At 49.2% G+C, this 101,061-nt stretch overlaps 2 protein-coding genes and 1 long non-coding RNA gene across 15 annotated transcripts; 2 read left to right on the forward strand and 1 right to left on the reverse strand.

The window, feature by feature from the left end:
* Positions 1–510: 510 nt before the first annotated feature.
* Positions 511–43,073, reverse strand: LOC122386785 (NADP-dependent malic enzyme-like). 12 transcript variants are annotated; one of them, XM_043376359.1, is made up of 14 exons: positions 35,587–35,756; positions 21,611–21,788; positions 12,665–12,823; positions 11,057–11,238; positions 10,085–10,265; positions 8,792–8,920; positions 8,263–8,445; positions 7,690–7,915; positions 7,194–7,336; positions 6,630–6,800; positions 6,126–6,249; positions 5,507–5,645; positions 3,155–3,618; positions 511–802 (listed from the first exon to the last, which is right to left on the reverse strand). In XM_043376359.1, the coding sequence occupies exons 1-12, from the start codon at positions 35,682–35,684 to the stop codon at positions 5,527–5,529; spliced, it is 1,893 nt and encodes a 630-aa protein (XP_043232294.1). In that variant the 5' UTR covers positions 35,685–35,756; the 3' UTR covers positions 511–802; positions 3,155–3,618; positions 5,507–5,526. The 12 variants fall into 12 exon arrangements, with proteins under 12 accessions (XP_043232294.1, XP_043232304.1, XP_043232303.1 ...); XM_043376369.1 differs by lacking the exon at positions 35,587–35,756 and adding an exon at positions 25,652–25,794; XM_043376368.1 differs by lacking the exon at positions 35,587–35,756 and adding an exon at positions 23,923–24,021.
* A 5,217-nt stretch (positions 43,074–48,290) lies between these two features.
* On the forward strand, positions 48,291–53,556 carry LOC122386786. Its single transcript, XR_006257436.1, has 3 exons — positions 48,291–48,382; positions 53,148–53,230; positions 53,417–53,556. It is a non-coding gene; the product is annotated as an uncharacterized LOC122386786 (long non-coding RNA).
* A 209-nt stretch (positions 53,557–53,765) lies between these two features.
* Positions 53,766–80,269, forward strand: LOC122386787 (transient receptor potential cation channel subfamily A member 1 homolog). Of its 2 annotated transcripts, XM_043376370.1 has the most exons (23): positions 53,766–54,261; positions 58,842–58,998; positions 61,163–61,357; positions 61,762–61,855; positions 63,490–63,719; positions 66,387–66,627; positions 67,140–67,358; positions 67,832–68,023; positions 68,250–68,350; positions 68,855–69,038; positions 69,408–69,604; positions 69,916–70,126; positions 70,488–70,672; positions 71,111–71,279; positions 71,687–71,810; positions 72,089–72,222; positions 72,566–72,732; positions 73,498–73,684; positions 76,744–76,857; positions 77,591–77,791; positions 78,100–78,276; positions 78,636–78,881; positions 79,201–80,269. In XM_043376370.1, exons 1-23 carry the CDS (start codon positions 54,222–54,224, stop codon positions 79,366–79,368), a joined length of 3,933 nt encoding a protein of 1,310 aa, XP_043232305.1. In that variant the 5' UTR covers positions 53,766–54,221; the 3' UTR covers positions 79,369–80,269. The 2 variants fall into 2 exon arrangements, with proteins under 2 accessions (XP_043232305.1, XP_043232306.1); XM_043376371.1 differs by lacking the exon at positions 61,163–61,357 and having other exon boundaries at positions 53,767–54,261.
* Positions 80,270–101,061: the final 20,792 nt, after the last annotated feature.

Here is a 101,061-nt window from a genome sequence, read left to right on the forward strand (position 1 = left end):
AGCGAATTCACGTAATGAAGAAGAATAATGACACAATCTAGGTATTACAGCAGCCAATAGATGACTTTATGACAGGCACATGGGACTAAAAAGTACATATATCATATATTGTCCGACAGAAGCAGATAACAGCTCCGTTTGCATATATGCTATGCATATTGCGGAAGGCGTACATTTTGGCCTCGGAAGATACAAATTCATACTTCATAGTAACAGTACCTACCTATATTTCTGTCGTGGTCAATTTGCGTGGAAATTAACCCATTGATGACACACCGGGTGATTACCGAGCTTTTGTTCTATCAAAACTTTCCGATTCAAACTCGCTCAAGGGTTATCGTGCAGATAAAGGGGGCCCGCCCAGCAGAATGTATATAAAATATGGAGAGATTCTGAAAAATGGGTGGGGGGCCCGCACACTAGGGGGCCCGCTTTGGAGGCGATGACCCCCCCGAAATGAAATCCTGGCTGCGCCACTGATAAAGTCGGCTGACGCCACAAATACTTGCAATTCGCTCAGATGTGTCGCAATATGACTCATCTCTCATGTATTGCTCATCATGTACAACCAACAAATTTACATTTCAGTCAGTTAACACCACGATAATATGCTATAATCGCAGCTCGAGCAAAACATACATGCCACCACTACGAGGGGACGCGCTTACGATAATATATTATGAGTACAATTTTAAAAATACACCTTCAACCAACTTAAATTAAGATAAAGTACAAAGAGAAATCCATCTCAGTTGAAACTTGAAAGAAGATCACTCTTAACCCGCGCCCTGCTGGGGGGGGGGGGTGTTTGAACACCCCCCTTGTGGTTTTTCGCGAATATCTCAAAAACGGCGGCGCTACGCGCCACCGTTTTTGGTACACCTTATCATACATCAATTCTATACATCTTGTGAAAATTTCAGACCAAGGTCATTCAAGGTCAGGTCACCAGGTTACTTGAAGTGACCTCACCTCATAAAAAGTTTCAATGTCTGTCATAGCTACACCGAGTGACCGATCGCTTTGAAACTTTCAGCGATTGCTAAGAGCAATAGCATGTACAAAATGTATATCTCAGAATTTTTATATCGATGACCTAAGGTCAGGTCAATTTTGCGACCTCCCCATTATAAGTCAATGGGAGAAAATTGAAATGCGCCTCTTTTGGACGAATGACATTATAAACACTCCCAAACACTGAATTACAAGTGGTTTAGACACACTGAACATGAATATGGTGTCCGTGACCCCTGTTTATGCCCTGAGGTCAACTAAGGTCACGAATGGTATCTAACAGTTTTTCGCAAATAACTTTTGATAGAGGCATGCTAGAGCGATGAAAACGCCTTAGATGTGTTCAGCTCGACGATACGGATCGACTGATATACAACATGACCCTTTCCGGTCAGGTCATGACCTTAACCTTCGCCCTGGTGGGGGGGGGCCATTTTGACCCCCCCCTGTGGTTTTTCAGCGATAACTCAGAAACCACTTGAGTTAGCGCCCTGAAACTTTGTATAGCTGTTTATTCAACATTTTTACATCATGTCCTTTTTTGGCGGGTTCGGGTCAGGTCAGGTCAGGTCACAAGGTCACCAAAACTGACACCACCTCTAAAAAAGTTCAAAGCTCTCTCAAAGGCACAGCTTTTATCCGATCGATGTAAAATTTACAGTACTTGAAGATTTCACCCAGCTCTACAAAATGGCTATCTCGGATTTTTTATAAATGTGACCTAAGGTCAGGTCAGGTCATCGCTGCTCCCCATTATAAGTCAATGGGAGAATCGAAAAGTAGTTGTTTTTCAGCTAAATCGGGCGTGATTGTTCCTATATTTCGTTATTGAAGTGTCTTGGGTCAGCAAATCACAGCCCATGTGAAACCATTTGCTTGTGACCTCGCTGAGGTCACGCTAGGTCATCTCCCTGGTCACCAGAGGTCACCAGCGGTTTTTCTGCACTTACTTGTTATTGAATAGAGATAGAGACTCCGTTCGACGTTTATCGTGTTTGTCTCGTCAATGCGGATCGAATGATATGCAGCATGACCTATTTCGGTAAGGTCATGACCTTGACCTGAGGTCAAATTTTCAAAATGACCTTTCGAGGTCAAACTATATATCATTCGACGCGTCTCGACGAGCCAAGCACGATGGTGCATGAATCGTTTCTCTATTTTCTCGTGAATGCATGCTATAGTTAAAAACATTTTCAACGAAATTTGCCAAGTTGACCTTGCATGACCTCTGTAGGCCAAACCGTTGAGCTGAGGTCAAATCTGACGAACCTTGGCGAAAGAGCTTGAAAAGAGCTATCGATTGCTTTTTTCCGCGGCTCTCTAGCTCGTCTAGTTTCCGAGCTACAGCGGAATATGTCCGGCAACACCGAAAACACTGAAATTTGACCTATGATGACCTCTAGCGACCTCAATATTGACCTTAGCGAAAAAATGACCGTAATACTTTCGAACGTACTTGTTATGGGCTTTCGTTTGCTTTTTTCCGCGTCTTCCTAGCCCTCTTCGTTTTCGAGTTAGACGGGGGGGTCATTTTGGCCCCCCCCCACCAGGGCGAAGGTGGCTCAGACCCACACCAGGGCGCGGGTTAACCTGAGGTCAAATTTTCAAGTTGACCTTTCAAGGTCAAGTTATAGTTCATTCGATGCGTCTTGACGAGAGGAACACGATGCCGGTAAAAGTAAGCTCGCACAAGGCTTGGGTCAAAAGTTATTGCAGAAAAACTGTTTTCGAAAAAATCGGCTATTTTTGCAGTTTTTGCCCCCTGCAGGCAAAACCGTTGACGTTAGGTCAAATCTGAGAGAAATACTCAGAAAGGGCGTTAATAGGGCTATCGAATGCGCTTTTCCGCGGCGCTGTAGCTCAATTGGTTCCCGAGTTATGCGTTGGCTTCTTGGAAATTGTCGACATTCGACCTGGAAATCAGCGAAATTTTGCCTTCAATGACCTCTGGTGACCTGACCTTTGACCTGACCAAAAAATTGACCGAATTGATTTCCTCATTATTTTTGACGCTCTTTCGAACGCTGCCTTCCACGTATCGCTACGTGGCCCAGGAGCCGAGTTAGAAGGGGGGTGTTCAAACACCCCCCCCCCCCCAGCAGGGCGTGGAAATCCAGGACCCCCAGCCGGGCGCGGGTTAAACGAGCTTCAAAAGGGGCATGATCGTAATTCGTAACGCTTTGACCGTCGTGAAGGTGACGGTAAAATATATTCCATCCTATGGCTCCAGTAAACATTGACACGTCCCACCATTACCAGTAACCAGCGTCGGTTGTTGCTGGGAGTCTCCCACTCAGCACTGCTCGCTTCGCACTCTACATCCAGTCAGTTGTCCCACTCTCACCATCATTCGTCAGCAAATCTCACTCCGGTTCAGGAACACAGTCCCCGTGTGCTGCCGCTCGGCGGCCGCACCGTCAGGTTACAGTTGTCCTTTTGTTCGTCAGATGGCAGCACGGTGAGCTCACACGGCCCCGTTGTGGTCCTCGGGGCTCTTCCACTCCCAGGTGGCACACAGCGGACTCGTGTAGTGGTAGTCATACAGCTGGGCCCTGATGAAGGCCGCCTTGTCCTTGGGCTCCGGGTACAGGGACGCGATGCCTGCCAGGCGGGGTCAGAGGTCACACACAAGCCTTGAGGGACCAATGGGACGGTACGATCAGCTGCACGGTATGTCACATGTGAGATACTTCCTGTGCATAATGTTGACTTCCTGACCAAACCGTGCCTTTTTACCATTCAACGCTTTAACCCGCGCACCGACGGGGGTCTGCGCCAACTTAGTACCGACGGGGGGGGGGGGCGGATGACCGCCCCCCCCCCCCTGAGATCTCGAGAACGAAGCAAGATAGCGACAAGCGGTAAACGGCATCGGATACGCACGGTCAAGATCTACAATTTTTACTAAGGTCATTTTCAGGTCAGGTCAAAGATGACGTCACAGGGGTCGAAAAAGTCAAAATGGCGGCGCTAAATATGGAGAGTTTTTCTCGAATAACTTTCGAATTAGTCAAGATAGGAACAAACTAAGGGCATCATCGTGATCCTCTCGTCAATCCGCATCGAATGATATATATGTTGACCTCGAAAGGTCAAGGTCAAAGGTTGACCTCAGGTCACGTGACCTCGAGGTCATCATGTATATCATTCGATGCGTCTTGACGAGCTGAACACAATGAGACCATCCACGCGTCTGTATCTTGTTCCTGTACGGAGTTATTGGCCAAAAACCTTTGGTGACCTTTGATGACGTCACATGACCTCACAGCTGCCCAACAGCAAAACAGACCTCAAGGTAGTGAAGTTTGATCGTATATGAAGTCATGTATGGTATATGGGGCCATTCCGACCCGTTTTAGTGGTAAAAACAGGGAGTTGATTTTTCCCCCATTGACTTATAATGGGGAGGTCGCGAAATTGACCTGACCTTAGGTCACCGATATCAAAATTCCGAGATATACAAATTGTAGCTACTAATGACCTAATAACATCCTGCGACTTTTAAAGGCCTCCGACATCTACTGTAGCTCTGGCACGGTGACAAAGTTGCAAAAAAGTGACTTGAGGTTGGGTCATTCAAAGTGACCTGGTGACCTGACCTTGAAAGGTAGGAGGTTCAAACTTGCACACCAAGTGTAAAATTGATAACGGAATAGTCATACCAAATTTCGCGGCGCTACGCGCCGCGGTTTTCCCGCTATTCGCGAAAAACCTCAGGGGGGGGCGGATATCCGCCCCCCCCCCGTCGGTGCGCGGGTTAAGTTTTAACATATCCACAGCGCAACGATGACAGCTCGCGTCACATGCCTGACAGGCGTGAAAGCCTTCGACCTGCCAATGACTGACCCCAAAAGGCAACCGGCAACAATCTGTTTAAAAATACATCCCGTTGACACAATTAAAGTTAGTATCACACCATAGCCAACGATTATGTAAATCATTCCACAAACATGGGTGATAATTTCCACAAATCCTCTACCGTGGACGGGTCTTCCACCGGATGGACAGTGCTGTGGAGTGTGGAGGTTCAGTGTTAGTGACACACAACGGCTCCTGATTCCACCTCAAACGGAGCTCCGAAGTTGGCACGCCACTCAGTACACACCTATGGACGGACAACTATCTAGCGCTGGAAGGTAGAAATTCTAGCCGACAGAAAAGCGCACTGCAAGTGAAAGCCGTGGTGCGTGGTGCGGAGATGCGCAGAACCGATGACGACCTCTGGAAATGGGTGCTTCTAGTTCAGCCAAAAACCAAGAGAGATGACAACACGACACACAGAAGACACATAACTAGCGCTAGAGAAGAGCAGGACGCCACACGAGCCGCGGTCAGCCGGAAATCTTTCGGTGACCACCGGCTTCCTCGCCAGGCCAGAACCAGGTGACAGCACCTCCCGGCGGCCGGGAGACCATCCGGAGAGGCTGTGGAGTGCGAGCGAGCGGTGCTGGAGCTCTAGCGTGCGAGGGATTCCGTGCAGGCGACAAACCTCGCCAGCGGCCGGAGATCCTACAGGTTAGACGGCCACGCGTACGCCTGCGGTATGGCGCTGCCGTAGCGCGGGTCGTACAGCTGAGCGCGCACAAACGCCTCCACATCGGTCGGACGAGGGTAGGTAGAGGCGGTGCCTGAAACAGGGCCGTCAGCGCGCGAACGGACTCAGATGAAGGCTCAGGAACACGGTGTAGACGTGTCACGTGGGCTCCGGAGCGCTAATTCAGGGAGTGTTACGGACAGTACCGAGGTATGTGTGCTCCGGAGTGCTGATTCTTGGGTGATATTCGCACATATATCTTACAGATAGAAACCTTTAGAAGAGAAGCTCCGCTTTTGCAAAATTGTACATTTCTACTTAGCGTCAACAATCCTTTTCCGCTCGTTTAGTTGGTCTATTTGTCCCGTGACCTGTGCCATTAAACTACTCTCTGTTTGGATAGAAACCTGTGCTTTGTATGCTTATTCAACGACTGACTCACAAGAACATCCTACGATCAGCTGTGTCCAACAAACAGTAACCATCGTAATGCTGAAAGGTATACGACCATCTCAGCCTGCCCACCCAACTCTATTCAGACTCCATATGTTAGTCACACCGTCGCGAGTCTCACCGGTTTTGTAGGCGTGCTCAGCCAGCTGGACGGCGATCTTGATGGACACCTCCTGAATGGAGCTGAGCGGGGGGTAGAGCCGGCCCTGGGCCAGATCCTCGTCAGTCACCATCTCAGACAGCGCCTGGGGGGGGGGGTGAAAAAGACACGATATCAACAACTCAGACAGCGTATGGAGAGGAGAAGACACGGTCAACCTCAACAGACACGGTCTCCGAAACAGCCCATCACCACCTCAGAAAGCACCTGGTGGAGTCGACAGGAAAAAGAGAGGAACGATAAATACAGACACAATTACAGCCGGTCACACCGTGTGATGTCATAGTGATGTCGTAGTGAATCACTGTCGCAGTCATCAAGCATACGTGAACGACACTTGGGTAGACCTCTTTATTCAAAATTGACAGAATCTTTCCGAGCATGGCAAGTAATGCATAGGTTCACATGCATTTCTCGCCATCTATCCCCACTTTGACCCCCACTCTCCCTCCCTGCATCACCTACCTCGGCGCTGTAGAGGAACACCTCCTCGCTGATGTGGTGCATGCCCGTGCAGATGACTCCCAGCGAGACGCCCGGGAAGATGTAGGCGTTGTTACCCTGGCCAGGGTACAGCGTCTTACCGTTGATCGTCACCGGGTCGAACGGAGAGCCCGAGGCGAAAATGGCGCGGCCCTGCGGCGAAAATCAATAGTCGCGTAAATCGATACGTAAATCGTTAATTCCATACATTAACGATTCGGTCTCATGAGAGAATGATACGGATGAAGCACATGATTAATTACAGGAGCATACGTTTATAAGAAGTGAGATATGTAACTGCAATCAACGACGTAAGAATATGCGACGTGCTAAACAGCCAACAAAATATACGATGAAGTTCAGGCAAATGTTCGATATATGTCAGAACAATGATGTTCTCAAACGCTGAAGTCGGCAATCAACCAACGAGTTTCTACTACATTGAAAAACACGATCGTCTTCGCTCTGATAGACCCTGCCTCTCACACAGGCATTAGTACCGTCCGAGTCAGATTTAAAATCACCGTCCGACCCTGCGGCACCCACCTCTGTCGCCTCGTACGCTTGCTGCGCCGTACACTCGGCCTTGCTGGTCGGGTTGCTCAGCGCGAAGATGATGGGCTCCTTGTTGATTTCGCCCATCTTTTTCAGAATTTCGGGAGTGAACGCTCCCGACTGGGCGGCGGCGCCTGAAACAGACCAACATCGGCCGTCGTTAGTTCTGAGCACAATACCAGTTGGGATAAAAAATGAGCTCGAGCGGAATTTCAGAGGCTCTCAATGTCATACGTAAATATACCTACTTACGTATGGCATTGTGTGACTTGACTACAGTCAAGTGTACTGGGTCGTATCCTGTCAACCACTTTAAAAAGAACGTGCTACGGATCTTATTCAACCTGAAACATACGTCTACCAGATCCAACAGATCACCATATGCTCCTTCAAAACGCTTGCCCTCTACAAGCACAAACACTTCCGTCCAGCCACTGCCCACCTTCCTCTCCGCCCCTGCACCTCCGTCCTCCATGTATGTACTCACCGATGAGGGCGGTGGGCCGCACCCTGTCCACCACTTCTGCAATCTCCTTCATGGGCGGCATGTCCTGCGCGAACTCGATCTTGTGGCCCACCACACCGCCGGCCGGACGGTTCTTGACGATCAGACCACGCGAGTCGATCATGAAGATCCTCTTGTGCGCCTCCTCAGAGGAGAGACCTTCCTTCATCATGGCCATGACGCAGAGGCCGGCGATACCCAGAGCCGCCTGGGAGATACATTGAATACCGGTGAGCTCGTAGCGTTCCTGGCCACTGGTCAATTGTGCACCAGGATTGCAGCTAGTCGGAGCTGGACTGTAGCTATTTAGACTTGTTTAGAACAAGTACGGCAGTACTCAAAGGTCACAAAAGTTTCCAGAAAAGTGTTTCAAAATGCCTTCCAAGTAAATATAAAAATAGGCACATATCAAACAAACCAGCGTCAACCCCCAGTTTCCAACAGCACGCACCAGTCCAACTCATTTCCTTCTACGCGTAACAAGCATGGGTCAGTTGAAATTGAAGTTAAGAGTCGATCTAGTGCTCGCACCTTTTACCAGTCATCCGCGCTCACCTCTCCGGCTCCGAGGAAGAGAAAGGTGTGTTCAGACAGCTTCGTCTTCAGCTTCCTCATGGCGGCCAGCATGCCGCCGACAGCCACCGACGCTGTGCCCTGGATGTCGTCGTTGAACGTGCAGTACTTGTTGCGGTACTTCTCCAGGAAGCGGAACGCGTTGTGGTTGCCAAAGTCCTCAAACTGAAAGATGGAGGAGTGGCGTGATAAGCGAGTAATATAAAAATGAGTATCCGGGAGACAACTTGAATTTTGCACCATAGTCGTGTTCTTTTTTTTTAATGCGAGGCCGCATACGAAATGCGAACGTTTGACGACGATCAGCGCCCGGAAGGCTACAGAACCGTGAAGGGCACATAAAAAATTCACTGACTTTTTTGGCGTCGCGTACTGTGTCCACATTTCAGGACCTCGCTCGTCTACGGGTCCAGCCGCTCCATCCAGCCGAACGCCCACGCCCTTCCTAATGCACAGCCACCCGCTCAGTACCGACCGCGGCCTCCTGTCCCGCTACCACCCCCGCTCGCACCTGAATCAGCGTGTTCTGGCCGTAGCGCTTCACCACGGCCTGCATGAACTCGTCAATGAAGTCGTCGTACTCGGCTCCGGTGACACGCTTGTGCCGCAGCCCTATGTAGTCCTCGTCATCCAGAAGACTCTGTGAAACAACAAACAGTTGGTGAATATTGTTCTGCTATAGGCCTCAGATCAGGAGAGCAAATAAGCCGGTAGGCCCCCGCACCTCTGACACGGAAAAAAAAATAAGATAACATACTACATAAGCTGGTACTCATCTGCGGCATGGTAACAGCCGGGACCAGGCCGCTCAGCCGACAGAGACACATGGTCGGCTTTCACAATGATAATGCTGTTCAGCAAATTTTCAACCGGTGGAAAAAGTCGAGGTAAACAAGAATGCAGTGCAATTTGAAACACATCGGAAGAAACGTGAATAACGGCACCCTCCAGCTGATGAGACATAGAGGATTCTTCATGGCTCCGAGTGGAAGATAAGGATATCTTTTCCAAGCGGGTTACTGAAAAACCGAGCGACGAAGGAGCGAGGTTTTTCTGTAACACGCGAGGAAAAGATATCCAATCTTCCACGAGTGAGCCATGAGGAATCCTATATCTTTCTATGTTGAGGTTTATTCTTAATTAATAAAATATTATATTTAAATGCATTCATCTATGTAAAAATAGATTCAGAGTACTTTGTTCTTATTTCATAAGTTTCATCCGTAAACAACCATTAAAAATGTCGTTCGGTTATTGACCCATCATCACATGAACTCTTGATTTTTCGCTATGAACCCTCGAGACCTTATCTTTGCATCTCAGAGGGATGCAGATATAACAAATTCTTATCTTTGCATCTCAGAGGAGTGCGAGATAGAAATATCCCTGCACTGTAGACCCAATGGCAAATAAACCTCAACTAGAAAGATATCTTGATAAATGGACAGCCGGCCAGGAAAGTTCCGCTTCCCCTAGGGAAATGTCCAACTCAAATGTAATGTCATTCGCCGGCCGCGGCCTTCATACGAGTATTTGGCTCACAGGGAAAGGTGCAAATCGGTCTTTCCCTCTTTGCCGTCTACTGTCGGTCATTCAATGACGCTCAGCCAATCATAGCATTGCATTTTTCCTATGCGCCGAAGAAGACTACTGCTTTTATTTTAGCTATAATTTGCTTTCATCACTATCAGTAAAAAAATGATATGGACCTATTTCCGTGTGTAAAATTAATGTTGATAGGTAAGTCCAACAAAGCCGTCGAACAAATCATCGTTTATCTGGCGTAACCAGAACGCTGTCTCACCTGATTGTTGGTGCCCACGTCCAGCGTGATGGGCAGACACTGGCTGGGTTTAATGCCAGCCAGCGCGGTGTACAGCGACAGCTTCCCCACCGGGATGCCCATACCCTGGGCACCCAGGTCTCCCAGGCCGAGGATTCGCTCTCCGTCCGTCACCACGATGGCCCGGACGTCCTGCTCCGGCCTGACGGTCAGAAAGGGCGGAGACAGGTCAGGTCAGGTTAGGTCACTAATCCGGTCAGACGGTCAGACGGGGTCGGTCAGGTCAGACCTCTGATAAGATTGGTCAGAGCCACACAAGTTATGCCATAACTTCGGTCAGACGGAGCAGACATGCAGGTCAGGTCGGGTCAGTACTCCGGTCAGACAGTCAGATGGGTAAGGTCAGACGGGAATTAGGTCAGGTCAAGTCAGGTCAGTTTTATGTGTGTCGGGCGCTGGCGACTTCGACCGTTGAGAAAACGAAGAGTTAGTTTATTATAACACAGCATGAGTTAATTTCACTCGTCCTGCAGGATGTGCACAACTTGTTTATATTTCCTAGCAGTTGTTGCCTCCGGTGCGGCAGGAAGGGCAATGTTTGGAATACAAACATTATTGCAATACTAATCTCCAACAATTTGTAAGCGGAGTCTTACAAAAAAAAACTTATCACTTGGCGTCAGCAAACGAAAACAATTCTCTTCCATACGCAATGCCATCTCAGACCCAGCGTGGCACATCTCCAACGTTATCTCCCCAAAAGGTTTCTATCTGGTCCAGACTGGATATCACGTATCACGGTCATCGAGGGCCAACACTTCCCCCCAAACACCTCCCCATCGCCGACAAACAACCCACGGCAAGGTCAGTGCGCAAACACTTGTCCATTAGTCTGATCAGCAGTTAGCACAGCTGTGTAACACTAACACACCCCTGGGACGGCACGGCTGGAAGTGAGCCAGCCTGCCCTTCTCATACACACCCGCTACGTACCAGTTTTTCAGAATTTCGTAGATGTGTCCCTTGTCGTGTATGCTGATGAAGAGGCCGCGGTCGCGCCGGTAGATGAGCCCAAACTTCTGGCAGGCCAGCCCGACGGTCGGCGTGTACACGAGCGGCATCATCTGTTCGACGTTCTCCGCGAGCAGGCGGTAGAACAGGCGCTCGTTGCGGTCCTGGCGAACGAAGGAAGACGTATGAGGACGAGGAGAAACAGCAACACATACGCACGGACACACACGAGACAGGGCAGATAAAACTTTAATGGCGTAAAAAATATGACATCCGTGCACATCTTAGTTCTCATTTGATTTTGAATGACGATCCAACTACGTGCGATGCGAAATAGAATCTATGATTTTCACTACATAATACAATACCAACTACTATATTGTGATCGTACAGTCCAAATAGGTATGTGAGGCTGAGTCACCGGGAACCCGCTGGAAGACAAAATGCCACCATACCTACTCGTATGCCGCACTGAGAACTGTGACAGTCAAACTGCCGCCTCTCTCGAATACCTTCTGTCACAGAAAAGTTGCCCAAATGACATTGATTTTCTTCCATTGATCCGACCAAAAACGGAACGATCAAGAGCTATTGAGGACGAAAGCGCGGACGAAAACGTGCTAGAGTCAATCGAGTCGTTAACGAGGAACCTTCAAGCTCAGGTCCTGAGCTCAGCAAGCCGACGGCTCTTCCGGCGTGATCCCAATAAATGCGGAGACCTTGACTTACTGAATCAACTTCAAAAGCTGACGACAGATCCGACTTCCGAGCGATAAGGCAAGGCGCTATCACGGTACTTCATTGAGAGCGGCAGCGTGACTATCGGCAACGGAATCAACCTGCCTCACCTCACGTGGTTCGCCAGGTACAATTCGATTAGCGTCCGTCACCTGGACATTGAGGTCACCGCAGAGAAACGGCATCGATCTAATCAAATTCGCCCGCTCACGAACCATGTCGAGAGCCGATCGGTCGCCGGGTCGACCATTCATGCTAAGCATGCTCATGGCATTTGATCGCATTACTTTAACGCTCACTGGTAAAAAAATCACCCAGGCTAAGATCAGCAACGAACGGAAATTAGCCGTTCACGGTTGGAATCGTCACGATCTGCGGAGTGCCTCGTGCACAAATCATGGTGAGCACTCGACTTTCTCCAACGCGTCCCATTATTTTTACCCTCTTGACCCTGAACCGAGCACCATCGACCCTCCTCTCGACTGATACCGCCCTCTCTTGCATCCACTTGAGCCACATCGGGAGGTTGGCTTTCAGTTTCCAAAAGTGACCTTCGCTTGAATTGGCGGTTCTTCATCGGGTAGGCGCCTTAGATTGAGCTGCGAGTCGTCATTTGCCGGTCGACCCTTTGAGCATGCACTTTGTGAGTTGTGTTCTCAGCGGAAAATTAACATAAATAAAATGAATGAATAAATGAATGAATGAAATGAAAGAAATAAGTGAAATGGAAGGGTTAAATTGAAAAAGGAAAATGAATGAAATACAAGAATTAAATGAATGAATGAATGAATGAATGAATGAATGAATGAATGCATGAATGAACAAATGAATGAGTGATCTTCTGCGGCTCACCTGCAGTCCCATCAGGTAGATATACTTGTTGAGGTTTTCGTCGTATCGCGCCACGTTACGCATACAGAGGGCCACCTGCTGCTCCTGAGTTTTGAAGCGCGGCGGCAGCAGGCCGTGAATGCCGAGCCGCTGTCGCTCCTCCAGAGTGAACGCCATGCCCTGCCGAGCGGCGGTCACAACACGTCAGAAACGGTGGGGGTTACAGACACATGGGTAGGTAAAGGGAGGCAGTCGTGACTCGTGAGTGAGTCTGTCGGAGTCGTGTCACGAGGCTGATGAATTCATAACGTTGAATTTGCGATTATACGGTCGCACAAACGAATACCTACGATGCCGACCAACGTTGCACGCAAATCAACGGATAAAGGTGTTAGGAAATTACAAAATTTGTAATGCTGCGGATGTAGTGTGTTTCTACTCAGAATTCCTATTGCAGGTATCACAGATAAGATGAATCATGTTATCTATGCACTATGCAAGTATATAGGTAAAGTCACATGTATCCACATGTAAGCCTTGTACCGTCTATGTACGTGCATGTTTTTATTTTATCCGGCGGACAGGTGCATAACGGTGCCGATCACGGCGTCAGGTCTATGGCATCACGCCGTCACGGACGGCGGCGTCACGAACAGCGTCACGCCTCCTTCACGAGTCGTGACGTCACCGTGACGCTCGTGACTGACCGTCACCACGGCCGGGCGGACACAGCGGCACACGAGGCACGCACACAAGGCACGGCTGTTTTGGAGGACCGGGCTCTGATAGGAAAATATCGTGCCAGTGAGATGGGATTGAACGCACTTACGGCGAAAACAAGGCGAGTATATGAGCTGTTTTCACAGCAATAGCGCAGTCGTGCAGATTTTAAGTTGGTGCATGCAATATGCGTCGCTGAGAAGCTGAGATTGCATCCGAGAATAGTTCTGAATTTGGAGAAGCCTGAAAAGCTTCTATGCCTCGCCCCCTCCCGGAGCATCAAAGACCGCCTTTCTGGATCCGCCAGTGTTTATCCCTATGTGATTCTCCCTTATTTGTTTACAGCTGTGTATACAGCCTGCCAAAACTACTGGCATCCCTCCAAGGCTGTCAGGACTAGACTCGCATGTCACCCACCCAGCCGCCATCACCGCTTGAGGTGTGTATCCGTCAGAAATCCCATTGCGGTGCCTGCTGACTGCCGAGTATTTAAATTCGTTAGGATTCGTTAGTTATCTCACGTTATTTGCTACAATGCCTTCTCAACGCCCCGCAAAATGCCTCTATGTAATTTCCTCCCGGTTTCTGGATGGTTTCTCTGCCTACCCCGATGGAAATCCCCGCTTAGTTCCTGCGACATCCTGCCGTTCCTGTCACCTGCAGCTCGTTTGTGGGCCGTGCCAACTGACAGCCAGTCTGGCCGGTCGGTCGTCGGTCGGTGGGTCGGGCGGTGGGCCGGTTGGCACAGTCAGAGGCGGTCGACGCTCACTGTCTGGCACCCGGCCCGGTCTCAGCACGGTCGGACTGAACCCCATGCCGGCATTGGTCGGTCGGTAGAACTCGGAATCAGACCCATGTCAAACCAATTTTGCCACTGAGCTGGCTTTACAAAACGGCCGTAACTGAAATCAACTCAGGACCTACACTGTAAACCAAATCTACAAGTTGGCTCCTTGTTACAAGTTTGGTTCCAATTCGCATAGGCGTCACCTTGTCGATTCACCAGCCCCAGGCTTGTTGGCTAACAAACTAACAGTTTGTCTACAAGTTTGGTTCCAATTCGCATAGGCGTCACCTTGTCGATTCACCAGCCCCAGGCTTGTTGGCCAACAAACTAACAGTTTGTCTACAAGTTTGGTTCCAATTCGCATAGGCGTCACCTTGTCGATTCACCAACCCCAGGCGTGTTGGCCAACAAACTAACAGTTTGTCTACAAGTTTGGTTCCAATTCGCATAGGCGTCACCTTGTTGAGTACTAGTCTGGGCCTTGTGAACCTACCAACTTCTGGATAGGCATAGCCGTTTCCTTGTCGGTTCAACAACCCCTGGTTTGTTGATGAACTAGCCTTTGACTGGGCATTGCTAGTTTACAAATTGTCAACAAGTAAGTGTACTAACGCTCAGTTCGAACTTGTTCTTCCTTACAATCGCTTTGTTTGCGTTGATAACCTTAAGAACTTACGATTCGCGTTCGTTTTCAATTGCCACGATACTGATTCAGGAAATATTTTCTATACGGACAGCATTTTTTGGCTGGAAGTGGTGCACAAAATCATGACTGGCATCAGTTATTGCTCAAAGGCTTGCGCTGACAAGAAACGAAATACTGATGGGTTATATAATCGATGAATGCATACACCACATCCATTCGGAAGTTTCTGGAATCATTAGTATTTATTACGGTCACGTACCTACATCACGTAGTATGTAATTAATACTATTGACTGGAGACAATTCCAAGTGCATATTTTCGAATGGATGTGGTAAATGCATGAGGTATAAGGTATAACCTATCGTGCACCGTCAGCATATAAGTCTTTGAAGCAAGAACTGCTGCGTATGTGGAAGAACATGGTTTTGTGCATCGCATCAAGCCAGAAGTATAACATGCCCGTATGACGAATATTTCCACATTGACCATAACAATCATGGCAGTTGCACGATCACGCAGATAATTCGAATAAAGCATGATCGCCAACCAGATTAGCTTTTACAGCCCATATATGTCCATCAGTTAAGTTAAAAATACAAAGAGTTGAATTAAAGGCAAATAAATGTATTTATATATAAAAAACACCGACCGCAAAACATCTGCTCACATGTGCATGCAAAGGTCTGGCCCACTTACATTGCGCGCGCAGGGGAAGGGAGGCGTCTCGACCGCGGGTATAGGCACGATTAGTGCGTCCCGCAGGCCAGAGCGGGCCTCACTCACAGCACGAACACCACAGTTCACATATTTCACTTTTTACTGCACAAATGCTGGAACAGCCCTCGTCGCTGATCCATGCTGCACGGCGGCCGCGCGACAACTGCTGGTTTGAACGTTTTGAAACCGCCGCGCCGGGGCCGGACGGCGACCGCTGATTGGTCCGCCAAGTCTGACGTCACGGGCGCAGCTGACCATGTGTATGCTGACCAGCTGACCAGTACAAGTTAGGCGCCGGTTAAATAACCATGCGGCAACAAGTTTCCAAAACTGGTTAAGAAACAAACGTTGAAACAAATGTAGAGTTGGTCTGGATACTGAGAAGTTGGTGTGCATAGTAACTATTGACTCGTAGTTGTCATCTGACAAGCAATGCACCAGACAACGGCTTGTTTGAAAAGTATCAGTTGGTAAACATACCAAGAGATGATTGGTTATATTACACAAGACTTGTCAATTTGGTTTACAGTGTATCAGCACCGATCCCCCGTCAGCTGGCGGCGCCGGCCGGTGCAGTGCAGCGATTTTGAAGAAACCGTTAATACTAACGCCGCCGGGGGTTTTACGCGGGTCTTTGACGTCATAACTTATTAAAGGTCAGTTATTCATTCATAATCATGTAAAATGGAGATTCACAACCGCAGAATGCGGCTAGATAAGCATTAGATGAGACATATGTGGGTGCGAGAAATCAGTTTAAAACGGTACTGATAAGAAGGATGTCCTCGAAATGCCACGGTATATTACGTTCTGGTGTTCTCGTTATTTCAAATATTCTTACAGATATTCTATCTCAATCTGTTTCCTGCAAGACGTTCTTATAAGGTTTTAAGGCTATAGTTCCAGCGAGAACACTACCTATAATTGCGATTTCATCAGTAAAAAGCAATTAATAAAAACTTAAATTAGAGATTCAATGAATAGCACGTTCACTCGTTGGCCATTCAGACAAGGTTAAAAGGACTGCTAGTTGGTGCGCTAAAGCAGTCATTTTTGTAAAACCCAGAGACTTGATAAGATATGCAAATTATATACCTCATATATTCCGAGTCATTGTGCGTGACACTCCAGTAGGTACCGGCTGACGAAAGTCAATAGTTTTCACTGATGACGCCTGAGTGCGTTAACTGCCCGTCACCACGACGAAGGGACCAAGATGACTCGTCGATGACGACATGGGCGTCATCATGACGGTATGGTTTGCCCAGCTGAGTGCAGGTGGCACACAGGCCTTGACGTTGTGAAACTCGCTTTAGAGCGGAGTACACGGCAGCGGTGGTTACCCTCGGGAGAGCCCGTTTAACGTATGACGTCATCACTGGTACGCTATGACGTCACTGTACGGCGAACGGACCGCAGAGCGGACGGCAGAGATCGGAAGCGGAAATGGCTGGGTGCGGCGGATTCCGCCCCCGTCGGTCGGACATTGCGAGCGGCAGAGTTGCAGACTGTGAGCTGTGAGCATTCGTGGCTGAGCCACGGTGGCCAACGCCAACACAAGCGTTAACTCATACGAAGCTTCAATAAAACTCAAACGAAGCTTTAGCACATTGTATCGATGTTTCATTTTTGAAGGGATGGGAAAGTGTTCACTTCAGTAGCGGCGGAACACCTTCAGTTAAGGAGGGGCACTGCCAACTTTTGGTCCCATCCCATTTTTTCCATGCAACGCCCATAGGGCTAATGTTAAAATGCCCAAATCAAAGGGGGGCACGGTGCCCCGGTGCCCTCCCCGTTCCGCCGCCTATGCGTCACTTAACATCGTTCTTTCGTGCGATCGCAGCATGCAGATAGGACCAACTAATTTTGTCTCCTTCCCGCAACCGCCAATGCATGCTTGAGTCGCTGCATGCATAGTTTCAAAATAAATTGTCATCTCTTTGGAAAAAAACGAAATATTTTTATCCTCTTATGTATCCATGCACTTGAATGGCGCTAAAGACGCGTACGCCCTGGCGGCCCCACACAAGAACCTTTTGTACTGGATCCGACCTCACTACAAGGGTAAAGACCGTCTTTGCAGAAATGCTATGCTAGCGGTTCCAAGAAGTTCGCCACGTAGAACAGCGGGACATTTTAACTGTCTGTTCCTAAGCAGTCAGAGATAACTAAGCTTAAATTGAGCCACCCTGTCCGAATATATGCCGCCTCCATGAATTCAAAATAAGATATGAGACTGAATATTCAATAGGGCGTGCAAGCAGAAAATATTCCGAAACTTATACGGCTGGTTTAGGTTACAAGAAAAGCACACCAAAAGCCGGCTTACAAGTCATATGGACATTGGAGAGTCGGCGCGAATTTCCCGTGCCAAATACCGGACAGGTCGGTCGGACCGGACAGCAGCGGTATTTGTCTGGTCTATCAACTAATAGGCACCGGTGATCTACAGCTGGTAAACCAGACACTCCCGGAGACGGTCTGAAATGGCACAGGTGCCAGAGCAGCACTTTGGTGTCGTGCTTAGTGATACTGACACGGCGTTTTACTCATTAACCCGCGCCCTGCTGGGGGGGTGTTTGAACACCCTCCCTTGTGGTTTTTCGCGAACATCTCAAAAACGGCGACGCGGAGCGCCGCCGTTTTTGGTACACCGTATCATACATCAATTCTACACATGTTGTGAAAATTTCAGACCAAGGTCATTCAAGGTCAGGTCACCAGGTCACTTGAAGTGACCTCACCTCATAAAAAGTTTCAATGTCTGCCATAGCTACACCGAGTGACCGATCGCTTTGAAACTTTTAGCGATTGCTAAGAGCAATAGCCTGTACAAAACGTATATCTCAGAATTTTGATATCGATGACCTAAGGTCAGGTCAATTTTGCGACCTCCCCATTATAAGTCAATGGGAGAAAATTGAAATGCGCCACTTTTAGACAAATGACATTATAAACACTCCCAAACACTGAATAACAAGTGGTTTAGACACACTGAACATGAAAATGGTGTCTGTGACCCCTGTTTATGCCCCTGAGGTCATCTTAGGTCACGAATGGTATCTAACAGTTTTTCGCAAAAACTTTTGATAAAGGCATGCTAGAGCGATGAAAACGCCTTAGATGTGTTCAGATCGACGATACGGATCGACTGATATTCAACATGACCCTTTCCGGTCAGGTCATGACCTTGACCTGAGGTCAAATTTTTAAGTTGACCTTTCAAGGTCAAGTCATTCGATGCGTCTTGACGAGAGGAACACGATGCCGGCAAAAGTATGCTCGTACAAGGCTTGGGTGAAAAGTTATTGCAGAAAAACTGTTTCCGAAAAAATCGGCTATTTTTGCAGTTTTTGCCCCCTGCAGGCAAAACCGTTGACGTTAGGTCAAATCTTAGAGACTTACTCAGAAAGGGCGTTAATAGGGCTATCGAATGCGCTTTTCCGCGGCGCTGTAGCTCTATTGGTTCCCGAGTTATGCGTTGGCTTCTTGGAAATTGTTGACATTCGACCTGGAAATCGGCAAAATTTTGCTTTCAATGACCTCTGGTGACCTCACCTTTGACCTGACCAAAAAATTGACCGAAGTGATTTCGTCATTATTTTTGGCGGTCTTTCGAACGCCGCCTTCCGCGTATCGCTACGTGGCCCAGGAGCCGAGTTAGAAGGGGGGGGGTGTTCAGACACCCCCCCCCCCCAGCAGGGCGTGGAAATCCAGGACCCCCAGCCGGGCGCGGGTTAATTAAATGGCCGTGATATTTCAACAGTTGTAACACCGCTGATGACGAAACAGCAATGAAATGTATCGAATTGGCGGCACTGAAATTGAACTTCCTACTGGGACATTGGTTCCTCCTTCCCTTTTCCCAGGTAGGAGGCTGCTACGTAGAAGCCCTTAGTGTCCCGCTGGCAGCCGCCAGCGCCGCGACCTTGGTTGCACTGAGTCAACACAGCCGTTCCAAGATTTCCGTGGCTGTTCCTTACATAATCCCCAGTGACGCCAGGCATCAGCCCCGTTGCCGCGCGGCAGTACCCCCCCTCGGTAAATTTCCTACCTCCCTCTTACCGCTACAGGCACTCTGGGAACGGGAAACGGCGCCGGTAAACGGCAAACAGGCGCAGATCTTGACCCAATTATAGTGAATGGTGAAAGCGGAAACTGTCCGTGTGTCCACGTCCAGATATGGCTTTGTCATATGCTATATCTCATATTCGCATAACTAGGCATGTAGAACAATCGTCATATGCCTAAATTTTCGCCCGTATGCTGCATAACCCAGAAATACTAAGTGAATAGCGTGAAGGGGCGGTCTCCACCGCGACACACCCCTCCACGCCTCCCGTTCTGTCAGGGGTGTGACCGACCTTGTCCTTCTGCCCCGGTGGCCTGCTCTCGATCGAATCTACCCTTACCAGACGCACGCGTCGTCAGCAGACAAGGGTCACCGACGACTGTTTATCGGGACAGCGTCAGGAAAGATTTAAAACCAAACTAAGAAGGAGGCACTGGGTCAGATACTGTCGCGTAAGCAGAATATAGGAGGGCAACTCGACGGTAAATTGGCGGAATGACGGCAGAGTATGCGAGCGTCAGTGAAAAACGACAAATGCCCGCCCTAAAAAAGAAAAAGTACATAAATAATTTTCATCACAATGCCTACCCACAATTTTTTTCCAAACTATGTAGATAAAAGAATACAAATAAGAGAGAACTAAACCAAATACAAATCAATACTACCGTATGGCTCGGTTGTCATGGTAGCATATTGAACGCTTTTGACAACGTCACATACAATACTTGGGATAAGTCTCCCCAGTTACTAAGCGCTGGGCATTGTAGACTGCCGGTGTATGATGCAATGTCTCGATATTAATGGACCCAGAGCTGTGAGCGATAACAAATCTGCCGCACGACAGCAGTCCGGTCTTTATCAAAGCATGACACACTCGCGGTACTAGATAACAGTACCTACTCGAAGGACAGGGCAGGGCAGGGTCAGGAGAGCAAGGCCCACCGGACGCAGGGCTGGGCGGGGTTACTGAGTACACGGCTCGCGTCTTTTCAGTAGTTCGGTCTCCTTAGAGCCAATTCGGTCTGCTTCGAGTAATTTCAATCTAATAGTACCTACTCGGGCCAAAAAGTCTGCATAAACGACAATTTTCTATTAGATTGTTCACTGAATTTCTCGAAGTAAGGGCTCGCAGCAAGCATCCTTATCTGTACCCCGCAATGTCTTTATACATTACTGAAATCGCACTCGCACACTCTCGAAACACATGGATGCTCCCGGAGTTCAAACCGGATTCCACCTCAGTAGGTACACGGCACATACCCGCTGTGTCGTATATCACATCTGACCCCTGCCCGAAAACAAACAAACCAAATGGGTGCAAAAACCAGCACACCTTGCGACTTACTGCCACCTTGACCGACCGACCCCTGGTGCACGGCTGGAGACCGGCCGGGTTATAGCAGTGGGTTCGTGTGGGATCGCGGCTGGGTCGGCGTGACCAAGGCACAGCCTGACATGGAGTGTTTTACTTATTAATTTCCAGAGTTGTCGTATGGGGCTCGCTTTCCAACAAACTTCCGTTACCTATTTAAATACGCAGAAACCCAGCTAAAAAGTCGATGGCTGTAAGTCACGGATTATCCCAGATCTTTCGTGGTCGAAAAGGGGTTCAAACAGTTCTTATTTCATAGTGCATACCGACATTAAAAATGTCATTTTTGTACCGAAGAAGACCGAAAGATAAAATATCTTATCCACATCTCCACCTTGGGACTTGGTAACATCAGTCACTAAGCCGAGTCCGGGACGAAAAGGAAATCGATTACGCCAGATTCTGACGTAGCGCGAAGCCCATGGACCACAGTCGCTCCGTAAATATTTACCAACCGCTGGTGGCCTTGCTCAGAGACGTAGTCATGGTGACTTTTGGAACAACGCGAAAACAATGTTTCAGAGGCAGAGCAGAACACAGCCGGCATTGCCCCCTCCAAAAAAGGCGAGCTATGTAGACGAGCTAAAACGACAATGTCAATCACTCTCCTATAGATACGTATCGACAAGCTGTCCGCAGCCGTGTGAACTCACCTTGTTGAGCCGGGGGTCCCGCAGGTGGTCAATGCCGCGCACCATGCTCGAGCACATGGCTTCGCCAGAGGCGGTTTGGAAGGGCCGCTGGCCCAGCCGATCCAGAGTGACCTCCTGTGACATGTCTCTGACTGGTGTGGTACCCGACACTCGTCCGTTAACAGCACCTCCGCTCGACCTGTGGGATAGGGAACACGTCAGGTCACTGTAAGGTCACTGCGGGCCGCGGTGAGCGATTGGCTACCAGCAAGGCAACACTGAGACACTTCAAGAAACACTGCGTGTTTCCTGCTCCTGCGTTACAGGATATACTGCGTGGGCACGGGTGGGAGTGCGTTATCGCGGGGAACAGTCTTGGAAACACAGCCGTGGACGGTTTTTGGTTCTAAACGGATACGGGGGCGATGGCAGCGATTCGCTGCGTGCTTTGCTACGGCCTGGTGGCGAACGGTGACGTTAACAGGCGCGAGCTTACGGAAGGCTTGCATGTTGCGACACTGATACATGTTTACTCAATCATCGCTACAACTGCGACTGTTAGTAAATCTTGCAACACCCTCTGAGTGTTTGTCATTATGGCCGCTCGCTGTTGCACCTTTTTAATTTCATTCATTGCAGCGCGACAGAAGGACAAAACTGGAATGCTGCTGAATAGGATATCTACAGTCTACACTGCCGAGAGCAATTCACTGTTCCGTACACACTGCACCCTACTCGTGTTGGCCGTCTCCCAAGTTCGCGTCCTCCCGGGATGGAAATAACCACCGGCCGGTAGCCGGCGAACCAAGGTCATGATGTCAAGCTGCAACAACTGTCCGTCGTAAATCAATGCCGCGGGACAAAGCGGACACAGCACAAACAAGTGCATGAAAACATGAAGCAGCCCTACTCAATCGGTATCACACACCGAAACACGAGAAAAGCAGCGAGCTGTGGAACAGACAACCAACAGCTAACACTACCAGATCCGACACGGCGCCTGTCACTAGCCGACCTACTCCGACCGATGGCACTCGTCCGGCCCTGTCGGCTCACCCGTACCTCAGGAGAGCACAGCACAGAATGAGCCGTCGGCCGGGCCCGGTCGCCACGGAGCCGCGATAGGCGCCCTCCCGGCCCCCCAGGCTCGCCGGCCGGCTGCCTCAGAGACGTGACGTCACCGTCCGGCCGGGAAAGTCACGGTGCAGGAATGAACTCTCTGAGAAGCAGACCGGCTGGCGCCGCAGTGTGGATAATGGGAGGTGGGAAAACTAGCAACGAACGGACCAAGGTAGATGAATGAATAGAAGCTTTATGTGCCAGCCGCGTCATGAGAACGTTTTATTTGTGAGGTAGGGTAGGACTTGGAAATTAACGCTGGGGCGGGGGAGGGCAAGACACAAGTAACGGCAACGGCAACTCCGAATTCGGATGAAAGAGAAGTAGGTAATTTCGGCGGTTACGTATAAAGTGTTTTATCCATATACCACAAATCACATATCGGTAACGATCAAAGATATCGACCGGAGCAATGTTTGCTGGTCGAATGCCGGCCCGAACAGCAAGCGAGGAGGTCCACCAATCACAAGAAAGTGGCTGACTAGAGAAGGTTCGACGCCCAACCGCTGACAGATGTGGTTTGTAGCATGAAGTGGAAACAATGGTAACCAAAGTCAACTATGCATGCCGATGAATCACTGCGGTGCAACTTCCCATAAAGGTGTATCAACTATCAAGAAGGTAGGCCGATAGGGGGAAACGCAGGTGAAATCCCAAAGTGCACCTGATGAAACAGCGGATATGCAGCACCGCGCTGCAAATGCCTATGTCCAAGCATTGTTACTTCGGAGTGAAACGTTTTCATTTAAACAGCTAAAAAGTAACTTTGATCGATATTCTTTGTCTTTTCGTCAATGCAATGAAAGGCATGACGAAAAGGTTTGTTCTTTACAGATGCAGCTGAGTGACCCAGTGATGTTTTATGCACCAATACGGTAAGAGTCCAAAACAGGCCGTTATAACACCCAAAAGTATGAACTACGGCACGACTATCACTAGCTACCGGCCTTTATGTAAAAACTCGCCCAGTGCAGTGCCACAAGTATGTAGAGAGCATCTACCGATGCCAGCGCAGCCGCACAATCAAGTCACTGTCGGATGCGATTCGGATCCAGTGCCAACGTCTCGAGAAAACTCGCACTATGAATGACTCAGCAGTTTAGTAGACTATCACAGACGCAGAGCATATTACACCAACAACAGATCTGCCTCACACCAGGATAAGGAAACAGTACAATGCTTAGACACCTTGACGCATTACATGCACGACATACCTTCTCGCGTACCCACAGGTCTAACACTCGTCACTGGTGCCCTGGGCCACCTTCAGTCGACCTTCCGTCCTCCCTCCTCTCACACCGACTACCCCGACCCGCCTCCGACGGCGCCCGCGTCGAAACCGACGACCCAGGCCCCGCCCCGCCGTGGATGACGTCACCACACTGATGACATCACCCCCGGTGGGCCGATGGTGGTCCCACCTGACGACGGTGGCGCCACCGTCCCACCACGGCGGGGGTGGGGCCGACACCCATGCAGCGAGGGGTTCACACGCCTGACTAGGAACTCCACCAAGACGACCATCTTCAACCCGAATACACAACGATTCCGCAAGATTCGAGACACAGAGCAGCTGGACGTCTTGATACAAAGAATAAGGCGTGAAAACGGGGGTTTATCAAAATGCAGCCCAATGCACTATGACCTTCAGAGGCCAAGAAAGGTCACTCAGCCGGAGCTTGTGCAAACAAATGGCTCACCAAACCTCAGCTTGATAGGGAAACTTAACAATTTATTTTAATTTAGCCTTTAATACCGTGAAGTGCGTGAAAGACAGAACAGTAACCTCGGTAACCAGACTATGATGAGGCTTTAGGGTAATGAGATTACGGATTAGTAAGAAAATCCCGGCTTTGGCACACAAGTAAATTAGACCAGTAAGCCCATAAGACAGGTTTATGCTTATAAGAGGACCTTCAGGCACAGGACTACAGCAATCTGTGCTCAGCCTGCTAAGGTCCGCTCTCACAGACGCCATTCCGACTTCCCGGGTGCCGGGCCGCTGCCGACGGCGGGGTCCCACTATCTCCTTTCTCTGCGGTAGTGCATCAGTTCCGGTGGCCAGCGGACATCCCTCCCGTTCCAGAGAACACCCCCCCCCCTCCCTCCCCCCACACACACGCTCACAGCCCCGCCCTCGGAGAGGCCTTGACCGCCCCGGCAGTCCCACAGCTCAGCAGGGCACACGCACAAGGCACACACCGTGCCAAGGGCGCGGCTCAGGGGCAGCCAGCCGCATACGCGGGTCTACAGTTACACATCCCGGCTCCCCACGCAGGCGTGACCCAGTCCCGCGCGGGGCACGACCTCGACGGGCGAGGCAGGGAGAGCAGAGACCACACCCTCGCACGGGGCAAGTGACGGAGAGGCACTCCCAGTGGGTACTTTGGTTGAAGAGCGACGGTAAAGACCCGACAGGTTCCCACTCATTACTCAGTTAACTGGCGGGTAGTATAAAATCGCACACCTCAGTAAAGTGATGCAATCCGGAACGGGTGCAGCTTTCCAGGCGGGCTCGGCGGGGGAATTTCCTCTGTGTTTACCCGGACATCACACCAGCTGGCTACAAACAACAGTTAGTGGTTGGATTGTCTTTAACGACAATCTGAAAAACGACTGCCGCCCTTGCAATGTCAGAATCCTGGCAAGTCGTTTTGAGTTTTCATTACCTGACAATGACATTATGAACCGTGCTTTGATTTGAAAAAGGTGACTTTACCCACTGATATGTGTAGTCGCCAGGCATTTCATCTATGATGGACGACATCCTCGTGCCCATCTTGCGAGGATCAGACATTTGAACTGGCTAGTCAGATATAGTAATATCGAGATCAGATAAGCCCAAGGTTCGATATTCTTGTGCCTGCGGCGCTTGGGGTAGAACTCATTCGCAAGAACAAGTGTGCATAGATTGCAAACATGGAATAATGAGAACCCACATACCTAAGGCGTCGTAGAAGTCAAACACCTGCATCAACAATTTTACGAATGGATAAACTTGTGATTTAGCTACATTTCTTTAGATTTAACGTGACGGGTTTTGGGAATGATGTTGGCATGTTTCACGTACGCATCGCGCCGATAAATGTCTCATTTTGCTTGTCAGAAAATCGATAAGCTATGATCGTGAATGACAAAATATGGAACCTTCGATATTGGAGAACAAGTCGTTTGGTGCCGGTTTCAACGTTCTAGCTCCTGTTGTTGGGCTACATTCTACTACGTATGAAAGACGTGACCTTTGATGACCTCTGTAGGTCAAATGGCTACGAGTGACGCGGACGCCGAATGGGCTACGTTTCCCCATCCCAATTGGGCTGTCTACCTAATGTTCGAGTTTCAAGCGGATCCCAGGCGCCCCGAATCTGGGCTGTTTTGACGAAGACGCAACCGCAGGTAGGTAATGAAGTATATTTATATACCTTGAGCATATAAAAATGACTAATGAGAAATCAGGAGCCTGCAGCGGGGCGCGATAAATTTATAATTACAACAGGGTTGGGTGTTTGTATGTTTGTTCGTGAGCAGTTTCAGTTCGTGAACATTTGGTTATTTGTTTGTTTGATAGCTTACGAATTCCTTCATTCAAGGTCACATGTTCACGAACAATTCTCTGCTCACGAACAGTTCGTGAACGTTCATGAGCGTTCATGAACAAGTCATTATTTCTGATATCTTTCGCGTTATTAATCTCATACAGTGATGTTTTACGTTTTTTTAACCCAGATCTGCCCACCGTATCATTTATGATACGATGAGTCGCTCGGCCGTTGCTAGGCAACCGACTTCCATCTGAAAGACGCCGAAACTTTATTTTGTGGTGTTGTGTTGTCAGTCGTGTGTACTATTTCCAGAGTGGGTAACCTTTTCTATATTTCATATATTTTCCGTGTAGCATGATTAAACAAAAACAGCTGCCCACAGAAGGCGTAATTTACCAGACCCAATAATGCCGACGTTAGTATGCTAACTAGTGCTTTCTGCCGAACTGCTCAATTTTGTGGCAGCATAGTACCAAATGTTCAAGCTCACACACCAGGTGGTTGAATACATTCTTGCGCCAAAGCTGGCGTGTCAGGAATGATAACAACATATTCGTATCATATATGATACGGTGGGCAGTTTCTCACATTAGCCTACACAATTACTTGCCCCTAATCCATATGTTTTCCAGTCACCTTGGCGCAAATTCTAGACATTCTAGTGGTGGATGACGATGTTGATGGAGGTGACGTCTTGGTAAAACCATCGGAGGCGTCCTACGACACGGACGAGTACTCTGGTGATGATGAGGATGCCACAGAAGAACGTGACCTCAACCGGCATCTTGCTCGGCAGCTGTGTGTTAGGGCCAATGTGCAAGGAGGAATAAACTTTCCGAAACGCGATTCCGAGAAAGAAGACGTCTCGGAGACCTTTACAGATGCAAGGTCCGTCTTTTTCAGCGACATTGTTGCATCCCAGCAACAGAAGTCGAGAAGGTCCTTGAAGCGACATGAAAAGTGGACAAAAGGGAACACATCCATAGGAGATGGAGCACGTGCCTGAAGTCTGACGTCGAGTGCAGTGTCACGAAGGAGGATATCTTGTCATTCTTGTTTATAGTGTCAGGGAACTCGAGGTCAGACTTCGACGATGTCAAAAGCGTGAAACACCATGACCTTCCGAACGAGCTTGAGGACTTCATCATGTATAAAGGAAGGGATGTCTCAATTAGAGAGGAATCGCGGTATTTGTGTGAATCGAAGTCTGAAAGATGCGTACCGGTGAAGACGATCACAGGGCACTGCCCTTGTTTCCATTTCAGACCTTTCGTCTCTTTGCTTCGAGGACCTTCCCGAGCTCTGACGCTGGGCCAGCAACGCTTCCGCTTTACCTCGCATCTCTGAAGGTCTCCGAGACGTTTTCCGTCAGAATAGTGCCCCGGAAAGTTTTCTCTCCCTCGCACCTCGGCCCGAGCATTCAGCTGCCGAGCAGGATGACGGTTGATATCACGTTTTCTTGTGACATCCTCATTATCACCAGAGTATTCGTACGTGTCTTAGGACGCCTCCGGTGGTTTTTACGAAAACATCATCTCCATCAACATGGTCATCCACCACTGGAATGTCTAGATTCTCTGCCAAGGTAAGTCCCAGTGACTTGAAGACAGACGTTAATTGGTAAGCTACTGTCTACTAGTGAAGAACTGGCCACGGAAATTGTATTTGATACCTTCCAGCCCCAAAAGTAAGCATTATGTCAGAAAGCACTTGTTGACATACTCACCTATAGGTATCTATGGGTCTGGTCAATTACGATTTACTGTTTCCTTGGTGTCATTATTACAAATAAACTCAAAGCTGGCAATTCTGAGACGTTTTCACAAGTAAAATTATAGGGAAATGCAAAAGTTCGTTAAGGTGCTATAAAAGTGCGAAAATGCCCAGCGTATCATATATGATACGGCAATTTCCGACAAAACGGGTACAGCCAACAACAAATGACACATGCTGGTAAGCAATGTGATTCAAAAGTACCCCAAAACCAGCGTAACAAAAAATCTGAAAACATTTTTGTTCTGGGCAGATCTGGGTTAAGGCTGCAGGCATGTTTTGTATGTGAAAACGCACCAATATCTCAAGCACATGGAATCGTGATTGATGACGATTCTCGCAGCGCTCAGCGCTGAAGCTTAAATGGTACATTTCAGACCTCGCATGACGTCATATTAGACGTCACTAAGGCTGTTTGGTGCAATCGGAGTTTTTCGTTAGTGATAACTCCCGATCAAATTGAGCTAGCAAGTCGGCTGAGTCAATTGACAATTGACTCAAAAAGAACTGCCACCAAGGCATCGAATGATATATGCAGCATGACATCCTCCAAACAACAATGTGACCCGAGTGGCTTTGGCCTGGCCTTGACCTGAGGTCAACATCCTTCAGTGGCCTAGCCCAAACAAAAATTATACCTATCGTTCGATGCGCCTGGCCACGACGAGTACGATGGTGCCACAATCGCGGCTCATCCACCGTGTGTGGCGATTGGCGAAGTTATTTACCAAAAACCAAACACCTGCTTTGGGACACTTGACCAGTGACCCAGGGGCGGCGGATTCGGGGGGCAGGGGGGCAGCTGCCCCCCCCCCCCCTGGCAAACTCGTGGGGGGGGGGGCAAAAGTATCTTTTTGCCCCCCCCCCCATAATTTGTGACAAAGCTTGGACAAGAAACCATATACCTGATTATTCTGTTCGATCATCTGAAGATGTAACCAGATGCCCAAATACTTCATCATACGTTGCCTTTCTTAAATGGCAAGCATTCACGTTCAATTGTAGTCTTCCTCTCTTCAACCTAGTTTTGGAGGCATTATCTTATCTTGATACGTCCTCTATTTTATCACCATCTCAGTATGCGTACCGCCGATATCACTCAACGGAGCTGATGCTCTCACCGACGCTGTCGAGTGGGTGACGCGCCGCGTCGACAAGGGTCACATTGTTGCCATCACGTCGGTGGACCTCAGTCGCGCCTTTGATAGTGTTGACCATGGTATTTTATTGTCCAAGTTGAGCTGGTACGGTGTTGACCCCGGGTGGTTCGCGAGTTACCTCGGTGGCCGGCGGCAGGTGGTGAGAGGCGGCTCCCTATCCCTTCCTATGTCCCATGGCGTTCCGCAGGGCTCCCTGGTCGGCCCAATCCTCTTCAGCATCTTCACAAATGACCTACCTTCCTACCTTCCTCATGGACGGCTCATTTCCTATGCAGACGATACCCAACTCCTCGATTCCGCTCTTCCCACTGACTTACCTGTCCTTAAAAAACAACAGGAAGACACCTTGCTCGCTGTCCAGTCCTATTACACATCCAATTCCTTGAAAATGAATCCTAGTAAGACCACCCTGCTTCTTGTGGGTACTGGCCAGAACCTCAAGAAAACCTCATCCTTTTCCCTTACCATATCCGGTCACACACTACAACCATCCCCTTTTGTGAAGATGCTGGGAGTGACGGTCGACTCAACCCTATCCTGGGAAAAGCACATTTCAAATGTTGTCAAAAAGTGCAATTCCATCCTTCTATGTTTGTATAAAATTCGTCATCATCTTACCCCCGAGACCCGTAATCTCCTTATCCAGTGCCATGTTTTCCCCCACATCCTTTACTGCCTCTCCGTCTGGGGCGGGGCCGCTCGCTGTCATTTACATAAGGTGCAGAAGATCCTGAATTTTGGTGCTAGGGTCGTCTCCGGAGCGCGGGTTTCTGAACATATTTCACCGGTGTTGAGAGCCCTCGGCTGGCATGACATTGCTGATCTTGTCGTCCACCGTGACTGCTCCACTGTGTTCAGGGCGCTGAGGACCCTTGCGCTCCGGAGGCGATCCGCTCCCTATTCACTCGGCGAGCCGCTGTGTCGCAGCGCTCAACGCGGGCAACGTGTGCCGGTGTACTGGAGCTGCCGGCTTACCGGCTGTCTATGTCGCGCCGGGCCTTGTCGTACCGAGCGGCCTCGTCCTGGAATCGCCTGCCGCCTGCCACCACCGGCTCTCGAACTAGAGCGGAGTTTTTACGACTTTTAAACTCGACATGTGACTAGCGTTTTGGTATTTTAGTAGGTACAATGTGTATGCGTGTGTGTGCTTGTGTTTTATATGTTTTTACTATTGTCATTGACTAGAAGCTGACACTAATCCATCATTGGAATGCTTCGCTAATACAATATACATACATACATACATATAAGCGTCAACGTGACGCAGCGGCAACCCAGGCCTTCAGTGACCGCTTACTGGGGCGACGGATACGGGGTGGCAGAGGAGGCGTCGTTTCCTAAGAAACTTTTGGAGGAGGGGCAAAGGTATATTCTTGCCCCTCCATAATTTGTGTCCTAAACATGAGGAAAATTTCAATAACCTGATATTGCAGCTATGCGCTCCTACAGTTTGTCCAACGGTGCCTTTTGAATACGTGTAAATGCTAACCATTTCCGCTTTATATCATTTTTTTTTTTTGTCTTTTCAGATTCGATCTATATATGTGTGCAAGAGACGCAACTCATACCTTCAGTGGTCGTTTGCCTCTATTTTGTACCTACTACCTACATAAATGCCAAATCGCAAGCGAGCGGAGACGGAAGGGCTAGCCATTCGCTTGCGGGTAGTTAGGACTGATGAACGCTCATAAGCCACTCCCCTGATTTTTTTTTTCGAGCGCAACAGTTTCCACTCCAGCGCATACAATGGTAAACGCCGAGGTCGTATGTCGTACACATTGACGACATTGACCAATACACGGTATGGTATAGACACAGGAGGGGCAAAGGTATATTCTTGCCCCTCCATAATTTGTGTCCTAAACATGAGGAAAATTTCAATAACCTGATATTGCAGCTATGCCCTCCCTGGCCAGTCCTCAGAGATCTGCTTTGGCCGGCTTTGGGCATTCGGAGGCTTGTGTGGGGCCAGTGTAAAAACTGGATGTTCACAGTTCAGTATCCGCTTTATTTCAGTTTCACTATTAAAAAAGTAAAAATTAATAAACACGAACAGTAGCGGCGGTACACCTTCAATTAAAGGGGGGGGGGGGGCACTGCCGACTTTTGGTCCCATTCTTTCCATGCAACGCCCACAGGGTTGACGTTAAAATTCCAAAATCAAAGGGGGCGCGGTGCCTCGGTGCCCTCCCCGTTCCGCCGCCTATGAACACGAAAGCAAAATCTAAGGCATTTTGGAAAAATGAGTATGCCCCCGGGCCCGCAGCGTCCGATAACTACCACCTTCCAGTGGGTCAAGCCAACGGGGCCCAAGTCTATAATGGCACTATAATGGCAGCACTAACCTTGTCTCACTTTTCGTTGAAGTCTGTTCCGAATGGTTTCGGCCACAGACTGGCTGCACTGAGGTCGTTTGGTATGTGCAACTGTAATTAAAGCCACCTGAGGCGCCCTGACACCAGGCTGAAGCTGGGTAAATGCTTCGTCTTTGCAGATATCACTGGCCGCTGATTCTCGAGTGCCTGAACCGGTAGATGTCGTGGCAAAATTTGGTGTGATAATTTGGACCTTACCGCAGTCAGCGCACCCCAAAGCCCTAATTAAGAAACGCCCTACCAGAACTTCTGGTCTCTGGATTCTCGTTCCAGTCCAACGTTCCTTCACCCCAGCCCGCCGCCGCGCTCCATCACCTCAGCCCTCCGTTTCCAGCTTGACGAGCGTTTGGGCCTTGGTTAAAGGGACACTCCCACCTTAACATTAGTTTTGAGTTGAGATAGCCAAATTGGTGGCCATGGCCTGCAAATACCGGTTTGGGCACTCACAACATCGACAAATGCTTTAATTCGGAGATATGGAATTTCAAACTTGCAGTTTTCGGATTCTAAGGGGCTAATGCATTGGTATGCCCCCTTAGAATTTGTGACGTCAGCGGAGATCTAACGATTTTTAAATCTTTTACTAAAACGTTTGGTAGCACGCGGTGGTATATGCTGCTTTGCGCGCAACAAATGCCGCACTTTCAAATAAAGCCGCTAGGAACAGCGGAGATCCCAAAAAGTAAACAAAAGTAAAAGTCTAATATCTTGAAAACCGGTGAATATTTTTCGATGAAATTTGGTAGATATTCGTTTTCGCTCTTTCTGAACCGAGCGACATCACTTTCGTGCCAATTCATTAACTTTTTTGAAGGTGGGAGGGTCCCTTTAAGCCTTGCTGTAGGCTAACTGTATAAACCCATCGAGACAGCCCGTCTCGGTGAGCTTAGTTGGCGAGCGGGGAGGGTTTCTGGCGGATCGCTGTCCAATAGGTTTAGATGCGACCGACTGTCTCTGAATGTTTGAGCGGTCTCCTCCCGCTGTGAACTAGTTCCAGTTGATATCAGTCTCAGAAATACTTTTTAAAGGAAGGTTAAACGGAAATCGAACGTAAAATGAACAGAGGAAATGGCAACGATAAACGAGTTACCTCATTGAAGAATAGCGCTCGCCTACTTCAAAAGGTTTGGAACCGTTCTTCAACATCTAATATGCGATCGGGTTACGGCACAATTTTTCCCATTGGAGCTTTTTTCTAATACAGCAATACGAAAAGTGTTACATCGTCCACTGGCGGATCCAGGGAGCGGGCATTTAAAGCAAATATTTACTCCCCCTCCCCTGGCCCCTGCATCGCCCGAAATAGACAACTTATGTTTCCTAATAATAACACTTTTATCAGGATTTTTTTTTTTTGCTTCATACTGTTCAGCAGAGATAAGGAATCGAAATCCGAGGAGTTTTTGGATTTTGGACACTTTTTTGGGGGGTGTATGTCCCCTATACACACAGAGAAAAAATCACCCCAAAAAATAGGGTACTACAGAGTACCGATTCTGCACTACTATTTCGGGTATGTTTACCTTAAAAATGCAGGTAATCCCATCCCAGTCGTGTCTTGCTACCACCATAATCAAGGTACCCGAATTCCATTACATCTTTTTCCTACTCTTGATTTTCCGTTCATTCGAAGACGCTTTTCAGGGTACACCGCTATTTGAGGTAACGCTACGCAATTATTACGGGTAGTAATACACTACTTTCGGGTTTTTGTACCATGCCCCAGGTTCATTTACCTCGTATTTTGGGGTAGTGTAACCTATTATGAGCGCATAAATATGGGTCGGATAACCCAATGTGGTGTAAATGTACGCCAATCGCTCTGCAGAGTGCCAAATCTGTACCATTTTTGCGGGTACCACGGTTCTGAGGGTTTCGTAACCAGGTGCTCGTATCCAGTGTCATCAGGTACTTGTACACCACGCGTCGGTTCTGCTACATTCCGCTACGCAGTTCACCGGAACAATCTGCTAAAATACGCACACCGCAGTATATCCCGCGCCCCGCTGGGCTATTCAGCCATACGCGCCCTGCTGGGGGGGGGGGCAGATTCTGCCCCCCCCCCTGTCTAACTTCCGAACCGATGGTCGTAGAAAGACGGGGAAAACGCCGGCCGGCGGACGCCGCCGGCCGGCGTTTGCCGGGACGGCCGGCGTTTCCAGCGATCTGTTTGGTCGAGCGCTTAGTTGGTAGGAAGCTGGTAGGCATTTTTGTAAATTGAAAAGTATGATGTTTTAAAATAATTTTCCTTTACAGAATCGCTTAAATGAATTATTCATTGAGAATAAAGGCGTCTTGCACGACAAAATATTTGTATTTCGTGTCGCTTAGTTGCGCCATCTGTTATATAACTACCAACGTTGGTATATTCGTTATCCTAGCAGAGGTGGGGATGGAATCGAAAATTTTCGTTTTTTCTTGCGTCGCAAGCAATTTTAAAAAATCGTACTTGACTTTCCAAACACATGCATGTGTTGTCACATGTGACATGGTCATTTGGCTTTATTTCAGCCACACTCGTTTGCACTCACCTGGTGTCTGGTACTGTTCCTTGACTGTGACGGCGTTTCTTGACATCCCAGTGCTGTTTCTTGTTGACTTGACGGCTTGGTGCCCTTGCAAAACACGATCCACCACCACACTCGACCGGGAAAGAAAGTCGCGCAGCTCACTTGCACAATAAAACGCGTGAAACGCCATTAGCACTCGCCGTGCGGCTCCCAGCCTCACACACACACCCATCACGCCGGCCACGGCGGCACAAACTGAAAGCCTGCGCGCCAAAACAGTCAAACGTGGAACGATGATTGGTGGAGAGCAACACCCTTCTGCGCATGCGCGACTTAGGTCACGCCCCCTGAGTTTCTGACAGCATCATGTAAAATTACTAACAAAAAGGTAACTCTACCTAAAAATAAGTAGTCAGAAAACCGCATTTAAGTACTTATACACCCTTATGAGTTGATGCATGTTACAGGTACCTGCTTTTCAGTGACAAGTAGTAAAAAAACATGCTGCCAGAGTAGCTCTATCACGACCGATTCTGATTTTTCGGGTAAAGATACCACTCTGTTTGTTAATGATACCCCGAATTTGCAGGGTACTGTGAACCTTGAAGGTACATTTACTAGTATGTTTGTAAAAAGAACCATTGGTGTACGGGAACCCCAAATAAATGGTGTGTAACTATTCCTATTCAGGTTTTCATACCTGAGAAATAAGGGTACTGGTACTCCTCATATGTAAAAAAATCCCATAGAGGGGTAATTATTTTTCTGTGTGTACAGCGTCGAAAACGCCTTTCTGGATCTGCCTATGACATCATCTCGACTGGGATCTTGCCCCCCCCCCCCCCCCCACGCCAAAATCGAATCCGCCGCCACTGCAGTGACCTGATCTCAGGAGTCAGGGGTGAGCAGTTGGCATAAGACATAAGCATAATCGGTTACCAGTAATGACGCACACGCTCGCTTTTTCCGTAAGATTAGGAACAAAACGGCTAGGGAGGGGTTTTATTAGAGATGTCAATCGGATACCAACTTTTTGGTATACCGATACCAAACCGATACCAACTTGGTATTTGGTATTTGAATCGTAATGTGTTTGGTATTTTTTGGTATCATGAACCCTCACTAATGTATCAGAGGCTAAGAAATCGGTAAAAAGTTGGTATTTCCCTCATTTTCCCAAGTCGGTTTGGTTTCGGTATTTCCCCGTGGTTTTGGTTGGTTTTTGGTTTGGTATCGGTATTCCGATTTTCCGTAATTGACATCACTAGGTTTTATCCACCCATTCTGTTGGCGAACAGTTCATGAACGCTCGCGAACTTTTCACATGGGTAACGTGACCCAGCCCTGCGTTACGTCCCAACTCGCATCCAAATTCAAATCTCCACGGCTTCATCCAACAAGCTCATCTTATCAACGGTATCAGCCGTACTCAGTCGCTGACCCCCTCACCTTCCCCGCCCCTCACGCTGTCGGCAGCACCCACGCGGCGCGTGACCTTGAACGCCGTCGGCGCCTCACCTCTGTCCAGCTGGGGGCGGGTTCCATGCCGAAAACAGTGCCACCGAGAGTCCCACTACCAGGCCGGCCAAGAACGTCTCCCGCCGGCTCACCGGCATGGTACGCCACAGGGGTCACGCGAAAGACAGGCTTGGGGACCGACATCGCGACGTGGACGCGACGCGACGCGACGGACACGTGAGTTTACGCTTCACAGCGAATGGGCAGGGGAGGGACGGATCGTGAGGACGCTCTGCCACCTATGAGGCGAGCAAGGAAGTAGTGGTTTGTGAGAGACTGGCTGGAAGACAGATGTCGCTATGAGCTAGGTAGGAGCTGATCACTTCTAACGCAAGTCGTCTACCTACAAGCTACATACCAGTGTTCATCTCTCTTTGTTTGCTTATTTTGTTTGAAGCAAGGTCTTCCGGACGAAACAAACCACTACAGAGCCACCGACAAGCGACCGGCGCATCGGTGGTGCCCCGCAGCGGCAGACTGCAGGGACGGTCGCCGGCGCGATGGGGTGGTCAGTGGTCACTGGGCACTGAATGTCATCAGTGTCCTACTACAGCATTCGGCCTCAGTCAAGGCATTAGGCTATCCCTCGCGGGCCGGCCAGACACTTGGATGGCGCTCCCAGTCAGCGGAGATGACAAGTATTATACGACATCCTGGCGATCGGAATGAAACACACTGAGAAACAACAATATTGCAGGGTAAAAACGATATTTCGCCCCTGTGCAAATTTAGTGACAAAAGGACCCGGATCAAAGTAAAGTGTGGTTTTGGGGCAAAATGTATATGTCAAAAGGCAGTCAATGCTATGATACCCGGACCCCATAATGTCGAAAGACATTATGGGCGGCCCGGAAACGGTGCCGGGTTTCCGACATTTATCCACATTATATTGCACGAGATGTATCGTTCTTAAAGCATACACAAAAAAAAAAATAAGCGTTACTTTGTGGAAAAATAACAGGGCTTTGGGCTTCTGCTAAGGCCTTAGTATAACTAAAACAACGAAGCTTTTATCATCCGTTACTAAAACTTCAATCGTGTGACAAATTACCTACATCGATGTCAGCGATAAATCCCGAAACTTGCAGTACCATAACGGCTAACGGTAAAGGTGACGTTAATTTTGAAGTTCTTTGAGGGTGAAGAAGGTAAAAGATCTGGAACAACGAGCGTAGGCAATAGGCAATTTCCCTAAACCCGAAACATTTCTTATCCCAACAGGCTTCGAATGGTGAATGTGCGAATTTTTGTCCTTTGTCAAAAGCAGAACGTTTCAAGGAAGCTCGAGTGATATTCCACAGAATAAAATAGACAATGCTACCATCATCATCTGTCATCCACCATCTACCAGGAACGAACGTTTTGTTTGTGATGCTCATTAGGTCCTAATAGACATGCAGCAGCATACCCGACATATAGTTTTACGAAAAAGGCAAGTGGAAACATTAGAATAGGTAATAAGCACAAGAAAGACGGTATGACAGAAGTTTAGAGGCGAATCTCCCTCCTACCCAACAAGTCATTCTGCGACCGTTCGGCGCATCCATCCCGCAAACAAGGCGCTGTTTCCGAAACACTGCAGGAGATCCCGGCGGTCGCAGTTTTCCGTGTAGGGTAGCCTGGGGCAAGACGCCCCAGATAATTTATTTTGCTACATAACTTTTGTCCCACATCACCTGGAAGGCCAAATTTGTGCTCAATGCTTTCTTTGGACATTTTACTTTAAATTCCACCCCTCAAATTCATTCACTTATGATCGGACTCCCAGCTAGGAAGTGGTTTGTGAAGCAACTGCAAATAGGGCGTTTTGCCCCAACCCCAGGGCAAAACGCCCCACGGCCTGGGGCAAGAAGCCCCATACTCTAGATTAAAGATTAAACATGCTAGTTGACCAAATCTTATATGAGAGGTCCGTTAGGCCTTGGGAGGCACGGCACTGAAGTTAGCACCTTCCATCCTATCAGGTGTTCAGCTACGACACTATTGTATGAGCAGGTTTTTCACCTGCCTCATAAGGCCAAATAATAAATTATTGCAATGCAAATGTTAACAAAATACTTCCTTTGCCATCCAGTTGCTGAGAAAAGTACGTATAAATGCATAGAAACATACCGTTCGCCAGCTACCGAACATTAGGAAGTGGGTAGTCCGAACAACACATGAGGTAAAACGCCCCATGGGGCTTTTTGCCCCGCGACCTACTGGGGCGTTTTACCCCATCACGTAGTTTGGTCAGAGAACAACGCCTTGCACTCCAGGAAGACATAATTTAACACGAACCAACCCGGCATTATAAGCGTTAGACAATAATTGTTCAAAATACATAAAAGTCGTTAACCTGATGTGGACGATAAAAGAACGCCATGATGCATAATCTGACAATAAAACATAAAAATCACTCCAAAAACACATTTTTGGCTATATCACCCTAAAGAGTCATCACAATTTCTTTCCAGTCTGCTCATATAATGATCGTATAGTGCACGTGTTATAGAAGAGAGGATGTTTCCCCAGAACCTTGCCAGTTCCGAGAAACATCGGTGAGGCGTTTTACCTCGGCGGGGCGACTTGCCCCGGTCTACCCTACCTACACGTATGTAGATTGCGGCTTTTTTTTTTTATACGCGTATTCCACACAATATCACGAATAATTAGGTATGCAACAAGTTTGAAAGTGGTGAATGGTGATACGCATTTATCGTTGTTGGCAGCGCCTTGCGACGCTTATACTTGGCGGATACATTTGTCGTTACTCTATCCGATGGCGACCCCGAAACATCATATGTGATATGAGAATCAAACATATATGGCAACACGTCAGGACAGACGCAGTCTACCTAACGGTTCAAACGACCTCTGTGGCACTTACCGGAACTTCTGATTCACCGTACTAAAACGACCTCCAAAGATAATTGTCTGCATGAATCAACGATTTATAGCGAAAATGACTCAGGTGCAAAGTATAAGGATAGGATAATTATCACAGTCTTGAGGCAGCAGAAACATGAACTAACTAGTGATGGAGCAAGGCAATGACGAGTCACATTTAGCGACAGGGATGAAGTAACGCATATGTTAACCTACATTTGTTTCCAGAGCAAGCGCAATTCAGTTATCGAGCTCGATGACGTTGCTACTGCTGTTGATTGCTGAATTACGAAATAAGCAAGCATCCGTGAGCGACTTCAGCCGGTCGCCACGGTGTGATGCAAATGCATTAAATGCTGATGGCATATAAAAAAGGCATGAAATTTGATTAATGCATTTTGGTGTTGGTCTTGATTATTCTAAAATTGGTCCAGTTAATGTATGGTGGGGTAAGTACCAATTCAAGCAGGAGCCAATCAAATATGCGTCGGTAAACACACTAAAACAGGGACATTTATGTAGAGTGTTATAGTCCATTTTTTTTCAAAAGGCTCATGGCCCGAAGTATTATTTTGGAGTTGGCACGTGCGAGACGCTAGAAAATAACGCAAGCTGAGATAAATTTCTCGGCCATTTTTGAAAGATAAGTACAGTGCAACGGAGCAAGGTGTTCAATTTAGCTTATAAATCGTGTCACATTGCAGAATGTTAGTAAATTCATAGATTTGAGCCATTCTGTTGATTTTGCATGCAAATTTAACGTCACTCATAGAGTAACATTGATTCGACAGCCAGCTCATCACTTGAGAAACTAGCAAGCGGCAAATCTTTAAACATTCAAGACAGAATCTGTCGGGGGCCGGAATTTTGAACGGCAAGCTCATGGAAAACATGTAATTGTTAGCTGCTGAAGCTGGTGACGTTCCATATTGTTGTCTTAACTCTTACATTGTGTTCTCGCATGCTACGTACAAACTTCAGTCGTCTGTTAAGTCTTTCCAGATTTAGAAGCGCATACCCGACTTCTTCCCAATGCAGAAATCGATCGATCAGCATTGTAATAGATCGGTAGATATGCTGGCTCATGTTTCTTTTTGTACTCAACAGAAATAAACGTAAAACAAAATGCCAATCGGTGTGTTACTTTTGTAGGCCTGCAAACAGGTCATCCACGTGATCAATCTTAATAATTTGTTTAGTACCTATGACTAGACCCCGTGTGGAAGCATTTTCGATTCACAGCTCCTCATTATGAGTCGTATGTCCATACTTTTTTCCAAACTATCCACAAGTCAGAGACCAGCCGACCGAGCCGACCTGTCTGATTTCGAAACGTACCAAGCCGGTGTTCGTTGATTTTTGTAAAAACCATCACTTTGCACGTGACAATTCTAAAATCGATTTTCGGGCCGTGCGCCTTTTGAAATAAAATGGACTTTTGCGTAGGATGTTCGACCGGAACGGGACGTGGCTCACCTGGCCGACCCGGTCTCCGACAAATACCGGCGGTACATGTCTGGTCCGCTTGTGGTCCTGGTCCTGGTCCAATTCTGGTCCGGCGCCTGGTTTAGCTCTTGTCCCGGTCCGATATTGGTCCAATTCTGATCGAATTCTGTACTTGATCCTATTCTGAACCTGTCTTTGTCACTGGTACGGTTCAGGCAATTTTGTTTCGCTAAGGAATCCAATTATGTTGCTCCTGACAGGTTTGCTCAGTCTAATCGCAGCAGTATTGAGAATAAGATTCAGCCTCATGTCCAGTGAAATTATTGTTTAGTTCACATCCTCGAGCAGTATCAGCGGTGGTTAGGCCGGCGTCTGTTTCGTCAGTCAACCGCAGGCCGGTGCTCAATTATTAGCTCGGTTTGTGGCCGCTCGTCCGGTCACCTGTTGCCGAGCCGCCGGCCTTCAATGTCCACCTGTCCGGCCTCCGACCGGCGCCGTCACTCCCTCCGGCTGCCCCTGGGGCTCCAGGCACAGGGCCTTCACTCTTCGCAAGGTCCGGCCACTCACTGGAGCTTATCACGAGCTCAGAGTGGTCCCCCTGCTGTTCGTAACACTCCGTGCAGCCGTCAGAGACCGGCGTTCGTCGTGCCGTTTCCAGCACTGAGTCGAAGCGGGGCGCAGCGGAGCGCGAACTCGGCCCAGTTTCACCGGCACACGGCCGCGCCGGGATCCGAGGGCGCACCGCGCGCCTCAGCGACGATCCGAAAGCACGCACTCAGCCTTGTCCCCTACACTCGCGTGCATAGCGCTCTCGTCACTCTCGTCCTTATTAGCTGAAGAAGCTGACTTTACACTCGGCTGGTTCTGCTCCTCAGAACGCAGAACCCGTCCAGAGACTGGCGCGAGCCGATGGTCCGTGGCACCGCGTCGGTTGCGACGGTCGTCGATATCGACGTCGAACTCCGCCGAGGCCCTCGATCCGAGCCGTGTTAATAACGCAGACGCTGCTATCGAACAGAGCCGTCCGACAGAGTAGGTCTTCCATTAGACCGCGGTTAATTGAAAGCAATCATCGCTCATGGTTTATTGAGGGATGATAACGCAGCCGAAACCCGAAACAACATCATGGGGATCATTTACGATGATGGAACAATGCACCGAAGGAATCGAGAAGCGATCAGAGCCACGTTCCGAAAAGTCTGATGGCGCAAACGTCTTTTGCATAGAGACAAACGCCATTTTATACTCAGCAGCTGACTGACGGCCAAGTTCAATGCTGTAAGATGCGAATAAAGTAACTTAAAATGGAGACTGGAGACAGGAAAACTATGCAGCTACATGAAAGACTGATACGGGGACGTCCTATCCATATGGAGCAGATAAAGGTCAATCACGGGAATAACGCGGACGGAAACCAGCCTATTGACTCTTGTTATACGCCTTTGTACTCGTAAAAGGCCCAATGAATCCGTTCCAAGATCGTTCGGCCAATATCACGATATAAGCCTTTTGATCAATAGGTTCGCGTGCTGGCAATAATGACGACAATGTGCGGTAATGACTCCAGCCAGCTTTGAAAGTCACTGGTAATCCCGTGTGGGGGACTGAAATCCCATTGCCAACAAAGGGCTCGCAGGTGCTGGTGATGGTCCGCTCTCTTTAGCAGAGCCTACCCAGTCACGGATCACCAGCGAACGGCTGAAGTGAGAACACGCAACCATTTAAAACGTTTAAAAATAGACGGTTTAATGTCAATAATGTGGGGCTCGATAATTCATGCGATAACACCACTGATAAGTGTCACTAAGTCATCACTGCAGCAACTAGGTATATGAAAGCAAGAAAGGTGGTGCAATTAAAGCGAGCGCCAGTCGTCAAGCTCAATTTAACTTTGGGTGGTGAATAGTGTAGCAGCCTAAAGCGTCTTATCGTAAAACTCTGTGAAAGACTGACGCACAAACCAACGTTTCTCCAGTAAATGTCCAATTAAAGGAAATAGTTCACTTTCACGAAATTATTTTTTTTGCAACGGATTTATGATTTTTTATGTTCAAAATAATCAGCAAAGAAAATAAAACCTTTTTATAACAAAAGATTATTTTCTATATTTTGATATAGGAAGAACTTTTCAGTTTCTGTAAGGCACACGCGATCCAGTATGAAAAGAGCATGGGTCCCGAAAATTCTTCAGAAACAGAGAAATTATCGCAGCCACCTGCATTTGGGCGATCTGCTCGATCTGATAATGTTTCCCTGAATGTCCTAATTGATCAGTATACGAGAATTTCTCTAGAGTTCTCGTAGATAATTTATCTACTTTCTGAAGAATTTTCGGGACCCATGCTCTTTTCATACTGGATGGAAATATATGCAAGGCACACATCCTCAACGCAAGACACCTTTTTCGGGACGAGAAATAGAATATCTTTGCCTAGGGTGATCGTTGGGCTGTAAAAGCTCCTGATTTATGCTCGTCTCAGCCCAAGCTACGGAACTGCTATTCCAGTTCAAAACCCATGTTAAAAAGTGAACTATTTCCTTTAACTCAATCTTCATTGATTCATTTTCGGGGTTAAAATGCAAAATAAATTAAATTTAATTTAAGCGGTTATATTATCACAAGCAACGCTTCTCCAACACACTTTGTAGTTTCTTAAAGTTGGTAAAATGCACCAGATTATCATTTAAACGTTGCGTTTACACCGAAAAGAGAATGTTAAAGTTTCACTAAATTGCACAATTGATCTTTAAAAGCAAAATGCACTAGAAATGTAAAACCAAGAGAAGACTTGTTGGATAAAACCATTGCCTATCTACAAAGGGATAATGACACACAAGGCAGTGAAACTTTCCCCAAAGCACGTGCTTGAAGACACGTGGTCCAGGCTGCTCGTGTCACGAAACACCTCCCCCATATCGCTCCCACCCCCGCCCCCACACACGCCCCCACCTTAACTGTCGACCCTTGCCGACAGAGCGCGCCTCACCTGTGTTTGTCCGAGCAGAAGACGCTGCCTACAGCCACTGTGTTGCCCATATCCCCGGCGACTGGCGGCGGCCGTCAGCGCGGCGCGACAGTCACGATGTGACGGCTCACGGCTCACGAGCACCTCCCCCGGTCACGGCACACCGCCCCCGCGCGGCACCGACTCGATACTAGACAGAGTGGCTCGCCCGTCAGTGCTGAACTGGATCAGTCAGCTGGCCGACCGGCCGGGCGAGGCAGCCGCCACCGCCGGCGGCGCTAGAACCCGGCACAGACACCGGACACCGCTACCCCCCCCCCCCCTGCCTTCGCGGACAGCCGCGGGCACTCGAGCGTGAGCCTGTCACACGCCACGAGTCACTTTCGCTGCCGTCACGGGTGATTAGCTAGCGTCACTGCGTCACGTCAGGCTCGGTCCAGAAGAGCCACCTGACTCCGACGACCGCATGGTGTCAGATAGAGGTGGAAATGAATATTAGTCATTAGTCAAAAATTAGTCGACTAACGTTAGTCAAGCACTTTTTTAGTCAGTCAAAAGTAAGTCAACCAAAATGTTTGTTAGTCATTAGTCAGTCATTAGTCAATGATTTTGTTGCATATTAGTCGACTAATTTGTCGTGATTCGTGAGGTGACTTAACCCTCGCCCTGACAGGGAGGGGTCGATGCGGCCCCCCCCCCCTGAGTTTTTTTTTGCGATGCGCGCTGAACTATTAGTCGGATCGTGCTGAAATTTTCAATAGCCTCTGGGGTATCCTTTGCACAACTTTTGCTAGACAAAAAAAAATCGGGTCATGTCAGTTCACCGAGCTATGACGTCATAATAAGTACAACCTCCGACCGTTTTTGACAAAATCGTACATACCGTAACTGGACGTGATCTCATCGACAAGAACGAAGCTATTCCGTGTGGTTTATGTCAGAATTTGACTGGACATGATCTTTACATTGTATATTGACCTTTCTAAGGTCAACCAAGATGATCTCGCATGTTCACACGCTGACCCCCGTGATATGAGCTGTGTTTAGTGTCCGTAGTTGGGTTTCTTGAGGTCCTGAATCCGAATCTGCGGTTCAATTTCCACCTAAACGCCTTCAAAACTGTTCCTACAAGTGGCAGTGAACTCCCCACTTCCCCAGGTCTCCGGTTGACGGGCGGACGCTGCTGCTGCCGGTCAGCGAGCATAGCCTTGCGGCTTTTTGGGCCAGGTACCGTGGTACGTGACGTCATTGAAAGCCTTTTTTATCACCATAAAAAGTCATAAAAAGTCAACAATATGTAATTTTGCAGCTGAGGAATACGCTCTTCTGAGGAATACGCTCTTCGAAGTTGCAAGTCTCTATCTTTCATAGACGCACCAATGTTGACTCGATTAGTTGGAAAGCTCTCGATATTCGCAAACGTCCTCGCCAGCGGCGGGCGTGGCCTCCCATGTTCCCGGGGAATACGTCACGCCAGTAATGACTGAAATGCAGTCAACTATTCCTCATTTTGTTGCTAATTCGTTGCGAAACGCGGTCGTGAAAGTTTCATGACGCTATCTTTCATAAATTCGCCAATATGGCTAAGTAATTTGGAAAATTATAGTTTTTCCACGAAATTTGACCTTTGACCAATGACCTGTCATAACTGGGTCAAATATTGACCCATGGTAAAAATATACCACCAATCGCGAGTACTCGTTGAGACCAATCGACTGGTCTTTGTTGCGAAACGCCACGACGCTTAGTTTCGAAACGCCAGAAGGATCGCATCGACCCCCCCCCCCCCCCCAGCCAGGCCGCGTTACGAAAAATGCCCTGCCAGGGCCGGGCGAGGGTTAACCCGCGCCCCACTGGGGGTCGCCGGCCGAATGCGCCCGGCTGGGGGGATAAATTTTACCCCCCCCCCCTCCTCCCCGCCTGTTATCTCCCTAACCAGGCGTCGTAGCAGCCGACAACATATCTTGCGGTGGCTTCGCATCGCGTTGGCCATAAAATGATTAGGGATAAAATTTGGGATCGATTTGTGTTTTTCCGGTGTCGATCGGAATTATTTACGCAGTGCTAACAAATTCCGAAATTTAGTCAAATATTAGTCAAAATCAAGAAAAATGGCGTTAGTCATTCATTAGTCAATCAAGCCTTTTGAGACCAAAGATTAGTCAGTCAAAAGTCAGTCAACCAAAATTGTCATTAGTCATTAGTCAGTCATTAGTCAAGATTTTGGAAAACGTTAGTCATTTCCACCTCTAGTGTCAGATGTCCAGTGTCCACACTGACGGTGTGACGACATTGACATGAATCGAGGGCATCGATTGAGTGACAGGGTCGATCAAAGTGTGTGACTGGGAGTGCAATGGTATGCGCCAATTACACAGGCTACCAGGACGACAGAACAGAGTAAATAGCAAACATATGACTCGCAGTTGTAAGGAGTACCTAACTTGCGAGTGTTGATAATTTTAAAAGCGTGGAAACGTTTGTAGGTATAAGTCGCCGAGCCACATGATAGATCATAACTTGAAGGGCGATCAAAATTACGTGCACCTTCGCTACATGCAGTGGGGGACGGGGGCGTTAAAGGGACCCTCCCACCTTAACATTAGATTTGAGTTGACATAGCCAAAATGGGGTCCCTGGCTCACAATTACCGGTTTCGGCACTCACAACATCGAGAAATGCCTTAAATCGGAAATATTGAATTTCAAAATTGCAGCATTTTGATTCAGAGGGGCTAATGCATAGGAATACCCCTCTGAATGTGTGACGTCAGCGCAGATATCTAACGATTTTTTAATGTTTGACTAAAACGTTTCGTAGCACGCGGTGGGATATGCTGCTTTGCGCGCAACAAATGCCGCACTTTCAAATAAAGTCGCTAGGAACAGTGGAGATCCCAAAAAGTAAACAAAAGTAAAAGTCTAATATCTTGAAAACCGGTGAATATTTTTCGATGAAATTTGGTAGATATTCGTTTTTGCTCTTTCTGAACCGAGCGACATCACTTTCATGCCAGTTCATTAACTTTTTTGAAGGTGGGAGGGTCCCTTTAAACGGTTCCGCACAATGTGAACGGAAAATATCGAGTGGCACAATATGGAGCGCAAATACCATAATAGCAGCATATCTGTATCAAAGTAGTGAAATATACAAATTGCAAACATCGAAATAGCAAAATATTAAAACCAAAATATCGGAGAAGCCAAATATCGAAACCAAAAAATATTGGAGAACCCAAATACCTATCGAAATCGCAAAAAAAATGGAATTACTAAACTTTTGAGGCGCGGAATACTGATATGCAGACAGTAGGTAAGGTCGATCAGTTTACGGCTTACATAGCCTTTGGATCGGCTTTTTGTAGTTTTGCTGATAAAGAATTTCGTTACATTGGTGCGAAATGCATAGGCATTTCCCAATATGCATCACTATTTTACGAGTTCGATAAGCTGCTTTCGATATTTGGCAGGTTTATTGTTTGCGTTTTGACAGTTTTCATGGAATCGTTGAACCCATGTCGCGAAACCCACGACAGAAATCGCAAAAGATTGGAACTATTACTCGCGTGACTTGTGTTTGTTGACTGGCCATTGAAAACTGGTCACTGAAAGCCTCCACTCACATTCTAACTGATGTGGTTGAATGCCCACTGAATAAGATATTGAAAGAATCCCGCGAGTTCAATCTCCGAATAGACTTTTGTGAAATGAACCATGGGGACGATGTACGTACATATGTAATATGCATGTAATCTGGAGAACGGCCACATACATATACTATGATGTCATTAAATCGATCTTTTGTGTGTTGATTGTCTTGTAAGTTCCCTTTCAAATCATTTTACCAGCCCTTAAGATTATTTTTTGCAGCTGAATGTGCAATTGTATTTTATGCTCAGGTGTTAAGTTGGTGACCTGGCTATGCTTACCTACATGTATAATGCTATACCTATAAGAGCTGATGCTGAGATGTTCCACAAGCCACGCGGTAGAAAAATGTTACGATCGACCTAAACGATAACTTCTGCTTATGCTGAGATGTTCCACAGGACCACAAGCCATGCGGTAGAAAAATCCTCACGATCGACCTAAGCGACAACTTCTGCTTGTGCTGAGATTTTTCACAAGCCATGCGGTAGAAAAATCCTACGATCGACCTAAACGACAACCTCTGCTTATGCTGAGATGTTCTACAAGCCACGGTAGAAAAATCCTACGATCGACCTTAACGACAACTTCTGCTTTAATCACGAAAAGCCGGGCGCGCGATTCATAGCATATCCGTGGTTCTGAGTGAAGTGAATAGACATTCAATGAAGGAAATAAATTATCAATGGGCGTTGGCGAATATTGTCAGTAACCTTGAACTTGGTGCGACCGTCGTCTCTGACGGTAAACCACTATTGATTATACTTGGTAGCGTGGAGCCGGGTGGTCCCAACTTGCAGTCCCCCATCCGCTCAGGTTATAGACGGCACTTTCAGTGCACGTTGCCTCCAATGGCGTCCATGCAAACTCGCTGTCGGGCAGCTTGGAAACTTTCCATTGGAAAGCTGCGCACTTGGTCTGTCAGCAACAAAAATCAATGTAGGGGTAGCGTGGTTTGGTGTTTGATTGTGAGGAGGGTACAACTCGCCACGTGGACACTGAAGGACGTGTAGGTAGTCACTGGCCCGCTTGCGCTGTATTTATTAACCCGCGATTCACTGGGTTTTCGGATTTTCATGCTCTACCGACGTGATTTGAACATCTTAAGCTCGGCTCGCTGGACAGTGGACTGGACGAGCTTATAGCGACATGTGACAGATTGTGTTCGAAAATTGAAATATCTGTGAAAGTCATAATTATAAAGCAGTGCAACCACGGGCGTCACTTCCTGAATAGGGATCCAATTGATTGATAGGGCTCTAATGGCTTATTTTAGGCCTTAGGGTACCAAAGCCATTTTCACCATGCAGTGCCAATAGGGTTAATGCTAAAATTCCGATATTATTGGTTGGGCTCAGGCCCTACCAAGCTAGCCTATACGTCAAAATGACATCCAAGTGCAACTATTTTTATCACATCTCTAGGTAAACTAACCAGAGTTCATCGAAGGTCAAATTTGCCGAAGTTACGCCCCTGGGTCAACTAAAAATACTCCTACATCCACTACTATGCAGGTTACATCTTCCTTTATGTAGACTATTTATTTTGTCCCACTACCCAAGGCTTTGTAATCCGCACTCCAGCTGTAACCTCAGTCTCGCGAGTGCACACAGTGCTTGCCCTGCCCGCTCGCTACCATGGCTACCGCAGGCGCGGTCGATTCAGCGGTGATCGCCCTCAGGGGGTGGGGCGGAGGGGAGGGGTGGCAGGAGTGAAGGGGGGAGTTCAGGTGTCGCTCGTAGCACCGGGACTCCCCGAGGGCAGTCAGTCATGACGTGGCGGGGCGAGGAGTCGTGCGGGTAGTTGGGACGGATGGTGGTGTGTGGTTTTATCGCGAGTCGTTTGAGGAAAGACAGCTCAGAGACTGAGGTAAGATGGCCAGAGTCGAGATGGTTGTCATGACAACGACCAGACTCTTTGATCTCGATGGGTTCCTAGGCTGCAGTTATCAGATCAGTTGTCGTGACGGCCTGCAGCTCGCTACTTGATTCAGGTAAAGAGCCATTTGAATTTAGGCTGAAATAGTGAATGTGAATGTCCCGTGCTAAGAATCGTTTTAAAAATGATTTTACATGGTACGTGTGTAAACTAGGTGTGTGATTATCTTTACTGTTTTTCCTCATTTTTCGCCTTTGTTTTTCTTCTGAGGGGTTACAAGTTTTACTTATGACACCATGACAACGGACAATAGGATTTCGGACGTGTATCAATACTTTTTCATTTTTTTTCGAAGCGGCGTCATTTTTTCACGATACCACGATTAGCGGTTCAGGCTGGCCATGTAATAAAATACTGTATGGGGTAGGAGCCATTAGAAAAACGATGCCCTCTGACGCCACTGAAGCCCTCGTGAGAAGACCTCAACAAGCATGACCTATTGTTCGGTTTTCACCCTCGGCCTCGGATACGTACTTGAAATAGGCATCGTTTTACAAGCCAAAGCACTCCTATGTATGCAGATTGAATAAACGATTGCCTGCTTTGCTCTTACAACAGCGGCCAGCCTAGCTGTTTTTGACACTAACTGATGAAACCGGTGATGCAAACAATTTATACTGTAGTTCCGTAACCGTTTGAGCTGGACCCTCGCGGGAAAACGAGCGTGCTGCCCAGTGCCCGTGATGGGGGGAAGCCAATGCTACCCCATTTAAAGTTCCTGGGTCATTGGCAGGTCAGGTCGCTCACCCCAAAGTCGGGAGAATGGGGACCTGCTAAGAACTTCTTGCAGAGAGGTTGTTCTCGTTTTTTTCGGGGCCTGATTTCGAAATTGGTATGTATTTCTTTTGATCGACAATGATGCAATACATTTGGGGAAGGTCAGGTCAGATTCATAACGAGAAGACCTCCCGCCGGTTATCTAAAGTAGGTGTTAACCACCACTGACTGACAGCTTCGTAACATGCTGTCTAGGCAGTAGGCACCAAGACTACTTCTCGAATGTTCAACTAAGTGTTAAATGTGACATCTGCTCCAAAGGTGACATTCAAGGCTCGAAAACTGAAAACGTCCGAGGTCAACAGGGAACAATAACCTTGACATGCCTTTTTAAATAACCTTGCCACCAACATGTATGGCCGCATGGGAGCAATGCATCATTTCACGTGTGGGCACAAAATGTCTAGGTTATAAAAAATCTGGTTACGAATGTCTGGAAAAACGCGAATAAAGTGCGCCAACAAAGGTAGGCCGAATCGCGATCTGGCCTGACATGGTCTCGGGAAACAGTTCACAGGTCAAAGGTCATTTCAATCAGGGTCGTATTTTTTTAGGGTAGGGATAGATGTAAGATGTATTAACTCAAGGGTAAGGAAGAGTTACCATTAAACTCTCGCTTAAGCGGAAACTCTTCCTGTGCTTGAACAATGTGTCTGGTGAATGCGGTCTCTGCTCGTAACAATCCTTGAATATTATAGGAGTAAAATCCACCTCCATGCTGGCAAATAAACTACAAAGCAAATTTAACCCGCGCACCGACGGGGGTCTGCGCCAACTTAGTACCGACGGGGGGGGGGCGGATGACCGCCCCCCCCCCCTGAGATCTCGAGAACGAAGCAAGATAGCGACAAGCGGTAAACGGCATCGGATACGCACGGACAAGGTCTACAATTTTTACTAAGGTCATTTTCAGGTCAGGTCAAAGATGACGTCACAGGGGTCGAAAAAGTCAAAATGGCGGCGCTAGATATGGAGAGGGTTTTTCTCGAATAACTTTCGAAGTAGTCAAGATAGGAACAAACTAAGGGCATCATCGTGATCCTCTTGTCAAGCCGCATCGAATGATATATATGTTGACCTCGAAAGGTCAAGGTCAAAGGTTGACCTCAGGTCACGTGACCTCGAGGTCATCATGTATATCATTCGATGCGTCTTGACAAGCTGAACACAATGAGACCATCCGCGCGGCTGTATCTTGTTCCTGTAAGGAGTTATTGGCAAAAAACCTTTGGTGACCTTTGATGACGTCACATGACCTTACAGCTGCCCAACAGCAAAACAGACCTCAAGGTAGTGAAGGTTGATCGTATGTGAAGTCATGTATGGTATATGGGGCCATTCCGACCCGTTTTAGTGGTAAAAACAGGGAGTTGATTTTTCCCCCATTGACTTATAATGGGGAGGTCGCGAAATTGACCTGACCTTAGGTCACCGACATCAAAATTCCGAGATATACAAATTGTAGCTACTAATGACCTAATAACATCCTGCGACTTTCAAAGGCCTCCGACATCTACTGTAGCTCTGGCACGGTGACAAAGTTGCAAAAAAGTGACTTGAGGTTGGGTCATTCAAAGTGACCTGGTGACCTGACCTTAAAAGTTAGGAGGTTCAAACTTGCACACCATGTGTAAAATTGATGAGAGAATAGTCATACCAAATTTCGCGGCGCTACGCGCCGCGGTTTTCCCGCTATCCGCGAAAAACCTCAGGGGGGGCGGATATCCGCCCCCCCCCCGTCGGTGCGCGGGTTAATGGGTACAAATTACGTTTTTCAAAATTCCTGCAAAAGGCGCATTTAGGCACAGCATGTCCTAATTGCGCCACATGTAATTATGCATTGACCCACGCGGGCCCTTGGGAGACAATGCTTACCCCTCCCCCCTTGCCGAATATTTGCGATAACCGCCGAGCGATTAGAGCTAGAAGCACCAAACTGAGAGTTTGGTGCTTCTAAAAAAAATGGACCCAGCCCACTTGATAACGTCACTATAGGGAAGTCGATCCTGTGACGTTATCAAGTGGGCTATAGGCCTATAGACCTGTAAGCCCTTGCACGGTAAATTTCAAACGTCACAGACGTGATCTTCAAACAGCTGCAAAAAAAGTGCTAGAGATAAAGACAAATTTCGAGCACGGTTGTTGTGAAAACTAGGGAAAAATTCAAAAATAATTTTGGTGACCTGAGGCCAGAGGTCAGGTCAACGACCCTGAGGCCCGAGCTGGAAACTCAGTTTTCGCAAATGACTTCAACGAAATGGCCCTATACAACCAAGACAATAGTAACAACGCATTCGTTTCGTCAAGACGTGTCGAATGACATATATTTTGTTTAGAAAAGGTCAAGTCTTATGTGGACCTCATCCTCATGTGACCTCTAATGACCTTTAGTTGATGAAGGTGTTGTATAAAAAAACTCGTGGCCGCTGATCACGAATATTTCATCCATTTTGAATAAGCTATCGAATGAACTATATTTTGACCTTGAAAGGTCAACTTGAAAATTTCACCTCAGGTCAAGGCCATGCCTGACCAGAAATGGTCATTTTGCGTATCAGTCATCCGTATCGTCGAGCTAAACACATCAAGCATTTTCATTGCTCTAGCATGCCTCTATCAAAAGTTACTCGCGAAAAAAGCTGTTATTCCCTTCGTGACCTGAGATGGCCTCAAGGTCATGAACAGGGGTCACGGGCACCATTTTCATGTTCAGTGTGTTATAGTTCATTGTAATTCAGTGGTTGATAGTGCTTAGAATGACGTTCGTCCAAAAGAGGCGCCTTTCAATTTTCTCCCATTTGAGTTATAATGGGGAGGTCGCAAAATTGACCTGGCCTCAAACCTTAGATCACGGATATCAAAATTCCGAGACATGCATTTTGTACATAAGCATAACCATATCAAGAAAATGTCCAGGAAATCCAGCATAAAAACCAGGGACGATCGAATCAAGCACAAAAAATGTCTTAACTGGCTAATGGGGAAGGGGTCGGAAAGACCACTCCGCTTTTTCACAAACAATTCGCGTAAATATGCATCGATCGAGACGAAACTTTCAGTAGGGAGGAGTTCCCATATTGCGCCAGTGCTTCTAATCGCGCCCGGGCCAGTATCTGCAAAGCCCATATATCGATTGATGTTTAGAAATAGTCGACGTAACGACTGCCAAGCCGTGCGGTAGGTACAGTCTAATTTCAGGCGTAAGACTACTAGCGTCATCTAGCGGTAGTATTTTCTAGCTATAGTTTAAAATAATGCCGCTAGATGACACTAGTAGTATACGCCTGCATTCAGGCTGCACCGCACGGCTTGAGAATCGTAACGTCAGACGGTCGCGGGTGGCGAAGGCTGGGCTGGCTGCCCCCGGGCCGACCTAGACGTGTCGGGACTGAAGTGGGAGAAGTACTGAGATGTCAGTTTTCTTAAGATTAAGTTTTTATTTGCTTACATACATTTTTCCTTGCAATCAAAAGAAATCTTCGGTAGCATAGGTAGATGAGGAAACGAATTGAAATTTTCTTCTGAGCCATGTATGCTTTAACATACTGATCTTTTACAAATATTTGAATGCAGTTTATCGTTATTCGTTACCTATCTATCCATATTTGATGAGCTTACAGGCTTGTTGGCTCGGTGGGGACACCGCAGTCCCTAAGTCACTCAGAAATCAGTAGTCTCATAAATAATTTGTCTGCTGTGAATGCTTTTGATTTGAAAAGCTCTGGACCTCTATAATGGCTCTTAAACATTAACTCTTTGTCACCATTTGTTAGACATGGATCATGATATCCCTACTGCTGGTAGTAATCTGCCGTACCTACGTAATGAACTTCATAAAAAATATAGATTTGAAAAAAAACATTCCGTTTTTTTCAGATTCTGCAGATTGTATCATGTCTTACCTATTTCCCTTCTTCAGGTTTTAGCCCAAGCGCTACATGTTTGGAAGACGGCAATCAACAGGCTCAGAATACCGAAAAAGCGTCACAAGATTATTTGACAGTAAGTGTTGCCCATTACCCCTTGGGTTTCAGGGTCTCGTCGCTAATGAACTGGGAGCTAGGATTGTGCTTTCAATGTAACTATAGCTATAGTATGTCATACCTTACTATGACAACATATGGAATGACTGCGTGGCGCGTATTATACAATTCATGCATCTGTCTCTGGTTTCTGTGCCATTCTCAGACGTCTTCCGAAGGCACTCCGTTCCCAGTGACGATGCCGCCCCCTGCTGGCAAGACACTAGCGACATTAGGCGGCACCGACGAGCAACGCTGGACATCGCCCTCAACATCGCCCGTCTGCCCGACGTGGAAGAAGTGGACACCATCCCCAAAGGTACGGACCCCTCTATCCCCGGCTACAGCATTTCACTCTCTTACACATTTCACCCCTCACCTCCATCGGTTTTCGCTTATATCGTCTCTAGAATTATCTGTCAATGACCGGCCCCCCGTCGACGGGCCCTGGGCTCGCCTCTGATCCAAGGCCACCGCCCGGGGTCCAGCGTCGGCTCCAGTAGCCGTCAGTGAGTACTGCGCTCTCTCTCACGGAAATAGCCCGTCCTCGCCGGACCGGTCGGACCGCGTGTTTACGTCTGTGGCGAGGTCAGCGCTCATCTCTGCGTGCGCCGTCTACGACGGAAACTGCAGAGTGAAGTGCATCCAGACTGGGACTGTGACCACATCCACCAAAGCCGTGTCGGAATTGAGGCCGCACTCTACGCTTCAGTTCAGTGCGACCGCCCGACGTTCTTCCAGAGCGTATCTCAGCCTCAGTGTAGTGTGGTCACGGGTGTTGACGAGCCTGCCACAGTGTCAGTGTCAGTGTCAGTGTGTCGTTGGACCGACACGCACGTGCCGGCGGCGTCGCGATCGATCCGTCGGCGCCCTGTGAGCCGCGGGAGGCGTGGATGGGCGTGCGTGAGTCAGTGTTCCTGAGAAGCGGCTGAGAGGAGGGTCGGCCGGCCGGACGGGACACGCCCCCGGCCATGTCGGACAACGAGCGGTCAGCATCGGCGGCCGCTGTCGGTACGGTATTACCCCCCGTTATCCCCCGCTCCCTGGTCTACATTTAGTAACATCTTTGGATCCTTGGATCTTAGGTCTGGAATTGAACGCAATTGTCCCATAAATTTTGCCTTCAAAGATTGCCTATTCTGCCGTACTTGTATGAATCGGAAAGTTCCCATTGTCATTGTCATTGCCATTGCCATCCCAATATTGGTATGGTGTGTGTTTGTGAAATGAATTAATCTTATGGTATGTAAGTACCTATTTCTTGCTTTGCTGTAATGTTGCAACAGATTGTACTGCGGCGTAAATAAGTCGTCTTCGCGCGATAAAACTCTGAAGTTGAAATAAGTATAACTTATTGCCGTTATGTAGGTTCTTTGGTTTCGTGCAGGGTACAAAAAAGTGTTAACTGCAAAAAAAATCCTTCTAGTCCTTTGTGTAATTTATTGTCTCAGACATTGAGCGAGGCCCGATCTAACTCGCTACGGCACTAATTGGCCAGATGATGCATCCGATTTCCGAATCCATTGACTTCGCCGTTTGATGTCTGAAGTGCCCGTAATTATGTTTCCCGTCTTGAGCGCCGATGACTGCCGCAGTCCGGGCGCCCTAAAACCCCAAATCATCGTCATTCGTCACCATTATCCCCTGTCTAAATCAGCGATTGTCTAGGTTTAATTTGCATAACCCAGGGTATACTAGTCTTGGCCTTCATTGCTTTGCCGCCGAACTCATGGCTCAGCCGTTCCCGCCATCTCACCCGTTATCCAGTGACTCGAGAAATGACCTGAGAATCCCTCAGCGCCTTGAGAAATGACGCTTATACGGCAATGCTTCCATGGAGCTTAAAGCCCTGGCTTTCAGCAGAGAGCTTTGCTCTCTGTTTGAGATCCTTTGGTGACAACGGAGTTCTGCACAGCTGCTTGCTGAAATATATTTAAACGCACAAAGTACGGCATCATGCTGCAGTACCTATGGCGTGTACTAAATAAATCGAGAAATGATCCTAGTGATCGTGTAGCCCTATAGTGCCGCTGCTATTAGCACCCAGGGCCCTCCTCTTTTTGTCATAATGCTTGGTTTATCGAAATTAAAAAGCTAATTCTGGCTGTTGGTAAATTCACGGGCGTAGGAACGTCATGAAAAGTGGGTGGGCCACCCTGTCAAGGGGCCTCCTTTTCCAGGGGGCCTCCTATTTTCAGGGGCCTCCAACTTTTGCCTCGTCCTGCTGGCTGCTTTCAAGTATGACCTCCAAATCTAGCTTCTGAGATCGGGCAGATGTACCCAGGGGCGTAACCGCAGAGAACAGTGCGGAAAGTCCGCACCATTTTGAAAAAATTTCCCCCTCCGATTTTTTTTAGAATCTATTTGCCGCAAACGGCGCATGACCCCTGAAAACCCTTACACAAATGTCTTCTTCGTTTCCCAGGTGCCCCCATTAGCTTTATAGGCGCCCTCTTTGGCATATAAGCGCCCTATGTATAGTCATCAGAGACATCCCTATACGTCCCACAGTTGTCACATACAATGTGCGCTTATCATAGGCATCTCTCTTTTATGGACACTTGAAGGCGCCTCTCTTTGCCATGCCGGCGCCCCTGTTTCTTATGAATGCACCCCCATGGCATTGATCAATTGCAGTCTGCAGACCTCTATTGCATGTGGACGCCCATGTATGTAGGCCTCAGAGGCGCCCCTCTTTCGCATTGAGGCGCCCCTATGGGCTTCATAGGCGCCCCTCTATTGCATGTAGGTGCCCTACTGTCTCAGAACCGCTCCCCTTTGGCATGCAGACGCCCATCTTTCGTACGGGGGAGCCGCTGTGGTTCTTAGAGACGGCATGGTGCTCCCAGACGCAGATGGGGCTCTCGGAGTCGACAGTGTGGGACCTTCAGTCGCTGATGGGTGCCCGCCAGATGTGGACCCTCGGAGACGCCGGTATGGGGCCCTCAGAGATGCCGGTATGTGGCCCTTAGAGACACCGGTGTGGAACCCTCAGATACTTCAGTGTGAAGTCCTTACAATTGCTGGTGTGGAGCTATGAATGCGCTGGCTTAAATCCCTCAGAGGCCGGTACATGGACATTAGAGCTCAGTGAGAGCTTGTGTGGTGCCTCCAGTGGCCTTGTGGAGCCGTTAGACATCAACATGGTGCTCTCAGGAGCCGGTGAGTCCTCAGAGTCACCGGCGTGGGGCCTTCAGAGCTCCGAGATACTGGTATGGGGCGCTCAGAGGTGTCGGTGTGGGTCCTTCAGATGTACCTATAGAGCCTTGAGATGCACAGGTGTGGTGGCCCACAGAGGCGCCGGTGTGAGGCCCCCAGAGCCACCGATATAGGGCCCTAAGAGACACTAGTATGACCCTCAAAGGCGCCGCTGTGTGGCGCTCATAAACACTGGTATGGAGCCATCACAGGCGGCTGGAGCCGTTAGAGGCCGGAAAGGGCCCTCAGATGCCTACAAGGAGCCTTCAGAAGCCGGCGTGGCACCCTTATGGGGATAAGCGTGTCTACTTAGGAGCCCTTGAGGTGCTCTCATGAGCTCTGTGGGGCCCTACCGAGCCGAAATATGGCCACGGCCAGTTGCCGCCGCATGGCTCTTCGGACTATCATTCTCAGGGGCCTCATCTGCCTAGTTTGAATAGAAGGGCCTCTCAGACCATCAGTCTCATGGGCCTCCTCTGGCTAGTATAAATAGAAGGGCCTGTTAGACCATCAATCCTAGGGGCCTCCTCTGGTTAGTATAAATAGAAGAGCCTCTCAGACCATTAATCTCAGGGGGCTCCTGTGGACAGTATAAATAAAAGGGCCTCTCAGACCATCAGTCTCGGGGGCCTCCCTAGAAAAGTGTAAATGTGGATAGAGGGCCCCCTCAGATTCATTAGGAATGGACCTCTCTGACTATCAGCCTCAGGGGCCTCTTGTGGCCAGTATGAATATAAGAGCCTCTCAGACCATCGGTCTCAGGGGCCTCTTCTGACTAGTGTGGATAGAGGGCCCTCCCAGACCGCCGGTTTCAGGGGCCTCCAGTGGCCAGTTATATGAACAGAAGGGCCTCACAGCCATCAGCCTCGGGGGCCTCTTCTGACTGGTGTGAATATGAGGGCCTCTCATACCATCAGTCTCAGGGGCCTCCTCTGCCTAGTGTGAATATAAGGGCTTCCCAGGCCATCAGTCTCAGGGGACTCTTCTGACTGGTGCCGGATTGAGGGACCTCCCAGACCGAAAGTTTTGGGGGTCTCCTGTGGCCAGTATGAATAGAAGGGCCTCTCAGTCCATCAGTCTCAGGGGCCTCCTCTGACTACAGTGTAGATGGATAGGCCTCCCAGACCATCAGTCTCAGGGGCCTCTTCTGACTATTGAGGATAGAGGGGCCTCCTCTGACTAGTGAGGGTAGGGGGCCTCGGCTAGACCGCCAGTGTCAGGGGCCTATTCTGACATGTGTGGATGGAGGGGCCTCCCAGACCACCAGTCTCAGACCTCTGACTAGTGTGGATAGAGGGGCCTCCCAGACCGCCAGTGTCAGGGGCCTCCCCAGACCAGTGTGGATGTTGGGGCCTCCTCAGATCCACTAGGGCCTCTCAGGCCATCAGTCTCAGGGGCTTCGACTGACAAGTATGAACAGAGGGCCTCCTTGGATCCATCACGGCCCCTTGGAGTCCGTGCGTGGGGATTCGTGGAACTTATTTTTACCGAGTTTGTTTATTCTGGAAGGTGACGACGTCCTCTCAAATCGAGACGGGGGGCCTCGAGTAAAAAGTGGGTGGGCCAAAACACATGGTTGGCCCCCCCACCTCGAAAAGTGGGTGGGCACTTGCCCACCTGGCCCCCCCTGTTCCTACGCCTATGGGTAAATTATGTGGCTATAAAGCAGCTGTCATCAGTCATTGCGGTAAAAATCATAGCGCTCATGTGAATCGCCTTCTCCACATTCCGTGTCATTTTGATGAACTTTTAGGTACATCCTTGACACGAACATAAGTAGATGTAGATATATAAGTGTCATTAGTCCGAAGTCCGGACCGTTTTTTTTTTCAATTTTAGTCGGTGGGCACTGATGACTTATCTGTCTGGAATGATTGTCGATATTTGTTTATTATCTCCCGGGAACATGTGTCGCTATTTGCGTGGCCCCGACCTCGCGTGTATTGTACTCGACATTAGCCGTGACGTTTATCAGCAGCCTCGCGTCAAGCGAGATTAGTGGAGCAGTCCCTGACGCGGTCACGGTGAAATTACACGGGAATCAGTCGGTGCTCAGAGCTCGCCTAATGTGCTTCTGTGTTAGATTGTACGGTTGTATATTTTAGCGACGGTACAGATATCATGTATCACAACAAGGGGTATCGAAGTGAGTATAACTAAATGGGACGAATTTGCAGTTTCGTTGTGCTTTCCTTTCCACAATTATCAATAGTGTGTTGGTAATTTAGAATCGTTTACATTTTAATAGTTCCAAATCGATCATCCATGTTCCTTTTCCCAAACTGATGACCACTCTTATTGCCATGGCTCTTCATGTGACTTTCATTGCCGTCATTTTCATCAGCCACTGAATTTCGCTCGTGGACTGATGACCGTCCTCTCCGCGCCCCCAGTGAGCGATGCCGGCTCGGCGGACGGCACCGACGCCGAGCCGGCCCCCGATCCGGGCACCCCCGGCTCCGGCGACTCCATCGACACCAACATGGTGCCGCCCTACGAGAGAAACACAGACATGACCGACGAGGAGCTCAAGCAGGCGCGCTCCAGCAGGTAGGCTTCCCACTCCTGAGCCGGACGCGACCCCAGCCCAGGTCACGAGGCCCTGGTCTGGCTACTGGTCTTTTCCATGGTCATGGCCTGTTACTGGGCACTAACTTATCCTGATCCTGTTTGCTGAGGCAGACCCAGCTCCATGCTCGCGTCTTACACCCTGTGAGGTTATATCATAGCTCCTGTTTGGTTTGGTATCGTCAGTGTTCCGTCTAGCGTAGGATACGAAATTTAGCTGTATGACGTTATCTTTATTCAACGGCATGACTTCCCAGCACATTGATGTGAGGCCGAGGGCGTAACTCTGGGACGTTTTCAAGGTTTTTACCTGTTTTCACTTTCATTGTGTGGTAATAAGTAGTCCTTTTCACTTTTTCGTTGATAATGTTTTGGAGGCTTTTAAGCGTCGCATGTCTTTATGCCTCATTCGTACGCTTTATATGTTCTTGGTATGTTAGCTGGAATTTGCTTTTGTTTGTTAGCTTTTGTTGCTTTTGTTTTGTTCGCTTCATCAGGTGTACGCTGCACGTTTAACCGTTTCCGTCCTACCATTTCTCTACCGCTTTAGCCGATTCCTTCTGTTTCCTCCCTCTCTTCAACGTACCGCTTGCTTTTAGGTTATTCGTCTGCAGATGGTGCCAAACTGCACATAAGAAACCTTAGGCCCTCACATAATATCTAACATGCCAGAGTAACATGTAATGCAATACCAACAAATTCAATGGGTTTAGATCAGGGATGCGGAGCCGTGGAAATTTCAGACGGCTCCGGCTCCAGCTCCGGAGAAAAAAAAATCGGATCCGGCTCCGGCTCCGGCTCCGGGTGAAATGTCATGGCGGCTTCGGTTCCGGCTCCGGCTACGAGTAAAATGGTCCGGATCCGGCGGCTCCGACTCCGGCTCCAGTACTCAGTACATCCTCTATACAATTAAATACGGGTGGAAGAAAAAAGACGAATGGATTGGTTCACGTTGCTTCTGTATTTGCATAACAAGGCTATTTTGGAAACCACATGTTTTACTGCCTTGTACTGTCAAACCGAGCAGGTCAATAATTTTTTCCTCTTCAAAAAAAGGAGCCAGAGTCGCCGCCTTTTTGACGGCTCCGGGTCCGGGCTATATTGTTTCACGGCTCCGGCTCCGGCCCCGGCTTCGCGTCTCGCGAGGCAAAACATGCCGGCTCCGGCGGCTCCGGCTCCAGCTCCGGCTCCGGCTCCGGCTCCGCACCCCTGGTTTAGATAGTTTTGTTTCGCTTTTTATTTCATATCATTTATTTATTCACTTTAGGTATGTTTATTTCTAGTTCACTTTCTAGTTCACTTTTGAGCTGAGCTGAGATATCGGGGTACCTATAGGTCTTTATCATATAACTAAAGATAAATCGTCTTTTTTCTTGCCAACCAACTCCCAATATTCTGACAGACTTGACGTATTTTACGTCCAAATCGTTCGAACTCGTGCAGTCGAGGGGTCAGCACGTGCTGCGGGGAGGGTCATGTCAGGTGGGCGAACACATGAGACCGCTAATCGCTATCTTATCTTGGTGCCGCTCGGCCTGCCCAGCCAGCCGAGAGGGCCGCCGACGGGCCGGCCCGTGACTGGAGTGGCAGTGGCGCGACTCTGTTGTTCAGTGTTCAGTGCCTTGCCGACTCTGGCGTATAAACGCGGGCTGACGGTGCGGTTTGTGTTGGTGTTGAATCGGACGGGCAGAGCGCCGTCGAGCCGGCGGGAGGCTCTGGAAGCTGTGCAGCAGTGACGCACATACCGCGGGGAGAGCGCGCCTCGGCCGGCCCAGCAGTGACGTCATCGGTGGTCACCGGGATTCCCCAGCCGTCAGTGCAGTGACGTCAGTCGTGTCTCGGACGAACTGGATCGTCAACGAGTGAATCCGACGGGGCGGTCGAGGTGCCAACAGGATGCACAAGAGATCCTGGATGGGTAGACTTGGATCGTATCTCGCGCTAAACTCGAAACAAACCTGGACCGAGACGGCTCCCAGCAAAGTCCAGGCCTAATCTATCCTTGACCCAACTAAGACCAGTCCCTTTCCAATCCATTATCCGCCCGTCGGCCTGTCGGCGCCATGCACTGCATCAGGAGCGACTCGCTACCGGAGACGCCGACGTTGTGTGGCCCGATGACCTCAGGTCACGGCGGTGACCTCAGGTCGGCCGTGCGATGGAGGTCTCTGGAGGCACTGGACGATGACCGGGCGGCAGCGGCGGCGGTGCCCCTGCTGGGCCCTCGCCGGTTCTCGATGGAAGATGCGGAGCACCTGGGCCGCGGCTCGGCGGAGACCAGCTTCATCCAGAGCCTGGCGGCGCTGTTCGGGGCGTCACAGCCCCGAAACTCCCTCGAAAGGTCGTATCGCGCGGCGGTGACGGTGACGGGTGAGGGTCGCGAGGGCAACGAGTTAAAACGAGAACAACATCGGAAAATCCGCTGTAGAACAAATGTATTACGTCGTGTGGTAATTTCTTTTTAAAGCAGTTATCTCCGTCCGCATGTCTGCTTTTTGTTGTTCTCCAGTCGCTTTACCGCACTCTATGCATGACGAATTGTTGGCTCGCTTTCACCCCGTCCGTATCTGGTGCCTTTGTTTAGGCACTTGCGCACCCACCTTGCTTTATCAAGCTCAGTCTCTGTTGTCTCATGTCTGCAATGCCCTCGGCCGCAATAATCTGACTCAGCCGCCCCCGCGCCCGTCGGTTGATATCTTACAACACACTGATGACGTCATCTAATAACGTCATGTTTGTTTTCAGGAGCTGCAGCGTGGTGACCGGCCTCAGTCAGGCCATGGCCGACTTTGACCCCTTCAGGAACCACCAACTGGACTTGAGAAAGGGCCTTCATCAGGTCAGTGTGCAAACACGCAGTCCAACAAAATGCAGCGATAAGACGGGAATGTTATGACAGCAGAATAACGTTGGCTGGTAGCTGCATAAAAAAGGACTACGACTTTAAACGATATTTCAGTTTTTATTATTAACGTTATAAGCGATCCAGGCGTGCCTGATAATGCTTCAGAGTAAACGCGACACCTTTACAGGAGTCACCTTAAAACAATGACACCCAAATCCCGATAGACATGACTCATCACGAAATAGTCCAAATGCTTATGTTTTGCGTCTATCAATTCTGCTTCCCTTTAGCCGAACGCATGGCTATTGGTATGGCCCCTCCTCAATACTCATTGACAGTTGCCAAGTAGTGAGACCCGCACGATTTCACCAGTATAAAAATAGGACAGACAGACCATCGTATCTTCTTCGTTTTATTACTTTAGCGAACCAGGTCTGAACTCTGAATGATAAGTTATATCGATTCTGTGATTCAGCCAATGATTTGGACTTTTTGACCAAACGATTAACTATTTTCATTTTAAAGCGTCCGCCTTCCGAGTACCAGGTAATATAGCATGAACAAATCGAGACGGAATAAATGGAATCAGTGTGCTCTCGTATATGTTCTTCGCATGAATTGGATGATTCACTGGCGTTCCTCACCACTCAGAAAGCCCCGATGAATTCGAGTTGTTGCCATGTTATGATGATGTGTTTGACAGCTATTTGTAACACAACTGTAACAGACCGTGCCATGTGTCAGTTACACACAAATGGTCGTACGACTTGTGTGCTTGTGGGCACTGATCTACCTATGTTGCAACTGACAAACTATTCGGTGGTGAAGGTACACAACTAAAATTGCCGAAACATCGATGTTGTTTTACTATTATATGCTGTAATTGTCTCTATGGTGAATGAAAGTGTTATGTTGTGCCTGTTGTGTCGTCTTTTCAACATGAACTCCTGTCCAAACACTGTCGGTAAGTTTTGTCTCCTACATCAGTGATTGATGTCAATGTTGTACGATTTATATTTAACTTCATGGCTACCCCTTCAGTGTCTGGTGCACCTGCCGAGGCACATGCTATTACTTTGGCCAATCGATATCAGGAGTTTGCTCCGTGTAAACTACCACTTTATTTGCCTGCTAGTGTTCACACATGTGTGTTTGTTCTTTTGGTGCGACTTACTGTAACTACGTGCATCGTGCAATGCATTGTTATACATGATATGAATCAAACTATTTGAGCGCACATACGACTTACGAGTATGTATCCGTTCATGTGGTCTGTTTACTCTCATTCACATCATTGAAGCCGCAGAGGATATGCAGTGCGGAAAAAAATACGTCACTGGCCACTAGCTTGGCGTTCCTTGTCCTCCAAGCCCTGACTATAAATTGGCGACCGTGACGCTGACTCTGACTCCCTCCCACCTTTGACTCCAACTCCGGAGGAGATGGCACGCAAGGGCGACTCTGACTCTGAGTCTGACTTCCTCCTACCTCCGACTGGTCCGGACTCTGAAACTAACCACTTCAGGTGGCGCGAGGGCCACTCTGACTCTGAATCTGACTCCGGCGACTACGGGTAGGTGGCGCGGAAGGACGACTCTGACTCTGACTCCGACTCTGACTCTGTGCAGGTGGCGCGGGAGGGCGACTCAGAGGCGATGCGGCTGCTGCTGGACTCGCTGTTGAACCAGCCGCAGCGGCTGCAGCGCCGGTTGAACCAGCTCGACTCGGAGAGACTCTCGCCGCTGCACTACGCCGCGCGCTACAACCGACTCGAGACGGTCCGGCTGCTCATCAAGTACGGAGCGCGCACCAACATCCGCGGGGAGGACGGCCTCACGCCGCTCCACTACGCCGCCAGGTGAGGGAAGCGAGCAGGGTTGTGCTCGACTAAAAAAAAATTGCCGACTCGACTCATCATTCAACTTCAGAAAGCCCTGACTCAACTCTGACTCAAACAAGGAGCTGATTTTTCCCTTGACTCGACTCATGACTCAAGCGGCTCAATGAAAATATGAGTCGACTCAAACTTGACTCAAATTTTTTGTTGAGTCAAGTGAGTTGACTCAAAATTGACTCAGATAAAAAAGTTGCTGAGCGGGGGTGGGGGTGGAAAAAAATCCGGCAGCAGAGCCAGCGCGAAGTTGTTAAGCGGGGGGAGGGGGAATGAAAAGCTTGGTTTTAGAAAGTTGAGTCAGCTGACTCATGTTCCTAAATGTTTGACTCAACTCAATGTCAAAAGTTATTTTACTGACTCAACTCTGACTCAACTCAACGCCTTAATATTTTTGTCCGACTCAACTCTGACTCAACTCAACAGCTCAACATTTTATCCGACTCGACTCAAATCTGACTCATTTGAGTCAGAGTTGAGTCAAATTTCTGACTCGACTCATGAGTCAAGCACAACCCTGGAAGCGAGTTAACGGCGGCTGGGGGTGTGGGGAGTGGGGGCGACGGCACGCTGAGCTGAACATCTTGGAGCGGATGGACGCTGCCAGTCAGGTGTGCGACACGATGTGCAGTTTCGGTTTTTGTCGCTTTTTTCTTCGCTGACTGACCGTGTTGGCAACTCACCGTATGCCCTCAGGCGTAACGTGACGCTATTAAAAATGAAATGATCAATGCTGCATGTTTTATCGCGTGGATATGCAACTCGCCATAGAAACACAAACACACCTGACTCCTCGCTCTTACCCCCCCCCCCCCTGTCCAGGTCACTTCGTGGTATACAGGGACCTGAGGGATCGCCTGTAGGTGCGAGGGCTTAGCACTAGGAATTATTCAGTGTTCCGACACCCTGATTGCTGGGGTCGGGACGGCCAACCCCCGCTCCCGGTCGGGGTCGGAATATCGACCAAGGGGCGTTTGTTCACCTTAGACAACGGTTGGTGCCGTACCGCCCGCCTTCAGACACCAGGCACTAGCCTGGTGCGGTGGTGCCAGCTCCAGGCACCAGTTAGTCTGCTGCAGGCACCATTAACTATTGAGTCTGTTCCGGGCACAATAATACATTAATTGCAGTTGGTGCCAGCTTCAGTCACCGGTTAGTGCCAACCAGACAACAGTTAGTGCCAGCTTCTAAGATATTTCACCAACAGCTGCCTCCACCGGTGACAGCACACCCACCCGATGTCCACGATATGCACCGCCCCACTCATCCCTCTTCCGATGGCAGAAGCTGCACTATTTCCACCACTGCATTAACGTCACCCAGCTTCTGATGGGCACCACTGGTCGATAGGTCAAGTGTTATTAATTACCGCAGCTTGGCGTCATGGTGGACGATGATTCTGGGGTGTCGTTATATTTGCGAACTTGTGTGGTGTTCCGAAAACAGCAAGCCATATACGAGCCTCGCCATATACAGCAAGCCTCGTATATCCACTGTGTGTCCAGTTTTCTTTTTGTAGTGAAGCACTGAAGTGGAACCTACACACTGAAATTGTGACCCGTCCTTACTGCTCACCACCGATTCTGTTTGGCCTCTGCTATTCATTCTCCCGTTTGTGGTGTTCCTTGGTACCTTAGTCATTATCGATTCGTTAATTCCTTTTATATTGGCGACATAGCTGACATTTTCTGTAGTCGACCCGACTAAAAGAATCATGCCGACCTTTGTCTTGTCGTTGACGGCATGATATTGACGGCACGACACGGCATATACACGGCATGTACGACACGGCATGTACGTACGTTCCCACCATTCTGGCTCATTATGGGAAGGTCAGAAACAAAATGTCGGCCGGATCGGCTTTCTCATTAGCGGCTCTGACGTACTAGACTCCTTTTGGCAAATGAGCACCTTTCCCCTTGAAAATACCGCTACGCAGCTCCTAAGACATTTATTAAAAGCTGTCAATGAATTTTTGAAGGAACCAGAGAAACAGTCATTAGAATTTATTCGCATTAATTACATTTACTAGACATACAGGTATATTTCGCTGAAAGGCAACGTCTTCGAATGTTATCAACGGCTGAATACCCGACTGAGGCGGAAAAGAAACGACTGAACTAGCCTCCCGGTCAGGTATATACCAACGGCTCAGGCGCTCTCTATGTCCCTCCAACCTCCTCTTTCCGACAGGTACCGGCGCCAGATGCCGTCCCGGGCGACCTCAAGTCTTGATAGTGCTGACCTCCCCTCCCTGTCCCCCTCCCCGTCAGGTACCGCCGCCAGCTGCCGGTGACCGAAGCGCCCTCTGCCCATGACCCGCTGACCTCTCCCCTCTCCTGTAGGTACCGCCGCCAGCTGCCGGTGACCCAAGCGCCCTCTGCCCATGACCCGCTGACCTCTCCCCTCTCCTGTAGGTACCGTCGCCAGCTGCCGGTGACCCAAGCGCCCTCTGCCCATGACCCGCTGACCTCTCCCCTCTCCTGTAGGTACCGTCGTCAGCTGCCGGTGACCCAAGCGCCCTTTGCCCATGACCCGCTGACCTCTCCCCTCTCCTGGTAGGTACCGTCGCCTGCTGCCGGTGACCCAAGCGCCCTCTGCCCATGACCCGCTGACCTCTCCCCTCTCCTGTAGGTACCGTCGCCAGCTGCCAGTCGCCCAGGCGCCCGTCGAAGAACGGTTCTCCACAGCGACAGTGACGCCGCCGACTCCGCCCCCCGAGCAGGAGGAAACGGTCATCGACGTCCTGGTGGATAACGGCGCCGACGTCAACGCCAAGGACGTCTACGGACTGACGTCGCTTCACTACGCTGCCATGCGCGGCAACGACCAAGCCGCGCAGCAGTTGCTGCAGTGCTCCAACGTGAACCCTGAGGTGGGTGAACGACGAGGCGCTCCAATTCGTAGAAAATAGCGATCAATGAGAAGTAGTCGTCAGAAACTGATATATATATATATATATATATATATATATATATATATATATATATATATATATATATATATATATATATATATATATATATATATATATATATATATATATATATATATATATATATATATATATATATATATGTGTGTCATGCTTGTCAGTACCTACATATTTATTCAGCGGAGATTTATCGATCCGTTTTAAATGTTACATGGGATTTCCGCATGGTGTGATATCTCTTCATCATTGATAATTGAAATATGATCATCATCTGGCGTGTGTGTTCTTCAAATTTTCTAACGTGAATTAAATTACAATTCCCAAAATTTTCTGAATCCTAAGTCCTAACAAGCATTTTCTTTCTTGTTAGATTTACCTCTGACATTTGACCGCTGACATCTCACCCCTGACCTCTGAAATAGGACCTCTGACCTTCTGACCTCTGCCCTCAGGCCAAGGACAACCAGCAGATGACGCCGCTGCACATGGCGGCCACCTACGGCTACCCGACGGTGACGGCGCTGCTGCTGAAGCTGGACGTGCCGTTGCGCTGTGTGGACGAGGAGCAACAGACGCCGCTGCACAGCGCCGCCAAGGGCGGACACTGCCGCATCGTCAGCATGCTCATCATGGCCGCCCGAGAGAGGTCGGGAGCGACGGTGGTCAAACAGGTCAGCGCGCGGGGCACGGGGGACGGGAGGGGGGGAGTTGTATGACTGGGGAGATGAAGCGGACTTCAGCCAACGGGTGAGGGTAGGTCGCGGTGGCTGTGCTCTTGGTGCCTTGATGATATTCGGGAATCTCAGAGGTTGCGAAGTATGTGTTGATCGTGAATTTTGTTTTGTTGAGTTAGGCCCTTACGGTCTTACGAGACGATTTCATCATGAATCATGATGATACATATTTTCCGAATAGAATGTCTGCGTAGGAGTATTGACCCAAAGCAAACATTCAAATGGTCATGGTGAGAGGGATGCAGGTGCCTTTGCTTTTATCGACTTTATCGACTCTTATCCGAAAGGCATTCCGATATAAATATATTTCTATTAATAACCACATCTCTTCTCAGACTCTCCCACCTCCCCCTCCCCTCCAAGACACCCTACCTAACCCCCCCCCCCCCCCCCCCCGGTTCCATGTACAGATGCTGGCTGACCGTGACCAGCGTCAGAACTCGGCTCTCCACCTGGCGGTGGAAAGCGGCAGTCTGTCCACCGTGGAACTGCTGGTGGAGACCGGCGCCGCCGATGTGAATGTCGTGAACGACACGGGTGACTCGCCCCTGCACGGAGCTGTGGTCGGCGGGCAGCTGGACATCGTCAAAATGCTCGTCCGGGTGAGTGACGGAGGGATGGTGAATCATGGCCTGGTTATGTGTGATCGCTCATTTGATTATAAAATTATTAGTTTTTCCAGCATACGAATAAATTATATTAGAGAGGTATAGAGGATGCACATATGAGATACTGTGGAGGTAGAGTGTCAGTACTTAGGTTTTGTGGCTTTACTGGTAGACGGTTAATGACGTTGCCTCAAGTATGAAGGAAGACGTCCCTTTTCAGCACCACGCCGCCATCAACATGCAGAACTTCCAGCATCAGACTCCGTTGCACCGAGCGGCAATGTACAACCACATCGACATCATCGAGTACCTCCTGAGCAGGTGGGCGAGCGGCAAACTTCCCGTTCAGTTGGTAGATGGTTCACGCCCAATATTAACATTTCCCTTGTCCGGTGACGGTGCTTGTGCTTTTAGCCTCACAGTGAATGTGGATGTTCGTGCGTAGGCCGGCACCCCGGTATGCTTACTAAATCCCTGGACACCCATTCCTTTACCTTATTAGCACTGGCAATGTGTGATGTTAATTACTTGAGCTGACATTGCCGTGTCTTAATAATACCTTGGCACAATGTTATTGACACCAACGAGTCCATTAGCGTCATATAGACCGGAGTTCATTAGTGCCTTTTATACGGCAGAACCATGGGATATAATCACATACGTCATGCATAAGCATGTATCAAGGGCTGCGCAATTGCCGGTTTCGCTGTGATTCTCGCAATCCTGTCAATCTTCCGTTATTCAATCGCGTGCTTTATCTAATTCTTCATGTTCTCTCACCTTTATCTAATTCTTCATTTTCTCACTCACCTCTCTTCCCCACAGACGAGCGAACATTGAGCGGCTGGACACGGACAATTTCACGCCGCTGCTGCTGGCGGCTTCGGCGGGTCATGCGCGAGCTGTCGAAACCCTGCTGCGGCACGGGGCGGACATTAGTGCCACCGACAAGTACGACATGACGGCCATCAGCTGGTGCGCCAAAGAGAACAACGTTGGAGCGCTGGAGGTTTGTACGGTCGGCTCCGACTCGGGGGTGTATTAAATGGGAGTCATTGAATGGGAACCCTGGCAGGGGAGGTGGATCCTAGAGGCACTACAGTCCGCACGTTGCCTCACAGGAGGATGAGGCAATGTGTAGAAAAATATGCCCTAGAGCCTTCTGTGTGTTGGATAGTGAGGTTACCGAAGGATGTTTGCCGTGATCGGCATCAAACCCAAAAGGTTCCAGTGAACCCAGTGAAGTTCGATCAGTCAGTGAACCTTACTTTTTGTAAACCTACCACATCGTGGTGCTCCCAATGCCCAATGTTTCTCTTAGTCACACTATCCGGTGACCATCCGTGCCCCCTCATCATGCCCTCTCATTTCCCCACAGGTTCTATTGCGTCACTGTCAAGCACCAGCACTAGTCGACTTCAGTGACAAGTACGACAACTCGCCACTCCACTTGGCATGCCGCGAGGGCTATCTGGCCATCGCACGTGCACTGCTCGACGCCGGCAGTCGGATTGATAACAAGAATGAGGACGAGCAGACACCGCTGCATGTGGCTGCTAAATACGGCCGGACGGCGTGAGTGTGAGAGGGACGCGGAGTGGGAGCATGTGGGATGATGTGGGAGTGGGAACAGAATGGGACCGGGGAGTTGCACGGAATGGGATGGCGGGGAGTGGGACGGAATGGGATGGCGGGGAGTGGGACGGAATGGGATGGCGCGGGAGTAGGACGAACTGGGACGATGAAAGAGAGACACGTGTGGAGTGATGTGATAGTGGGACACTGTTCAGTCCCTAACGTTTCCTACTGGGGAGCTCGAATTACTAGCTAGCACCCACATTGATGAACGCATCACCCTATCACCCTCCCCTCCCCCTGTTGACCAGTGTGGTGAAGGAGCTGCTGCACCGGGACAACCTCATCATCACGGATCAGGACGAACAGCAGAACACCGCCCTGCACGTGGCCGCCCTCGAGGGACACCAGCTGGTGGTGGAGGCACTCATCGAGGCAGGTGCCGCCGTGGTGGCCCGAAACGTGCATCTCTGGACACCACTCGACTGTGCCTCAGCCAAGGGCTGGAAGAACACGGTTAAGGTAGGCAGAGGGAATGGTGGAGAGAAGGGGATGGGAGGTGATGGCTCGTCAGCTTTGTGTTTCTATGGTGTTGAAATTTAGGCTTCAGGTATCGACATTGAAACTGACATCCAATATTTGTTCTTTGATTATGTTCTGTTCGTGACGAACTCCTTGTGTACAGATAAACCGAATATTCGCAAGAACATCAAAAACGCTAAGAACGTCTTTCGGAAAAGTGCATAAGTCATTAGTTCTTTTAACAGTGCGATCATTTTATTAAATATCCGTTACCACAACTCATAATTTAATAATGCCTGGGTGTCTATGAGCTCAGCCTACCGTCCGCTCCCCAATACCAGTCACCCAACCTACCTCACAGATCTTGTTGGCCAACGACTCCCCTGTGGACCCGGTGGACAAGTCCAAGACGACGCCGCTCCACCTGGCGGCCAGGGAGGGTCACCGCTCCGTGGTAAAGGTGCTCCTGGAGGCCGGCGCCCTGCTCAGCGCGCGAGACGGCAACGGAAAGGGCGCCCTCGAGCTGGCCATTCTCAACGGCCACAGGTGGGTTGATTGGTGGGTGGAGGGGAGGGAGTATGGCTGGGACGGTAGCTGATGATTGATAAGAGAAGACAGTAAACACAGTTAGAGAAAGGCACAGACACAAGTCTGTAGCACGTCAGGCTATGGCTCATGCAAGGCGGTAGGCTCATACAAGCCCGTGGGTTCATATAAGGCCGTATAAAGGCTCATAGTTCAGAATAGTGTATTGAATGGTCACAGTTGGCCGCCGTAGAAGCGATTAAATTACGGTTAAATCAAAGAGCACAGGGACACCATAATTGATATGTCTCCGTGTCAGGCTTACCTCGGGGCAAAGGCTTTGGGTTCACTAATTGATATGCGTTAAGTATATTTTTTCCAACACTTCCTGTTCGAAGCCCAAGTCTACGTACTGCTAAGGTCTCGCCACCCAATGACGCACGCACGCCCGTTCCGCAGAGACGTTGTGTCGACAATTCTGCAATCAGACCAGTGGCGTGACGCGCTTAATAACGTGACGCAGTCGGCGCGTAACGTGCGCGTCACACCGATCCGTCTGCTGATCAAAAAGTACCCCGACCTGGCCGAAGAGGTGTTCAACATGTGCACCAAAACCAATGGCTTGGAGGTGGGTGTGAGCGGGGTGGGGGAGAGAAATACGGCGAGTGGAGGGGAGAAATATGTTAGATATTACTGAGGAACTTAGGAAAGGGCTTCGCTAAATGTATTTTACATGGCATATAAAACATATAATGCAGGAGTGTAGGAGATATATATGTCGTGGTTACAGAGAAGGAGAATAGGAGGCATTGCTCCTATCTAACTTACGAGTCACTTGCATTCTATGAGTTGTGTGCTATTGCTCTTGCATTCGCTTGTATGTTTATAGTTCTGTCTGCCGAAACCCTCATTCCTCCTAATAATAACTAATGTGCATCTTATGAGTCCCTGACAGCGTATCCGCCATTCGAAGCCTCTAGCATAATAATAGTCCCTTTCCGAAAATGATGATGACTCGTTGCTGGCTGCCCGCAGCTGAATGACAAGAACCTGGCGGTGACGTTTGACTTTGAGTTCGTGGACGACACCTACTCCTCCGTGCAGCCGCCGGAGGACGATACAGAGCTCAACGTCCGGGATGATACCTCGAATGGCGCAGGTCAGTTTATGTTCGAAAACGCACGCTTGTGGAGGTCGGCCTCTACCCTCTATTTCCTTGAGCCGTTGGAAATATGACATTGTCCTTACGAGCATCTCTTCTCTTGAAAGCATGCTCTTGCTTCTCTTGCATTTTTAAACCCCTTGAAAGCATGCTGAGTGAATTTGAGAAGTACCCTCGGCCACCCGGCCTATAGTGATCAGTCAACTCATTATCAGTGATGTGTCCAGGCTCAAGTGCCGTTGTCGTTAATTATCGGCTGCCATTTCCTGCTGCAGGTGACGCGCTCTACCACTACTCCTGCTACGCTGACGACGGCACGGTCAAGGACTCGGCTCACCCCTACACCATGGACTCGACGGTCAGAAAGAACAACCACCCGCTGATGATCATGGTCCGCGCCAAACGGGTGGTAAGTAGCGAGCCCTTATCACGCCCCGGGACCTATGTCTTTGTGTTGGTGTCCTGGATGTTCCTCGCCAGCGTGTGATAATAAAGCGTTTTGCTGAGCGTTTTATGCTTCTTTCTACCTCACCCAGACATCACAGGATGCTTGTGGGAAGTCTGGGATTGCAAACATTCCTATAGATTTACTTGAAAATGGATGTTGTCATCCATGGTATTCTTAGAATAAGAGTAGACAATTGCTGGACTGCACCGCTTGTCTTCTGCAAGGATTCATTAGTGTCACATTATGCTCGTTTCATGCGATTCTATCCCCAATGTGCCGTCCCACGCTGTGCTCCCCGTTTCAGGCGCTGCTCGGCCACCCGCTGTGTCTGACGCTGTTGCACTTCAAGTGGCACCGGCTGGCGCGCTATCTCTACTACGTCAACCTGCTGCTCTACATCACCTTCCTGACCTTCCTCACCGGCTACCTCATCTCCACGCCGCCGCCGAACGCCTACACCGACAAAATAGCGTTAGTGATCGTCGCGATGTGATCGAATCAGGGGTACTACCGTGTTCCGTTTTATCGTTAATGTTAGGTATACTCGTATATTAAATCGAAGAAAAGCTGACAAACTGTTGAAAATGGACTCATGAGCTATAGCGGTTGTTAAAAGATTGCCTGATTGTTCAAGGACTACGACTCAGATCATATTTTGTTCTACATTTCCCTGACTTGCTTTCCTAAAAATCTGCTTTAAGTCGACCGTGGGTCACATCATTATATAATCTATATGCCACCCGAACTCGCCGACCAAAAATTTTTAGAATCCGGATGTTTATTATTCAACACCACCGTTCCGTGCTTCTATCCTCAGGATACTGAAATCCTTCTCCTCCACGCCGCAACCCACCTCCGGGCTGGACAGGCAACTTTATCTCATGCGGGCTGCTCCCTTGGAGCGGCACCGCTGCTCTCGAGGGAGCGCACCCCGTAGCCGGGTGCAGTGAGTGCCTTGGGGCTGGGTGGCCTGTCCTCTGGACGGGCTCAGCCCCGGCGACTCACTAGGGTGCCTGCCCAGACCAATGTCTCCCCCTATATCCTATCATCCTCCCGGCTCTGAAATGGTCTCATTGGACCGAAAGGGCCTAACCCAACAAAACAAATTATTCAACGATAGTCGAAATCTCGCAAACGGGAAATGTCTGAACGTTGCAAAGACAGTCAATATTTCTAGCTGGTTGTTACGAATGGCCCGTCACTTTACGACTCCATACACCCGTCTCTCGCTCACAGGACAGCCGCCGACGCGATGTTGGACTCTGCTGTCCCCGAGGCGCCCCCGAACAAGACCTTCGTGGCCTGTCCCGAGATCCGCGCCTGGCTTCACGAGGAGCAGAACCTGTTCGCCAGCGTGGGCCGCTACGTGATCACGGTGCTGGCCTGTCTGCAGCTGCTCAAGGAGCTGGGCCAGGTGTTCCAGGTAGGCAGAGCGGCGGGAGAGAGGGAGAGAGGAGGAGAGGGAAGACGTCAAGGCCGTGGGAAGGGGAGAGAAGTGGGAGCCGCATTTTTTTATTGAATACATTGTGTTTAAGGAGAGTTGAATCTGAACGGAACAAAAACTATTGCGTTTACTCGTGGGATACTTAACTCGTTGTTAACGTGGATAAGTAAGAACATTTTGTGATTAAATATTGCAATGATTTAATAAATAGCTGCCTGTTGTAAGCATCATATAAAAAGTAGCTGATAGCTTTAGTATGGCTCTCATTTATCCGGTACTTACACATGAGCAAATCAGGTGCACACTACAATCAGATTTGCGAAAGATATGCAAACTTCGCTTGTAGTGCGCATTGACTTGCTTGTATATGCGTAGTTATTGCTCTTTAAATCGAATTCAAGCAATAATCGAGAGACAGGCTCACTACTGACCCTGCTCTCTGCGGTATCCCTAGTACATGTACTACTTGAGCTCGTTGGTAAGGGAACGACAGGTTTGGCGCGCAGTGCCTCGGCTTGCTTCTGTTTGCTGTGAAACAGGCCTTGGTTTGAAGAAGGAAATCCATTGAGAGATGGGACACTGTGTGCGTGTGTGCGTGGGGTTTCAACATGCTTGCAGTCGCTCAGTTGAGTATGACACTTCAAAGACTGACATTGTATATTGTATATACAGGGATGAGCTCACTACAGTATATCAAAGCCACATATACATACTTATTTATCGGTTCTGGGACAGTTTATCGATCATATTTATATCGATATCCGAGTAGCGAGCCGAATATCTGCTGATACAGAATACATATCCATTCATTCTCCATGCACCTTGCGACATTGCCGTCCGAACAGTTCAGACGACACTTTGTTGATAGACGAGGGATGGGATAAGAGATTAGGTTAGCGCTTGGCGGCCACATTCTGGCATATGTGTACCCGCATGCTGATATCCTCTACCCCGCAGCAAACTTCCTGATCTGCCTTACCAACTAAAGTCAAAACGCTTCGCCCAATAAATGTGTTTGCTGCGTGCTGCGCGACTGAAGCGTTACAAGTTACAACAGATAGGCTTGGAATGGTTAATTACCGACGTAGTATTTGACGTAGGCATTTATTGAACATCGCTATGCTTGTGTAATTTCTTGATGGGTTACGCTTTGATTGCAGGATTGTTTCTTTGATTTAACCTTTTTCATTTTTACATATATACGACCTTGCCTGCTAAACTAAGCATAAAGTCGTTATGCAATATTTACGGGAATTTACGTACGTTTTTTTCAGAAGAACTCTTGTGTAGTCCGTAGACATGCATGTGTGCGTGGATAGTTCCCTGTTAGTAGATAAATTGAAGTCTGTGCCGCATCATATTATCCTTTCCCTACGTGTAGGTGCTCATTTACGAGTACCGGCCGATCGTTTTTAGCGGCGCTTTGACGCCGATGTCCGAGTCTCCGATGTCTGATTGTCCAGTGTCCAGTGTTCTATGTCCAATATCTAGTGCCCGCGGTCGCATGTCAGCCGCCCGTGCCGCCCACCCTACCCGCTAACCAGTTTCGATTGACGTTCCAGCCGTTTCGCGAGCGGAAGGTAAACTCGGGTTCGCCGTTAGCACACGACGTTTTCAGTCATCTCGATGTTGCACACTCGATGTTTCGGTGGTGATTATGGCTGTGTCGATGTCAGGTGCCCCCTTTCACCTCCCCCCCCCCGCTGACTGGTCACACGATATGATAGCGACTCTAGTGTAAGGATATGACTAAACTGTGACAAATTATGATGTGCGTTTAGGTATAGCCTACCGTCGGCAATCGTGAGATACGGCACAGCTTACTGCTGCTATGTCAGGCTGTTAACTTGAAGAGATTTGTTGTTTCCAAATTCATAACCTAATATCTACTCACTACGTATCACAGAGTATCTATTATCCATCCGACAAAATTATAAACCGACACCGTTTATTTAAGCAGAGGGTCGTTGTATGCTTATTCTTTCCGGGCTCTTGGATCGAGAGCGTGTAGCGTCAGAACGCTTCGTTTTATAGATATGGAAGGATGATAAATCGATGTTTGCGATGGTTACCACGATGGTTACTAAGCAGTGTGTTTCGTCGTTCACGCTCAAGCCACGATGATGTTTGCTTGCTGGAGTTACGAACACCGACGGCACGGGGCACTGCTTTGCAATATGAAAGTGAATTTGCCCAAACACTGACATGTGTGAACGATTCATCGCACTATGCTACGTACGAGCGTGCTGACGGTGCATCACTTGGTCACCTGGTCTGCCCATCGGCCACGTTCATTTGACCACCATCGCGCTTTATTGCGTGTAGGAATGAATGCGTTCAGGTGACTCGTGACAAACTTCACATGCATTTCATTACAACGCTGCCGACGAATATTGTATTTATTTATTTCTGCACTGGTTTCATGGTCAATCACTCACACATACGAGCACAAGCACCAGCTTTGAGCACTGGAAAAAGACGCCTGGATATACCAGTTACGCACATGCAAAACGGTTCACGAGTTATGTACCACTTCGAATGAGCTTGGGTCGGATTTATTTTAATGCACTTAATCATGCATCCCGGACGTAGGTAAGATATATTGACCATGATCGGCTGTAACCGGCCGGCAAAACTTTTTGACGTTACTCGTATTCATCGTAACCGTTTTTGGAGTTTCGCCGTTTCTTGCGTATTGACTCACGTAACTTTTTAAAACTCGGTGTCTGATCCTTATGCCTCTGCCGTGATTGAGGGCTAAGCCTTTGCAACTATTTGGAATCACTTGAATATTGCAAACGAGCTCGCGAAGACTATCCCGAGTGTGTTGTGTATTCTGTGTTTATGTGACTATCCAACTCGACCCTCGTTCCGCATCTCCACTGTGTAAACATGACCTGTCTTTACCGTCTAAGCATAGCCCGACGCAGCTTATGTAACATCACCTTACCGACCTGGCCTTATCCGCAGCACCCTGCCACACCCCACGCCGCCCTCCTCGCAGCTCTGTCGCTAACTCGTTGCCGCCGCTATCTCAGGCTCGTCTTCACTATTTCGGCTGGAACAACACTCTGGAGTGGACGTGCTACGTGTGCGCCCTGCTGCTGGTCTGGGACTTTGACGACTGCTCGCGGGACACCGGCGTAAGGCAGGTCAGTTTAGGGGTCAAATGGACTAGTTTTGGGGTCAGTCCGTGGTCAAATGGATCAGTTCGGGTCGGTTTTGGGGTCGACTGCGTCAGTCCAGGGTCAAAGGTCAAAGGTTTGGGGTCAGTCTGGGGTCAGACAGATCATCAAGTCAGTTTGAGGTTATAAGGTCGGTTCGGAGTCCGATGGGTTAGTCAGGGATCAGCCAGGTTAGTTCGGTAGCAGACATATCAGCCGGTCCGGTTGGTGTCAAACGGACCTGGGTTTGGCGGACTAAAACGGCAGTCTAGTCGGAGTCGGAACGATTAGCCGCGGTCAAGCGGCCATTTGAAGCCAATGGGTCAGCAGGGTCAGCGGGTCATGTCAAGTTCCGGCAGGTCAATTTGAGTCCGAAATGTCAGTTTGAGTGTCCGAGGTACGAGTGCGTCGCACAGTTTGGTCGGGCTCTTACATGTTTGTGTTTCAAACCTGTCAAGTCTGACAACAGTGAAACCTGATTGTTTGACTGAGCGGTGTCGTTTCGCTGAGCATCGTTTATTTTTCCCGAACTGTGTTCTATCGCAAATAGGTATGCTTTTGTTTGCGCCTTAAGTGATCTGAATCCGATTGACTTCAATGTAGATGGGAATGCGGCATCCAGCGTCATTTTGCTTCTCTGTTTGTTATTATCGCCGTTGTTTAAATGTGTTAGCTGTGTTAGTTGCGACCGTAAACCTGCAGCTCTACGCCCGGTTTTCAGCTGTGGCAGTGGAACGTCGGCGCGGCGGCCGTATTTCTCGGCTGGATGAACCTGCTGCTCTTCATCCGCAAGTTCCCGGTGTTCGGCATCTACGTTGTCATGTTCACTGACGTCCTCTCCACGTTCAGCAAGTTCTCCGTCGTCTTCTTCCTCTTCATCACGGCCTTCGCCATCAGTTTCTTTGTCCTGCTTCAGAATCAGGTAAGGCTAATTCGAATCGGAAGAAAAGTGCATTTTAAATTGATGACGAAGCTTCTTGAGGCGTGGCAAAAAAAACGTTACTTACTACTAACACTCTTATGTCACGTACCTAGGTACATACATGTAGCCGTGTCATATTCATTGTTTTATATTCCTCGATAACGTCTGCTTTTTTGCTACTCATCACACAAATCCTACCCATGAAACATTTCTATCCCTGTAGCATGAAATTCGGAAATTGTGCTTTATAGTATTATTGACAAGTGTTGCGTACCTATTTTGCTGATCCATGATATCTTATTTTTCAGGCGGAGTTTTCGTCTGTGGGAAAGTCGCTGCTGAAGACGGCGGTGATGATGATTGGCGAGTTCGACTACAGCAACATCTTCTTCGACGACTCGCAGACGGTGCCGTTCCCGGAGGTCACCTACACGCTGTTCGTCGCCTTCCTCATCCTCATGTCAATCATCATCATGAACTTGCTGGTGAGTTGAAATGACGATGTGTTCCTTCCCAGAGTGAAGTAGTGTGTCTCTTTTGGGGCCTCATGCGAGTCGTTTTTGGCCAGACTATTAATTCCTCTCTATCGAACGGCTAATAAGATCGAATTCGCACTGTTTGAAAGTAGCTTTTTTTCGTGGCACCATGCGTCCTGAGATGACTTTTTTTTTTTTGCTCGTTGCGTACATTTTATGCCATGCGGTACAAAATGACTCATATGCTTTGATTTGTATCCGTCAGTATATCACATGGCTTTGCTATCAAAATGAATGACATAAGAGCAAAATCACTGGAGTGTTGTTTCCCCGTTTGAACTGAGATCCAACCGCCTCTCCCCTCTCAGGTGGGTCTAGCTGTCGACGACATCAAGGCCGTCCAGGAGCAGGCGTCGCTGAAGCGGCTGGCGATGACGGTGCAGCTGGTCCTAGACGTCGAGTCCATCCTACCCGACTTCATCCTTCGGAAGCTCACCGTACGCACAATGACCATCTACCCCAACCAGCGCAAGAAGAACTTCATCGCCAAACTGTGGCGCGGCGACTTTGCCATGAAGGAGGTGGCCGAGAAGATGATGGCCGACGCCGAGAAGGTGGGTCGAGGGGAGGGTGCTGGGGGTGGGAGGGTATACTGATGTGCTCTGGGTATGGGACAGGCCTTACATGTAGCGTTGACACAGTACATTATGAAACAGTCAGGACGCCAATATTTTTATTTCACTCAGGTGTCGTAGAGCTACAAAAAAATTAATTAGGTGTTTCATAGTTTTGGCCAAAATATCGATAAGACCACGTTACAGCCTTACGTATTACGCGTTACGTTTCAATGAAGGTATCGTCTCTGGTGCTTCGATACGTACTTAAGTGCTCGGGGAGACATATTAGTGACGCGTTCCGTTCTGTGCCGCGCAGGTTGGCGCTGACCTGGCTCAGGAGACCACCCTGCACCAGCTGCAGAGTCTGAAGACGGAGGTGCGCCTGCTGGCCGACCAGCTGCAGACCATCCGCGCCATGACTGAGGCGCTCATCAGGAAGAACGACATTGACTGGGAGGCCGAGGACCGCTATCAGTTCAACTGAACTGCCGAGAGTCGTTAGGAAGTTCAACTGAACTACCGAGAGCCGTTGTAAGTTCAGCCGGACTGCCGAGAGCTGCTACCAATTCGACTGAACTGTTGAGGACTAGGTGCACTGGTAAATTTCAAATGGATTACAAAGGTCAGGACAACCTCATCTTCAAGACGTTCACGAAGCAACCATACCAGGACAGCTCCCGTGGAGGCTGTTTAGTTCCTTTCCGCACCCGGTAATCGGTTTGTTCCATCCAGTACCATTTTCCGCTTTATTCAATCACGTATACTATGCGGATCAAATAGGTGTTAATTTATAGATAGCTGGATATTAATTTCTAGATAACATTTGTATCTGACTGCACACTACATATAATGCAGTAATCTAGTATTGGACCAACTTCTGATGTCACATGTCATGGTTTGAGACCTTTTAAAAAAAGCCTCAAACCATGCCAAACCACCTTCTTGCGGTGCAAAAAATCTCGAAAAGAAACCATCTACCTTACACAGTATTTGATTAGAACTGAATGGCTCCAGAACGCCAATTATTAGGTTTCTAGGGAGAGTAGCCGCTTTTCGGCTGCGATGCGTTGTGCTGTTGTTTGTAGTGCCAGACTCGTGCTGCCTTCGTGCTGTTTGTGGGTTGACCTGGCTGGCTGGTGCCTGGTGAGGGTACTGCGCTGGTTCGCCGCGGCCAGTGAGAAGAGGCCTCGACTGTGCGGGCTCCGTGATACGTTGTGTGAAGCGCCTTCCCAGTTTCACTGTTTTCTGCGCACAATGTAGCTCTGCGAAGCCAGTAGGTTGAGAAATGAATAGTAGATAGCTCCAGCAGTGCATTTTGCGCATTTGTATACTTGCACATTTGTTCGGTGCCAGTGGTCGTGAGATTCGCTTTTGAACGATCAGTGATTGTGTAATGAGATTACATTTTTTCACCATAGTATGCATACAATTTTGAACGCAGGCTGAGTTCACTGGCGCACATTCCTCAGCAGCAGGTGTTCCTGTCCCGACCGTCCTTTCCCTCTCCCACGCTATGCGCGAAACAGCGAGGCATTTCGCCCCAAAATGGCGCAGCAAATGGAGCCGCGCAACAACGCAGCCGGGAGATTAGAGGCGACCGAGGCGTCAGTAACGACTGAAACGAGTATCCATAACCGGACTAACAGCCATTCAGGATGCTCCCGGTAGCAGAGGCGGATCGGCCAAACCTTCCCGAAGTCACGTACTAGAAAGAGGACGCCAACAAATGGCGCGGCCCACCTCCGGCTTCAGTAATTAAGGAGGCAAGTGGCATGCCAAACGGGAAAACAAGGGAAGAGTGAGCAGCAAACACATTGCAACAGCAATCAGCGGGCCAAATCAACAACGACAATTGCACGACTGAAACCACCATTCGAAGGCGAATCCGTAGATACCCGACAACCCACAATCAAATCCAACCCTTGCATAGAAAAACCATCAGGAGGAGACAGGGATCATTGCAAGACATAAAGCTATGCGGGGAAATTGTCGGCACTGCAAACCAAAGCTCCGAAGCTAAATGAGAACGGTATACTATTCTCTGGTTCAGGATGTTTATAAACTCAACGGAAGAAAGACAACCGGCAAGGAAGAACAGATGAATGTACAGTTGACCCAATGTACAGTTGACCCGGTTGCACGACCGCCGGCAAACAGGCTGAAAAAAAGATGTTTCATGATACCGGCTCGGCAGTACACAGAAAATACGCAAAACATCGGCGGAAGAGTGGTAGTATGAACGGAACCAAATTGTCTGAGTTGATGAGCGGCTTAGTAAATTACATGCAAAATAGCGAAATCACAATCAAGAACTACTAAAAGAAGAGAAATCGCCCGTGTAGCTCAAAACAGCTAAATCAACAGAGAAGGAATTCGCAAAAAGTTGAGTCCTCACAAAAGCTCACCAAATCTGAAGAAAAGTTAACCGGAAATGAAACCAAGACGCTGCAGAAATTCACTCAACCTGCAAAAAGGGAACCGGTTAATTGCACATTGGAAGGATCCGCCGAATATAAAGAGTGGGTCAGGTCACCAGAAGATAAACGTGGAACATATCTTTTTACACAGCTGAAACAAATTCAGAAGGGCCGGCTTTTCACGGAATGGATCGAGAACTGGAGATGAAATCGTTGCGCGGCAGAAAATCACCCAACCCCAGTGCTGCAACATGTCACTTGTAAATTGCAAGGACCTGCTGTTTACCGAATGGATCAAGTTACCAGAAGATGAACGTAAAACCCAGCGAGTGGCCGCATTCCGGACTTCTCGAAATCATCCACTTCAGAAGCCGGAACGAATAGCCACGCTAACAGTTTTCCGTTTAAACCAGCAAAGATAAAACATCTGTGAGAGATGAACATCCAGGGAGCTTGACTATGCGTCAAATTGAAGATGAGGCAAATATTGGATTTCGCCATGCCGAGACACGAAAGAACAGCAATTTTCTCATCAGGGAATCTGGAGCGGTTTCTGAAGAGAAGGCCAAAACAAGCAAAGATGAGAAGTGAAGACAAATTTAAAATCAATCCGAGCTGAAGTAAAATTAACGGATTACAGCACAAGAAAAACCCGATAAAGAATGGGAAGACCACAGATACAGCAATACTGTCAGGTCATCCGCCTACAAAACCAAGCAAACGCCTCCAGAAAAGGATTTGCAATTGCAACTTTCGTGAAATGGAACAAGAAATTTGTATAACTAAGGCCAGAATCAAGCGAAGGAAATTCACAAAGAACAGAATATCTGAGCACAAGGCCCCTCGAAATCGCGAGAAACCAGCAAAATGGCGTCGGTGAAAGGCGAAAGATCGAGAGAAAGGACGGAAAGCATAAAAAGGGGAGGAGAGACGGCGCTCCCCCTCACTGTTACTCCGGACGTCCCTCCTCACACTGCTCCTCCGGACGTCACTCGCAAACAGTGCTCCTCCGGGCGGCACCGCGCGGAAGCCGAGATCCAGTCAACGCTACGCCTCGCAGCAGTATCTTCGGCGACCATCGGTTGCAAGTGAGTCTGAAGCGGACACATCAGAACGCATCTCCCTTCACCATGTAACCACGCCTCATATCCACCCCTAGCCGCCAGTTGCAATTATGATCTATACTGGTCGTTCCGTTTGTGCGGGTGCCACCCCGGGTATGGTCCAACCCTTAGTAGACATTTACCGGTCGGGGGAGGGAGTACGTTTATTTAGTCAACATCGCCCACCCGGTCTAGATCATACCGTGGCGCGATAATGGCGATGTTCGACGAACTATACGTCGATCCGAGATTGTAAATACGTTGGGTCAAATGTTTTGTTTTTTTTTTGCGGGCGAGGTGAGCCCGCCCGGCTTCTCAGGCCCGGCAGGATATGTGGGCATTGAATTGCGCTTCAGGATTATCCTTTTTTTGGGGGGGGGGCATCAATTATGCATCAGGCATCTAAAGTGGCCTACTCCGGTTTTTCAGTTAGTGGGGAGGGGTAGATTTTAAGCCTAAGCGGTTTCATCCGATACAAGGGGTCAATGAGTTTGAGTGCAGGAAAGATTTTGTAGCCGCTTGGGGGCTCGCTCCGCCCCAAAACTGTGTGAATAACTTGTTAGGTTACCGGTCGATTTAGTTTTCCGTTCCTTTTTTTTTTTGAATCATTTGCTTTTGTATTGCGAGTTTCATATCTTCTTGTTTGATTGAATATATCTTGGAAAAGTACTCATATCTGTTGGGGATATTAGGGAGGGAATGGTGAACGAGGAGACCAAACGAGAGCGTGTAGGCCGTTTCTTCGCGGAACACGAACAACGGCGGAAAAAAAAAAAAAACACACATGCAGTATCACACCGAGTCGTTGTTGTCCTTGAGGCCGTCGTTAAAGTTCTAATTCTCGGAATACTGTCTACTGCGTTACTCTCACACTTGTTAACGATGCGACATACCTAGTACTGTAAAATAGTGGATGAGTTTTTTTTTTCGTTCTTTCGTAGTGCTTTCAAACCCAGGTCGAACCCCGTCTCCAAGGAAACTCATACTCTTCCCAAGGCCTGTTTATTTTTCGACGGCGGCAAAACGCTCGGACATGGCCTTCATATCGCGGCGCAGTTTCCGCCCCGGCTTGCCGTCGGCGGCCAACGCCAGGACGCGCCGCACACTAGACGGGCTCATATCCGGCCACCGTCGGAGCCGAGAGGCTAGGTCGGCGACCGTGTCTTGGGCAGCGCTCGTCGCCAGGCAGGCCTCATCTAGCTGGCGACGAAGAGCCGTCAACTCGGCCTCTCGGGCGGCAGACAGGGCCTCAGCGACCTCCAGCTGCCGAGACACGGCGGCTAAGGCTGACACCTCCTGGGCCAGGCGGACCTCTAATTGGGCTTCCCGCTCGCCGGCCGCCCGCAGCCGTCTCTCCAGATCATGGAGATTCCGGGCGGACGACCGGCGCTCCCGCTGGAGCGAGCGGGTCATCCCTTGCAGTAGGCCCATGAAGGCGGCCCTAGCCTCCCCCGCTAGCTCCACAAAGGGAGACGGGAGTTTTATTGCCGCTCGCAGAAGTAGAAAGGGGGTGAGAATATCACCGTTCCGAGCCCAGTTCAGGTAACGTGTGCCGTGGTCACGTAGGACACGGGCACACGTATTGACGACCCTGGGAAGAGAAGAAATGCAACGGTGTTAGGAGCAGTCGACCAGAGGAACGAGTAAGCTAAGATTGACTTCACTAGGCAACAAACCATTAACAGACGTGGGAGAAGCGCTGCAGTGAAAAAAAAAATTAAGTGACCACATGGAACTCACCTCGCCATCTCAGCGCTCCCGTTCGGTCGGTCCGGGTGGAAGCGGGCCTGCAGCTGGCGCAGGCGTCGGCCGACCTCTGTCGAGAATTCAGCCGAAGATATCCGGCCTGGGTCGACCCCGAGCACGAGCTCAGGGACCCACACAAGGTTCCCTTCGGCGTCCATTAAGTCCTCGGGTGAGAATGCCGGAGGGGCCGCAGGGGCCTCACCGTCGGGGACTTGGTGCGCCGACATTTCAAAAAGACACCACTTGGGGGCTCGGCTCCTCCGCACTCCGTTAAAGATGGTCAACTGAAGGGGGAGAGTGCCCTCAACCCCGACGGGGTCCCAGAAGTGGCCGAGCCCGTAGGGCCCACTCGCTCAATATGGGCGGAGTCAGCCGGCACGGCCGTCAGTGATTGGCGCAGTTTTATTCGGGGGGAGAGGTACCGCGTAAGGGACGGGCCCGGCTACACTAATTTCGGAGAGCGCGGGAGTGACCAGGCTGACCCCGAAGCACCTGAACTGATTCCACATCCTCGTCGGCTGGCCAACTCGCGGCCGAGTTATTATCCTGCCTTAAGACACTGCAGCGCTCGAACGGGAGCTGTTTGATTGTCGTCCGGTCAGAACGGACCGGGTTATGATCCTGCCCTAAGACAATGCAGCGCTCGAACGGGAGCTGTTTGATTGTCGCCCGGTCAGAACGGACCGGGTTATGATCCTGCCTTAGGACACTGCAGCGCTCGAACGGGAGCTGTTTGATTGTCGTCCGGTCAGAACGGACCGGGTGATGATCCTGCCCTAAGACAATGCAGCGCTCGAACGGGAGCTGTTTGATTGTCGCCCGGTCAGAACGGACCGGGTTATGATCCTGCCTTAAGACACTGCAGCGCTCGAACGGGAGCTGTTTGATTGTCGCCCGGTCAGAACGGACCGGGTTATTATCCTGCCTTAAGACACTACAGCGCTCGAACGGGAGCTGTTTGTTGTCGTCCGGTCAGAACGGACCGGGTTATGATCCTGCCTTAAGACACTGCAGCGCTCGAACGGGAGCTGTTTGATTGTCGTCCGGTCAGAACGGACCGGGTTATGATCCTGCCTTAAGACAATGCAGCGCTCGAACGGGAGCTGTTTGATTGTCGTCCGGTCAGAACGGACCGGGCTATTATCCTGCCTTAGACAACGCAGCGCTCGCACGGGAGCTGTTCGATTGTCGCCTGGTCAGCACTGACCGGGTTATCATCCGTCCACATTTTCCAGCCCATAATAATCTCAGCACAAGGAATGCTTGCCGCTCCGCCTGGTCCGTACGGGATCGATGACTCAAATAGGGGGCGGGGACTCCGCCCGGTAGCCCGGCCGGGGGGGCCGAGCGGCGCAATTAACCCGAGGGAGGGACGCTTGGGCGGCCCGCCGCCCTGTCATGCGAGTGAACGCTTATGCCATCTAGGGAGTGAATCAGAAACTATAAGCCGAGCCCTCCTCGGTTACCGGCGTGACACGCGACCGTAGTGCCGTCTGCAGGACAGACACGACACTTTCAAGGGGGCCGAGCCGACCACGATTACACTCAGACACTGACAGGTAGAGAATATGTATGTGAGATGCCTGATCGACGTTAAGACAAGCCGACAGGGTTAATAGTCAAGTAACATAACTTACAGAGTCTTCTATTCCCGGTTTCGCTCCATGATAGGCAGAAGGTATCATTTAGAGAATCATTTAGACAAGGGGATGCTGAATTTAAGTCTTGATTTCGCAGCCGGCAATAAATTCCCATCTCGGACATTAAAGATACGGACAGGTTTTGCCTAGCTAATAATTGGTGATATCTTCAATTGAGCGCGACCCGATCAACAACTAATTAGACCGCTCTTGGCCACAAGGATCTCAGTAATAGAACACTTGTTTAGAACTGATCACCGTCAACCCGGCTTGTGTAGATGACCGATGGCCTCAGGGTAACGTGATGATGGAAAGTCATTGAAACAGAAGCCGGTTTCGCTAACACTTAGAGTTTGCAATTACGAGAATTAGCTCGAGTCTAAGGGAAAGACTGACCTTCAACTTATATTTGGGTTTCGCGAAACCTCCGTGCATAAATTTGAGTTTCACAGTAAACAAGGATAGTTTTTTTTCATGATTTATCACCCGGCACCTTAAGGCATTCGACGGTTCTCGGCCGTGAATCGTTTTGCGGGCTAATCTCCTGGCGAGACCTACCAGCTATGTAACATTGCTAGAGCGTCATTAATTATTATTTTTTTTTTTGGGAAATCGTCGATATGAAAACGAGACGTAAATTGGGAAAAATATGCAAACTCGATAATGTGCTATTGATTGAATAAAACCAGTTTTCTTGTATTCAGGTTTATTGTTAAACTTTGCGTACCGGAGTTGCCGTAAAAGTGAAGTCCAGTGGAATTGAAATCAACGTGGTAGGCAAAGATGCTTATCAATTGTTAAGTGCAAATGCTTGCAATTATCACTATTTTCCAGGCCAAAGCCTTTAGCGGAGGGACTTTATAAGCCCCGCTACGATTCTATCTTTTGAATCAGCGTTCCCTCGATCGTTAGGATATTGCTACGATGAATATTGGGGATGTAATTGCAACTCATTGAAGTCAATTAGCAGCAATTTCGGCATAAGGTTGGTGATCCTTGTTTTGTGTGGCTTCGGTAATTTCGTGATTAGGCATTTCATTCGGTATCGGCATGATAATTATGGTTTCGTAGTGTGACGGAAATGGTTTCGTAGTGAACAACATAATAGATATCTATCGGGCTGGAGGCCGTTCCATTCGTAACAAAGGGCCTTTACTCGTGACGTTCACCAGGAGGGGCCGTGCACGGTAAAGCACCGCTGACGCTGATTATTCCTCCGCTGCCAATAGTGTTCTGATTTGATCCTCTACACTCTCTCTCTCTCTCTCTCTCTCTCTCTCTCTTTCTCTCTCTCTCTCTCTCTCTCTCTCTCTCTCTCTCTCTCTCTCTCTCTCTCTCTCTCTCTCTCTCTCCCCTTCGTTATCTCTCTCTCTCTTCCTCCTTCGTTATCTCTCGCTTCCTCTCTCTTTCTCCCTTTTCTCTCTCTTTTCTCTATCTGTCTCTCTCTCTCTCTCTCTCTCTCTCTCTCTCTCTCTCTCTTTCTCTTACCCTTACGATGAACACGCAGCTACACGTACGTACAGTCACTCAGGCGGGAACGGGAGACAAGTTTCGGAGGCTGGAGGATTCACGATTCGCCCACCGCGTAGGCATGATATTCTCGCACATATAACCAGGAACCTAGGATTAGAAACGAGACCCCTGACAGGAATGGAACGTACGACATAATAGGACGTGTTTAGCCCGGGCGGAAGAGAGGAAGGAGCATGCGACCACGCCCCTGCGCGTTAAGTTCTGCCGGTAAGGACGCATCATTGGGGAGAAGGGACCTGAAAAACGTCCAAGTCTAGTTACATGGGAGCAAACGGAAACGGGACACTAAGACACCTAGGAGCACGCAGTAAAGCGCGAACATACGCTTGTGACCGGAGGGCGGCACTGTAAGACGCGATATACGCTGGTAGTCGGGGAGACACCGTAAGACGCGATATACGCTGGTTGTCGGGGAGACACCGTAAGACGCGATACGCTGGTGGTCGGGGAGACACCGTAAGGCGCGATATACGCTGGCGGTCGGGGAGACGCCGTAAGACGCGATACGCTGGTGGTCGGGGAGACACCGTAAGACGCGATACGCAGGTGATCGGGGAGACACCGTAAGTCGCGAACATAGGTCCCTCACTGGTACTTACACCTCGATAGGTTTGGGAATAACTCCAGTAGAGTTCGGGTAAAATTTAAATATAGGAAGGGCCTGCGTCAAGCTCGGACGTATCCATCACTGGCAGGGTGGATGCCATCGGCAGAGCGGCAGAGAACGTTATATGCGATACAATGGTAACCCAGTGACCGCAGTTAGTCGATGAACGGATCCACATCGCGGTGAGTCGGGTAATTTGGGGGACATTGTGCATTTGTTTATTTAGGTAGGCTGCGACGGCAGTTTAATACGAGGTGCCTCGGAAAGTTACGCCGTAAGACGCTAGTCCCGGTTCCAGGACGGTACGCGCCGTAAGTCGCGAATACGCAATAAAGCGGTGCCAGCCGTAATAAGGCGCGAAATATACGCCGTAAGTCGTCACGTCGTCATCATAGGGCAAGGACGCGGTAAGACGCGAATAACCGCAGGTGATCGGATAGAGATACCGTAAGTCGCGATTATACGCCGGTTATCGGGGGACGATACCGTAAGACGCGAATTATACGCTGTAAGTCGTCACTTAGTCGTTATAGGGCAAGGACGCTGTAAGACGCGAGTTATACGCCGTAAGTCGTCGGGAGATGCAGTAAGACGCGAGATAATACGTAGTAAGACGTGCTTTGTGATCCCAAAATGTAGACCATCAATGAGTAGAAAGGGCCCATAGGCGGAACGTGTAGAATTAATTGATGTGTTTCGATTAACTCCGATAGGCAGAGTGGAAGTTCAAAGGTTCCAAGGGTACTCCAGAGCCGAGGTAATTTAGGACGTGGGATCGACTGCAGGGATAGGAAAAGGGGGAGGGAAGCGAGACGTCGCAGTTTGGCAATACGGACAAGTTTGAGTCAGATGAGTGAAAGTGTGTGAGACTGGATGAGTGTCTGCGGGAGCAATTGCGCTTAGGTTAATCAGTTCGACCACCTAGCACCCTTTTATTATCCTCAGGGATGGACCATGCCCGAGGGATCCAGAACAAACGCTTAACTGCCCCCCCCCCCCCTGTGTTTTTTTGTGGCGGTGAAACCCAATGATGCAGTGCCTGTGTGTTCGCCAAAGACTGACTTGCCTCAAATGGCCTCGCTAAATGCACTCCTCACCGATGGCGGCTGACAGAGATCAGAGTCCGCACAGAGCCGACCCGCACTCAACCACACAGCAACAGAGCCCCGGACGAATGAGGAGAGAGGCCCCCCTACAGACTGGCGCGCCCAACGTGGGGCCAAGTCAAGTCGATGGCATCACATAAACCCGGCAGAAAGGCGCATGTTCACGGACCCAGAGAAGAATGATTGCAAAACAAGTGACGGTAAAAACCCAGATGAGCAGGAGGCATCGAGAGGAAGGAATCCCAAGCTGCTACAAATGCTGTAACCCAAGCTTCGCGACCCAAGGGCTAATGGAACAGCTAGTGTCTACCTGGAAATTCACGACGCCATGGGAAAGGAGGACACCAACGAATAAACCGTCAAAACCGCATGAAGAAGACTACAGACAGAAGCAGCATAAAAACAGACTATAGAAACCACTACCTAGCAACCAGCGCCGACAGATCGAGAGGGACTAGAAAGAGGAGGACGAGGATGAAGAGGAGGACGAGGATGAAGAAGAGGACAAAGAAGAAGAGGAGGACGAAGAGGAGGAGGAGGACGAGGAATACGAGAGACGACTATGCCGGAGGGGAGAGCAACAAGAAGGTACAGAATCTCGCCGGAGCGGACAAGATAGGGCGGCGGAAGGCTATCAACGCAAACAACACGGGCGCAACCAACTACTTACGACAACCAACTACCACTGCCCCGTGCAACCCGCAGAGCGATACCAGCCGGCCAGTGGATTCGCGGTGAGAGGAGCGACCAACGTCATCCTAAAATCTCCTTCAGGACACAAAATACCGGTCGAGTACGAAGACACTCTCAGCTTCACATTGGTACCATTGGCTTTGACTACATTCAACGACACGGGATGACGATCAACGCGGTGAGACAATCCGTCCAGCTGTCAGGATCCGAGAAATATCCTTGGAAAATGCAGATCAAGTGGTCGACGAATGTCTCTCCGGCTGGTGTGTGAGCACAAGCCCGCTTGAAAGGACACCCGGGACGCTACCCAAGATCGAGCGAGGAGAGAGAGAGAGGAATGCCCGCGGGCGACTGGAAGAAGTAGCAAGAGAAAGGAACAGCTCGACAGAAAGGAGGAAAGGAAGGAACAGACGGCGATCAAAGAACCCAAACTACACCCAGTCGAAACGTGAAGGCAAGCGGGCGAAGACAAGCTACACTGCCCGACTCAGACAGAAGAGCGGAGACGGACGATTGGAGACCAGCCTCCAACCGTCGTCGCGTCAGACAATGACTGCCAGGACTGGAGGAACACAAACCGCACCGGACCCAGCATGAAACAAACAAACACCGCCCAAACACCACCGAAGGGCAATCCAGACAGACACCGAGAAACAGAAACAATAGAACGGAGGAAAGACGAGGAGAACCAGACCAACGCCAACGAAGAAGCACCAACCTCGGTGACCGACCCATCCAACCACCACCCAGAGGACAAGGCCAGGGGCCAGACGAGAAAGCAGACGTTCGGCGACGCCCACGCCGGAGAAGGCAGCAGATCTTCGCGGACGCCCTCCGACGACAGGGAGCCGGAACGATGGACCAGGCAGCAGGAGAAACTGACAGCCACTGGGTAAGGGTGTTGGGCAAGGGTGTATGAAGGTAGGTGTTGCCATGTTTAGAATAGGATTGTGCACGCTCGCGCGTTGACCAACATGTAAAATGACTACCAAAGGGGGGCCCGCGGGGTGGCACTCACTCAACCAAAGTAACCGGTCTTGATCGCGGGGTCGCGATCTTAGAAAAGTCAGCCTGAAAATGTAATGAGATTACATTTTTTCACCATAGTATGCATACAATTTTGAACGCAGGCTGAGTTCACTGGCGCACATTCCTCAGCAGCAGGTGTTCCTGTCCCGACCGTCCTTTCCCTCTCCCACGCTATGCGCGAAACAGCGAGGCATTTCGCCCCAAAATGGCGCAGCAAATGGAGCCGCGCAACAACGCAGCCGGGAGATTAGAGGCGACCGAGGCGTCAGTAACGACTGAAACGAGTATCCATAACCGGACTAACAGCCATTCAGGATGCTCCCGGTAGCAGAGGCGGATCGGCCAAACCTTCCCGAAGTCACGTACTAGAAAGAGGACGCCAACAAATGGCGCGGCCCACCTCCGGCTTCAGTAATTAAGGAGGCAAGTGGCATGCCAAACGGGAAAACAAGGGAAGAGTGAGCAGCAAACACATTGCAACAGCAATCAGCGGGCCAAATCAACAACGACAATTGCACGACTGAAACCACCATTCGAAGGCGAATCCGTAGATACCCGACAACCCACAATCAAATCCAACCCTTGCATAGAAAAACCATCAGGAGGAGACAGGGATCATTGCAAGACATAAAGCTATGCGGGGAAATTGTCGGCACTGCAAACCAAAGCTCCGAAGCTAAATGAGAACGGTATACTATTCTCTGGTTCAGGATGTTTATAAACTCAACGGAAGAAAGACAACCGGCAAGGAAGAACAGATGAATGTACAGTTGACCCAATGTACAGTTGACCCGGTTGCACGACCGCCGGCAAACAGGCTGAAAAAAAGATGTTTCATGATACCGGCTCGGCAGTACACAGAAAATACGCAAAACATCGGCGGAAGAGTGGTAGTATGAACGGAACCAAATTGTCTGAGTTGATGAGCGGCTTAGTAAATTACATGCAAAATAGCGAAATCACAATCAAGAACTACTAAAAGAAGAGAAATCGCCCGTGTAGCTCAAAACAGCTAAATCAACAGAGAAGGAATTCGCAAAAAGTTGAGTCCTCACAAAAGCTCACCAAATCTGAAGAAAAGTTAACCGGAAATGAAACCAAGACGCTGCAGAAATTCACTCAACCTGCAAAAAGGGAACCGGTTAATTGCACATTGGAAGGATCCGCCGAATATAAAGAGTGGGTCAGGTCACCAGAAGATAAACGTGGAACATATCTTTTTACACAGCTGAAACAAATTCAGAAGGGCCGGCTTTTCACGGAATGGATCGAGAACTGGAGATGAAATCGTTGCGCGGCAGAAAATCACCCAACCCCAGTGCTGCAACATGTCACTTGTAAATTGCAAGGACCTGCTGTTTACCGAATGGATCAAGTTACCAGAAGATGAACGTAAAACCCAGCGAGTGGCCGCATTCCGGACTTCTCGAAATCATCCACTTCAGAAGCCGGAACGAATAGCCACGCTAACAGTTTTCCGTTTAAACCAGCAAAGATAAAACATCTGTGAGAGATGAACATCCAGGGAGCTTGACTATGCGTCAAATTGAAGATGAGGCAAATATTGGATTTCGCCATGCCGAGACACGAAAGAACAGCAATTTTCTCATCAGGGAATCTGGAGCGGTTTCTGAAGAGAAGGCCAAAACAAGCAAAGATGAGAAGTGAAGACAAATTTAAAATCAATCCGAGCTGAAGTAAAATTAACGGATTACAGCACAAGAAAAACCCGATAAAGAATGGGAAGACCACAGATACAGCAATACTGTCAGGTCATCCGCCTACAAAACCAAGCAAACGCCTCCAGAAAAGGATTTGCAATTGCAACTTTCGTGAAATGGAACAAGAAATTTGTATAACTAAGGCCAGAATCAAGCGAAGGAAATTCACAAAGAACAGAATATCTGAGCACAAGGCCCCTCGAAATCGCGAGAAACCAGCAAAATGGCGTCGGTGAAAGGCGAAAGATCGAGAGAAAGGACGGAAAGCATAAAAAGGGGAGGAGAGACGGCGCTCCCCCTCACTGTTACTCCGGACGTCCCTCCTCACACTGCTCCTCCGGACGTCACTCGCAAACAGTGCTCCTCCGGGCGGCACCGCGCGGAAGCCGAGATCCAGTCAACGCTACGCCTCGCAGCAGTATCTTCGGCGACCATCGGTTGCAAGTGAGTCTGAAGCGGACACATCAGAACGCATCTCCCTTCACCATGTAACCACGCCTCATATCCACCCCTAGCCGCCAGTTGCAATTATGATCTATACTGGTCGTTCCGTTTGTGCGGGTGCCACCCCGGGTATGGTCCAACCCTTAGTAGACATTTACCGGTCGGGGGAGGGAGTACGTTTATTTAGTCAACATCGCCCACCCGGTCTAGATCATACCGTGGCGCGATAATGGCGATGTTCGACGAACTATACGTCGATCCGAGATTGTAAATACGTTGGGTCAAATGTTTTGTTTTTTTTTTGCGGGCGAGGTGAGCCCGCCCGGCTTCTCAGGCCCGGCAGGATATGTGGGCATTGAATTGCGCTTCAGGATTATCCTTTTTTTGGGGGGGGGGGCATCAATTATGCATCAGGCATCTAAAGTGGCCTACTCCGGTTTTTCAGTTAGTGGGGAGGGGTAGATTTTAAGCCTAAGCGGTTTCATCCGATACAAGGGGTCAATGAGTTTGAGTGCAGGAAAGATTTTGTAGCCGCTTGGGGGCTCGCTCCGCCCCAAAACTGTGTGAATAACTTGTTAGGTTACCGGTCGATTTAGTTTTCCGTTCCTTTTTTTTTGAATCATTTGCTTTTGTATTGCGAGTTTCATATCTTCTTGTTTGATTGAATATATCTTGGAAAAGTACTCATATCTGTTGGGGATATTAGGGAGGGAATGGTGAACGAGGAGACCAAACGAGAGCGTGTAGGCCGTTTCTTCGCGGAACACGAACAACGGCGGAAAAAAAAAACACACATGCAGTATCACACCGAGTCGTTGTTGTCCTTGAGGCCGTCGTTAAAGTTCTAATTCTCGGAATACTGTCTACTGCGTTACTCTCACACTTGTTAACGATGCGACATACCTAGTACTGTAAAATAGTGGATGAGTTTTTTTTTCGTTCTTTCGTAGTGCTTTCAAACCCAGGTCGAACCCCGTCTCCAAGGAAACTCATACTCTTCCCAAGGCCTGTTTATTTTTCGACGGCGGCAAAACGCTCGGACATGGCCTTCATATCGCGGCGCAGTTTCCGCCCCGGCTTGCCGTCGGCGGCCAACGCCAGGACGCGCCGCACACTAGACGGGCTCATATCCGGCCACCGTCGGAGCCGAGAGGCTAGGTCGGCGACCGTGTCTTGGGCAGCGCTCGTCGCCAGGCAGGCCTCATCTAGCTGGCGACGAAGAGCCGTCAACTCGGCCTCTCGGGCGGCAGACAGGGCCTCAGCGACCTCCAGCTGCCGAGACACGGCGGCTAAGGCTGACACCTCCTGGGCCAGGCGGACCTCTAATTGGGCTTCCCGCTCGCCGGCCGCCCGCAGCCGTCTCTCCAGATCATGGAGATTCCGGGCGGACGACCGGCGCTCCCGCTGGAGCGAGCGGGTCATCCCTTGCAGTAGGCCCATGAAGGCGGCCCTAGCCTCCCCCGCTAGCTCCACAAAGGGAGACGGGAGTTTTATTGCCGCTCGCAGAAGTAGAAAGGGGGTGAGAATATCACCGTTCCGAGCCCAGTTCAGGTAACGTGTGCCGTGGTCACGTAGGACACGGGCACACGTATTGACGACCCTGGGAAGAGAAGAAATGCAACGGTGTTAGGAGCAGTCGACCAGAGGAACGAGTAAGCTAAGATTGACTTCACTAGGCAACAAACCATTAACAGACGTGGGAGAAGCGCTGCAGTGAAAAAAAAATTAAGTGACCACATGGAACTCACCTCGCCATCTCAGCGCTCCCGTTCGGTCGGTCCGGGTGGAAGCGGGCCTGCAGCTGGCGCAGGCGTCGGCCGACCTCTGTCGAGAATTCAGCCGAAGATATCCGGCCTGGGTCGACCCCGAGCACGAGCTCAGGGACCCACACAAGGTTCCCTTCGGCGTCCATTAAGTCCTCGGGTGAGAATGCCGGAGGGGCCGCAGGGGCCTCACCGTCGGGGACTTGGTGCGCCGACATTTCAAAAAGACACCACTTGGGGGCTCGGCTCCTCCGCACTCCGTTAAAGATGGTCAACTGAAGGGGGAGAGTGCCCTCAACCCCGACGGGGTCCCAGAAGTGGCCGAGCCCGTAGGGCCCACTCGCTCAATATGGGCGGAGTCAGCCGGCACGGCCGTCAGTGATTGGCGCAGTTTTATTCGGGGGGAGAGGTACCGCGTAAGGGACGGGCCCGGCTACACTAATTTCGGAGAGCGCGGGAGTGACCAGGCTGACCCCGAAGCACCTGAACTGATTCCACATCCTCGTCGGCTGGCCAACTCGCGGCCGAGTTATTATCCTGCCTTAAGACACTGCAGCGCTCGAACGGGAGCTGTTTGATTGTCGTCCGGTCAGAACGGACCGGGTTATGATCCTGCCCTAAGACAATGCAGCGCTCGAACGGGAGCTGTTTGATTGTCGCCCGGTCAGAACGGACCGGGTTATGATCCTGCCTTAGGACACTGCAGCGCTCGAACGGGAGCTGTTTGATTGTCGTCCGGTCAGAACGGACCGGGTGATGATCCTGCCCTAAGACAATGCAGCGCTCGAACGGGAGCTGTTTGATTGTCGCCCGGTCAGAACGGACCGGGTTATGATCCTGCCTTAAGACACTGCAGCGCTCGAACGGGAGCTGTTTGATTGTCGCCCGGTCAGAACGGACCGGGTTATTATCCTGCCTTAAGACACTACAGCGCTCGAACGGGAGCTGTTTGTTGTCGTCCGGTCAGAACGGACCGGGTTATGATCCTGCCTTAAGACACTGCAGCGCTCGAACGGGAGCTGTTTGATTGTCGTCCGGTCAGAACGGACCGGGTTATGATCCTGCCTTAAGACAATGCAGCGCTCGAACGGGAGCTGTTTGATTGTCGTCCGGTCAGAACGGACCGGGCTATTATCCTGCCTTAGACAACGCAGCGCTCGCACGGGAGCTGTTCGATTGTCGCCTGGTCAGCACTGACCGGGTTATCATCCGTCCACATTTTCCAGCCCATAATAATCTCAGCACAAGGAATGCTTGCCGCTCCGCCTGGTCCGTACGGGATCGATGACTCAAATAGGGGGCGGGGACTCCGCCCGGTAGCCCGGCCGGGGGGGCCGAGCGGCGCAATTAACCCGAGGGAGGGACGCTTGGGCGGCCCGCCGCCCTGTCATGCGAGTGAACGCTTATGCCATCTAGGGAGTGAATCAGAAACTATAAGCCGAGCCCTCCTCGGTTACCGGCGTGACACGCGACCGTAGTGCCGTCTGCAGGACAGACACGACACTTTCAAGGGGGCCGAGCCGACCACGATTACACTCAGACACTGACAGGTAGAGAATATGTATGTGAGATGCCTGATCGACGTTAAGACAAGCCGACAGGGTTAATAGTCAAGTAACATAACTTACAGAGTCTTCTATTCCCGGTTTCGCTCCATGATAGGCAGAAGGTATCATTTAGAGAATCATTTAGACAAGGGGATGCTGAATTTAAGTCTTGATTTCGCAGCCGGCAATAAATTCCCATCTCGGACATTAAAGATACGGACAGGTTTTGCCTAGCTAATAATTGGTGATATCTTCAATTGAGCGCGACCCGATCAACAACTAATTAGACCGCTCTTGGCCACAAGGATCTCAGTAATAGAACACTTGTTTAGAACTGATCACCGTCAACCCGGCTTGTGTAGATGACCGATGGCCTCAGGGTAACGTGATGATGGAAAGTCATTGAAACAGAAGCCGGTTTCGCTAACACTTAGAGTTTGCAATTACGAGAATTAGCTCGAGTCTAAGGGAAAGACTGACCTTCAACTTATATTTGGGTTTCGCGAAACCTCCGTGCATAAATTTGAGTTTCACAGTAAACAAGGATAGTTTTTTTTCATGATTTATCACCCGGCACCTTAAGGCATTCGACGGTTCTCGGCCGTGAATCGTTTTGCGGGCTAATCTCCTGGCGAGACCTACCAGCTATGTAACATTGCTAGAGCGTCATTAATTATTATTTTTTTTTTGGGAAATCGTCGATATGAAAACGAGACGTAAATTGGGAAAAATATGCAAACTCGATAATGTGCTATTGATTGAATAAAACCAGTTTTCTTGTATTCAGGTTTATTGTTAAACTTTGCGTACCGGAGTTGCCGTAAAAGTGAAGTCCAGTGGAATTGAAATCAACGTGGTAGGCAAAGATGCTTATCAATTGTTAAGTGCAAATGCTTGCAATTATCACTATTTTCCAGGCCAAAGCCTTTAGCGGAGGGACTTTATAAGCCCCGCTACGATTCTATCTTTTGAATCAGCGTTCCCTCGATCGTTAGGATATTGCTACGATGAATATTGGGGATGTAATTGCAACTCATTGAAGTCAATTAGCAGCAATTTCGGCATAAGGTTGGTGATCCTTGTTTTGTGTGGCTTCGGTAATTTCGTGATTAGGCATTTCATTCGGTATCGGCATGATAATTATGGTTTCGTAGTGTGACGGAAATGGTTTCGTAGTGAACAACATAATAGATATCTATCGGGCTGGAGGCCGTTCCATTCGTAACAAAGGGCCTTTACTCGTGACGTTCACCAGGAGGGGCCGTGCACGGTAAAGCACCGCTGACGCTGATTATTCCTCCGCTGCCAATAGTGTTCTGATTTGATCCTCTACACTCTCTCTCTCTCTCTCTCTCTCTCTCTCTCTCTCTTTCTCTCTCTCTCTCTCTCTCTCTCTCTCTCTCTCTCTCTCTCTCTCTCTCTCTCTCCCCTTCGTTATCTCTCTCTCTCTTCCTCCTTCGTTATCTCTCGCTTCCTCTCTCTTTCTCCCTTTTCTCTCTCTTTTCTCTATCTGTCTCTCTCTCTCTCTCTCTCTCTCTCTCTCTCTCTCTCTCTCTCTCTCTCTCTTTCTCTTACCCTTACGATGAACACGCAGCTACACGTACGTACAGTCACTCAGGCGGGAACGGGAGACAAGTTTCGGAGGCTGGAGGATTCACGATTCGCCCACCGCGTAGGCATGATATTCTCGCACATATAACCAGGAACCTAGGATTAGAAACGAGACCCCTGACAGGAATGGAACGTACGACATAATAGGACGTGTTTAGCCCGGGCGGAAGAGAGGAAGGAGCATGCGACCACGCCCCTGCGCGTTAAGTTCTGCCGGTAAGGACGCATCATTGGGGAGAAGGGACCTGAAAAACGTCCAAGTCTAGTTACATGGGAGCAAACGGAAACGGGACACTAAGACACCTAGGAGCACGCAGTAAAGCGCGAACATACGCTTGTGACCGGAGGGCGGCACTGTAAGACGCGATATACGCTGGTAGTCGGGGAGACACCGTAAGACGCGATATACGCTGGTTGTCGGGGAGACACCGTAAGACGCGATACGCTGGTGGTCGGGGAGACACCGTAAGGCGCGATATACGCTGGCGGTCGGGGAGACGCCGTAAGACGCGATACGCTGGTGGTCGGGGAGACACCGTAAGACGCGATACGCAGGTGATCGGGGAGACACCGTAAGTCGCGAACATAGGTCCCTCACTGGTACTTACACCTCGATAGGTTTGGGAATAACTCCAGTAGAGTTCGGGTAAAATTTAAATATAGGAAGGGCCTGCGTCAAGCTCGGACGTATCCATCACTGGCAGGGTGGATGCCATCGGCAGAGCGGCAGAGAACGTTATATGCGATACAATGGTAACCCAGTGACCGCAGTTAGTCGATGAACGGATCCACATCGCGGTGAGTCGGGTAATTTGGGGGACATTGTGCATTTGTTTATTTAGGTAGGCTGCGACGGCAGTTTAATACGAGGTGCCTCGGAAAGTTACGCCGTAAGACGCTAGTCCCGGTTCCAGGACGGTACGCGCCGTAAGTCGCGAATACGCAATAAAGCGGTGCCAGCCGTAATAAGGCGCGAAATATACGCCGTAAGTCGTCACGTCGTCATCATAGGGCAAGGACGCGGTAAGACGCGAATAACCGCAGGTGATCGGATAGAGATACCGTAAGTCGCGATTATACGCCGGTTATCGGGGGACGATACCGTAAGACGCGAATTATACGCTGTAAGTCGTCACTTAGTCGTTATAGGGCAAGGACGCTGTAAGACGCGAGTTATACGCCGTAAGTCGTCGGGAGATGCAGTAAGACGCGAGATAATACGTAGTAAGACGTGCTTTGTGATCCCAAAATGTAGACCATCAATGAGTAGAAAGGGCCCATAGGCGGAACGTGTAGAATTAATTGATGTGTTTCGATTAACTCCGATAGGCAGAGTGGAAGTTCAAAGGTTCCAAGGGTACTCCAGAGCCGAGGTAATTTAGGACGTGGGATCGACTGCAGGGATAGGAAAAGGGGGAGGGAAGCGAGACGTCGCAGTTTGGCAATACGGACAAGTTTGAGTCAGATGAGTGAAAGTGTGTGAGACTGGATGAGTGTCTGCGGGAGCAATTGCGCTTAGGTTAATCAGTTCGACCACCTAGCACCCTTTTATTATCCTCAGGGATGGACCATGCCCGAGGGATCCAGAACAAACGCTTAACTGCCCCCCCCCCCTGTGTTTTTTTGTGGCGGTGAAACCCAATGATGCAGTGCCTGTGTGTTCGCCAAAGACCGACTTGCCTCAAATGGTCTCGCTAAATGCACTCCTCACCGAGGGCGGACGGCAGAGAGCAGAGTCCGCACAGAGCCGACCCGCACCAGGGCAACCCCAACAGAGCCCAGGGCGAATGAGGAGAGAGGCCCCCCCTACAATTGTATCTTTCTAATATTTATGCCTTTAAATAGGCGTAAGTCTGTTTAAAGGCAAGACAGACTCGACTAACAAAACTCTTGTTAAGTTTAAGCCACAAGCTATTTTTACCCGCCAACAGATCAATGTGATGGACATGTGGTTTATAAAGGCATTGTTTACAACCATAGTACAGGGGTTCCTTAGACTGGTATTATCGGGTGTTTTTCATACTGAACCACCGCTGACTTTTCACTTCTTCAGTTTCCCATTTGATATTAACCACTTTGTTTTACCGATGAACACCGTTGTTTGCGCAGTTTTATCACAAATGTGTCGGTTTTACGTCACTGAGTGTTGGTAATGTTGCTGATGTTAGGACTTTGAGGACATACCCGATGGTGCTGCTGTAGGGAAGTCACCGAGTTTTATTATTGAGACCTGTGCGCATTGTTTCATGTGTTATAACTTTGCTAAACGTCGGTGTGTAACTATATTATGTAACATCCTACTTCGGAATTACGACCGTTTTGCCCTATCTAAGATTTCCGACTCGCAATTGTTTTCTATTCATTATTTTCCATTCATGCCGATAACTCACCACAGGCTGCCCTTCCCGAAATGTCATCATTTTTATGCATTTGCGTTGCCGCTAGCGGTCTGACAGGCTGGGTCCGCTTATGTAATACGAAATGGCATTAGCCGACTACCGCAATCATGGTATTCTTTTGTTTCTTATCACACCTTAGTGAAAGAGATATCGTGAACTTGAATCGAACATTGTGTTGTATGTAGACTGAGTTTGTTTATTTTGTTAAACTGATAATTGTTATCCATTACATAAACCTAAATGACTGTCTTTGTATTTTAGTTGCGTATCTTACGCAGCTTATTCAGTTTCCCATTTGATATTAACCACTTTGTTTTACCGATGAACACCGTTGTTTGCGCAGTTTTATCACAAATGTGTCGGTTTTACGTCACTGAGTGTTGGTAATGTTGCTGATGTTAGGACTTTGAGGACATACCCGATGGTGCTGCTGTAGGGAAGTCACCGAGTTTTATTATTGAGACCTGTGCGCATTGTTTCTTTCCGATGCTTGACATCCTGTCGAGCATTCTAGTGGACCACCAACTCCTCCATACCGAGTACCTCGAAACCTCATGGCTTGTATGCCGTACTGGATAAGGATTTATTTAAGGCGCCTCAGTGTGTTGTTCAAGTTTTGTTAACAACTTTATGCAGCCGGAGTTCGGACTATTCTTCGATTCACCACAGTCAGTGAGAATACATTTTTTTTTTCTTAGATGATCGCATATAACTACTTACAGATCTTTTACAAGCGTGCAGTCCCATTGAGCGATGTTTTCATATGCTGCGTTTTGTGGAATATTCTGAATAAACGTGTGTTGTACAATAATTATTTT

This window comes from Amphibalanus amphitrite, unplaced genomic scaffold, assembly GCF_019059575.1.
Source record: "Amphibalanus amphitrite isolate SeventyFive unplaced genomic scaffold, NRLGWU_Aamphi_draft 000262F_arrow, whole genome shotgun sequence".
Lineage (NCBI taxonomy): Eukaryota > Metazoa > Arthropoda > Thecostraca > Balanomorpha > Balanidae > Amphibalanus > Amphibalanus amphitrite.

Coding starts and splice junctions, on each gene's coding strand:
- LOC122386785 (XM_043376357.1), bottom strand. CDS start 35,684: ATGCCGGTGAGCCGGCGGGAGACGTTCTTGGCCGGCCTGGTAGTGGGA. Junction 21,789..35,586: donor CCGCCCCCAGCTGGACAGAG/GTGAGGCGCCGA, acceptor CCTATCCCACAG/GTCGAGCGGAGGTGCTGTTA. Junction 10,266..11,056: donor TACGAAATTCTGAAAAACTG/GTACGTAGCGGG, acceptor TCTGACCGTCAG/GCCGGAGCAGGACGTCCGGG.
- LOC122386787 (XM_043376370.1), top strand. CDS start 54,222: ATGTCGGACAACGAGCGGTCAGCATCGGCGGCCGCTGTCG. Junction 61,856..63,489: donor TGAGAAAGGGCCTTCATCAG/GTCAGTGTGCAA, acceptor GACTCTGTGCAG/GTGGCGCGGGAGGGCGACTC. Junction 77,792..78,099: donor TTGTCCTGCTTCAGAATCAG/GTAAGGCTAATT, acceptor CTTATTTTTCAG/GCGGAGTTTTCGTCTGTGGG.